The sequence below is a fragment of the Narcine bancroftii genome, chromosome 8 (assembly GCF_036971445.1).
Source record: "Narcine bancroftii isolate sNarBan1 chromosome 8, sNarBan1.hap1, whole genome shotgun sequence".
NCBI classification, from domain to species: Eukaryota; Metazoa; Chordata; class Chondrichthyes; order Torpediniformes; family Narcinidae; genus Narcine; species Narcine bancroftii.
Genome location: NC_091476.1, coordinates 87,471,909 through 87,616,087, shown reverse-complemented (window position 1 = coordinate 87,616,087; position 144,179 = coordinate 87,471,909). Strand labels below are relative to the sequence as shown.

The 144,179-nt window shown below is 42.9% G+C and overlaps 1 protein-coding gene across 3 annotated transcripts; it reads right to left on the bottom strand.

Annotated features, from left to right (window-relative positions):
- Window positions 1-31,255: 31,255 nt before the first annotated feature.
- On the bottom strand, window positions 31,256-112,816 carry LOC138740997 (uncharacterized). 3 transcript variants are annotated; one of them, XM_069894417.1, is made up of 4 exons: window positions 112,313-112,816; window positions 70,227-70,283; window positions 39,772-39,872; window positions 31,256-31,949 (listed from the first exon to the last, which is right to left on the bottom strand). In XM_069894417.1, exons 1-4 carry the CDS (start codon window positions 112,419-112,421, stop codon window positions 31,755-31,757), a joined length of 462 nt encoding a protein of 153 aa, XP_069750518.1. In that variant the 5' UTR covers window positions 112,422-112,816; the 3' UTR covers window positions 31,256-31,754. The 3 variants fall into 3 exon arrangements, with proteins under 3 accessions (XP_069750518.1, XP_069750519.1, XP_069750517.1); XM_069894418.1 differs by lacking the exon at window positions 70,227-70,283; XM_069894416.1 differs by lacking the exons at window positions 31,256-31,949; window positions 39,772-39,872; window positions 70,227-70,283 and adding an exon at window positions 105,611-111,684.
- Between the last annotated feature and the right edge of the window lie 31,363 nt (window positions 112,817-144,179).

Here is a 144,179-nt window from a genome sequence, read left to right as displayed (position 1 = left end):
GACACCGCCTCTTAAAGATGTCCTTAATGTAGTGAAGACTAATGTGCATGATGGCGCTGGCCAAGTTGACATCTCCCTGTAGCCTTTTCCCGTCCTGTGCATTGCCACCTCTGTACCAGATTGCTGCATCTCCTTCACTAAAAGTGTGATCGTACATGATCGGCTGCAAAGAACATGGGAATACAGGGATCGGGAGAGGTCCTCTCTAAATGCAAGCTTCGGGGGCATTTTATTCATGATTCCTTGCCTTGAAACAGGAAGATAGCAAACAGTTACTGCTGTATGACAGCAGTATGACAGAGAACTGCAGAAGCTTCGTCACTGCACTGAATTTACAGTGGTGAATTTTCACATTAATTATAGGAAGCAAGTTAAATCCACATTGAATTTATGAAAATGATGTTTTTGCTTCACTTTGCTCATGTACTGTGGGTGGTATGTCAGTGCACATTTTGATAACTGCACAGCCCTGATCCTTAGAAATTAATTGAATGTGTGACAAACAGCGCCTTTGCTGAGGGAACTGGCTTGCACTGATGAGAAACATGTTCCTGTTGAGCTCACTAATGAACACTTAATTAGATTGGGTTGATGATCAGAGAGCCTTGCTTTTCATTCATCTCATCCTTCACATATTTCTGCTTCTCCTCATTCTTGGCGCATTGAGAGGGAGACACACTGCAAAGAGTATATTGCAATTATCCCAGAGGTTTGACCTCTGCTGCTGGACCCGATGCAGGATGCACTAATAGCCTGAATACGCCTGAGATTGTCTGACCTCAGAAGCTAAGTAGGCTCAGGCCTGGTCAGTACTTGGAGGGGAGACTGCCTAGGAACACCAGGGGAGTAGGCTTCTGTATGGGGTGCTGGACAAAGTGGCAACTCTCTGTCTGTCTTACAGGAGACAAAAGTTAAAAAAAATTAATGTATCTTACATTCTAAACGTAATGGGACCCTATCAAGCATGTTTGATAAATTTAGCAAACATTCATGAGTTCCAATGTGAAGAAAATGACTTCAGATTAAAGCCAATCCTGTACTTCACTTCAATTTTCCTTGGGAACATAGGGCTTGCATGTCACATAGTATTAAACATGGCTTCCAGAAGAATAATTAGACCTGGTACCCTGAACAAATGTCCCATGGCAAAGTTTATTTTTGTTATGAATCCAAAGTCATTTCTAAAAAAAAGATCAATCCAATAATTCCTTCCCATTGCCTTGAGTGCTGAGGAATCAGAAATTTATATGAAGCAACCTGTCTTAATGAGGAAAATTGCCCAATGCCGCTCCAGGACACAGATCAGATGGAATCTCTAACATTGTGCAGCTTTACTTGGATAAAATGTTAACAGGATGTAGATGGAATTTAATCCCAATAAGTGCGAGGTGATGATTTTTGGAAAGTCTGCTAGGAGCTGGATACTTAGAACAAATAGGGGGCACCAAGTAATATTAATGGGAAGAAAGATTGAGGGATCCAAGTCCATTTTACCCTGAAAGTGGCAACACAGGTGCAAACGACATGCTTGGCTGCATAGAATAGAAGAGTGGGTTGTAATGTTGCAACTTTACAAAACGCTGATCCGCTGTTTTGCACGGAGTTCTGGTTGTCACATGATAACAAGGATGTGGTTGTGCTGGAGAGATTCGCCAGCATGGAGAGTGGTTGGATTTTGGAACTCACAGAGGCTGTGGAATCAGATGCAGTTATTATGCTTTAGAGGCATTTGTAGAGGTATAGAGTAAGCAATACATAGAAGGTTAAAGACCTAACGTAGGGAAATAGGCATGAGCTGATGAGCTGACGGCTCCATTTCTGGTCTCTACCACTCTTTGTCTCTTTGAATCTCATGAGTAGCAATCATTTGTTATTTCAGGTGTATCCAAGGAGCCACACAGAAATGTTTGCCCCTTTCATGGGGTGCATATTCTCAATTTATGTGGATACCGCTTGTCTTTATTCTGGTGAATTTTGAAAGTATCCCTCAGAAACTGAACTCCATTTTTAACCCTCCTCTCCTGAGCTGACTATATGCCAGTGGAGAATTCCCTCTATTAATATTTACTGTAAATAATTCATGTGTATCTTAATCTCTAGTCATTATTGGGACTCTAGTTCAGGATTAATTGATCAATCAGAAGGCAGATTTAAGAATATTTTTTCGACCATCCAAGCCCATAAAATCAAATTAATAATTGCCAGAAAATAAGAAACAGACACACACACGGAGGACTGAAGTATTTGGGCTGTGCTGATGACAATATGTGGCCATCGCATGGCTTAACTCAATGCCAGAGGGTCTGGAATCAGAGCTTGAATACTTGTTTTCAACATTTTAAAACATTTTTAAAGTTAGATATACAAAAAGCAGCAGAGGCAGACAGAGAATGAAAATGATCGATGGATTAATATCGTGGTTAGAAACAGGGGAGGCAACAACTACAATTCGGAGAGTCAGAGACTGTGATGGATGGAGAGACAGGATCGCCCACGCCGAATAGCAAGGAACTGATGCGTGCATACAGCAAGGAATAGGCCCTTCCAGTCCATGAGCCTGTGCCACCCAAACACACCAATTAACTTACAAATTTCATATGATTTATTTTTAAGAGAACAGGAGGAAACTGGAGTACCTGGAGGAAACTCGTGCACAAACTCCCTAATGACAGTGCTGGATTCCAAACATGGGACACTGGTGCTGTAAAAGTGCTGTGCTAACCACTACATTAACCGTGCCACCCAAACTTACCTCAGAATATGACCTTGAGATGTATTTGATCTTCAAATGGTTTAATTAACTTTCTGATTGTTCTGTGTACCCCCAGTTAATCTTAGATCACATTTCTTTTGCATCTACTGAAATCAATCTTCTGGATTGCCATTGCCAGAGTAAAGTTACCAGAGATCTTAGCATCACTGCAGGAGTTCCGCACAAAACTATCCTTAACCCATCCATCTTCAGGTACTTCATCCATGACTTCTGCTCTATCAAAAGGCTGAAATAATCTTCATACAGCATGCTAATCAGTGCAAGCAAAGGCCCACCCACTCATTGTTCTATCAAGCCCACCCACTCATTGTTCTATCAAGCCCACCCACTCATTGTTCTATCAAGCCCACCCACTCATTGTTCCATCAAGCCCACCCACTCATTGTTCTATAAAGCCCACCCATTCATTGTTCTATAATTTCACGACAATGCTGAGTCACATACCACCACCCTCATGGAGCCATTAATGGAGATGAGGGAAAGATGAAGGGAGCCATTGATGATGGGGGCTTCACATCTTGACCTACCAATGCACATCAGTCCTCCATGTGTAAGGTGTCAGGGGTGTATTGAAACATCCAGTCAGTCAATGGCTAAGGATGATTCTCTCCCAAGGAATTTCTTTGGGTCTGAAGATGCTCAATGCAGCTGATCTGACATCGATCACCTAATGTAGCATGGGTGTAGATTATTCAATGGAAAGATGGATCTGAATGATCACAGAGTCTATCATTCCATTTTCTGCTGCTGTTTCAAACTAGAGAAATTGTAGAAATGGTCTTAATGTTGACTTCCAAAAAACATTTGGACAAATATATATGCGTGTGTGCGTGTGTGTGTATATACTCCATGTGCATATATATGTAGAGTATCTATCTATCTATATATATATATATGTGTGTGTGTGTGTGTGTGTGTGTGTGTGTGTGTGTGTGTATACTGTATGTGTATATATGTGTGTGTATATATGTACAGTATATATATATATATATATATATATACTGTATGTGTGTGTGTGCAGGTGCATGGGTGTGTGCGAGTGTGGCTGTGAGTGTGTGTGTGGGTATGTGTCTGTGGGTGCAGGGGTGTGTGTGTGTGAGTGTGTGTGTGTGTGTGTGTGTGTGTGTGTGGGTGTGTGTGTGGGTGTGTGTATGTGTGTGTGTGGGTGTGGGTGTGTGGATATGGGTGTGGGTGTGTGGATATGGGTGTGGGTGGGTGTGTGTAAAATATGGAGTAAATTCAGGCAAGTGGGACTAGCCTAGAATGCCTACTTGTTTGGCATGGATGAGTTGGGCTGAAGGCCTTTGTGCATATTCTGTGGCTCAATGACTGAAATGTTCAGCTCCTTCCAGTGGGATATCAATCATCTGGGGGGATTCACTATAGAGAATTGTCAAAGTTAGTTCAATGACCCCCTTATCAAATTCTAATGCGAGAAGTCTTCTTCTGAGAAGATCCCCTCCTTCAAATCCTATCCTCCTTCTTCGTCATGACTAAGTAACTATTCATGTTATCATGGGTCCCTGGATCTCAAACGAGGAGACGGAGTGTAAGGAAATAAGAGAGTCGGGGCATGGTGTCAGGGTTACTATCTCTTCCTCAATTTCAGAAAAAGGAAAGAGTTGGTCATTGAAATCTGGAAATAGAGGGGAGCATGTGTCCTGTGTAGCAACAGTGCTGAGGTGGAGGTGGCGAAGATCTTTTCAAATTCTTAGGAGTAAATATCACCAACAACCAGCCCTTGATCAACCATGTTGATGTCACATTGAGAAAATGGATCAAATATTCTGTATTCTCAGAAGTCTGAGGAGATTCAGGATATCCCTGAGGTCTCTAATCAACTGTTACAAATGCACTATGGAAAGTATCCTGTCCCAATACATGACAGCATGCAACAGGAGCTGCTCGGCTGAAAAGTTGTAAACCCAGTTTGGGCCACCACACCTCCTTCTCTCCCTTCCATCATCCACTGTCTCAGAAAGCTGCTAAAATATTAAGAGATCCATCCACTCCAGCAAGACTCTCTTCTCCCACTTTCTGTCAAGCAGAAGATATGAGCTTGAAAACACAAACATCCAGAATCATAGAGCATTTATTTCCTGTTGTTCTCATACTCTTCAAAGGATCTTCTACTGGTAACATAAGATCCAATTTGGCTGGTTTTAACTGTTCTCTTTACTCTGCACCATGTTTCCGTACCTTTCTCTATACCCTGCTCTATTTCAATTCTAGTTAGCCTGCACTGTGCTTTATTTATTTTTCACATGGCATGACTCTGTATGAATTGACTTGCCTGGAGAGCACACAAATCAAAGCTTTCCATAATATCTTAGTACATGTGGCAATAAAACAATTAATTTCAATTCCCCAGGAACAGCAGATTAACTATTGACTCCATTGTTAATGGCAGGCTCGCTGCCACTCCCAGGAGTGGGTCCCAGTCTCAGCTATATTACTAAATCAAGGCAGAATAAAAAGACACAGGTTTTGGAAAGTGTTGACAAGCTGATATCTTCAGAGGTCAGGGTTTTGCAACAGAAATAAACTGCCTGGTTCCTGTTAATATAAGTGACTGGCTGTAAGTTTCTTAAGTTAGCAGGAGTTTCTGAATTTGTACTGCGAGAGGGAGTCAATCCCCACTGGGCGGCAAGTTAAAGGTGGCAGTAAAAACACACAGTAAATGCTGGAGGAACTCAGCCTGTCTCACAGTGTCCAAAGTTGGCAAAGATATATTACTGACGTTTCGGGCCTGAAACCTTCTTCAAGGTATAACCAAAAAGAAGGGAGTATATCAATAAAAACTGAGAGGGAAAGATAGAAAAATGGGAAGGGAGGAGTCCAGACCTAACAACTGAAGGCTGCTAATTGGACATGATATGAGGAGTGGTGAGAATTGATTTTGGCTTTGTGAATGAAGGCAGGGGAAAAGGGAAGAGAGAAAGAACTAGAGGAAAGGAGATGTGGGGTGTGGGGGGGGGGTTGTGGGTGGTTTAATGCCATCCAATTGGAGGGTGCCCAGATGGAAGATGAAGTGTTGTTGTATCTCAAATCTGCAGCTGGTCTCAGTCTGGCAGTGCATAAGACCATGGACAGATGTATCATCAAATGATTGGGATGGGGAATTGAAATGGGTGGCCACTAGGAGATCCCTATTATTGCAGCCATGGAGCCAAGGAGCTCAACAAACAAACTCCCAATCTGTGCCCAGTCTCTCCATTGTAGAGGAGACCGGATGCAGTAGATGACCCCTGCAGATTCACAAATGAAATGCTGCTTCACTTGGAAGGAGTGTTTAGGCCCTCAAATGGTGGTGAGGGAGGAGGTTTGGGCACAGGTGGAGCATCTCCTGTGGTTACAGGGGTAGGTGCTAAGGAAATGATTGGTGGGGATGGAAGAGTGAACAAGGGAGTCACCGAGTGAGAGTATCTGTGGAAGACAGAGGGGAGGGATGTAATGTGGATTGTGGTGGGGGGGGCAGGGTCATGTGGCCTCTCCGTCTGGTGGGAGTATGATTTGTGGAGGCTAATGTGGTCTCTCCGTCTGCAATCAGGTGGGAATGTGGACTGTGGACATTCATGCGACCTTTCCCCTGTGGCCTAGTCAGATGTTACCTCACCTCCAATGAAGGGTTAGATCTGCCCATTTGTGAGGCTAATACATGATTGCCCCTGATGTGTGATTAGTCGTTAAGGTGCCAATCAATGGTTAGATTTCCCCACAAGTGAGCCTGACATACAATTGGTCCTCGCAGGTCAGGTGGACTGCTCTTGCATTAAAAAAGCCAAGCATGTGCTCTCTCTTTCTCTTTCTCACTCTCACTTTCTCTCTCTCACACATACTCTCTCTTTTTCTCTCTCTCACTCTATCTCTCTCTCTTTGTTTGATGCTGCTAATGCTGCATGGAGACCATCACTGAACTCCAGACTGCAGGCCACAGGCAGCTCTGGAGGAATTACTGCAATAGGCTTGTCCCAGCTCCCAAGCTATGGCCCAAGTTAGAGACCAGGTTCATTTGATATACTTGTTCGTTGTACTTAATTCACTGTTTGTCAGTGCGCTGTACCTGCTAGAGGTAGAGAGGGTTGGTGGGCACCGTGTGTTGTAATTCACACATTCCCATTTGGGAGTTGAGAATGTTTTGCGGTGATTTATTAACACCCAATGTGTAGATTTCTGTGTATTATTGCTGTGTATGTGTTTGTTAGTTGTGACCATTGCTGAACTCCACCTGTCAACCACAGGCTGACTACAATGGGCCCACCCCAGATTCTGATCAGCTATGACACTGGAGATCAGGTTCATGTGTATGTACTTGTTTAGTTACACGGTATACTGTGCCTGTGCATGATGGGTGCTGAAGAAGTTAACCCTTCATTTCTTGCTATACCGCGCTTGTGGGTGAAGTTAAATCCTTGTTTCTTGGTATACCATGCCAGTATGCTGTGTATGTTAGACTGTGAGTGTGTGCCCATTTTGTGAATTCCTTTGTGTGTTATCAAAGACCATTATTTGTTTATAACTTGTGTCCAGCCTTGATTCTCCTTGAACATGACCAACCTATTCTTGAACACCTATTCTTGGCAGTGGGATCCCTTAGCAGGAGGTCAAAATGACAGTGGAGGATATGTTGAACGTGGTCGGTGAGGATAAGGGGAATCCTGTCCTTGTGGCACGTGGGCGCGGTGGGTTCTAGGGCGGATATACTGGTAATGGAGGGTATGCAGGTGAGCACTGAGCTCATTGACTGCCAGGGATCAGCCAGCGTAGGGCTCAAGGGTCAGCAAGCTTCCAGTGAGTTCAAGCCCACTTCTTCTTCCCTTTCAAGCTCAATTTAAATTTAGAGACACAACATTGTAATAGGTCCTTCTGGCCCATGAACCCGCAACCTCTAAATAAACCCATGCGACTGTTTACCTAGCGACTGTAAATTTTGGAACATGGGAGGAAACTGGAGCATCCAGAGGAAACCCATGAAACCACAGGGAAAACTCCTTATGGACAGTGGTGGATTTGAACCCGGGACGCTGGCACTGTAATAGCTGACTGTGCCATTTGTAAGTTGCAAGCAAACAGCACATGCACTTCTGCAAAACTGGTCGAAGGTGTCCCTGAAGAAAGAGAGATTTCTGATCTGGAATGTCTTAACAATCACAAGTACAGACGCTGCAATCTGGCTAATTTGTGCACCATAAGCTTTCCCGGAGGAGAAATATGATAACCACTAATTAATTCACTTCATAATATCCCCTGGCCAGAAATTCTCCTGTTTTGCTGAAGTGTTCTCATTTACACTGGAGAAAGTCAATGATTTGAATTGAATTGTTTCTAGTCACACGTACTGGGATTAGGTGGAAAGTTTTGCATCGTGTGGTATCCAGGCAAGTCACCTCATACTTTAACACAGTGGATTTTCTTTGGCTTGGCTTCGCGGACGAAGATTTATGGAGGGGGTAAAAAGTCCACGTCAGCTGCAGGCTCGTTTGTGGCTGACAAGTCCGATGCGGGACAGGCAGACACGGTTGCAGCGGCTGCAGGGGAAAATTGGTTGGTTGGGGTTGGGTGTTGGGTTTTTCCTCCTTTGCCTTTTGTCAGTGAGGTGGGCTCTGCGGCGTTCTTCAAAGGAGGTTGCTGCCCACCAAACTGTGAGGTGCCAAGATGCACGGTTTGAGGCGATATCAGCCCACTGGCGGTGGTCAATGTGGCAGGCACCAAGAGATTTCTTTAGGCAGTCCTTGTACCTTTTCTTTGGTGCACCTCTGTCACGGTGGCCAGTGGAGAGCTCGCCATATAACACGATCTTGGGAAGGCGATGGTCCTCCATTCTGGAGACGTGACCCACCCAGCGCAGCTGGATCTTCAGCACCGTGGACTCGATGCTGTCGACCTCTGCCATCTCGAGTACTTCGACGTTAGGGATGAAAGCGCTCCAATGGATGTTGAGGATGGAGCGGAGACAATGCTGGTGGAAGCGTTCTAGGATCCGTAGGTGATGCCGGTAGAGGACCCATGATTCGGAGCCGAACAGGAGTGTGGGTATGACAACGGCTCTGTATACGCTTATCTTTGTGAGGTTTTTCAGTTGGCTGTTTTTCCAGACTCTTTTGTGTAGTCTTCCAAAGGCGCTATTTGCCTTGGCAAGTCTGTTGTCTATCTCATTGTCGATCCTTGCATCTGATGAAATGGTGCAGCCGAGATAGGTAAACTGGTTGACCGTTTTGAGTTTTGTGTGCCCAATGGAGATGTGGGGGTGCTGGTAGTCATGGTGGGGAGCTGGCTGATGGAGGACCTCCGTTTTCTTCAGGCTGACTTCCAGGCCAAACATTTTGGCAGTTTCCGCAAAGCAGGACGTCAAGCGCTGAAGAGCTGGCTCTGAATGGGCAACTAAAGCGGCATCGTCTGCAAAGAATAGTTCACGGACAAGTTTTTCTTGTGTCTTGGTGTGAGCTTGCAGGCACCTCAGATTGAAGAGACTGCCATCCGTGCGGTACCGGATGTAAACAGCGTCTTCATTGTTGAGGTCTTTCATGGCTTGGTTCAGCATCATGCTGAAGAAGATTGAAAAGAGGGTTGGTGCGAGAACACAGCCTTGCTTCACGCCATTGTTAATGGAGGAGGGTTCAGAGAGCTCATTGCTGTATCTGACCCGACCTTGTTGGTTTTCATGCAGTTGGATAATCATGTTGAGGAACTTTGGGGGACATCCGATGCGCTCTAGTATTTGCCAAAGCCCTTTCCTGCTCACGGTGTCGAAGGCTTTGGTGAGGTCAACAAAGGTGATGTAGAGTCCTTTGTTTTGTTCTCTGCACTTTTCTTGGAGCTGTCTGAGGGCAAAGACCATGTCAGTAGTTCCTCTGTTTGCGCGAAAGCCGCACTGTGATTCTGGGAGAATATTCTCGGCGACACTAGGTATTATTCTATTTAGTAGAATCCTAGCGAAGATTTTGCCTGCAATGGAGAGCAGCGTGATTCCCCTGTAGTTTGAGCAGTCTGATTTCTCACCTTTGTTTTTGTACAGGGTGATGATGGTGGCATCATGAAGGTCCTGAGGCAGTTTTCCTTGGTCCCAACAAAGCTTGTAAAACTCATGCAGTTTGGCATGCAGAGTTTTGCCGCCAGCCTTCCAGACTTCTGGGGGGATTCCATCCATACCTGCTGCTTTGCCACTTTTCAGTTGTTCGATTGCCTTATATGTCTCATCCTGGGTGAGGACCTCATCCAGCTCTAGCCTTAGGGGCTGTTGAGGGAGCTGGAGCAGGGCGGAATCTTGGACTGAGTGGTTGGCACTGAAAAGAGATTGGAAGTGTTCTGACCATCGGTTGAGGATGGAGATCTTGTCGCTGAGGAGGACTTTGCCGTCTGAGCTGTGCAGTGGGCTTTGGACTTGGGTTGAGGGGACGTACACAGCCTTTAGAGCCTCGTAGAAACCCCTGAAGTCGCCAATGTCCGCGCTGAGCTGGGTTCGTTTGGCGAGGCTAGTCCACCACTCATTTTGGATCTCCTGGAGTTTGCGCTGAAGATGGCTGCATGCGCGACGGAAGGCTTGTTTCTTCTCTGGACAGGACGGCTTTGTAAGGTGAGCCTGGTGTGCAGCTCGCTTCTTTGCCAGCAGTTCCTGGATTTCCTGGCTGTTTTTGTCGAACCAGTCCTTGTTTTTTTCCTGGAGGATAGTGCAATTATAAAAGTACAGGATGGCATGTTTCAGTAAATTAGAGTGCAAGGTAAATTGCAGGGTATCACACAACCTTAGAGCCATTGAATGCTTCAGACCTTCTAGTCTGTGACAAACTATTATTCTACCCAGTCCTATTGACCTGAACCAGATCCCTCCATACTCCTCCCATCTATGCACCTGCCCAAATTTTTCTTGAACGTCAAAATTGAACCTGCGCTTACCAATTCAGTGGGCAGCTCATTCCACACTCTCACTTCTCTATGAATAAAGAAAAGTACAGTTGAAACAGTGCAAGGGCATAATCTTTTACTGCTTTGAGGTCTATGTACGAGCCTGATTACAGCAGGATGAAACTGTCTTTGAGTCACAAGGCACGTGGGGGGAGGGGGTGTGGTGAGGGTGGGAGGAGACGAGATTATGAGCCAAAAATAGGAGTACCAGCATATACCCTGGAAAGCAACAAGCAGAGGTCTGGCAGGGGTCTGGGAAGGAGAAAAACCTTGATCTGATTACTGGCTGCACTGTTTGACTATCCCTGGTGTTCCATTAACTCATGCACTGATGAGGGTGAGGCAGTGGATGTGGTTTACATGGACTTCGACAAGATGCAGATGGGAGTTTAACCCTAAAGGTTTGGGGCCCATGGGATCCGGGCAATTTGATATATTGAATCTCGAAATAGCTTGCAATGGTAGAAGGTTGTTTTTAAGATTGGATGCCTGGGACTAGTGGTGCTCCCTGATTGATGCTGGGATCCCTGTTAGTGTGCATGAATGATCGGGAGGAAGCATGATCAAATGACATGAAGATCGGTGGAGCTGTTGACAATGTGGAGGGTAGTCTTATGTACAGGGTGAGATTAATGTGTAGGGAAAAATGAACCCAGAAATAGCAGCTGGAGTTTAATTTGGATAAATGTGAGATGACTCCTTTTGGGAGTACCATTAAGATTCAGAATGGTAAGAATTTAAGGAGTATTGAGGAGCAGAGGGACATTGATGTATGTCCAAAGCCTGAAGGTGGAAGTTCAGGTAGATAATATGATTAAGAAGGTGTGTGGGATGCTGCCTTCATTCATCTGGAAAACAAATAGAAGAACAGATAATTGTCCAAGTTTAAATTTAAATATTTTAATTATTTTAAATTTAAATTTAGACACACAACACGATAACAGACCATTTCAGCCCACACATCCGTGCTGCCCAATTTATACCCAATTAACCTATACTCCCGGAACACTTTGAATGGTGGGCGGAAACTGGAGCACTTGGGGAAAACCCATGCAGACACAGGGATTGCTACACCAACCGTGCTGCCTCGACTTTGATGGGACACTAGTCCGACCTCAGCTGGAGTGCTATGGGCAATTATGATCACTAGGGGAATGGTGTGCCAGCACTGGAGACAGTGCAAAGGAGATTCACCAGAATGTTGCATGGGATGGAACGCTTCATTTCTGAAGAGAAATTGGAGAGATTAGGTCTGTTCAGAATGTTGAGGAGGTTGAGTGGATTGATATACAGTATATAAAGAATAATGAAAGATCTAGATTGGGTCAAAGGCAGTGAAAAATTCTCCATATCAGAGAGAATTAGAGAAAATAAATTTATGGTAAAGAGTAAAACCTTTAAAAACTATCTTAGCCCTCTGCTCTACTCACTTTACACCTACGACTGGTTAGCTCGGTACGACAATAATACTATCTACAAATTTGCCAATGATACCATGGTAGTGGGCTGTATAAAGGAAAGGGATGAGTCAGTGTACAGGATGGAGATTGAAAAACTGGCTGAATGGTGCCCCAACAACAACTTTGCACTTAATATCACCAAAACTAAGGAGCTGATTGTTGACTTCAGGAAAAGAAATCCAGAGGTTTGCAATCCAGTGATCACTGGGGGATCAGAGGTGGAGAGGGTGAGCAAATTTAGGTTCTTGGGAGTCATGATCTTGGAGGATCTTTCCTAGGCCCAACACACCAATGGCATTGTGAAGAAAGCTCGTCAGCGCTTCTACTTCCTCAGGAGTTTGCAGAGGTTTGGTATTACACCAGAAGCCCTGGCAAATTTCTGGAGGTGTGATGGAAAGTGTGCTGACCAACTGCATCGTGGTTTGATATGGAAATATCAATACCTCTGAGTGTAAAGCCCTCCATAAGGTAGTGGATACAGCCCAGGACATCACAGGCAAAACCCTCCCCACTAATGAGTATATTTAAAGAGATCATTCCTGTCAGAGCAGGAAAAATCATCAAAGACCCTCACAAGCTCTGTTCTTGCTGCTGCCATTAGGAAAGAGGTGTAGGTTCCATAAGACTTGCACCACCAGGTTCAGGAACAGCTGCTCCCCCTCCACCATCAGATTCCTCAACAACAAACTCAATCAGAGACTCATTTAAGTACTCTTATTTGTACATTTTATTGATTTTCTTTTTATTCTCTCAGTCAGTTTGTTTGCATTCATTATCTGTTTACAGCTCTTTCTTTGTTTACATGTTTTACACTGGTACAGTTTATTTTTACCAATTAGTGATGATTCTGTTGTGCCCACAGGAAAAAGGAATCTCGGGGTTGTATGTGATGTCATGCATGTACTCTGACAATAAATCCGAAATCTGAATGTGACTATCTGTGGGGGACATGGTTGGTGTAAAAGTAGTGAGATGAATACACCAAAACCCCTGGCATCCGATGCCTACAGGGATTGGTAGATGCTGGCTAAGTGAGTTTTCCAGTTGCTTGAGACTCATTTTTACAATGCCTAACTAATGGCCCTGCATTAAAAATAAACATCTTAAAAAACAAAATAGCATACTGTTCTTACACTGAACAAACTTCACTTGCATGAATTTATAAACCTTAAAACAGTATAGTTTATTTTTAGTCACATTCTTTGAAAACATTTAACAGTCACTGTAACCTCCCCCTCCACAGTGTCGTCAGAAAGACAAACAATAACATTATGGATAATTAACTCCCCAACTCCCCAAGTTTACAGATAAAACCTTACTCATTTACTTAAAAATATACTAATAAAGATAAAGATGTTTACTAAGCAGGGATAAGGAGAGACTTTAACAGAGTCATCCAAATGGCCAGTGGCATCAACCAGCACTTCATCTTGGGCGACATCATTTTATTCAAACACAACTTTATTCAAACAGCTGCAATGAATAAAGCCCGACAAAAGCACTTTGCTGGCTGAATGATGCTCCCATCTTCACCAAAGATGTATGTCTTACTTCAGAGAATATTAACATTTACATTTTTATATTTTTATTTTTTAAATTCTTATTTATTTTAATATTTTGTATTTATTTATTTTTATTGAGGTTGCCACTTGCTTGAATTCCAGAATACAGGCATTTTACTGTAGTTTGTTTTCGTAGTGTATAACTGCATGTTTTCATTGCATCATTCCTGTCGATTATACATAGGCAGCTCCTCTTAACTCCTGTCAAGTAGCTGGAGCTCATTTATAGTTGATGTAGTGGCTGAACCATCTTTAATGTCTCTTTTCTTGTTCTGTACCACTTCACTCATGAAATACTTCGTTTTCAACACTTTAATATCTTTCCAGCTTTAAATCTGAGCTCCCAAGTGACCCTGTGGCTTCCACTTAAATGTCTGTCTCTCACTGAGTTCCGTTGGTGCTGCATATTGTGAAAGCCTTTCCGTGTCTTTTCTTTCAGTAGTCCTGTTCTACTCAAGGCTAATGATTCCTTCACTGCATGGACTGGCTTTGCAGTGTTTCAAATTTTTCTCAAATTACAAAAAAGCAAATCACAGCGGGATAAAGGCTGTAAAGAACTTGGATGGATTGAAGCAATGTTAGACCTGTGAATCTGCAGGGGTCATCGACTGCATCTGGTGCTCCCATTGTTGTCTCCTCTACATTGGCTGCAGATTGGGAGATTACTAGTCGAGCACCTTCGCTTGTCTTGTTCTCTATCCCTCCGTCTCCTTTCCTCCAACTCTACATACACAGAGCTACCCACCCACCCCAATCAATTCTCAGCTTTTCTCGCCAGGTTCACCCATGGTCTCTTGACTGTTCACCTGTGCTCCTTCCCATGTCCCTTCTTCCCTCCTTCCCCCCCCCCCCACCTTTATATTCAGGTGCCTGTCTGCTCTTTGATCATACCCTGATGAAGAGCTCAGGCCCAAAACATTGGTTGTGCACCTTTGCCTCGTGTAGATGCTGCAGGACCTGCTGAGTCTCTCCCGCAGATTTGTGCATTTTCTACAGTCACAGCATCTGCAGAATTTCTTGCTTCATTCTATTTAAATGTAGCTTTGGTTTGTGCTTTGCACCAGGGCAAAGTCAAAGGGCAAAGTAAACTGGCAGTGAGAGCACATCCCAGCCATGGACACGACACACATGCAGCTTCTCCACAGAGCCAGATGACTGCGATGCAAGTTACCTACATCCTGAGATGAGCAGCAGGTGTTGACCCACCTCTACTCTCAGAGTAAAGTTGCAAGAGGCTACATTATGGGATTCTGACTAATATTCCTCTGTCCGATGCTTGGTGGGCCCTTGGTTTTGTAAGGGCAAAGAGGATCTCTCAGATCCACTCCCAAAACTCTAGCTTTTTTGTTGTTGACATCCATCATTCTCAGCAACGAGCACTTGCAGACTAGTCCCCAGATGGGCTGGGTAACTTCTTCTGACTAAAGGGCTCTTCATCCTGTGAACTCACCCTATCTTCATCCTGTGACCTCATACTGTGACCTCACACCATCAACTCACTGCGACCTAACACAGTCACCGCACACCATCATTTCACACTGTGACATCACACCATCATCTCACACTGTGACCTCATACTGTCTTCATTCTGTGACCTCACACCATGAATGACCTCATACTGTGAACTCACATCGTTACCTCATACGGTCTTCATTCGGTGACCTCAAACCATGATTTCATACTGTGACCTCACACCGTCACCTCACTGTGACCTCACACCATCTCACATTAAAGCTTCATTTGGTGACCTCACATTGGACCTCAAGCACTGACCTCGCACAGTGATTTTACATCATGACCTCAGAGTACAGCCTCTTCCTATGACCTTGATCTATGACCTCACACCTTGTCCGTGCACCTCATATCATGATCACTCTTAGTGCCTTCATGGCATGACCTCACACCACAACTTTACACTATGCATCACAGTCTGACCTCACACCATGATCCCCACCTCGCAACATGGTCTCATTAAGTCAAGTTTCACAAGTACAACACGATGAAACAGCGTTCTCCGGTCCTCAGTGCAAAAACACGCAGACACACACCAGACATAAACACACAAAGACAAACAATCCACATGCAGGACAAGTATTTATACAAATTGTAGCGGCTACAATAAAAGCAAACACACACAAAAGTAGTCAACTCAAGACTGGTTTATTGCAGACATTCACAGACCTTTTATTCCCTGCCTGTTAATGAGCTTATTAGAGAACAACTGCACCAGCAGGTTAAAGCTATGAGCCATTAGCATCCTGCACCTTTAGGCAGGGGCTTCCTCTGATCCACTCGGCTGTACTTTGGTGCCCAGCACTGCTAGCCCACAATGTGTCAGGTAAGTCTGTGAACTGATGGCGGTGCGCTCGCTACATCACCCCCCCCCCCCAGAATCATCATCGTAACTTAAGATGCCAGATACGCTTGACTTAGATGGATGTCCATGTCGCCTGGGTTGAGGGCACTGAACTGGTGAAGTTGGGTCCGTATGGGCGGGTTTAAGTCAGTCCAGGCTGATTAGTTGCGGATGCCCTCCGATATCTATACATTGACATCACACCATCATCTCACACTGTGACCTGATACTGTCTTCATTCTGTATATACCACTCCATCTCTCTTAATCAAACAAAATGGTCCTTCATATGGTTTTAGTAATGGTGCCCCTGGAACCTGTCTTCGTACGAATACAAATTCAGTGTTTAATAGTGATTGGGGCACTTGTTGCCTAGGTTTGCCATGCCAGTTGGTAGAGGATGGTTTGCTGTTAGCAATACCATTGTGGAGTTGTTGCAGGACGTCCATGTCTGAATTGCTTGTGAAGTTAATATCTTCTGGTACCATACATCAATTCTGCAGACGATGCAGACATATCTTCTTTTGGAGTTATTTGTACTCCTAGTAGAACCCAAGGTAGTTCATCGACCCAGTTGGCGCTGGTGAGTCGGGCCTTCAGTGAAGATTTAAGTTGTCGATGGAAACATTCCACCAAGCCGTTGGACTGCAGAAGGTACACAGTAGTGTGGTGCAACTGTGTACCACAAAAATGAGCCAAGGAAGCCCATAATGCCGAATTGAGGTCCACGGTCTGAAGTTATGTGTGCAGGCACTCAAAATCTAGCAAGCCAATTTAAGATGAACGCTTGAGCACATGCCTCAGTATCACTGACTGGTAATGGAATGGCCTCTGGCCAGTGTGTGAAGCGGTCTACTACAGTGAGAATATACCTCATGTCCTCTGATACTGGTAATGGTCAAACCAGATCCATGCACATGCTCAAATTTTCTGTGTATTGTTGGGAAAGACTGCAGGGGTGCCTTGGTGTGGTGTTGAATTTTCACAGATTGGCAGGATATAAATATTCGTGCCCATTGCATGACGTCTTTTTTCAGCCCATGCCACATGTACTTGTTTGACATTATTTTGACTGAGGTCCTGATGAATGGGTGTGATAGATTGTGAATGTCATCAAAATGACACCGTCTCCAAGATAATGGGACCAATGGTCAAGGATAGCCCAATGATACATCACAAAGGAGTTCTGGACTACCTTGTTGTGGTCCACCTATTGAATGTCATCCAGTAATAGCTGTACTATATGCCTGTATATCCGGATCCACGGATTATGCCCCAGCCAGTTCAGCAATGTTGACTCCACCTTGAATATGGCACACACTTGATCTAGAGAGCAGATCCGTGACCAGATTGTTCTTTCTCGAAATATGACATATGTCTGTAGTAAACTCCAAAATGTAGGACAAATGTCATTGTTGTCTTGCCGACCAAGGATCTCTGACTTTGCTTAAGGTAAAAATGAATGGTTTATGGTCCGTAAATATGGTGAGATGTCGATCTTCCAAGATATAATGAAAGTGCTTTAGAGCCAGATAAAGTGCTAATAGTTCTCTATCAAAGGAACTGTACTTCATTTCCGCTGGTCTTAGATGACAACTAAAGAAGGCAAGGGACTGATAATGGCCATTGACGTATTGTTCCAGAAATGCACCCACAGCTGTTCCTGAGGAATCTGTGCTAAGCGTCAAAGCAGCCTCAGGATTTGGATGCGCAAGCATTGCTGCTTTGGCTAATGCCTCTTTGGTGGACATAAATGCGGCCTCTGCTTCTGCAGATCAGGTAATGATTTTGTTTGGAGCAGAGATGATGTCAAACAGGGGTTGTAGGATGTCCACAATCCCAGGAATAAATCTATGATAAAAATTGATCATTCCCAGAAAGGTCTGTAGCTCTTTGACAGTGACAAGACTGGAGAATGTACAGATGTCCTCTACCTTGCCTGATAACGGAGATATGCCATCTGCTGTAATTTTAAGCCCTAAGAATTCTATGGTTGACTTGCCAAATTGACACTTGTCAAGGTTAATTGTCAGACCAAAGTCTTGGAGCCATTGGAAAAGGCAGTGCAAATGCAGGTGGTGATCTTGCTCATTTTGACTTGCTACAAGGATGTCGTCCAAGTAAATATATGCAAAATCTAGATCTCTGCCTAGAGTGTCCATAAGCCGCTGAAAAGTTTGCGCGGCATTCTTTAAGCCAAATGGCATTCTGAGGAATTTAAAAAGACCAAACGACATCATAATTGCTGCCTTGGGAATATAATTCTCATGATTCATTATCTGATGATATCCCTTAACTAAATCAATCTTTGAAAATATGTGGCAATGATGCAGATGGGTGGGAATTGTGTATCTGTCAGGTGTAGTGACATCATTAAGCCTATGGTAGTCGCCATAGGGTCTCCATCCGCCTGTCTTCTTGGGTGCCATATGCAAAGGTAAGGCTCAAGGGCTGTTTGAGCGTCGGATGATACCCAATTCTTCCATTGCTTTAATTTCTGCCTTTGCTTGCTGCAATTTATCAGGTGCCAGATGACGAGCCATGGCATGGACCAGTGGGCCTGATGTGTCTATGTAATGAGAAACACCATAGGCTGCTCTTGAGGCATTGAAGTTAGGCGTGTGCATATGGGGAAATTCATTGAGTAGAGCAGTATAAGCTTCCTTGTGTAATGTATGTACTCCGAGCTGTGAAACACTCCCCTTGATGCATGCCAGTGGATATTTCTGAAAGGTGGTGGTGTGAACTAATTTTCTGTGCTTTACGTCTACCAATAAGTTGTGGGAATGTAAAAAATCCAACCCAAAATGGGTTGAGTGACAGATGAGAGGACACAATTCCAATGGAACGTGGTTCCACCTATTCCGATGGCTACTCGTCTACAACCGAAACTTGGAATGGCAGTTCCATTTGCCGCTCGCAGGGTCAAGAGCTGTTTTTTTATGTATTCTTTCAGGAGCAAACTGAGTTCAGCACCTGTGTCTACAAGGAATTTGCACTTACTCGCATCATCCTGAAGATACAATAGGCCTGTATGTACGCCAGCTGCCGAGGCCATTACTGGCAGCAGACTCTCTCGTTTCCTGACTTCTTTTTGTAGTAGGTACATGGCTGGATGCACTTATGGGCAGTTTATACCCAGTGGCGATGGTAAAAACACCACTCTCGATCTACATCAGCATGTTCCTCTTTCTTGGATTGGACTGCAGATCCAGGAGGCTGGTAGGATGTGGGAGATGCTTCTGCTGTAAAAATAGGATGTATTCGGGAAGACTCTTGTGTAGGATACGCTAGAGCCTGTCAATCTCTCGAGCCACATCATGGGGACGGTGTCAGGTAATTCTGTGAACTGACGGTGAAGGTTCGCAATACCGCGCTGTGCACCCGCTACAAAATAATCAAATAAATAAACATTGTTTCATGAATGTGAGAGTCTCGCATGGCCAGTGTGAGCAGTTCCTTTGGTCGTTCAGCATTTTCACAGCCCTTGGGAAGAATCTGTTCCTCAGCCTGGGCTGTGCTGGCATTGATACTCCTGTATCTCTCCCCTGATAGGAGCAGCTGAAAGATGCCGTGTGCAGGGTGGAAGGGGTCCTCAATGATTATGCAGCTCTAACCAAGACTTCTATCCATGTTCTCACACATGATCCTCATATTTGACCTTAAGCTGTGATCACAGTCCTTTGTCATGACTTCACACCACACACTTACACTCTGACCACACATTGTGACCTCAGACCAAGGCCTGACATCATAACCTCACACCAGAAATGCCCTGACCTCACACTGCAACACCAACACCACATTCAAGTGTTACCTTTCCTTTTGACCCCTGGCCTCACAAAGAAATCTGTGTCAACATTAATGCTTCACATGCTCCTATTCCTCTGTAGCTTACATCAGAAAAAGTGCAGAAAGCGGCTGACACAGCCAAGTCCATCGGATACCCACCACTCCCCCATCCAGTGAAGACATGTGAGGTGGTGTCTCAGGAAGGCAGACAACATTATATATATAGATATATATATCTATCCATATATATAGATAGATAGATATATATAAAATCACCTTGTTTCTTGCTGTTAGTGTCAAGGAGAAGCTACAGAAACCTGCAGCCCAGCATCTCAAGGCTCGAGAACATCTTTTCAAAGGTTGTCAGATGATTGAACCTCCTTGTATTATCCAAGTCAAAGCACTACTATGTGAAGACCAAAGATCCCTCTCTACTACTGTGAGAACACATTTATTTCAACCTGCAGTGAATATTTATATATTTTTCCTTTTCTCTTTCACATTTCTGTTCTGTTTTTCTCTTCCTGGTGTCTTAATAACACTTAATTAACCCATCAATCAGGCTTAATTGTTGTTAAAGAGGAAAGTCGCCAGACACTGGGGTTGTGGCGTAATACACCAAAGTGCTGGAGAAACTCAGCAGGAAATGCAGCATTTAGAGGAAGTAAAGGGTAACCAATGTCTCGGGCCTGACCCCTTTGTCAAGGTATGAGTAAAAAGCAGAGAGGTACTTGATTCAGATTTGGGGGGAAGTGGGGTGGGGGTTGGGGGTAGTTTGCAGGGGGAGGAACACAAGCTAAGATGTGGATGCAGATGAGAGGACAGATGTGAAAGAAAGCTGAGGAGGGTAGCTCTCTAAATGAAGAGAGGGGGAAGTGGATGGGGGTTGGAAGACAGGGGAATAGGGAAAGAGGGTTGCTCAGGGGAGAGGTTTAATAAAAACTGAAGAATTCCATTAGCCTTTTGGTTGGAAATTGCCCAGATGGAATATTTTATTTAGACATATAGCACGGTAACAGGCCCTTTCCACCCACAAGTCTGTGCTGCCCACTATACAACCAATTAACCTATACCTCAGTACATTTTTGAAGGGTGGGAGGAAACCAGAGCCTCTGGGGAAACCCCACACAGACACGGGGAGACTGTAGCAACTCCTTACAGACAACACGGGATTCAAACCCCAGTCCCAGTCGCAGGTGCTGTAAAGGCATTGCACTAACTGCTACGCCAACCATGCCACCCCCATTTTGTGTTATTCCTCCAGTTTGCGGGTCGCCCCTGATTGGCAGTGCACCAAGCCGATGGATAGACAGGTTGGTGTCGGAAAGGTGTTGGCCACCGATAGGTCTCTGTTATGGCAGTGCACAGATGGAACGTGCTCAGCAAAATGATTTCCCAGTCTTTATCCAATCTATCTGATGTAAAAGAGACCACAACAGGAGCATTGGATGCAGTAGATGACCCATGCAGATTCGCAACTGACATGTGGATTCACCTGGAAGGACTATTTGGAGCACAAAATAGTGGTGATGCAGGAGTTACTGGTGCATGTAGCATTTCCTATGGTCACAGGGGTAGGTACCAAGGGGGCAATTAGTGGAGAGGGATTGGGGGGAAGAGGGAGTCCAGGAAGGAGCGGTCCCAGTGGAAAGTGGAAAGAGGAGGGGACGATATGTCTGGTGGTGAGGTCATATTGTAGGTGGGGGAAATTGTGGAGGATATGTTGGATCTGGAGGCTGGTGGCGTAGTAGGTGAGGACAATGGAATCCTGTCTTTGTTGTATCTCAGGGCAGAGGGGGCCAGGTAGAGGCACTGCGGGTTAAGGGCTAAGTTAATGGCAGTAGAGGGGAAGATAGGTTTTTGGGAGGTCATCTTGGATGTATTTTACGTTACTGAGTCAACATACAGTATAAGACTTCTATTGCATCTGTACATTGTGCGTATGTATATTACAATAAGCACTCAGTCATTCATTCAAGATTCGCAGGAGCATTACACAGCTTCACCAAATGAATAGGTGTCACAATAGTGATCGTGGTTGCAATTCAACTAGCAATGCCTTACTGTTTGATTAGACTTGGCTGGCAGCAGGGGGCTGACCCACAGGATGCTGGATCTGTAATGGAGGCTTGCAGCCTCACAGTGCTGTTTACATCAACTTTAAAGTAAAAAAAAACCTTTTCCTTCATCTATGTGTTGTCTAAGAACTCACACACATGAATACAAGATGAAAAAATGGGGCTCTACATATATAGTTCTCAGCTCATGGAACTGATCAAGTTATTGACTTAAATGCTCTTATTGATCAGGACTTTCCCAGTTTCATTCACAGAACTGATACAAATCGAATAATGTTTCTGATATTTGCTCAGAGTGGCCCAGCTAGGTTCAGAAGTGAATGATGCTGTCTGCCACAGTGTCTGGGGACTTTGACCAAGTTTCTGAGTTGGAAGGAGAAGGATTCCTGCTCCTCAGTAGAGGTTCCTTCACTGGTACATGGTGAACCATCAGAATTCTTTTCTCCATCAGGTTCTGGTGACACTGAGTATATTCGGAAGAGACACAATGAAGGAAATCAAGAGATATGAAGTTAAAGGAAACAGTGCTTGAAATATTGGGAAAGTATGCAGGAGGGGCTGAATCGCACCCTGCTTTTATTTCCTGTTTTTCACACATAAGACTGTGACAGATTATGTGATATTTTATATTGCATATAGATATATATATTTTTTAAACTTTATTTATTCATTTAAAATACAGATAGTATTTAACAGATACAACAATGAACTATAAACATAAACGTTATATTTTATATATTAAAAAAAAAGAAAAGAAAGAAAAAAAAGAACCCCCCCTTCAGCCAACTCTCCTAAAGAGGGCCAGAAAGAAAAGAAAAAAAAATTAAGAAAAAATTAAACATACATATTAAGATCTAATCAACGTAAATCAAAATGCAAATATTCTGAATACAACAACCACTTACTAATAAAAAAACTATAGTTATCACGTGAAACATATGTAAATTTTCCATTATTAAACAATGTTTCATCTCATTATGCCATCTATTAATATCAATCATGTTTGTATCATTCCACGTACTAGCAATACATTTTTTCACTACAGATAAGGCTAAATATACAAAAGCAAGTTGAAATTTATCTAATACCAAACCTTTCAGAGGTTGCAAACTACCCAATAAAAATACTGTCGGATCTAAATGTATTTTAATCTTATACAGGTATTCTAAAAACAATTCAATTTTCTTCCAAAAATATTGTGTATATTCTTTCTTTCTTTGGCTTGGCTTCGCGGACGAAGATTTATGGAGGGGGTAAATGTCCACGTCAGCTTCAGGCTCGTTTGTGGCTGACAAGTCCGATGCGGGACAGGCAGACACGGTTGCAGCGGTTGCAGGGGAAAATTGGTTGGTTGGGGTTGGGTGTTGCGTTTTTCCTCCTTTGCCTTTTGTCAGCGAGGTGGGCTCTGCGATCTTCTTCAAAGGAGGTTGCTGCCCGCCGAACTGTGAGGCACCAAGATGCACGGTTTGAGGCGATATCAGCCCACTGGCGGTGGTCAATGTGGCAGGCACCAAGAGATTTCTTTAGGCAGTCCTTGTACCTTTTCTTTGGTGCACCTCTGTCACGGTGGCCAGTGGAGAGCTCGCCATATAACACGATCTTGGGAAGGTGATGGTCCTCCATTCTGGAGACGTGACCCACCCAGCGCAGCTGGATCTTCAGCAGCGTGGACTCGATGCTGTTGACCTCTGCCATCTCGAGTACTTCGACGTTAGGGATGAAAGCGCACCAGTGAATGTTGAGGATGGAGCGGAGACAACACTGGTGGAAGCATTCTAGGATCCGTAGGTGATGCCGGTAGAGGACCCATGATTCGGAGCTGAACAGGAGTGTGGGTATGACAACGGCTCTGTATACGCTTGTCTTTGTGAGGTTTTTCAGTTGGTTGTTTTTCCAGACTCTTTTGTGCAGTCTTCCAAAGGCGCTATTTGCCTTGGCGAGTCTGTCATCGATCCTTGCATCTGATGAAATGGTGCAGCCGAGATAGGTAAACTGGTTGACCGTTTTGAGTTTTGTGTGCCCGATGGAGATGTGGGGGGGGCTGGTAGTCATGGTGGGGAGCTGGCTGATGGAGGACCTCAGTTTTCTTCAGGCTGACTTCCAGGCCAAACATTTTGGCAGTTTCCGCAAAACAGGACGTCAAGCGCTGAAGAGCTGGCTCTGAATGGGCAACTAAAATGGCATCATCTGCAAAGAGTAGTTCACGGACAAGTTTCTCTTGTGTCTTGGTGTGAGCTTGCAGGCGCCTCAGATTGAAGAGACTGCCATCCGTGCGGTACCGGATGTAAACAGCGTCTTCATTGTTGAGGTCTTTAATGGCTTGGTTCAGCATCATGCTGAAGAAGATTGAAAAGAGAGTTGGTGTGAGAACCAGCCTTGCTTCATGCCATTGTTAATGGAGAAGGGTTCAGAGAGCTCATTTCTGTATCTGCCCCGACCTTGTTGGTTTTCGTGCAGTTGGATATATACATATATGTATATATTCATGACCAGACAGCATGAAAAAAAGTTCCAACATAGTTACCACATCTAAAACACAAATCTGATTCATGAAAATCATACTTTTTTAGTTTTTCAGGAGTTAAGTGTAACTGATGTAAGAAATTATAATTAATCATTGCATAGCGTGCATTTATCAGTCTAATTACACTATCATAACAAATATCTAACAATCATCCTCGGAAAAAATAAAACCAATATCCACTTCCCATTTACATTTGGATTTATCCCAAATCTTTTTATCCATACCATTCTGTAATATTTGATACATAACTGAAATATAACCCTTCTCTGGTACCTTCATAAGAAAAGTCTTAAATTTAGTCATTTCAGGTAAAATCATATCTCTACCAAACACATGTTTTACCAAAGATCGAATTTGATTATAAAGAAACAAAGAGTTCTTATCTATTCCATAACTGTCCCTCATCTCATTAACAGATAAAAATTTACCTTCTTTAAAACAATCTCCCAAATTTTCCACACCTTTAAATCTCCAATGTTATAAACTTCGATTATGTATTGAGAAAGAAATAAGTTGATTATTATACAACGGAGTCAAAGCCGATAATTCACCCTGAGAACCTATCATTTTCTTTTTCTTTGTCCATAGCTTCATTAAATGTTCTAATATAGGCACATTATGTTGCTGTAACAAATTTATATTCCATCTAAACAAAAATTGATGTATTTCAAATTCAGAAATATTTGCCATCTCAATTTTGGCCCAAATAGGGGGGTGTTCCAAATCCATCAATGAACTAATAATTTTATGTTGGGCTGCTTCATAATAATTTTGAAAATGTGGTAAACGTTATCCCCCTAACTCATATTTCCAAGTTAATTTATTCAAGGCTACTCTTGAAAATTTACCTCTCCATAAAAACTCCCTAACCATTTTATTCAAATCTCGAAAAAAAATATTATCAAGTAAATATGAAATAGATTGAAACAAATATTGCATATGTTGAAAAATATTCATCTTAATTGTATTTATCCTACCCAATAAATTAATAGGTAAATCTTTCCATTTAATCAAATCAGTTTTAATTTTTTTTATTAACGGAACATAATTTAATTTATATAAAGATTGATAATTAACATTCAAAATTATACCCAAATACTTAATTCGATCCATCCATTTCAAATTCAGAATATTATAAGATGAATAATCTCCTTCACTTACCAGTAATATTTCACTTTTTTCCCAATTAACTTTATATCCAGAAAGACATCCATATTGTATCAGACATGCCTTCAAGTGTAAAAGTGATTGAGCTGGATTTATTAAATAGACCAATACATCATCGGCAAATAAATTAATTTTAGATTCCTCATCTAAAACTTTCATACCTTGTATCTGTGTATTTTGTCTTATCAGCTGTGCCAAAGGTTTGATCACTAACGCAAACAAAGTTGGTGATAAAGGACAACCTTGACGAGTTGATCGAGTCAATTTAAACAGTTCCGAAATCAAACCATTCGTCAATACTCTAGCTATCGGTTTACTATATAAAGCCTTAATCCAACCAATAAAAAAAGGATCAAATTTAAATTTCTCCAGAACTTTAAACAAAACATTCCACTCAACTCTATCAAATGCTTTTTCGGCATCTAAAGATAATCATCATCGGGTGGTCTGAAGATTGTCGAAATCTATTAATCAATATAGATATTTTTAAAGGAGATAAATAGTGACAGATTTTTTTTAGTGTAGGTCATATACAAACACTTCAAAATAGATCTAATTTAAAATGCTGGAGCTCTGCTCAAGCCAGACAGTCCAGGCTCTGAGTGCCTTTGTAAAAACTTTGAAGAAGGCCTATAGAGACTTCACAAGAAAGAGTTAATTGGACATGATGTGGAGTAATAGATTATTGTTTTGGAAAGCAACAGATGAACGGACTTGAAGATTGGGTCCGGTGCCGCAATTTGTCTGAGTGCAAAATCATGCAGTTTTTCCCTGAGTGAGAGAGAGAGAGAGAGAGAGAGAGAGAGAGAGCGAGAGAGAGAGAGAGAGAGAGCGAGAGAGAGAGAGAGAGAGAGAGAGAGAGAGAGAGAGAGAGAGAGAGAGAGAGAGAGAGAGAGAGAGAGAGAGAGAGAGAGAGAATTCAGTTCTACCGTTCAGCAGTAGCAGCTGGAACATGACAAGTTGGCAAACTTGTGGAAAAACCCATTTTGAAGACGGGTTGAGTTCTTAGTTCAGCCTGGTCAAAGCCCTTGTAGTCCATACAAGAAGAGAGGGTTGGCTGTATAATGTTTCACTTGAAATAAGGGAAACAAAAAAGGAACTCTGTGATGATCTGAACCAGGACGCCAAGCTGGTACCGCCCCTGCTGGAACAAGCCTATGGGGAGACAGGACCCTGCTGGCCCGTAAAGCCTCCTCAGGGATCGTCGGCAGTGGTGGGAACGTATCAGGGATCGTCGGCAGTGGTGGGGATGTGTCGGGGATCGGCGGCAGCGGTGGGGACATGTTGAGGATTGGCGGCCATGGTTGTGAGGTCTCGATTCTCAATGGCATTAGGGATGTGTAAAGGATCAGCGGTGGCCAGGATTTTTTTTGGTGAGAATTAAACATTATTGTAATGCTTAAAAAGCCTTTCCTTGTTGTTTAAACACTGGTTAGAAGTGATTTGTTGTTGCTTCTGTGCTGTTTTTAAAAAATGAACAGTTAACTGAAAAAAAAAACATTTATCCAACATTCAGGGATGTACTGTATCTCTAAATTAAATTAAAATTAAAATTAAAATATATAAAAGACCACAGCTCATCCTATGACTGGACAACGGTAGTTGGAAATGAGGCCTATCTGTCTCCCATCTTGGATGATCAAACGTGATGGTCTCGCTCCTAAATGATATCCAGGATCCTTAGCTGCTATTGATAGAGTAGCTGCAAAGCAAAATTCGGCACGCCCCACCATAACAGTAAACATGAAATTTAAACTTGAAACACAAATGTGGGTGCAGAATGTACCTCTACGATGTTGACAACTTTCCAATCCCTGGTAGTTGATAAAGGGTTGAGCTTGTTTGAAGATAAAATCTAGTGTCGGAAACTTATCTGAGACAGATTATGATTCTGTACAAGGCCAGCCATTCCCCAGGATGGCTTTGATAATTGACTGAGCACTTGGCTGATTAATGACAACATGGTTGGAGCTGCAACAGAAAACCAGGGCCCGTCTCTCTCAACTTGTGGTACCCCTGCAAGTGGATGCATTCTACTTTAGGCTTTATCCTCAGCAATACCCTGGTCCAAGGCATCAGCCATTAACATCAGTTCCCAGTACCATGACCCATTAATCTAAATTGTTGTTCCCTTTCAATCCCTGCTCTATGACTTTACATCCTTTCACTTTGGAAACCTCCTCAAGCCCTAGAATCGTCTGCACCCACCTTCTATTCTCTTGCTCATCTCTTTCTTTGATCTCCTCTATCACTTGGTCTCTGTCAGAACAAGTAACCTCTGATTAGGATTTTAATAATTTCCTTGAGTGATTCAGTGTTAACTGTTGGAGTCATGAAGCAAGGATACAGTGGCGTCAACTCCTCTAGTCCACACAGGCCTTGAGGCAACATTTGCACCAATACTATTTTATCATCCTGATGTTGTCAGGAGCTTTGCCTATATCTAACCTCACAAGGAGAAACTCACAGAGACCAAGTAACCAACTCGCCTGCAAGACAATGATGTCACAAAAGGCCAGAGCATGCAAAGAAAACCAGATGATCACGAGGAGAACTTGCAAGCAGAGAATTTTGGAGCTCAGGAACGAACCGGGGTCACTGGAGCTGTGAGGCAGAAGGTCTATTAGTTGCACAACAATAACATCTCATCATTTTACTGAAGAGGACTGTTGTGGAGTCCCAAATGATAAGGGTGCTATATCAATGCAAATTGTAATTATCAAATGCTCCAAGTTTCAGCAATAAGCATTAAATCTGGACTAGATTCGGATGATATGAAGACGCCATCTAGTTCCTGGCTCCTGCTCAGCAGATTATTTTATTGAATCACATTCTTTAATATACATCAGAGTTTCAATTTTGTCATTGCAGTGCACAAATATGCTGGAGAAACTGCAGGTCACATGGCATCCATAGGCAGTCAAGGGTATCAAAGGGTTCTGTCCCAAAATTTAAAAAAAATTTATACACATTACAGGGTAACAAGTAATTTCAGCCTATGAATCTGTGCCACCAATTTATACCCAATTAACCTACAATCCCTGGTACATTTTGAACAGTGGGAGGAAACAGGAGCCCCTGGGGAAACCCTACGCAGACACAGGGAGAACGTACAAATTCCTTACAGACAGCGTGGGATTTGAACCCTGCTCATGGTCGCTGGTGCTGTAAAGGCATTGGGCCAATTATTAGGCCAACCATTGTTTACCCTTTACTTCCTCTGGATGCTGCAAGACCTGCTGAGTTTCTCCAGCATGTTTTTTATTGCACTTAGATTTCAGATTTATTGTCAGATTACGTACATAACATCACATACAACTCTGAGGATTATTTTCCTGCGGGTGATGAAGAATTACCATTTATTGATAGGGCAAAGATATCTGTACATGATGTATATATGTAAGCAAATAAAGGACAGTAAACAGATAACAAATGTAAACAAACTGACTGTGCAAAATGGAGAGAATAAAAATTGCACAAGTAAAAGTCCTTAAATGAGTCCCTGGTTGAGTTTGTTGTTGAGAAATCTGATGGTGGAGGGGGAGCAGCTGCTGCTCTCTGACAACAGCGTTCCCTGTAAGTGTTAACAGTAGTGGGGAGGGTTCTGCCTGTGATGCACTGGGCTGTGTCCACTACCTTTTGGAGATCTATATGCTCAGGGATATTGCTGTACCTATACCAGACTGTGATGCAGCTGGTTAGCACACATTCCACCACACCTTTGCAGAAATTTCCCAGGCTTTCTGGTGTCATTCCAAACCTCTGCAAACTCCAGAGGAAGTAAAGGCTCTGACATGCTTTCTTCCTGATGCCATTAGTGTGTGGAGTCCAGAAAAAGATCTTCTGAGATAGTGACTCCCAAGAACTTAAATTTTCTCACCCTCTCCACCTCTGATCCCCCAATGATCACTGGATTGTAAACATCTGGCTTTCCTTTCCTGAAGTCAACAATCAGCTCCTTAGTTTTGGTGACATGGTTGTTGTTGTTGATGCACCATTCAGCTAAGTTTTCAATCTCCCTCCTGTAAGCAAACTCATATACAACCCACTCTGTGGTATTGTTGGCAAATTTGTGGATGGTGTTATTGTTGTACCAAGCCACACAGTCGTAGGTGTAAAATGAGTAGGGCAGGGGCCTAAGAACACAGCCCTGTGGTGCTCTGGTACTGATGGAGATTGTGGAGGAGAAGTTCTTATCAATCCTCACTGATTGTGGTCTGGAAGTGAGGAAATCCATGATCCAATTACACAGTGGGGCATTGAGTCCCAGACCTTGGAGTTTGCTGATCAGTTTTGAGGGGATGATGGTGTTGAATGCCAAACTGTAGTCAATAAAGGGCATCTTTACAGTCCAGATGTTCTAGGGCTTTGTGTAGAGATACGATAAGTGAACTGGAACGGATCTGTGTCACAGCTCAGACAGGAGCTGATCTGCTTCATCACCGGCCTTTCAAAACACTTCATCACTGTTGATGTAAGCACTACTGGTCGATAGTCAGTAAGGCAGGTTACTACACTCTTTTTGGGCACCGGTATGATTGACACCTGCTTGAAACAGGTGGGTACCAAGCCCTGCTGGAGTGAGATATTGAAGATGTCCGTGCATACATTGGTAAGTTAGTCAGCACAGATTTTTAATACCCCAACATCTGCGGACTTTCTGTTTAACTACAAAAAGGATTTTATTTATTGCCCTATTTTCTTTGCTCAGTCAAGTCTGTGAACATCCACAACAAGAATGTGACATAGTGAGAAGACTGATCATCACTGCCTCTTCTCCCATGTGTACCTGGCAAAAGTCCAGGGTAGGGCAAGCCTGCACCTGCTGGTCACAGTGTTGTTTTGCCGCAGGGAGCAGAGATTTTCTCATGCTTCATTAATGATCACAACTTTGCTGAAATTGGATGGTTTCTTTGCCTCAGAACTGCATTATATAGATTGAAGCTCAGAAAAGGACATCAATATTTCTGGTAAGGAGTTGATATTGTAATTTACTACATGAACCTTCACAAATTAAATCAAGATCAGTTGGCAGGATTTATATTCACCAGCAAGCTTCTGCCATTTTGGATTTCACAGTGGTTAGCTTCTGATGTCTTGAAATTGGAAGATCAAAGCGAGACACTTTGCAAAAATTTTCCTTAGGAGATTAATAGGCTTGGGGTAGAGTTTGTGGAAGAATAGATAATTTTGGGTGCCTGGAAGGATTAATGGGTTCTATCAGACACCTGAATGACCAAAGTAATTGACTAATACTCATTAACTGTTTGAGGCAAGCAGAGTCATGGAAGATGTTGAGCAATAAAAGAGCTCGGGAGACAAAGTTACAAAATTAGTACAAATGCCTGGTTGTTGAATACTTCACAACTATATCCTTTTCTATTGCACATAGTGCGGTCAGATCTTTCTTTGGCAGCAGATTCTTCACATCCAAGATGCAAGGGTCATGCGAAGGTTCAATGAATTAGAGAAAAGAAAGGGGTCCTGAATTTATTTAGAGACATCCATGAGCCGAAGGTGGCCCATAATGATCAGCATTCAATTAAATATATGTCAAAGCATAATTATTGTTATGTCGGAAACAGTGGCAAATGTGTGAAAAGTGAGGAATAAGTATTTGTCATGACAATGGGAATAATTTCCATTTTTTCCTTAATTTTACTAGAAAACATAGAACGTAGAGTATGACAGTACAGCCCCTTCAATCCATTCCATCAATCGCAATCTTTCACTAACTCACACCTTATAACCCTTTATTTTTTTACATCTATTTCCCTATCTAAGAGTCCTTTAAAAAATGTTTTTAATGTCCCTGTTGCAGAAATATCAAGAAAATCAGGATAATCTGTAATGATTATTTGATGTTGATCAAGGAAGATTTGCAATTAACACCACATACAAAACATGACATCTTCCTCAATGCAGGCAATCCTGACTAGAGTGTCACCCAATGCTTAATGCTCAGATCTCCAGAGAGGGCAAGAATGTTATCACTGTGCCAAAAAGGGCAGATTGTAGGTGTAGTGATGGAGAAGCTAGGGATTGGGCATAAGGTATTTTTTGTTTGTCTTGTACTCGCGCTGATCGCTGCGGGTGAAAGTGACACACTAAGTCGAGCAGGGTCTGTTTGAACTGTTTGAATCAGTGCGTGCTTAAGAACCCGCTCCCAGCAAACCCCGCGCTTTGCAGGACGGAAGTGACGTCAGCTTCTGGGCCGAGGTCTGCCCCACACTCAGAGCCCTCCTGGTTACCGTTGGCTGCAGACTGGCCCGCGACTGCTGGAGCTGGTTTGCTTGCTGCGTGGGCGATCCACCACAATCCGAACATTATTTTAACCTGTAGAAACACATTGACAAACTAAATTTTAGCAACTTATGAAGAGATTTTATGAGAGAGCCTACTTGTTGCTTGATATTCCTCCTCTCTGCAACTTAATCAAACCAATTTCCTTACTTTCCACTTCATGAAACATTATTGGCCCCAACTCTCTTTTGTCACATCTTGCCTGATGTACATTTTTCAGCTACTGGAGTTTCTTTCTTTTTCTATTACAGGTAATTTGATAAAGTGGATTGGACACAAATGGAAAGTTTGGCTATAGGATAGAGAATTAAGTCACTGGAAGCTGAGAATCAAATTTTCATCAACTTTCATTTGCACTGGCCGCTCCCCTTCTAAGTGCACTGCAGAAGATCCAATACTGTCCTTTTACCTCTTCGAAGGGCCAATTAGCGTAGCAGTTTGCACAATGCTATTGCAGCACCAGCAATCCAGGTTCAAATCTGGCATTCAGCTATAAGGAGTTTGTACTTCCTCCCTCCCTGTGTCTGCGTGGATTTCCTCTGGGTGCTCCATTTTCCCCCCACGTTTCCACGTTCGGGGTTAGAGGTGAATGGGTCACATGGGTGTATTTGGCCAGTACAGGTTCATGGGCTGGAAAGGCCAGTTGCTGTGCTGTATCTCTAAATTAAATTCAATTAAAATTCCCACCATCGAAGGATGCACATCCTTGCAGGTGAAGCTGTGATGCACTTAGAGTTATGGAGTTAGAGAGTTTCATAGCAAGGAACAGGTCCTTTAGCTCATCTTGTCAATGCCAACTAAGTTGTCAAGCGAGAAGCCCCGTGAAGATTGTAAAGAAGATTATAGACTATCAAACTACAATGCCCCACTCTTTTTTTTACTTGTTTATAGATGCCATACAATCAATTACATATAATTCATTCATGATTAATCATACATGGCTTTTTCAATTTTAAAAAGAAAACAGGAAAAAAAGGAAGCCTCCAAACCCACCTAATCCCCAAAAACCCTAAGAAAAAAAAAGTGACCCCCCCCCCCCATTAGCGCTATAGAATATAGTACTATCCCCCTCTATCATGCGGGATGTGGCTCATTGCCACAAAGGAGCCCATGAACACCGGCTGACAGACTCCAACACTCTTCACCTCCCAAAACAAAGTCACTAATTTACTAGTCCATTGCCTCATTCCAAATAGTTCCTTTTCATTCACTCGGCCTATTAAGCCTATTAAAAGGCAAAGTTTCCACAAAATCAGATGCCTGTTTGTAATCCATAAAAATAATATATTTTTGCCATCTGGTGGTACAATGTTCATCATCGCTGGGTAACAATGGACAATGGACAGTAGGTGCTGGAGTCGGCCAATTGGCCCGTCGAGCCACATTTTTCAGATAATGCTGATCATTCTCTGTCAGTATCCATTCTCTGCCTTATCCCCATAACCCTTAACTCCCCTGCCCACAAGAGCCTTATCTAACTCCCTTTTGAACATATCCAGCAAATCTGCCCCTATCACCCTCAGATCCACACTTCTCTGGGTAAAATAAATTCTCCTCATCTCTGTCTTAAAGGGCTTTCCCTGTATTCTTAAACTATGCCCTCTAGTCCTAGACTCTCCAATATTGGGAACATATAATCCAAATTCACCCTGTCTAGCCCCTTGATAATCTTATATACCTCAATCTTGTTTCCCCTCATCCTTCTTTACTCCATCGCATATAACCCCAGTCTTTCTAACCTTTCAGCAAATGTCCATCCTGCCATCCCAGGAACCAACTTCGTATATCTGCACTGCACTCCCTCTATAGAGAGTATGTCCTTCCTCAAATTTGGGAACCAGAACTGGACACAATATTCCAGGTGAGGTTTCACCAGGGCCCTGTACAACTGCAGGAGGGCATCTCTGTGCCTATACTCCAATCCCCTCTTTATAAAAGCCCACATGGCATTCGCCTTCTTCACAGCTTGCTGAACCTGCATGCTAGCTTTTAGTAACTGGTGTATAAGTACACCCAGATCCCTTTGCACTACCCCACTCCCTAGCTTGATTCCATTTAAATAATTCTCTGTCTCTTACTACTGCTTCCAAAATGGATAATCTCACATTTGCACACATTGAACTTCATCTTCCATTCCTCCCCCACTCCCCCAACCTGTCCCTCTCCATTTTCCTGACATCTTCCTCACACTTTACACTGCCACCCAGTTTAGTGTAATCTGCAAATTTGCTCATGTTGCTAATAATTCCTTCATCCAAATCATTTACATAAATGATAAACAACTGAGGACCCAACACCGAACCCTGTAGGACCCCACTCGTCACATTCTGCCATCCTGAAAATGACCCGTTTATTCCAACCCTTTGTTTCCTATTTTTCAACCAATTTTCTATTCATGTCAGCACCCTACCCCTTAATACCATACTCCTTGATTTTGCCTACTAGTCTCCTGTGCAGGACCTTATGAAAGGCTTTCTGGAAGTCCAAGTACACCACATCCACTGGCTCTCCCAAGTCCACCCTCTTTGTTCAAAAAATTCCAGAAGGTTAGTCAAGCATGATTTTCCCTTAAGGAATCCATGCTGACTGGCACTGATACTATTATTTCTACCTAAGTGTTCAGCTAATTCTCCTTTTATGATAGATTCCAATATCTTCCCCACCACTGACATCAGGCTGACCGGTCTATAATTTCCTGTTTTCTCTCTCCCTCCCTTCTTAAAAAATGGCATTACATCAACCACTTTCCAGTCCACAGGCACCTCCCCCAAATCTATGGAAATTTGGAAAATGTCGACTAGTGCATCCACAATTTCCAGAGCAACCTCTCTAAGCACCCTGGGACTTATCATCCCTCAGTCCTAACAATTTACCCATGACCACCCGCTTCTGGATCTGGATCTCCATCGGCAATGTTGATTTGCACGCTACGCTATCTTGATAGATCCACCAAAGTGAAAGTAGGTCTTGTTGGTCTGATTAAAGATGGATTCAATCTGGCAGGAATAAAACAGTTCCTTCCAAGAGGGTGGCACAGTTAGCATAGCAGTTAGGGCACCGCCATTACAGCACCAGAAATCCAGGTTCGAATTCGACGCTGTCTTTAAGGTGTTTTTTTACAAATTCTCTTCGTGTCTGTGTGGGATTCCTCCAGGAATCACCGATCTGGAAATTCTTAATTTCATGACTTGCTCATGACAATAGATTCTGATTCTGATTCTGATCTGGTTTCCTCCCACCCTTCGAAAACAAATGGGGTTTGTTGGTTAATTTGTATTTTGGGCGGCAAAAGCTCATAGGCTGGAAGGGCCTGTTGCTGTACTGCAGGCTAAAAAGAAACTTTAACCCCATAAAATTAAGTTAATACTGAGCAAAAATAGAAAATATGAATTGAAACAAGTCTGCAGATGCTGAGGTCCAATGCCCTTTACAAATGTGCGGAAGAAATTCAGCAGGTCACGCAGGAAAGGGTGACCAATCTTTCTCGCCTGGTGAATATGAAGCCTAGGATGCAAGAATTCAATGACTCCATGCATGGCTGATATGAGGTGGATATCCTGACCAAGAGCTGCTTCCTTAGAAATCATACTCAGCTCTGTCTTTGATTGTTGTCACTAAGATTGCTGCCGTCCAGCTCACCAAACCGACATACTGAACTCTGGCACAATTCAGCTCCACTCAGCAGGTAAAAGCCCCAGATCACTCAGCTCAAGGTAACTCGCGATAATCAACGGCAAACCTTGCATCCCACTTTTTTTTAACAGGGTAAAGATATGACAACTGTGGGTGTTTATTTTTAATCAGGACCCGCTGAGTTTCTCCAGCACTTTTGTATATCCCATGACAAATGAGGATTTTTTTTTGCAGTTGTGTAGGGAAATGAAGTAAAGCAAGTGCGCTGCACCCAGACGTTATAATGCTATACTGCATATTATTTGTTGAGAATTTTATTTAGCACTTGTATCAAATACCAAACAATTGTTCAATTATATACAGATAACAATATTATTCAATAAAAGATTATTCAAAAAATGTTATATATTTTTCCCAAAATCCCCCCTCCCCCTAAGAAAGAAAAGAGAAAGAAAACACCTAGACTATATATTTATCAGTAATCATGTCCTTTTGATATAACTATTGTATCTCCTATAGAGAGGAGTGGGTGATATGGATGGGCTTTTATTAACAAATTCCATCTATAGTTCCCAAATCTTATAATAATTCCCAATCTGATTCCTTAAATTATGTAATTTTTTTTCTAATGGTATACAATTTTGTATTTCAGTGTTCCATCTGCATAAATTTTTCTGTTTTCCATGTTATACTGCTTTGTTGTACAGAAGTCAGGCTTGAGAAGGGTAAGAGTCAAACCAGTCTTTCCTGTGATATTCCAGGATAAATCTGTTACCCTGCTCTTCCGCACTCCAAGGTGATTCGAATTTGAGGGAGATGCCTTTGCACTCATCTCAAACAGAACCATTTAAAAAAAATCACCATGAAATCATTGCTAGTTATAGTTTCTTGGTCAGGAAACCCGTGGATGTCTTTTAATCATGAAAACACTTTCAAGGTGAGAGTGTTCACGTGATGTCAGCATTGTCAGTAATCAGAACACTTCTCAGCTCTCTCCATCACTCATCACGAAGCTCAGCTCATTGCTTGCTGAATTGGCTTTAAAACGAGTTCACTGTCTGCTGTATTTGTCGCTGAAACTAAGAATTAAATTTTCCTGCATACCATCCCAGAATGAGTACCATCACATTAACATGGCTTGAGACAGCTTTAAGTTCAAAAGGAATCCCATCCCAACAGGAGAATGAAAGTGTGTGACAATATCCTATCTGAAGCAGGAAAGCAGTCCATTAATATGTATTGTTTGGTTCTGAATTTAATTCACTTCTGTCCAGAGTATTTATTCAGTTGTAGGAACCAGGAGCAATCTGTTCTTGTAGCGCAGATCTGAGGGAGTATCCTGTGAGATTAAATGTTAGAAAGAGAATCCAGCATCAAAGGTACTGAATGTTATGACAGTTGTGGAGTGCTCAGAACTGGGAAACGTGGGCCAAACTTTAACTCTTACAGGTGACGAACCAATCCGCTCACTGCTGTGGGAGTCAGTGAGATACCGGAGGAAATTCTGAGGGAAGATTGACGGGGTTGGGGGGGGGGGGAGATGTTAAGGGAGATGGCTCATCAGTGGAAGGCCGCAGTAGCCAGGTTCAGGACACGGTGGGTGTCTCTACTGCACAGGAGGGCAGGAATACGTGTGGCAGAGCTAAAGTGGGGAGCGGAATAGACAGGAGCTTCTGTGGCCACAAATGGGACACCTGGTTGGTGTGTGGCCTCCCAGGTGTGTTGCTGCTCTCAGAGAGGTTGCAGGGCATTGTGAAAGGGGGAGGAAGAAAAGCCAGTTGTTGGGGTGTATGTAGTAAAAAGTGGGATGAGGTAATAAAAGCAATTGTGGAAGATAGAAGATAAATGAAAAAGTATGATATCACAAATAGTGATTTTATGATTTCTATCAGTGCCACACGTGAGTCCAAGTAGGAAGATCAAACATTGTTAGACATGAGGGGTGACAATAGAGGTGCTTAAGATTATGAGAGGCTTAAATAGGCTGAACAGCCAGCACTTTTCTTTCCCCAGGGCAACAATAACTAATACCAGAGGTGAGTGGAGAAAGTTTAGGGGAGAGGTCAGAGGAAAGTTTTATATTCAGAGAGTAGTGGGTATCGAGGTGGTGATACGACCACCGGCAATCTCTGTACCTGCAGGAAGACCACCTAAGGGGCTGACTCCACCTTGCTTCCTGTCAACCAGCCGACCTGAATATAAACCTGAGCGGGCCCCTCCTGAGCCAGTCACATGGGGAGCCACCAAAGCATGAACTGGTGTTCAAACTTTTACTGGAATAAAGCCTGTTGTACAGTCTTTTTTGAGTTTGTGCTTGCTTGATGCTACTTCAGTACACCACAATCTAGAATGTATTGCTGGGGTGCTGGTGGAGGCTGGTACAAGAGGGACATTCAAAGAGTCTTGGATGTGAGGTCACAGATCGGCACAACATTGTGGGCTGAAAGGAATGTACTGCAATGTTCTATGTAATATGTGGCTCGTGCAGTCATGCTGGAGGGAGGATTTCAGTTTCCTGGGGTATTGGAACCAGCTCTAGGGTTAGTGGGACCAATACAGATTGGACAGTCTGCTCCTGAACAGGAATGGGATCAGTGCATGTGCTGCTGGGTAGGGTTTCAACTGATGTGGCAGGGGGATGTATATCCAGGCAGAAAAACAGAGGGGAGCAATGCAGAGAACAAAGCAAAAATTAGAAAACAGAAATATAAAAGGGGAGTGCAGAAGAGGCAAATGCAAAAAACAAAAACGGGCTAGATTCTGAAGGGCACTTAATCTAAATACATGATGAATACAAAACAGAGTCAATTAACTTCAAATCTGTGCCAAGGGCTATGACTTAGTGGGCATTACAGCCCTATAGTTGCAGAGTGGAGATGATTGCAAATTAAATATTCAGGGGCATCAATTACGAATAGTATGGGGAACAGTATCACTGATGAAAGTTGTCTATTGGCCACTAATTAGTAACATTACAGTTTGGGAGAGATATATACATGAGAGGTCATATTTTTAAGCTGAAAGGGGAAAGGTTTAGTGGGAATACTAGGGGAAAGTTCTTCACTCAGAGATTGGTGGGAATCAGCTGCCATCTGATGTGGTGAATGCTGGCCTGATCTTGTGTCTTAAGAATAAATTGGATAGATACATGGATGGGAGAAGTCTGGAAAGATGATGGAATGGGAGCAGGTCAGTGGGACTAGCAAAATGATGGTTGGCAGAGATTAGAAGGGTCAAATGGCCTATTTTCTGTGTTTTAGCATTCTATGGCACAGACAATAAACCAAAAAAACATCTGATATATGTAAGAGTGGAACAGCAGTAGTCATCGGGACTTTGACTTGTGAAAGACTCTGTTTTTGAGTCATCCAGAAACAACAATTAAGGAAAAGCATGTTTTTCTTAATTTATTAATACAGAATACTCTTGAATTTAATCCAACATTTCAAAGAGGTACAGTCAAGTTTATTAAAAGCTGAACCCACAGGCTTTTTTTCCCCCCCCAGACAACTAGATTAGCATTTTAACAAAGACACTTTAAATTGTGCATTGTTAAACAGGTTAACAGAAGGCAGAAAACTCACACCTCACGGTCAGGTGGAAATTACAAGTTTCTTTGCTTTGTGTGCCTAAAGGAAGAGGCTTCCTTTGCTTTGCATGTCTTAGGGATTTGATTAACTCTCCATAGTAATAATTAGCATTTCATAAATTAAATGTGTACAGGACATTATATTTGATATGTATTGAAAGCAAACCCTCTAGACATTACCTCAAATCTTTTTAAGACATGAACTGATAATATGGGTTACTGTTTGATATCAGTGATTTGCATTTCTTAAGAGAGAACTACAATGACAAGTGTTAACAAGGAACTGTAAGAATAAACCTCAATGAATTCAAATAGATATGCTTATCAATTTATAAGAGAAATGCTGCCAAAATATGCCATAAATACTGTGCCATTTCACTATGGTCTTTGAGTGAGGGTCGATATTGACTAAGGTAATATTGCCTACCTGAACTTAATATTGCTCCCTCCAGCTAGCATCAAGTCATAAATCTGTATTGTCTACTCTGTGCTCCTGGTGTGTACTTTTCCTATCTTAACAGTGTGAACTCACTATCAGATTGGTATAGTCAGCAGAATTTCACTGGGACAATCACTAAAGATGAACTAAGAGGCTACAAGCAAACCGAGTCTTTGGACAAAGTTGAAGGGCACCTTCAGGAACCTTGAGCCTGAACTCCATAGCCGATTCACAGGAACATTGTGGTCCTTCATAGGAGGTTGATCTGGCTCCCTGCTGAGATCCACAGAAAGAACTAAAGAGCGAAGACAAAGTAAGAAGAATAAGGATAGAGTTGTACTTATTGTCGTATAGCTTGTAAAACTGAGAAAAATATTTTGCAGCAATCATTTGGAAAATCAGACTATGTCTGTTGGCCTGGGAAATGTTATTGTTCAACGCAGAGGCCGGTTAATGAAAGAGAGTACTAACTGAGATTCGTTTTGGAAACCAGGCTATGTCTGTCAGCCTAGGAAATTTAACAGTTACACCCAGAAGCTGGTACAAAAAACGGTCAAGACAGAGGTGCTTGAAAATTTGTTGGAGTTGGGAAGTTTCGTGTTAATTACGGAGCAGAACAACGCTTATGTCCATCGATCTGTGGTAATCATTGAAAATGCATCGTGACAACACTGCAAATTTAAAGTTGATTCTCTTTTTCAACATTTCAGGCGGCTGCTGTACCTTTGTTTGTTTAAGGCCTTTTGCAGGGAAATACCTTGGAGGAAAAATATTTCTCAATTTGGTTGCTTTGACCTACGCTGCCCCAAATGAGGATATTAAGAAGGGGTTCACATTGAGACATACAGGTATGACATAAAATGTGTTGAGAAAAAAACGTTTCAAAATGGTTGCTGCAGTGCAGCGCTATTTTTTTCTTCACCTCAGAATATTCACTTTTAAACCACCCTAGATTTTGTTCAACACACCCATTTTCCTCGAGCTGAGGACTATTTAAATACAATGATAAGTTAACCTAACATTCTTGCAAACCGTCAAAGGTAATGCAATCAATGAGTCGTTAAATTGAAAATTAACAAAGTCATACGATTTCTGAATGCCTGAATATTTCCACGTCATTGAAATGCAGCAACTCTGCAACAGAGACAAGATACCCGAATAAAAAATTGCAAACAGCAAGTTTTATAGACAAACGGGACAGTGAGAGAAGTAAAAGGGTAAAAGCAAAACATTTTTACTACAGTACAACTCTGATGGACTGAAATGGTCAGGACTGGGCCCATTTCGGCAAAACGTTTTTTTTTCGGCGAACCGGTCATTTTTTCAAAACAGCCAAGTAGCAACGGCAAATAACTTGTAACGGTACTGATACAACAACAAACGACAAGGGAAGGCTTTTTTAAAATAAAGCTCAATTCTCACCGAAAAAATACTGGCCACCGTCGATCCCAGAAACTTCCCCACCGAAGCCCCTTTCATGCTGGCACAGCCTGAGTTGCGCTGCGCTGCTGCTTGGAACCCGACATCCCCAGTTAGTTCGGGTCCGAAAAAATTTGGATAAATGAGGATTTCAGAGAATCCGATGTTGGATAATCGGAGTTGTAGTCTGAATCAGACACAAAATGAGAATAATTTGGGGGATAATGTTTAAATTCAGCAGATAGACGGTTGAGCTATGGGATAATTAGGTGAGCTGAGGTAGGATATGAAAGTGAAGCTGCCCTGGAATTCTCATGTATTGCACAGAGCCTTCCATATTTTCAGAAATGGCAGGGAACCCTGGAGGTGTTGGGGGGGGGGGGTAGGAAATAAACAAGCTGTTTTATGATTAGTCGGCAGTAGAGGGACACAATGGGAATAGAGAGGTTGTGCCCTGCACCCCAATACTCAGTTATGGATCATGACAGCTGGCCAAACGTGTACCTGATATCTTTTTAACCCTGTTACTTGATTATGTGCACACTGGTACTCACATTGGCAAGGTGGGAATGATAAATATCAAACCATAAATATCTCACTGCAGACATGGTGGCATCCAAACTTTAGTGAAGTGGATGGAAAGAAAAACAAGAGGAAATAAACGCTTTAAGCCAATAACACAATGTTGGTAAAGGCACACCATGCCAGCAGGGATGTATCCCTTACCAGGAGGCCATTTTTTGTCTTTACAATTAGCCATCTTTCTTGTTGTAAATATTACTTGGTGGTTGTGGCAACTACCTTGAGAAAGAGCTACTCGATAACTTTAAGCTCAAAAGAACAGCTCTATCTGGGGTAGCAAAACCACATATACACACAGAGGGTTGCCTTCTTCCTCTGTTTTTTCTTCTCTGCAAGGGGCCTCCAAGCTATACACAAGGCACACAGGAAATAAAGAAGACAGACAGGAAGTAAACTCCTTGATACGCACTATCATTGACTCTAAAGACTGAGTGAGAACGAGAGGTTTCAATGCACATTAGATATTGGCTGGCCGAGGAGTCACGTGATGGAGTAGTGGCCGGTAGGGGAACTCTACCCCTCTCCAGAAAAGTTAAAAAAAGATAGAGAAAGAGCAAAGGCACAAACTTAAAAACCAAAACAAAGTGAAAGTAAAAGTGTGAAGAAAATGGCAGCGAAGAAAGAAAAACCAAAAACAACGGGAAGAAAAGAAGAAGGAAAGACGTTGGAAGAAGAAGGTGAAGGCCTTACCTGTCCGAAGAGGCCCGCCGCAGAGAGAGAGGCCCGCTCCCACAGGTCAGTGGAGGTGCCGGGCTCGGGACTACAAAAATGGCTCGCAGAGCCGAGTAAAAGTGCGCAACCGCGCATGAAAAAAACCACACTGATGGGAGGGGGGAACAGCTGCGGAGTCGATCTCCGCAGCTGAGAGAGGAACCTGCAGCACAGCAGCAGGTGCAGAACACAGACAATAACGACAACAAGAAAGAAGAGGGTAAAAAGAAAACAAGGAAACAACAGATGGTCAACCCAGAGGAAGAAGAAGAAGAAGAACAGAAAGTGGAAGAAGAAGAGAAAAGCAAGACAATGGATGTATCTTTTTTTAAAGAATATATAGAATCAGTGAAAGAATGGCAATTACAAGAATTTGATGAGATAAAAAGAAGAATTAAGAATGCAGAAGAAAGAATGAATAAAATGGAAGTGGCCATATCAGAATTGGCAAAAAGAGTGGAAAATATGGAAAAACGAGAAACATTTGTAGATATGGAAGTAAAAGACTTAAAAGAGAAATTAGAAGAATCTAATAAAAAAGCTAAAGAGGCACAGGAGCTGTTAGCTCAGAAGATAGATATAATAGAAAACTATAATAGAAGAAATAATATGAAGATAGTGGGCCTTAAAGAAGATGAAGAAGGCAAGAATATGAGAGAATTAATAAAAGATTGGATCCCCAGGGTCCTGGGAAGACCAGAATTACAGGAAGAAATGGAAATAGAGAGGGCACATAGAACTTTAGCCCTGAAACCACAACCGCAGCAAAAACCAAGATCCATTTTAGTAAAATTCTTAAGATATACAACAAGAGAAAATATATTGGAGAAAGCAATGAAGAAAGTAAGAGAGGACAAAAAGCCACTGGAATATAAAGGTCAAAAAATTTTTTTCTATCCAGACATAAGTTTTGAACTCCTGAAGAAGAGGAAGGAGTTCAATACAGCGAAAACGATCTTATGGAAAAAAGGATATAAATTTATGTTAAGGTACCCAGCGGTACTTAAAATAATTATTCCAGGGCAACAAAACAGACTATTCTCGGATCCAGAGGAAGCAAGGAAATTTGCAGAACAACTACAAGACAAGCAGAGAGATGAAGACATGTAATAAGAGTAAAAATGACCACGATCTATATGTATGTGTGTAAAGGGGTATATGTGTGCATATATATATATATATAGTGTGCATACATGAATGTATCCGTATTTAGAGGAAAATATATAGAGTATAGACAAGAATTAATAAGGGAGGGAAATGGAATAGAGGGAATAAGGAGGGAATTAAAAGAGTGACCTTTGTTACATATGAAAATTGAAATCTTTTCTGGGGGGTGCTGGGTGGGGAGGAGTTACGGTCACTGCAAAATCAGCTGACGTTTGCGAGTGAATTCGCAAATCCAAATGGAGAGGGGAGATGTGGTTGTCCGACAAGGGATAAAGGACAACTCAGGAGGGGGAGGGGAGAATGGGGTTAAAGAAGTTTTAAATAGGAGAATAGGGAAAATGTTTGATGTTTTAGAAATGTTGTCTTATAAAGTGTTCAAAACAAGAAAGCAGAAATGGATAAGAAGGAAAGGTAATGATGGAGAAACGGAAAGGGAAGATAAACAAAGTATAAAATGGCTAAGCTGAACTATATGACTTTAAATATTAACAGAATACATAACCAAATTAAAAGGAAGAAACTGCTAAATTTACTGAAAAAAGAAAAAAATTGATATAGCATTTGTGCAAGAAACACATTTAACTGAATTGGAGCACAAGAAATTAAAGAGAGATTGGGTAGGACACGTAACAGCAGCGTCGTATAATTCAAAAGCAAGAGGAGTAGCTATATTAATTAGTAAAAATGTGCCAATTAAAATAGAAGAGGAAATAATAGATCCAGCAGGGAGATATGTAATGATAAAATGTCAGATATATTCGGAGTTTTGGAATCTACTCAATGTATATTCACCTAACAAAGAAGATCAAAAGTTTATGCAAGATATTTTTTTGAAGATAGCAGATACGCAAGGGAACATATTAATAGGAGGGGATTTCAACCTGAATTTGGATTCAAATATGGACAAAACTTGGAAAAAAAATTAACAGAAAGAACAAAGTAACCAAATTTATAATTAAATCGATGGAAGAAATGCAACTTTTGGATATATGGAGGAAACAACACCCAAAGGAAAAGGAATATTCATATTACTCAGCTAGACATAAAACATACTCAAGAATAGACCTATTTTTGTTATCAGCTCGTATGCAAGATAGAGTAAGAAAAACAGAATATAAAGCTAGAATATTATCGGACCATTCACCCTTAATATTGACAATAAAGTTAGAGGACATCCCTCCAAGAATGTATAGATGGATATTAAACTCCATGTTACTCAAAAGGGAAGATTTTAGAGAATTAATTGAAAGACAAATTAAAATGTATTTTGAAATAAACACGGAATCAGTGAAAGATAAGTTTATACTATGGGATGCAATGAAAGCGTTCATTAGAGGGCAAATAATAAGTTATGTAACCAAGATGAAGAAGGACTATAATCAGGAAACAGAGCAGTTGGAAAGTGAAATAGCAAATATAGAAAAAGAATTAGCAATGAAGGAAGATACAACTAAAAGAAGAGAATTGGCAGATAAAAAAAATAAAATATGAAACACTACAAACATATAAGGTGGAGAAGAATATAATGAAGACAAAACAGAAATATTATGAACTAGGGGAAAAAACGCACAAAATTCTAGCATGGCAGCTTAAGACAGAACAAGCTAAGAAAATGATATTGGCATCAAGGAAAAAAGACAAACAAATCACATATAATCCAAAGGAGATCAAGGAAAACTTTAGAGAATTCTATGAACAATTATACCAAACTGAAAACGAAGGGAAAGAAGGGAAAATAGATGAATTTCTAACTAAAATTGAACTACCAAAACTACAAATAGAGGAACAAAATAAATTAACAGAATCATTTGGAATAGTAGAAATACAAGAGATAATAAAAAAAATTACCAAATAATAAAACACCAGGAGAGGATGGATTCCCAATAGAATTCTATAAAACATTTAAAGATTTATTAATTCCTCCCCTCCTGGAAGTAATCAACCAGATTGATAAAACACAAAGCTTACCAGATTCATGTAAAACAGCAATAATTACAGTAATACTAAAGCAAGGGAAAGATCCACTCGCACCAGCGTCATATAGACCAATATCTTTACTTAACACAGATTATAAGATAATAGCTAAACTATTAGCAAACAGATTAGCAGAGAATGTACCGAAAATGGTAAATCTAGAACAAACTGGATTTATTAAAAAAAGATGCACAACAGACAATATTTGTAAATTTATTAACTTAATTCATGCAGTAGAAGGGAGTAAAGCGCCAACAGTAGCAGTTGCTTTAGACGCAAAGAAGGCCTTTGACAGGCCTTATTATTACATTATTTATAAATAATGGAATTATTTATTCAAAGTATTGCAAAAATTCAGTTTACCATAGAAGTATATTAATTGGATTAAAGCATTATATAAGGGACCATTGGCGAAAGTGACAGTAAATGGATATGTATCAAAGCAATTTAACTTAAGCAGGTCAACACGGCATGGATGCCCACTATCACCTTTATTGTTCGCGTTAGCTATAGAACCACTAGCAGAATTGATAAGAACAGAAAATAATATAAAAGGGATAAAAATAAAAGACAAGGAATATAAAATCAGTTTATTTGCGGATGATGTTATAGTATACTTAACAGAACCAGAACTATCAATAAAAGAATTATATAAGAAATTGAAGGAATATGGAAAAGTGTCGGGTTACAAGATTAACGTAAATAAAAGTGAAGCAATGCCTATGAATAATGCGGATTTCTCAAAATTTAAGAAGGAATCGCCATTCAGATGGCAAATGCAAGCAATAAGATACCTAGGTATACAAATAAATAAAAATATCGGCCAACTATATAAACTCAATTATTATCCACTAATGAAAAAATTACAGGACGATTTAGAGCATTGGAAAGATTTACCACTAGCACTAATAGGAAGGATAAACTGTATTAAAATGAACATTTTTCCAAGGATATTATACCTATTTCAGGCATTGCCAATACACTTGACAGAGAAATTCTTCAAGGAGTTAAAGAAAATAATAAGGAAATTTTTATGGAAAGGGGGGAAACCGAGGATAGCACTAGATAAATTAACAGAATGGTATAAACAAGGAGGCTTACAACTGCCAAACTTTAAAAATTATTATAGAGCCGCACAATTAAGATACCTATCAGATTTTTATCAAACAAGGGAAAAGCGATTGGACTAGATTAAAATTAGATAAAATAGGGGAAAAGATACCTGAACACATATTATATAAATGGGATGAAAAATTGGTACAACATAGAAGTTCTCCAGTATTACATCATCTACTCAATATTTGGAAGAAGGTTCATGTAGAAAGAAATAAAACAAATTATCAATTACCAAAACTAATATTGACGCAAAATAAGTTACTCCTTTTTACAATAGATAACCTTTCCTTTAGAGAATGGGAGAAAAAAGGGATCAAAAGAATAGAAAATTGTTTTTCAGGAAATAGATTATTATCCTTTGAACAAATGAAAGATAAATACAATATAATTCAAGATACAGTGCTGGCATATTACCAATTGAGATCCTACTTGAAGGACAAATTAGGAAGCAGTCTGAGTTTACCAGAGGGAAGTAACTTTGAATATGTGATTACAGATACAATGATAATCAAAAGATTTATAACAAATATGTATATTAAACTGCAAGAAAAGGAGAATGAGGAAACAAATGATAAAACTAAACAAAAATGGGAACAAGATTTAAATATAAAGATAAAAAAGGAAACATGGGAGAAGTTATGTTCTGGAACGATGAGAAATACAATAAATACGAGGTTACGTATGATACAATATAACTGGATACACAGGCTATACATTACACCTCAAAAGTTAAATAAATGGGACCCAATGTCATGATAATGAATATGTATGAGATGTACCGGAAGTCACGTGGTATGAGAGAGATAAGAACACAAGCAGGAGAACAAAGGAAACCGGAGAATAAAAAGACAACAGAGAAGTTTACCTGATAAACTTGTGTTTAATGTTTTATTAACTTCACATTTTGGGCCACAAATGTTACATTGGCGACGAGGATGGGATAAGCTTGAAGAAAATTAAAGACTAAACAAGATTACAGAGGTTTACAGACAACTTCAAGGTGATAAGAATTTTCTCTTTGACTCAGTACTTTTGGGGCTGGAATATTTCCTCATGGCTGGGGCAGACGGTGACTTTCTAACACATAGTGGAATTGCTCATTTTGACCCAACGGGTGATGCAAGCACTGTAAGTGTGAAGTGGAAGGCATGCCAGTCTGCTGACAGTCGTGGCCTATTTCTAGATACCGGTACGGTTGAACAAAAAGCACAGAGAAGGGCGTTACTTCTTTTCACTGCAGGACCCTCAGTTCGGGAAACGTTTAAAACACTTTTGAATACTGGAAGAAAGGATGAGTACCGGAAAGCGGTAGATGCATTAAATGCACATTATGTAGTGACACCAAATGCTACATTTCAACGCCATTTGTTTCGGAGAACGAGACAAGAAAATGGCCAGACAATTGCTCAGTACGTGACGAGACTACGCCAGCTAGCTGTTGGATGCAATTACATGCCAGCTGATTTGGACAACCAATTATTGGATCAAGTCGTACAGCACTGCAGATCAGATAAACTTAGAAGACGTCTGCTGGAAAGAGGGAATGAGTTGGAACTCACTGATGCTTTAACCATTGCTGCTGCATTAGAGGCTGTTGAAGGGCAATTTCATACCATGACCCTGAAAGACAACTCAAGCCAGCAAATTAAGAGGGTCTCACATCGCCATAATCAGCCAAGATATACGCCGACACAGGACGTGGAGTGTTATCGATGTGGAAACCGAGGTCACTTTGGAAAAGACCCATATTGCCCGACCAAAGGCAAAGTTTGCAGAAAGTGTGGAGATAAGGACCACTTTGCAAAGAAGTGCAAAAACAAGTCCAATGCAGACCAGAAGAGGAAGAGTACAACTTCCAAAGGCAAAGCCTGGGGGGAAAGGAAAGTATCCTGGAAAGAAAGATACCATTCGCCAGATAGACGGTGACGATGATGATACCCAGGAGGAACAGAGTTGTTACCAATTTACGTTGAATGAAGTACATCATGAGAAGGTCCCAGTGATCATTGGTGGAGTGACAGTGCAGGTCATTGTAGGCTCTGGCAGTGACAGTAATGTGATTGATTGACATTTATGGGAGAAGTTGAAAAGGAAAAAGATCATCTGTACCTCAAAGAAGTGTTCCAAGAAACTCTATCCATACACAGCAACCAAGCCATTGCAGACCATTGGATGTTTTACTGCAACTGTTGAAGCTGGAGATAAGTACACCGAAGCAGAGTTTATGGTCATAGAAGAGAGGGGAGAACCATTGCTGAGTAGAAGCACAGCGCAAGACCTGGCAATACTTCATATTGGAGCTTGTATCAATTCAATTCAGTCATACGAGGATATGAAGCAAGAATTCCCCGCAGTCTTCCAAGGAGTAGGAAAGCTGAAAGGTCGACAATTGAAGCTAGCGGTAGATGAAACGGTCAATCCCAAGGCACAACCAATGCGCTGAACTCCGTTTGAACTTCGTGGGAAAGTTGAAGCCAAAATTAAAGAATTGATCGAACAAGACATTATTGAATCGGTGGAACATTCGACGCAATGGGTCAGCCCAGTAGTGATTGTGCCCAAACCAAAGGGTGACATAAGACTATGTGTTGACATGAGAATGGCCAATGAAGCTATAATTAGAGAACGACACCCTATACCAACAGTGGAGGAAATACTTCAAGAACTAACTACCAGCAAGGTATTCTCAAAAATTGATCTGAAATGGGGCTATCATCAATTAGAGCTGGATCCGGGTTCCCGAGATGTAAATACATTTGTGACTCACTGTGGATTGTATCGTTACAAGAGACTATCATTTGGAATTAATGCAGCTTCGGAGATCTACCAGTATGAAATCCATCGAGTCATTCAAGGCATTCCTGGAGTTGCCAACATTTCTGACGACATCATAGTCCATGCACCAACGAAAGAAGAGCATGACAAACGGTTGAGGCGTCTACTATCTAGACTAGAGGAGGCAGGCCTTACCGTGAATGGAAACAAGTGCCAGTTCGGTGTGTCAGAAATGGACTTCATGGGACACAGACTTACACGGAAAGGATTAAACCCTGCAGAGGCCAAGGTGAAAGCTATTGCAGATGCACGTGCACCTCAGAACGCAACAGAGGTGAGGAGTTTCCTGGGATTGGTCAATTTTTGTGCAAAGTTCATTCCTAATTTCGCTACAGTGGCAGAACCACTAAGGAAACTAACCAGGAAAGGTGTACCATTTCATTTTTGATCTGAGCAGAAGAAAGCGTTCACAGCGCTGAAGCAAAGCCTGACAGATGCAAAAACTCTTGGATATTATGATCCGGCGGCATCAACCAAAGTCATAGCGGATGCCAGCCCGGTTGGTTTAGGAGCCGTGTTGGTCCAGATGCATGATGGAGGACCAAGAATCATTGCCTATGCCAGCAGATCGTTATCAGATGTGGAAAGAAGATACTTTCAGACAGAGGAAGAAGCACTCGGACTTGTATGGGCCTGTGAGAGGTTCCGTGCATATTTATACGGCATTGAATTTGAACTCATCACAGATCATAAGCCATTAGAGGTGATCTATGCACCTAGATCCAAACCATGTGCCAGAATAGAGAGATGGGTACTCAGACTACAACCCTACAAATATAAAGTAATCCACATTGCAGGGAAAGCAAACATTGCAGATCCGCTGTCCAGATTGGTGAAGGATGGAGGTCCACATTCTAAGTCAGAATTGGGAACAGAAACAGAGATCTTTGGACGCTTCATAGCTATTCAGGCGACACCGAAAGCTGTGACTACGAAGGAAGTTGAGAGAGAATCCGAACATGATCCAGAACTCAGGGAAGTAAGAGAATGCATACAGAATGGACAATGGGACAAGTGTACTCACAAGGCTTACATTCCCATTAGAGATGAACTTTGTTGCATCGGACAGTGTGTATTCAGAGGTTGCAGATTGGTGATTCCGCAAAGATTGAGACCGAAGATCGTATCCTTAGCGCATGAAGGACACCTAGGTATTGTTGGTACCAAGCAAAACCTCAGAACCAAGGTATGGTGGCCAAGTTGTGATAAAGACACAGAAAGATTTGTTAAAACTTGTCACGGATGTCAAATCACAAGTAGGAGTAATCCGCCAGAACCGATCCGGAGTACGCACCTTCCGACAGGACCATGGATCGACGTAGCTGTTTATTTTCTTGGACTTTTACCGACGGGTGAATCAATTATGGTAGTGATAGATTACTACAGCAGATACTACGAGTACGTGGTGTTGAAGTCCACAACCACTGAAAAAACAATACAAGCGTTAGCAGAGATATTCGCAAGATATGGATTACCTGTTACATTATACTCTGACAATGGTCCACAATTCACTTCAGAGACATTTACGGAATACATGAGGACCACAGGTATCCACCATCATAAAGTAACTCCGAAATGGCCGCAAGCCAATGGAGAAAGATCAGCTTTTGAGAGTGCAAAAGCTTTATGTTCCTGTTAGGTTAAAAGGAGGGGCAAAAGGTTTGAGAGAGCCGTGGTTTTCAAGGAATATTGGAAACTTGGTTCGAAGAAAAAGGGAGGCGTACATTAGATATAAGAAGCATGGAGTTAAGGAGATGTTTGAAAGATACATTGAATGTAAGAGGAATCTTAAGAGAGGAATTAGGAAAGCTAAAAGAAGGTACGAGAAAACTATGGCAAGCAGGGTGAAAACTAATCCAAAAGAGTTCTACAAATATGTTAATGGTAAGAGGAAAGCTAGAGACAAAATTGGTCCCTTAGAAAATCAGAGCGGAAAACTGTGTGTGGAGCCTAGAGAAATGGGGGAGATATTGAACAGTTTCTTTTCTTCGGTATTCACTAAGGAGAAGGATATTGGGAGATGTGAGATAAAAAAAGCAAATTGGGTAAATATGGGGAATATAGAGATTACAAAAGGTGTAGTTTTAAGGCTTTTGAAGAATATAAAGGTGGATAAGTCTCCGGGACCAGACGGGATCTTCCCCAGGACATTGAGAGAAGTGAGGGAGGAAATAGCAGAGGCTCTGGCGGTAATTTTCCAAATGTCATTAGATATGGGGATAGTGCCGGAGGATTGGCGCATTGCGCATGTGGTTCCGTTATTTAAAAAGGGTTCAAGGAGGAAGCCTGGCAACTATCGGCCTGTAAGTTTGACGTCTGTGGTAGGTAAATTAATGGAGAAAATTCTTAGAGATAGTACTTATAAACATCTGGATAGACAGGGTCTGATCAGGAGCACTCAACATGGATTTGTGGGAGGAAGGTCATGTTTGACCAATCTGATTGAATTTTTTGAAGAGGTGACTAGGAATGTGGATGAGGGTAGCGCAGTGGATGTTGTCTATATGGACTTCAGTAAGGCCTTCGATAAGGTACCACATGGAAGGTTAGTTAGGAAGGTGCAGTCTTTAGGTATAAATTTTAAGATAGTCAAATGGATTGAACGTTGGCTGAAAGGGAGAGGCCAGAGAGTGGTAGTGGATAATTGTCTGTCAGGTTGGAGGCCGGTGACCAGTGGTGTGCCTCAAGGATCTGTATTGGGCCCATTGTTGTTCGTTATATACATTAATGATCTAGATGATGGGGTGGTGAATTGGATTAGTAAATATGCAGACGATACTAAGATAGGTGGAATAGTGGATAATGAAGAAGGTTTTCAAGGATTGCAGAGGGATTTGGGCTGCTTAGAAAAGTGGGCTGAAAAATGGCAGATGGAATTTAATGCTGATAAGTGTGAGGTGCTTCATTTTGGTAAGAAGAATCAGAATAGGACATACGTGGTAAATGGGAGAACATTGAGGAATACAGAAGAGCAGAAAGATTTAGGAGTAACGGTACATCGTTCCCTGAAGGTAGAAACTCACGTGAATAGGGTGGTGAAGAAGGCTTTTAGTATGCTGGACTTTATCAATCATTGCATGGAATATAGGAGTTGGGAGGTAATGTTGAAATTGTATAAGACGTTGGTGTGGCCTAATTTGGAGTTCTGTGTGCAGTTCTGGTCGCGTAATTATAGGAAGGATATAAACAGAGTGGAGAGAGTGCAGAGAAGGTTTACCAGAATGTTGCCTGGGTTTAAGCATCTGGAGTATGGGGAGAGATTGGACAGATTGGGTCTTTATTCTTTGGAGCGTAGAAGGTTGAGAGGGGATTTGATAGAAGTATTTAAGATTAATTATGAAAGGGATAGACAGAATGGATGTGGATAGACTATTTCCGTTAAGAGGAGGAAAGATTAAAAGAAGAGGACATGAGTTAAGAATTAAAGGGTTAGAGGTTTAGAGGTAACATGAGGGGGAACTTGTTTACTCAGAGAGTGGTAGCCGTGTGGAATGATCTTCCGGGAGAAATAGTGGCGGCGGAGTCAATTGTATTATTTAAGAAAAGGTTGGACAGGTATATGGATGAGAAGAAGATGGAGGGTTATGGGCATTGTGCAGGGAGGTGGGACAAGAAAGGGGTGTTTGGTTCGGTGCGGACTAGAAGGGCCTAATGGCCTGTTTCCGTGCTGTAATTGTTATATGTTATATGAAGTAGAGAGACAAAATCAGTCCATTGAAAAACGATTGAGAATTGCACACGTAGAAGGACAAAATTGGCGAGAAGCATTGCTATCTTATGTGGCTGTCTATCGAGCAACGCCTCATGCAACCACTGGAAAATGTCCTGCAGAAGCATTTTTTGGGAGAAAAATCCGCACAAAAATGCCAGAAATAAAGGAAATCCAAGACGACCAGGAGATGAGGGACCACGATGCTGAAAAGAAAGGTGCAGCAAAGCTGTACACAGATTCGAAACGTGGAGCCAAGTACTCAGACATCATGCCAGGAGATAATGTTCTAGTGAGGCATGAAACTGGTGGTAAGCTAGATACACCTTATTACCATCAACCCTATACTGTTGTATCCAGAAGTGGCAGTATGGTGACAGTCAAGTCTCCGACTGGAGTCCTGTAGAAGAGAAATGTCTCAGGTGTAAAAATGTACCAGTCCAGAGATATATCGAGTGAAGAGGTTGAAAGGCCAATACTGAGAGACCTGATGATGTTCCAGAGGCAGTTACCAGCACTCCTGATGAAGTGACTAGAGCGCCAGAAACACCCGATGCCGTGGTGAGCAGTATTTCCGACGCTGAGAGTGAACAACCGAGAAGCGACGACAATATCGCAGGCAGGCCGAAACGAAACCGGAAAGTGCCCAAACGATACGAAGACTTTGTGCCATAGTTTTAATAAGAACTTTGGGACAGTATTTTAATCTTATATCATAAAGTGCATGTATGAGTGCTGTAGGAAGTAAATTTTATGTAGTTGAGTTATAGTATTACCATTAGTTACGATGTTTGTAGGTTTCCAAGGGATATTGGAAAGTGAAGGTAAAGTTTATTTCTGATTAAAGGAGGGATGTCATGATAATGAATATGTATGAGATGTACCGGAAGTCACGTGGTATGAGAGAGATAAGAACACAAGCAGGAGAACAAAGGAAACCGGAGAATAAAAAGACAACAGAGAAGTTTACCTGATAAACTTGTGTTTAATGTTTTATTAACTTCACATTTCGGGCCACAAATGTGACACCCAACAGTATCTGATAGATGTTTTCGATGTAAAAAAGAAATGGGAACAACAATTCATGCAATCTGGACATGTGAGAAAGTAGAAAAATTTTGGGAAGATCTAAACCAAATATTAAATAAAATTACAGAAAACAATATACCAAAGAATCCAGAGATCTTCCTCCTAAGTAACATAAAAAACAAAGAATTTGGAATTGATTTGGATGATGCACAAAAAAGATTTGTTAAGATAGCTCTAGCTGTAGCAAAAAAATGTATTATGTCAACCTGGAAATTGGAAGATAATTTGAAAATACAACAATGGTATATAGAAATGAATAAATGTATTCCATTAGAAAAAATAACATATAGTTTAAGAAATAATATTGAAATATTTGAACAAATATGGGAGCCTTACATGAAACACAATAGAGAAAACCTACCGGGGACATTCACTACCTAAATTAACGAAAGGAGAAGGAAATGAAAAGAATTGACTCAGTGGAATTTCTTGTTTATTTTTATTGAATGACAACATTGTTTGACTGGTTTAATGTATCCTAGATTTTGTACTTTAAATGGACGGGGGGGGGTGGGGGAGGTAGAAAAATAAAAAAAATTTTAAAAAAAGATATTGGCTGGCCCAACTCCATGTGCTCAAATGAATGGAAAGGGGCAGGTCACAGGGGCAGGGGTTACATGGGGTCGAGTCATCAGTGAGCGGGCCAGCCACTTATATACATAATCACTACACCCCTCCCAGCCCCACTTTCTAAACGGCTCACATTACAACACTTCTTGGAATCAAACATGCCCCAAATACTCCTAAATTTATAATAAAGTCGCAGCAACTCTTTAATTGTTGAAAAAATAAAATTTAAAGATGTGGCAGATTCCACATTCAGTCTACTAAAAATAACTGTCCAATCAAAGATTTAGTCTGTCAGGAGGGTTGCGAGTGTGCTGTGATCTGTGACTCAGCAGGCACCACTGACAACGGTGTATTGAGTGGATCTGGTGTTGGGAGCACAAGAGGGGTCTGTGTGTCCATCCTCTTCAGGGGACCCAGACCACCCCCTCTATCAGCACCTCTCACTCTGACAAAGTCTCCGGGGAACACATTTCCACAGAAATCTATCTCATCATTGGAAACTCCATGGAATTATCCGCCTCTGAGCCTGTTTCATGACACAAGCGCACGTGGTCCTGAGGTCTGCGGAAACACGTCCATCAGTCAGCTTAACAACATAGGAGACAGGCCCACTCTGCTTAAGAATAACCCAGGCAGCCATTACTGATGGTTCCTCACATTGTCATCTGGTTTTAACTCTTTCTCGCACATGTTGATCATGTTCCTGCTTTCTCCCCACGTCTTCATGTCCGAGCACAGCAGGTCCAATCTTGAGTTGGGACTACAGCCCATCAGTATCTCCGCTGGAGTGCGTGCAGTTGTAGTCTGCGGCGTAAGGCAGTATTTTAACAAGAAACGTGAAAATCTGATGCTAATAGAATACTCTGTCATCATCTTCAGAGAGTTCCTTCACTGTTCGAACTGCCTGCTCAGCCAAACCATTTGAGGCTGGGTGGAAAGGGGCCATCTTAACGTGATGAATGCCATTCTGGGGCATGAACTCACTGAACAGCTCACTGGTAAATGTCAGGCCATTATCAGTGACTAGAGTGTCAGGCAATCCCTGGACTGAAAACACTTGCCTGAGTTTGTCTATGGTTGAGTGGACAGTAATGTTGCCCATAATGTGAGCTTCTATCCATTTGGAATGTGCATCCACCGCTACTAGAAACATCTGCCCCATAAAAGTGCCAGCAAAGTTCAAATGTAGCCTAGACCAGAGGCGGTCTGGCCACTCCTATAGGTGCAAAGGAGATGCTGGTGGGATTTTTTGATTAATCTGACGTTTTCCTTGTTCTCCAGATCCTCATCCATTCTTGGCTACCTGAATTAGAATCTTGCAAGGCTTTTCAGTCTAAACATCTCTGGATGAGCCATGCACAGAGCATGGCATCCAATCTATATACAAGGATCACAGGAAGTAAAGAAGACAAACAGGAAGTAAAGCCCTCCTAGCCTCACTTTCAAAATCTCACATTACAACAGTGATAGAGCATGTTTTAGTTAGTGGATTGAGGCTAACCTAATGAACAACAATACTGCTTTGACTGTTAGTTAAGATTTTGTTAGGTGCAAAGTTGAGGTAGCCATTTTATCTCATATGTTCTGGTCATGTTCAAAGTGAGATAATATCTGGAAAGGTGTCTTTGAACCCGCAACATAAATTCCAGGATTAGAATTACAACCAAATCTATTAACAGCTATTTTTGGAATCATACCAGGAGAGACTGGGCATGTGCACAGCGAAAAAATGCCTCTTCAAGATTATTGATTAGAAAAGCCATATCACTTAAATGGAAGGATCCAAACCCAGTGATTCGACTTCAATGGCTCTCTACTGTCACGTCACCTTTAAGTTTGGAGAAAATCAGGAGTTGGACATTTGATACATCTGTTAAATTTGAAGAAGTTTGGCAACTGTTTCTTCCACATTTCCATATAGTATAAGAATCATAATTTTCTACCGGATTCTCTCCTTGTTCCTTACGGAAAATTTGGTTTGAACCAGGAAACCCTTTGTTTTCCTACTTCACTCTCAGAATGGATGGCCCAGTCCCTCTTTCTTTTATTTGGATTAGTTAGAGGGGATTTTGTAATAATTTTTTTTCTCTTTCTTTTTCTTTTGGTTTTACGAGAAGAAATTTATGGTTAATATATATTCATTAAATACTAGTATGTTCTTTTTTCTTATACACTTGTAAATACATGAATGCAATGTAACTGTCCTCTTTTATACATGTTCAATATAAGTCAATAAATAGATCAAAAAGGAAATATTTTGTTTTACTGCTTTGACTATTAGTTTAAAATTTTGTTAAAAGAAATAATTCCCTGCTATGCACTGCCTGAGATAATGAATTCAGATAATGGTCCTCACTTTGTAGCCAAGATAAATGAAGAAATATATAAGAAATTGGGGATCCTGCAGTGGTTCCACTACTCGCATCAAACCCAGGCAGCAAAAATAATGAAATGCGCGAATGGAACATTAAAAGCTAAGCTGGCAAATTTGACATGGCTAAAATTGGCTAAAAGGTGCGATCCCTAGCATTGTTTAAAATGTAGGTGACACTGCAGGGCTATCTGCTGCAGAGATGGTCCACGAACATCTTGGAGGGCAAAGCCCGCACTGCCAGTAGGGATGGATTTAGTATCATTTAGCGATGACATGAGTAAATATTTGAGTAATCTTACTAAACTTTTTCAAGCGGTGCATTCGCAGGTACATCATGCCCATCTAAAGGAGGTTGATCCAACCGATTGAAGCAGTGAATATCCTAGCGTTGAACTGGAAAATTACATCCTCGTAAAGAATTAGGATGGGAAGAAATTGGGAACTCAGTGGAAAGGGCCATTCCAGGTCCTGTTAATAACACTGACTGCAGTAAAGCTTGAAGGACAGCCTCACTAGATATACCGAACAGAGCGAAGATAAAAGGCCCAGCTACAACATGTAAACTTTATTGTTATGTCTTTTTATCACCTTGACATTTGAACTGAATGCCAGAGTTGTAACTGAAAGGAATTTTGGGTGGCAGCATTATAAACCTTTTAAATGTGTCTTATTATATGTTGATAAGATGAATGTTTATAGCTATTTTCATATTCTAACCAACTCAATGGGTGGTATCTGCTCTAGACCAAACCCGTTCCCCAAACAGAAGGTGATAGAATGGACTTTTGTGACTGGACAGATCACAGACAAGTGAAAGTAAGGATATAAACATGTAGAGGACTGCAAGGTATAACATGACATCTTTTATTAAATGATACTTACACTTACATAACCATTCTAATGCTGGGAGAAAGTTGATGTTAAATCTTTTTCTGAATACAATGAAGTCTTATTTTAATTTTGACCTAAGACATATCCATGACTGACTACTAAATGGACAGGGTCCTGTTAATTGGGATATGTGATTCCCTATATAATCATGTACAGAAACTACACCAATACCCTGAATGGCCAGATTTAACCGGGTTCTGGACAAAGAGAGATATCTCTAAAATGGAGCAGGTCTTTATGATTCTGTTCCCCTGGGATGGAATGAGAAAAGCATCTTAAGAGCTGATTCACTGACTCAGTGTTGGAGCTATCAGCTAATGAAACAGCTAAGGGGCTCCAAGTAGCTGGGGAGGAGGTTCTCAACTGTCAACGGAGATGGTTGCCATCTGTACTGTGATGATGCAGAACCGAATGGACCTTGGCTTTATTCTGGCTGGTCATGGGGAGACCTGTAGAATTATAGGTCAAGACTGCTATACATATAGTTCTAACAACATCACTAAATTGGTGAGCCACATCCAAAAAGAAATACAGGACATACGAGAAATTGATACAAAATGCCTAACTCTAACACTTACCCTTTTGCACAATGCCTTGGCACTGGATGAATCCAGTGGCTGGAATATATTTTTTTATTATGCTCCTAGCTACCCTTGTAGATTTTGTGTTTCTATGCTGTCCAGTTATCCTCCACAGTTCTTTTAGTGATTATCATCAAATGATAAAATAAGGGAATGTGAAAGATTCTATTTTTGAGTCATCCAGAAACAGCAAATCCTCTTGAATTTAATCCAATGTTTCAGAGAGGCACAGTCGTGCTTGTTGAAAGCAGAACCCACAGGCTTTTTCCCAGACAACTAGATTAAATTTTTAACTAACCATTCAAAGACACTTTCAATTGCACATAGTTAAACAGACTGACAGAAGGCAAGAAAACTCACACCTCACAGTCAGGTGACAATTAAAAGTTTATTTGCTTTGTGTGCCTAAAAGAAAAAGGCTTCCTTTGCTTTGCATGTCTTAAAGATTTGATTAACTCTCCAGACTAATAATTAGCATTTCATATTCATATTTAATATGCACAGGTATGGATGTTCGATATGTATTGAAAGCAAACCCTCTAGAAATTACCCCAACTGTTTTTAAGACATAAAACTTAAACAGAATTAGCTGATAATGTGGATAACTATTTGATATCAATGATTTACATTTATTAAGAGAGAACCGCAATGACGAGTGTTAACAATGAACTGTAACAATATACTTGTACCTCAAACGAGTTCAAATAGATATGCTTATCAACTTGTAAGAGAAATGTTGCCTAAATATGCCATAAATACTGTGCCATTTCACTGTGATATTTGAGTGAGATTTAATATTGACTAAGGTTACATTGTCTACCTGAACTTAATATTCCTCACTCCCACTAGCATCATATAGTAAATCTCTATTGTGTACTCTGTGGTTCTGCTGTGTATTTTTCTATCTTAATGGCACAGATTGACTATCACAAGGTTGTTACAGAGTCCAGAGGACCCCAAAAGCAAGCAGCAATAGATATGCGCCACAACACAGGATTACTTAAACAAAAGTTGTTTTTAATTATATTTGAACAAGAAAACAGAATTGAAATTTAACTTATTACTTAACTACTTAATCCCACCTCTAATACTAATCACGGGTGTGTGTAATGTATATTTCAGATTAGAAAAGTTCTTTTGTTCACAATCCAATCTCGCTGGTTGCAGGCAATTCTTGTACTGTGCACAGAAGTTAGCATTAACGAGTCTTTGGTGCTTAACAGGCAAATGATTACCACTCAGGAGGGTTCTTGCTGCTTTTCAGATATTCCTTTTCCAGGGCATCCACAGCTGATTCCTTCTCAATCAGTCTTGCTGACGAAACTTGCCCCCTTCAGGGTTCTTCAGATGATCCTCTTTCTTTCAGGTCACCTTTCACACTGTCAATCTCCTCCTTTGACCAGGCAGCCTTCCAAAGTTTGCCAGCTTGTCCTTCTGGAACTGATTTTGGTCTCCTCTCTCTCTGTTTCACACCCTCCCTCTCTGAGAGTAAAACTTTTCTCCCCTGCCTGCAAAGATCATATGCTCTCCCAGGCAAGCTGCTGTCAATACTTTGTTGCCTCCTTCAAAAAGCATTCTGCAACAGTCCTGCAAATATTCTGTGTTTTAAAATGTGTGTGTGCAAGCTAGTCTAACAATTCCTCCCAAACCACCTCTAAATATTCTGTCACAGGGCAAATCATGTGGTCAGGGAAATCATAAGGAGAAATTAATAGAATGCATCCACAGGTTGAAGTCCTAAATTGGGACATGGGTGATTTTGGCGCAATTTAGGCAGGAATCTGCAAAGTTGATTTGGAGAGGATGTTTACAGGTGAGGGGATGGAAAGTGAGATACTTTTAAAGGTGAGAGAGGGAGAATTTAGCATGTTTCTGTTCGGGTGAAAAGCGAAGCTGGTCTATTTAAGTGACCCTGGTTGATGAGGCATATTGTGGCTCTCGTCTGAAAAAAAAAAGAAGCCTCACATCATATTTAATGAGTTTTGATCAAACAAATCCCTTGACGAGCACAGGAAGTATAGAAGAGGGTAGTCAGGGCACAAAAAGAAGACAGGAGATGGAAAAAAGAGAATCCAAATGGATTCTGCAGGTTTGTTTAGAGTCAAAGCTTGTTTCGGGAGAGAATTGGCCCCATTAAAGGTCAGTACAGTTGTCTTTGTGTGGAGCCATGTGATACGAGCTCCTATTTTTCCATTCATTTTCAAATGTGTGGGACTGCAACTTTAAGAGATCCGATTTAACAAAAGCTTGCAGGCTTTGGAAAGAGACTGTGAACTGGCAGTAGGGTTTGAACAGTATGGATACATTTGAAGGGTGAGAAGAGAAGCCCTGGGAATCCCAGGTACAGAGACCAAGTGACCAGCATATTGAAGAAGCAATGCACAGCTTTGTTCGGGGGCAATTTTAAGGAGATAGCACAGGAGCAAACAGCTCTTTGAAGAAATACTGTGCTGGATTGGCCTCATACATGGTCATAGACAATCTGTCTTATTTCCTCCTGTCTGTTATAGAGGAATGAGAAATGCCATTCTGTAACCAAAAGAGTGAAAGTCATTGTTGTTTGACTTATCCACAAGAAGGATTCTACTTGCGGAAGAAATGCTGCGCTGGGATGGTGACCGGAGTGAGAGTCACTTGAGTTAGGCTGACCCATGAAAAGGTTTCTGGAAGCTTTGTGAGCAGGGATCTCCTGGAGTCTAGACATTTCAATTTATACCCCATTCCTGTGCTGACACTTCTCTCCATGGCCTCTTGTTCTGTCAAACCAAGACCACCCATAAATTCGAGGCGAAACAGCTTATTTTCCATCTGGGCACTCTCCAACCCATGTCATTAGCATTGACCTCTCCAATTTCTGCTAGCTCACTTCCCTTCCTCCTTCTCTTCCCCATCCCTCTGTCTTCTTTCCTCCAGTTCTCCACCCCCTTCCCTTTCCATTTACAGAGCCTTCCACCCACCCCCCCCCGCTCTTGTTTGGTGGTGTGCCCTCCCTCCCTTAACACCTACTACCTCCTGCATGTGGGACTGTGCTCCTCCCCCTGCCACTTGCTCCTTGCTCTCCCACCCACCATTTTGTTCAGATGCCTACCTACAATTTCCTCTACCTTGATGAAGGCTTCAAGCCTGAAACATTGGAGATGTATCTTTATCTTTCCTCTAGAGTACACTGTTTGACCTGCTGAGTTTCTGCAGCATTGTGAGTTTACTTGGAGCAGATCCAGTTTGAGGAAGCACATGAATAAATTGGAAGGGGTTTAGGGGAGATGTTGCTGCATCTGGAGGAAGGGTTGAGTTAAAAGGATAGGCAGAGTCATTATTCCCTCAAGCGAAAGAGGTTGTGGGATGATCATCTATTGGTTATAAAATCATGAGGGACATGTTTAATGTGAGGGCTCATGCTTTATTTTTTTGCCCAGGTAATAATTTAAGAACAAAGGGGGAGAGTTTTAAGTTGAAAGGGGAAAGATATAGGAGAAAACTTAGCAGCGATTTTTACCTACAGGGTGGAAAACATAGAAGCAGCAACTATAACAACATTCAAAATATATTGAAGTGAATTTATGAATTGGAGAGGCTCAGAAGGATACGGATCAAAGGCTGGTAAACGGGATTAGACCATAATGCTAAATTGGTCGACATGGGCTAGTTGGACTGAAGGGCCTGTTCTATGCTATTCTGTGACTCAATTTGAGCTTTCTCAAACAGCATGTAGCTGAGCCTTCAAGGCACATGTTTTCTTGGATATGGTCCTGTGTGATGAGACAAGAAAAATTAATGATCTTGTTGTTAGGCATCCTCTTAGAAAGTGTGATCACACCATGAGTACATTTCTCAAACAAATGGAAAGTTCAGCAGACCAATTTAAAACCAGTGCCTTTTACCTAAACAAGGTCTACACTGGGATGAGATAGGAGTTAGCTCGCATAGACTGGGTGCACCAGTTTTATGGTAGGACAGTTGGGGAATAGTGGAAGACATTCAAAGAGATTTTTTAAAGGGCTCAAAAGAGAGCGGTTGGCGTAGCGGTTAGCACAACGCCCTTATAGCCCCAGCGATCGGGACCAGGGTTCAAATCCCTCTCTGTCTGTAAGGATTAAATTATCATCGTGTCTGCATGGGTTTTCCCCAGGGGGGGGGTCCCATTTTCTCCAACCATTTAAAATGTACTGAGGGTGTAGGTTAATTTGAGTGTAAATTGGGTAACACAGATTCATGGGCGAAATGTCCTCTTACTGTGCAATGTGTCTAAATTTAAATTTAAATGTAAAATTTAAGTGTATGGCAGTCAGTTAAAATCAAGGACAGTAAGTGTAAGGAAAGCCAGCCTTGAGGAACTGCGGAAATGAAGGAGGGTATCAACCTTAATGCTCATGCATGCAAAATCACCAAGAGTACTGCAGTAAGAAACTGGAAGATTGGGAAAACTTTATAAAGAAACAAAGAATAACCCAGCAAGCAATAGATGATGAAAGTTACCATGCACAAATGCAAAAACCGGGAGCAAAGGTTTTTATGAAGTGGAAAACGGTGGTAAAAGTAAATCTGTGACCCTTAAAAAAGTGAGGAGTGGAGATGTTGAATCACTGAGGCCCTGAATGACTATTTTGTGTCAATCTTCACAGTGGAGAACATGTCTAACATACCAAAGAGGGTTGTTTAGGATGTGATGGGAGGTCAGGATCTCAATGTAATCACTTTTACTAAAGAGGTAATGCTGGGTCTGCAGGTAGTAATGCATCCCAGGGTCTTGAAGGAAATGGCAGCAAATATATTATACTCAATATTCTAGTTACATTATCTTCTGATTTTCTTTTTCTTTTAACAAATCTAGTCTGGTCTATATTTATTAACCATAAAAATTTTGCCAGCCTATTCACTAATATCTTATCTATTATCTTGTATACTTCTTTTAATAATGAAATAGGTCTATATGATGATGTCTTTAAAGGTTCCCTATTTTCTTTTGGTATCTCAGTTATTATAGCTGTGTTTAAAGATTCTGGTAATGTGTGTGTTTCCACCACCTGTCCTAGTACCTCCATAAAAAGAGGATTTGATAAATCCTTAAACTATTTATCGCATTCAGGCAGGAAACCATCTTCTCCCAGAGACTTATTGCTTTGTAATGAGCTCAGCACTTCCCTCACTTCTATTGGGGTGAAGGGGTCATCGTTCTTTTTGATCTTCCAAATTTAATTTAGGTAAATGTATTTATGACTGAAAATTATCTATTTTATTATCATCATTTAGAGACTGTGATCGATATAGTTTTGTATAAAATTATTTGAAATTTTCATTATTTTCTTGAGGTTTATAAGTAATTAAATTAAGATAATTTTTAGTTGCAATAATTGTTTGCGACATTTGTTCTGTTTTTAACTGCCATGCAAGAACCTTATGTGCCCTTTCACCTAATTCATTGTACCTCTGTTTAATTCTCATTATCGCTTTCTCTGTTCTATTAAATAGATTGAAGTCTGATCTGTCAGATCAATATTTTAGATGTAGCCAAGAGAATTGGACTTTTTGACATTCTACATGGTCACATCCAAAATTGAGACATTTTGTAGCTTTTTTGGGAACAAGTTACAGGAATAAAATTTCCACAAGGTCCATTGTTGTTTTTATTGGGCAATATTTCAGCAATAAGGAAATGTATAGCAATGACGTGGAAATCAGATTTGGATTTAGGTTTGGAAAGATGGCACACAGAAATTCATAGTTGTACACCACTTGAGAAGATTACATATCATCTAAAGAATAAAAAAGATACTTTTTAGAAAATTTGGTGCCCGAATCTACATATTGTAGGTATAAATTTATTTATGGTTTTCCCTAAACCTCGTGAAACCTCACTAACTCCTTGGAATAAATTAAATAAATAAAGCTGAAAAGGCTAGAATTGGGTGAATGGTGGTGATACCTTGGCAGCCAGGTCTGCTTCTTTCTTTTTCTTTTCTTTCCTTACTAATCTCTTTTCTTTCTTTTCTTCTTTCTTTCTTTCTTCTTTTTCTGTTGTTTGTGAGGGGTCATTTTTGAGGGGAGAGGGTGGTTGGATTTTTTGCTATGGGGAATATAAACCATCATGTATAATGGATTTTCAATGGTTAATGACCATTATTCTTTGTATTTTGACATAAATACATTTATTGAAAATTTAAATAAAATATTTTAAAAAATAGAAGAAATGGTGGATGTTGTAGTTGATGTGTCTGTAATAATTTACCAAATTTTTATGGACTCTGGGCAGGTGCCCACAGATTGGAAGGCAGCAAATGTTACACCACTGTTTAAAAAAAATCCAGTTACAGTTGGGAAGATGCCTGAAGATATAGTTAAGGAAGAAATAGTGAGATCTCTGGATGGAAATGATTGCAGTATGGATTGGGGCGGACAAATTTACTGGAGTTCATGCAGGATATAATGCATGCAGTAGATAGAGGGGAACAAGTGGATGCCGTATGCCCAAATTTCCAAAAAGTGTTTGATAGAGGTGCCACATAAAAGACATTCATAAGATAATTGTACAGAGTTGGCACTTACGTATTGGTGTGGTAGAATATTGGTAAACAATAGAAGACAGAGTTAGGGTAGATGGATGTTGGTTGAGATGGAAATCAGTGGTGCAAGGTGTGCCACAGGGGTTGGTGCTGGGCCCGCAACTGTTCACAATGCACATTAATGATAACATGTCTAAGTTTGCTGCTGACGTCAAATTGAGTGGAAAAGCAAATTGTGCCAAAGATATGGGGAGTCTGCAGAGAGATACAGGTAGGTTAAGTAAGTGGGCAAGGGGCTGACAGATGGACTAAGTACAATGGTAAATGCAATCATCCAGGTTGGAAGAAAAATAGGAGATTAGATTATTATTTCCATGGAGAAATATTGCAGCATGCTATTGTACCAAGAGACCAGGGAGAGCTTGTGCATGAATTACAAAAGGTTGATTTTGCAGGTACAACAGATAAATTAAGAAGGCAAATGGAATGCTGGTCTTCATTTCTCAAGGGATTGAATGTAAAAGCAGTGAAGTTTTCCTGTAGTTTCACAGGGTACTGGTGAGGCTGCACCTGCAATGCTGTGTACAGTTCATGTCTCCTTACTTGAGAAAGCAACTAAGCAAAGGTATGGGCCCACTGCAATATGCCTATTGTCGCGATCGCTCCACAGCAGATGCAATGTCTCTGGCTCTCCACTCAGCCCTGGATAACCTCGAAAACAGCAACTCACACATATGGCTGCACTTCATAGACTACAGCTCAACCTTCAACACCATTATTTTGTCAGGGCTGGTCAAGAAGCTCCAAATCCTGGGCCTCTGCACACCCCACTCTGCAACTGGATCCTTGACTTCCTCATCGGAAGACCATAGTCAATACAAATTGGAAACACTGTCTCCTCCTCACTGACAATTATCACGGGCACACCTCAAGGATACGTGCTTAGCCCACTACTCCACTCACTATACACTGATGACTGTGCGGCCCTGCGCAATTCCAATGCTACCTACAAATTTTCCGATGACACCACCGTTGTTGACAGAATCTTAAACAGCAATGAAGAAGTGTACAGGAGGGAGATAGATCAGCTCAGTGAGTTGTGTCACTTCAACAACCTTGCTCTCAATGTTAGCAAAACCAAAGAGATGATTGTGGACTTCAGGAGGAAGTCAGGGGAACACGACTGAGTCCTCATCTCAGTAATGGAGAAGGTCAAGAACTTCAAATCCCTGGGTGTCAACATCTCCAAAGACCTGTCCTGCAGCCTCCATGTTGATGCAATCACAAAGAAGGCTCACCAGCGGCTATACTTTGTGAAGTGTATGAGTAGATTTGGTATCTCACAGAAGGCTCTTGAAAACTTCTACATCATTCTGGGTATTTGTACCACTGTCTGGTATGCTCAGGACAAGAAATAATTTCAGGGGGTTGATAACTCAGCCTGCAACATCACAGGCACCAGACTTCACTCCATCGAGGACATCTACAAGAGGCGGTGTCTTAAAAAAGCATCCTCTATCCTCAAAGACCTCCCACCACCCAGGCCATGCCCTCTTCACTCTGCTACCATCGGGAAAAAGGTGCAGGAGTCTAAAGACGAGCACTCAGCGGCACAGGGACAGCTTCTTCCCCGCTGCCATCAGATTCCTGAATGATCAATGAGTCAAAGACACTGCCTCACTTTGACTTTTTTTTGCACTATTTTTATTTACTGTTTTAAGGTGGTTTATATGAATGTTTTCTCTGTGATGCAGCAGTAAAAAATGAATTTTGTGACTTGTTCATGAAAACAAATTCTGATTCTGATATGACCTTCTGGCTTTGGAGGTGGTGTACAGGAGGTTTAGCAGGTTGATTCCAGATGAGTGGGATTTGCCTATAAGAAGATATTAAGTTGCCTTCACTAAACTCACTGGAATTCAGAAGGTAGAGAGGGGATTTTAACAACATTTACAAAATTATGAAAGGTTTAGAAAAAATGGAGGAAACCTAGTTCCAGGTATATATTCAAGATTTGGGTGAGTAAATTTAGGATGGAGAAGAGGAGGAACTGCTTTTCCTGGAGAGTAGTGAATCTGTGGAATTCTGTGCTCAACGAAGCTGCCTGATAAGGTATATTTAAGATACAGTCGGATATCTTTTTGCATAGTAAGAAAATTAAGGGTCATGCAGACAAGGCAGGCAAGTTGACCTGATTCCTGGTCTATATCAGCCATGATCTTAAATTGTGGAGCATGTTTGACAGGCCAAATGGCTCCTATTTCTTTTGTTCTTGTGGGCTCCAAGTCGGGCTAATGGGAATCTGTGTGTTTGAATTTAGGCAAAGTTGCAGACTCGTATTGTCCTTTGGGTGTGAAAGAGGTTCTTTCCTTGAACCACAAAATTGCAACATCACACTTTTTCATCCTCAGATTTTTCAAATTTCTGATTTATTGTCAGAGTACATGCATGACATCACATACAAGCCTGAGATTCTTTTTCCTCTGTGCCAGGCAGAATTACCACTTTTTATTGGTAGTGCAAAAAATAACTGTTCACAAAGTGCACAAGTGAACAAAAAAAAGAACTGTAAACAGATAATGAATGTAAACAAACTGACTGTGCAATACAGAGAGAACAAAAATATCAATGAAGTGCACTAGTAGGAGTCCCTGATTGAATTTGTCATTGAGGGATCTGATGGTGGAGGGGGAGCAGCTGTTCTTGAAGCTGGTGGTGTGAGTCATGTGGCACTCATACCTCTTTCCTGATGGCAGCAGTAAGAACAGAGTGTGTGCTGGGTGGTGTGATTGCTGCTGCTCTCTGACAGCAGCGTTCTCTGTAGATGTTCTCCATGATGGAGAGGGTTTTGCCAGTGATATCCTGGGTTGTGTCCTCTACCTTTTGCAGGGTTTTATGCTCAGGAGTATTGGTGTCCCCATACCAGACCATGATGCAGCCAGTCAGCACACTTTCCACCATACATCTGTAGAAATTTGCCAGGGTTTGTGGTGTCATACCAAACCTCTGCAAACTTTTGAGGATATAGAGGTGCTGAGTTGCTTTTTTCATTTGAGTGTTGGGTCAGTAAAGGTCATCCACCACTGTGACTACCAAGAATTTAAATTTGCTCACCCTTTCCATCCTTCATCCCCCAATGATCACTGGATTATACACCTCTGGCTTTCTCTTCCTGAAGTCAGCAATCAACCCTGTAGTTTTGGTGACATTGGGTTTTGTTGGTGCACCATTCAGCCACATTTTCAATCTCCCTCTGTATGCCGACTCTCACTTTCCTTTATACAACCCACTACTGTGGTACCATCGGCCAATTTGCAGATGATGTTTATATTATCTCTTTAATGAGTTCGAGGGAATAATTCAGGGCTCTATTTATTGGAGCACTGGGTAAAAATGCACTCAAGGCTAGTCAGTGTGTAGCTGAGACAAGACCTCAATACAAACTCTACTGATGGCTTCAAGGTTAGAAATACTGGAAGGATTTTTTCTCATCAGAATAGAAATTAACTACTTTGGTGGGATCATAGAAGAATAGATAACAGAGATGGATGGGTGGATAAGATGAGGGAGTTGATGGATGGATTGATCAATGGATAGGTGGGTGTCTGGTTCAATGTGCGGTTGGGAGATAGGGAAGGGAAGGGGTGGATGAGTGCTTGACTAGGTGGTGAAAGGAGGCCTTTGTAGATGGGGGAGCAAGGTTGCATGGATGAGCATTTGGACTGGTGGGGAGAGGATTGTGGATGGATGGCAGATTGAGTGGAGGGAGGGAATCTTTGGATGGATGGGCAAATGGTTGATGAGGACGGAGAGAGCCATGACAGTATGGATGGATGCTCGAATGGTTGGTGGCACAGATGAATAAATGGGTCATCAAAGATGGATGGGCAGATAGATGGAGAGAATGAGCTATGGTTAGAAGGAAGGACACATATATGGAAGGATGCATAGAATGGTTAAAGGAAATACAGGTGAATCTCTGAACATTATCTCTGTCATTGTATGAAAACTTGACTCGAGAAGTGATTACTTATACAGAGCCATAACATTCTCATGTCATCGATTTTATTGATCGTCAACTGACCTTTACTTACCTCTGTGAGCCACAATTCAATTCAAAATTCAAACCATTGAAATAAGAAACACAAGTCGAAGGAAATGGGATTAGTGAGAATGGGAACTCTCGGTTAGGGTGTTTGGGTGCGGAAGAGCAGTAGATGTGTGAATGATGTCTCAGAGCATCTTATTATATTTCAATGGGTTCTCAGTCTAAAGTGCACCTCTGCTGAACACATTTCAGTGGGGTTCAATTCCCAGAATACACAGAATTAAGATTTTCCACCGGCCAGAAACTAATTCCTCATTCTGAACCATATCTTTGTTTTTGCAGTTGTATTCATAATCTTTGGAAAACATGAATAAAAATATTGAATGCATTGTGCTGAGACCTGGCCATGTTTATAATACTGAGGATCATATTCTAATCCCTGAGGAATGCCCATACCGAGGGATCCAGCTCTAATGGATTAGAAATACTGTGCATCTCTTGACGTTCATCCTTTCTACATGAGGCTGATTGAAACATCTGTCAGATTTAAGTAAACACAATCTTAATCCAGCATGACAAAAATATTGCAGCATCCTCTGATTAAATCTGCCTGGCCCAACTATCCATGGTGCTTAGCATCCATTCACTTAGTGCAGTTTAAATATTAACAGGGAATGCAGAACATCATTGGCTTAACAGCAGGAAAATCTGCCTCCAATCACACTGTCTCCTGTCTGTCTTTCCACAGCTCACTTATTTATGGTGATTACAAATACTTCAATCAATTGAAATTGCAAGGCTTCTTAGCACCAGCTTAATATCTGGGCATTTGTGATGAATGTTCTATTGAAAAATGGATTGCAAAATTAATTTGTATTAAAATAATGTAGGTTTCAATGGGAGGTATTAACCCAAACTTCTGCAGTCTGACAAAGTTGGGTTTTGAGGAGTTTAGTTCCAGATTAATACTGGATCACCAAAAGCCACTTAATTTGTCATTTTAATATTGCAAACTTCATCTGGGGTGTTAAAAGTGGATGGTCTCTCCTTCAGTTTAAACTGTACTCTGGTTTCAACACTCACCTCTCACCAAATCTCTCCACACTCGTTGGAAGTCAGCAGACTCTAGATGCTGTAAGTCTGAGAGAGAAGCAGAAAAGACTGGGCATATTCAAGCAGCATCCAGGCAGAGAGGAACAGAGGAACAGAGTTAAAGTTAACCCTGGAGCAAAGATTCATGATTCTTTTATTGTCATGTAATAAAAGAACAGAAAATGCAATTCGGTAAGGCAGAATAGATTTGCCATCAGCAGAATTTGCTCGGCACCCCTTACATTCAGAGAAAGAGAAGCAAAAAAGACTTCCCAAGAACCATTGAGGGTTCATGGATTAGCCTCCAATGTTTCCATAGCCTCCCCAGCCACGGACTTCAGGCTATATAATCAGCAACTAATTTCCAGGTCTCTGGCATAATCAGGAAGCCCTCAGTGCCTTCGGCAACCTCTGGCATCTTGGTCCTGATACCTGGTACCCTTTCAGCCAGACTAGAGTCAGTCTCCAGCAGCCCACAGCCTGCATGGGTTCCTCACCTCCTCATAAATAGCCCGCCACTTGTGTGTTCTTCAGCTGTAGAACACCTCGCTCGTCTGCTGCCCTGGTCACCACCCCATGGGTTGCCTCCTCTGCTTCTCCTTCTCAAACGGAGTATAGCCTCCCCATTTTATAGTGCCCCACACCAGTCCTCTGCTTCCCTGGAGCCCGCAAACCCCCGAGGCTGCAGCCAAACAAAGGCGCCACAATCTTGGGCCCAGACCCCGCGGTTGAAGGATTTTAAAATAAACCGTTGTTGGCTCCTTTAACAGGTCATTTAAACCCTGTACAGAGCTGTCAGCAAAGAACACTCTGCTTCAGGAACTCTGTGGATCGAACAGCATCAGTGGAGGAAAATTAATGGTCAACATTTCAGGCCGGAACCCTTCATCGGAGGGGAGGTAGCCTGTGTAATGAGGATGGTGGGCAAAAGGAGCTCGGTGAGCCAATAGAGCACAATTTCTCCACCCCTTTGAGCTCCACTCTCACCCCCCCTCCCTTCAGTAAAACACGCCTTGACGTCCCTATATCCTTACCTTTGAGCACCACCACCCTCCACATTCAACACCTCCCTAAAGTCCCCAGCCCAAAATGTTCCACCCTGTCCTCGGTCCACTGGCTATGTCCCTTCTCCACTATTGTTGTACATGTGCACTCAGTAAGCATTTAAAACATCCATAGTTTGTGGGATTGACTGTCACATTCAAAGTTACTTTTTAAATTGGCTCATTAAAACTACATTTAAATCACCGAAGTTGGATTTAGTAGAAATTCTGTCTCCAACTTAATGGAAATTGTGCTACCATTTTTCATCTGCAGTTCAGTGTGGGCTCCTGTCTGCACTGTTCCATGGCTGATTAGATTACATCTACTTCCTTGACAATTGACTGGACTCACACTACAACAGAATATGGGTAATGTGATTGATGGCTTATCTCATAACCAGCTTTTTTTCTTGCAGAATCATGTGCTGGGATGTTTCCTGTGTTTAGCGTACTGGGAGAAAATCACAGTCAACTCTACTTTATGATCCATAACCAGGCAACAAGCATTTGAAGTTATTTCCACTGGGCCAGAGGAGAAAACTGATGAGATTGAAGGCTCTGTTTTTAGTTTTCTTTGCAGGTTCCCTTGGTCATGCTTTATTGGTGAATCTCAGAAGTGCAGGTCTGGAAGAAATTAATAACCAAAACTGCTGGAGTGATGGTGAAGCCCACAAAATGTGGGAGGAACTCAATGGGTCAGGCAGCATCCAGGGAAGGCAAATGACAGTCAGTGATTTAAGCTGAAATCCTACATCGGGATAGATATTCCTGACGAAGGCCCTGGGCTTGAAACATCACCTATTCTCCAGCATTTTGTGGGTTTCTCCAGTTTTCTCAGCAACTGCAGTCGGTCTTGTTTACCTGCTGGAGAAACCCGACTGGTTGATCAATATCCTCCATCAGTAAATTCACCTGTAATGAATCCCAGTGGCACTCAAGGTACTCAATCCCCAGTACCTTCCAATGTGTTTCAGAAAACCTTCAAGTGCAACACTGACCTGTATAGCTCAGTTTCAGGGGCATGTGGGCATTAGCCTTTTATTAGCTGCCGAGTAACATATATGATGGTGCTGTTTTATAAAACATCAGAGAGGTTGCTTCTGGAATGTTGGGCACAGTTGCCTTGGATGACGTTACAGAGAGATATAGAGGAAATTCTGTTCCTGAAGATGGAATTTCTCAGTTATGAGGAGAGGTTTGATTGGCTGGGAGCAGAGGGGAACCTGAGAGGGAAGCATGAAATGATGAGGGTGGAGATAGAGGGCGGTGAGAAGGTTTTTCCATGGCAGAGCTGATTATGATCAGACCAGATGTGAGATAAGGAGAAAAGGCTTTAGACCATGAAACATAGGAGGAGAATGAGGCCATTTAGCCCATTGATTCTGAGCCGCCATTCCATCCTGGCTGATTTGATGTTCTTTTCAATATGATTCTCCTGCCTTCTCACCATAATCCTCAAGGCTTTTCCTAATCAGGAACCTAATGAACCTCATAACGTGATCATTTAAAGGGGGTACAAGGAAGCTTAATTTTTTTCAACCAGACAGAGATTTTCATGACATTTAAGAAGTATCTGGGCAAACACATGCCCAGAAGGCAAGAAAAGGCTACAGGCCAAATGCAGGTAATGGGATTACTCAGGATGGGTGCAGAGAGGATAGGATGATGGACCCTTTTCTGCGGTGTCTGATTCTAGGACTCCAATTCCTCTTCACTCTAGCCCTACAGAGTTGACTTGGTGCTGAGTCTGTGTCCCCAGTTTAAGACTGAAGGGGATTGGAGGGCTACAGGCCTACTGTGGGGAAGTGGGACTAAAGCAGTAGGGCACATTGTTCAGCATGGAGAACCCTGCTTCCATGCTGTTGGACTCCATAATTCCAGACTGTCCACCATGAGTAACTAGTCTTTCAGCATCCATGTATTCAATTACTTTTTGATCAACTGATGCAGTGGACCAAGGAATGGCAAATGGAGTTTAACTCAGACAAGTGCAACGTGTTCCGTTTTGTAAGAACCTACGGAGTAAAAACTTACAGGGTTTGTTGTTTAATTGGTGCATTTAAGCTGCACAGTCTTTGTTACCATGCTGTAGCTCTAAAATAATTAAATGGTAGGCCCCTAGGTATTTGCAAAACACAAGAACACAGTTGTAAAAAAAAGTAGTTGGGTTTCTCCAACATAACTGCAGATGTCAGCAGCTACTTCCTCAGGAGTGTGCAAAGATGTGTGTGCAAAAGGTGTGGAAGCATCCCAGGATGTCACAGGCAAAACCATCTCCACCATCGAGAACATCTACAGGGAACGCTGCCGTCAAAGAGCAGCAGAAATCATCAAGGATCCACACCGCCCAGCACAAGCTCTGTTCTCACTGCTGCCATCAGGAAAGAGGTGTCAGTGCCACAAGACTCGCACCACAGGTTCAGGAACAGCTGCTCCCCCTCCACCGTCAGATTCCTCCTCAACAAATTCAGTCAGGGACTCATTTAAGGACTCTTACTGATTTTTTTCTCTCTGAATTGCACAGTTTGATTACAGTTCTTTATTTGTTTACATGTGTACATTGAGTACACTTTTTTACACTACCGGTAAGTGGTAATCCCACCTCGCTCACAGTAAAAAAGAATCTCAGGGTTGTATGTGAGGTTCTGACAACAACTCAGAACTTTGGACTTTGAATTGTGTTTGGAAAAGAACATTAGAAATGTTTGAACAAATCACTCTTAACTTGCCCAAATCTCAATTCTTCAGATATTTGCACGTCCAGCATTTTCTTGAATCACAAGTTTCTAATTTTCAAAAAGTCTGAATCAATTTTGTAGATGAATTTTTTCAGCTTTAATGCCTTCTAGTTTAATATTATTTATGAGAAATTGTTATATTAAAATCAGACTTCATTAGATAAAATCAAAAATACTTGGGAACAGGATTTAAATTTGACTCTATTGGATGTGGATTGGAACATAATTATTAAGTTGGTTAATACCTCTTCGTTATGTGCTCAACATTGTCTATTTCAATTCAAAGTGTTGCATAGGCACATGTGTCTAAGGCTAAATTGTCTCGGTTTTATTCTGATATGAGTCCCTGGTGTGACAGGTCTAAGAGCGGAGAAACGCCATTAATTCATAGGTTCTGGACTTGTCCTAATCTAGAAAAATACTGGAGCCAGCTGGAGAATGCATGGTGCGTTCATGTATAGAAGTGCTGATTGGAGCATGCGCAGTAGAGCACGGTGTGAATCGGGGCTTTAGAGTATATATACAACATGGCAGTGTAGAGGAGAACAAGTGAAACGCTCATAATTCTCTTGGATGGTACTTCATATTCACAGAACTTTAACACATTTTTAGACACTTATACAGATGCCATTTTAATGTTAAGGAAGATAGTTACATGTGTTAAATAAAGGATTTAAATGCATCTGGACTTGTATTGGAAATAATTGAAACATGTCGTGAATGAGTGTGTCACCTCACCTCCAAGCGACTATTTATTGGATTGAAGCTGTGTAATATGCAATGTCTTATTTAGTTTCTTAACTGGCCATATCATCTTATTGAAGTTTACCTTTTTTTCTTGTATAAGTTCTTTATTAACATCATTTTTAAATATTTTAAGAAGAAATGCTTTACTTTGGCTTGCTTGAGAATGGCGACAAATGAGGGAAGTCCAAACACTGAAAACATAAGAAACAGGAGCATCTGGCCAGTTAAGTCTGGTCTGCCATTCAATGGGATCATGGGTGATCTGGCTGTGAGGTCAGCTCCACCTATCTGCCTTTTCCCTGTAACCCTTAATTCCCCTACCCTTCAAAAATTGAAATGTGTCTTAAATTATATTTAAGGAGGCAGCCTTGAGCAGAAAATTCTAGATTTGCTACTTTCTGGGTAAAGCAGTTTCTCCTCAACACCGTCCTAAATCTACTCTTGAAGCTATGTCCCCTCGTTCTCGTTTCACTTATCAGTGGAAACAACTTTCCTGCCTCCATCTTAACATTTTATAAATGTCTATAAAATCCCCTCTCATTCTTCTGAATTTCTGTGATCATTGTCTCAGGTGACTCATTCTCTCCTCATAAGCTAAGCCCCTAATCTCTGAAATCAACCTGGTGAAGCCCCTCTGCTTTGACTCCAATGGCAGTTTGTCCATTCTGAAGTAAGGAGACTAGAACTGCTCACTTCGCCAGTACACTGTATAGTTGCAGCTGGATCTCCTTGCTCTTACATTTCAGCTAGTACTGATATTATGTTCGGTTGAGAGGCAAAAACGTCTTGTCTTGGTCTACATGCATGGTTCTGAGAAGATCATGGAGGGATTGTGTACTCTGAAAATACTCAGCTAGTCACATCTGCTAACTATCAATGATTGTTTGTTTTAATAACCTTAAATCCAGGGTATCCTTCAACAGGGATGGTTCCTTGCAAGCTCATATCGACGTGCTCTGAATTCTGAGAAATGACTGATGCACGACATCAAGAATCATTCCAGTGCATCCTGGCTCTTCCGACACCAAGGCCAATACTTTCTCCTCTAGTTGAGAGACCAAAATATCACACAAGCTTCCAAATGTAGTCCACAACCACTCCAGATATAATTTCACTTGCATTCCAAACATGGTCCACTAACACACCAGATATAATTTCACTTGCATTCCAAACATGGTCCACTAACACACCAGATATAATTTCACTTGCATTCCAAACGTGGTCCATTACCACTCCAGATGTAATTTCATTTGCATCCCAAACATGGTCCATTACCACTCCAAGATGTAATTTCACTTGTGTTCCAAATGTGGTCCACTACCACTCCAGATGTGGCTTCACCAAAGCTTTGAACAATCTCAACATGGCTTTTTTTACTTTTATTCTCCAAACCCTCATGATAAAGGCTAATATGATCTTTCTCCCTGTCTATGTCTCTACTTGCTAAATTTATGTGCATCATGAACAAGCCCCCAATCCCTATGCATTCACCAGTTCCTCATCCTTTCAATAAGAAATTTCCATATAAACCTTTTCCTTTATCAACTTTTTTTTTCAGTTCACTTTTTACTTCAGCAAGTGAATTTTGCAATCAACACTAAAGTTTCATTTGCACAAACACAAGTGTCCAATTAAAAGTGGGCAATTTGATTTGCTCCTTGGATGTTCTACATGGTGATATTACTTCCACTCAGTAAATAGAAGTAATTGGATTTTTCACACGTAAAGATTCTGGTCAACAAATATTCTCTTCTGCAATGGAATATTCCAGTGCAGCATTAGATAATAAATGCTCGTTAAACAAGAAAGTCTGCAGATTCTGCACAAGTGCTGGGGAAACTCAGCAGGTAATGCAGAAGTATTCATGTCTTACGTACATACTTCATACTTCTCTGGATGAATTCAGTGACACTTGAGGTTATCAAGAACAAACTAGCCCTTGATTGGAACTCCCTTTCCATGCACATCCCTCTTTGTCTTCCAGGGAGAATATGGTTCCCAGATGCCCAGTGGATTGTACTACTGTCATCATTATGTCAGGTGTTGAATGAAACCACCACGTGAATCCTACTTAGTGGCTGCTATGATGTGGCAGCTGGACTTCAGTGCTTCAAATGAAAGGGAAGGACTTGCTGGAGATGTCTTCTCCATCTAAAATTGGCGGGACCTTGCTATCAGTGATAAGGCCACAGCCAGAAACTACGCAAAACACCCTGGTTCAGGTCTGCTTCATTTTGATTGATGGTGGCAACCAAATAAGTTCAGTCTAAATCTCAAAACATCATCATTCCCCCTGGTTTATTGAGCAAAGTCTATGCAATGGGTAGATGCTCTGCAGAATTTCGTGAAGTTGACTACCATCACTTCAGCACCTGTGCCTTACCTTCAGGCTCTACCCCTGTGTGGCTCCAATCAGGGTCTGGCTCAATTCAGCACAGTGGATACACTTAAGCATGCAGACTTCGGAGAAGGACATTAGACTCATGGCCTTATTCCCCACACAGGAGCTAGGGAGCAGCAACACACACTGGGGCATGGAAGAGAAGGAAATGAGCTCCTCACACACATCAGGCAGACCTCACAGTCCTGGAGGCGTCAGTGAAGAGCCGGAAGGGAGTTCTCGTGCAATCATGTGCTCTAATAATGCACAAGGACTGCCATTCAAAGAGCCTGAATCTGCCAGAGCTGAATCCTCCAAATCACAGAGCAAATCCTTAAGATATTTTAAAATGTTAAGGTATTTCATGGTCTCCAGCAGACTATCAAGGATAAGGCCAGCAGAGATACAGCTTTCATGCACACACATGCACACTTATTCACACTTGTACACATACACTTCCACACGCAAGTGTACAGCCACATTCATACATGTGCACACACAGATATTCACACAGAGTCACACAAATGCACACAGAGACACAGGCACATTCACACATGTATACACAGACATATATTAACATGTGTACACACAGATACTCGGTTAATCATAAAATTAACCTCTGTTAAGGTGTTTCAAACATCTTACCCAGAACTACATGACCCCTCAACCTTTACTCTGGCATTGACCTTCTAGCCCCTGAAACCCCCACAGGGAGGTGATGCTCACAACCGCTCACAATGAGAAGTTTGTTCACTGTTCTTTATCTCCTTCCTTGAGAGAAGATCAGTGAGGAGATGTAGAGCAGCCACCACTACAAGCCATCATGGGGTTCTGCTCCTCTCCCAATGAAGGAGACTACCGGGCTGCCAAAAACCAGCAGGCCACCGAGCTCCACCCATCGTCAATCTGCAGTCTGCCAGGTCAGTTCACCAACAATCCTTGACAATCAGTTCTGCCCTGTGGTTTAATCATTCAGTGACACCCTCATCTCTGGAAATGCAACTGACAAAGGGAACTTGCTTTCCCTTCGTCTGGCACCCGCTAATCGACTGCCTCTGTCCATCATCCTTCACCCTCCCCTGGATCCCCTCTCCCTCCTCAACCCATCCCACCCTGTCCACATTATACCAGCTCTCTCTCCTCTGTACCCTCAGTCCTGATGATGGGTTCTGACCTGAAACATCAACCATTCTTTTCCTCCGACAGATGTTGTTCGGCCCACTGAGCTCCTCCAGCAGCTCTAGCTTCCAGCATTTGCAGTCCCTCTTGTGTTTCAAGCCTGAGCCCTTCCTCAAGGTAGCTTGCTTGAGGAAGGATTCAAGCCTGAAAGGTTGGTAATATGTCTTTACATCCTAAGGATATTGCGTATTCCTCCATCATTTCAATCAGTGTCTGCAGACTTTCATATTTCAGTCCCTCCTCTCCTATGTTCTTGCAGGTACACAGGAAGGTCTTCCTGTTATCCCCTTCCCCAAATAACATGGAGTGGAAGGTACAGAGGGAATGTCTGAGTGGAAAGGAGTGGGGAGCAGGAGATAGAGAGAACACAAATGGGAGAGGAGGAGAACAGGGTACTGCATCTAAGCTATCTAGACGGGTCAGGATTTTATATGTCTCTATGAGATCCCCTCTCATTCATCTAAATTTCAATGTGCATACCTGGTCTAATCCAGTCTTCCAGCCATCCAAGGATCTGTCAGTGAAGTTTCACCCCACAGCATTTCCTCAGACCCTAGTACCATACCTGAGGAGAAGTTTGGAGGGGTGCAAAGACCAAGTGGGCAGCTGCGGCCTGTGGACTTGCACAGTTGAAGGGAACCTGGACAAGGGCTTACAGAGCAGAGGGGAATCATGCCTGTGTGCTGCTCCCCAGGGCAAGGATGGAGATGCTGCAATGACTGGCTGGGTAGATGCACATGGTGAACAGCTGCCATGCCACGTGCAGGAAGTTATAGGTGTGGAGAGCATTCCCACCCCCTCACCCCCTCTCCACAGCCTCACTCCTCCCCTCCTCATGGACACCCTCTCCCCATGGTCTTTCATCACCCACGGCCTTGTCCCATTCCATGGCCTCAATCCCTCCCCACAGTATCATCTCCCCATGGAATCACCCCTCTCATGGCTTCAGCCCCTCCCCAAGGAATCAACCATCCCACAGATTCACCCCCTCCCTGTGGAATCACCCCCTCCCACAGTCTCACCCCTCCCACATAATCATCCCCCCCATGATTTCACCCCCTCCCCATAGCCTCACCCCTCCCCACATCTTCACTCTTCCCCATGGCCTCTACCCTCCTCATGACCACCCCTCCCTAAATCCTTACCCCTCCCCACAGCCTCATCCCTCCCATACCCTCACCCCTCTCCACAACTGCCCTCACTATGGAAGAAATGCAGGAGGATCAGAGCCAGCACCACCAGGCTGAAGAACAGCTTCTTCCTGAATGACCAAAGGGACTGCTCACACTAACCCTCCGAGACTCTCATCGGTACAATACAATATCTATGCATTTATTTATTTGTTTAGATAAAATACCTGTCTTTCATATGTATTATGTGTCTGTATGTGTGTTATATTTGGTTGTGTGTCTGCAAATTTAACACCGAGGATCAGAGAACACTATTTCATACAACTAGATAACAATAAACTTGACTTGGCCTGATTTCACCCCTTCTCTCACAGCCTCGCTCGTCCGCAAGGCCTTGCTCTTCCCTTCAACTTCAACCCTCCCCCCAGAGCTTTGCCCCTCCCTAACTGCCCCAACCTGCCCGAACAACCTTTCCCCTCCTACACGAACTCCCTATGGCCTCACTCCTTAACCATGGCCTGTCATGTGATGACATTCTCATTACATGTTGCCTTTGATCTAGACAGTGGCAGAAGAGGCACAGACACGAAGACTGGCCACTTCTGTCATGTCTCACATTGGCCCAAGTAGAGTCGCAGGTGCTCTATGCCCAGGTGATCACCAGCGCCACATTGTCCATTTAATCATAGGGCCAGAGAGTGCAAAAACAGGGTATTTACATTGCTGATTCACGACTGCACCACCAGGTTTGGTTCAAACAGATCAGCAAGTTTTCAGATGATACAACACCGTTTCCCACAATGACGAGTTGTCACACAGAGAGATGTTTGGGTGGTTCATGAAATGATGTGAGACCAACAAAGTGAGCCTCAATGTGGACAAGACAAAGGAGATGATTGTGGACTTCAGCTGTACAAAGGTTGACCATTCTCCACGACACATCAATGGTTCGGTCATGGAGAGAGTGGACAGCACCAATTTCCTTAGTATGCACATAACAGGCAACTTCTCCTGAACCCGCAACAGCTCCTCATTTATCAGGGAGATGCAGCAGGGCCTACACTTCCTAAGGAGGTTGAGAAGGACCAAGCTACCAATCCCATCTTGACAACATTTTACTGGAGCACAATTGAGAGTGACCTGTCTGGTGGGGGTGGGGGGGGCATCATTGCAATGGTATGTTAGCTGCAAAGCATCAGCAATAGAAATATCATCAAAATGGCTGTGAAGAATACTGGGGTCTCCCTTTCCATTACTGTCAGCATTCATTGGGAATGTAGCTTGGATAGGGCTCACAGAATGAATGAAGACCCTTTCCATTTAACACACAGTACGTTTGACCCATTACCATCAAGAAGGAAGTAAAGGTAAAGATTCCATTATTGTCTGGTAATGCTACCTTTAGTATGTTACATACATGAAATTCTTTTAACTTTAAGGAAGACAGAGAGTTGCGACTTTGTCCAGTGCCCCTGATAGAAATGAGGCCACAGTAAGGAACAAATTTGCAACCCCTGGTTTACAAGACCAGTCCTCTGATCACTGAGCTATTGTCAAAATAGGGACTGCCAGACTGGGTTATAAGCTGTGAGTTTAATGAATTGTATGAGTACGTTTTTCCAAAATATTAATTTTCTATTCTATCTGTCTTGATACTTGAGATTATTTCGTGCCATGCATTGTGCGTGCTCCGTAGTCCAGAGAAATGCTGTCTCATACATGTACAGTCAGATGATAATAAATGAACTTGAACTTGAGTTGAACTGGGTGAAAAAAGAGAATGTTAGATGGATTTTGGTTGTTTGATGACTGTTGCTATAATTTAGGAGAATCGTGCCTTGGAAAAGTGTGTCAAGGAAGATGAAAATACTGTGGAAAAACTGCGAGCATGAAAATTCTCGAAACCTGAACTTGAATCTTCTCTGTACTCACTGCAATGCCTATCAATGCTATTCCCATTTGCCTGCATTATGTTTGTGTGTCTTTAGTTCAGGACAGAACGTATCAGGATCTTCACCAAATTGGAGACGCAACACATGGGCAAGCTGCTCTCTTGTGTGAGCTGCAGACCACTTTCCTTCAGGGGCGGGGACACAGCATGTAAATCAGCCTCCCGGAGGAGAGAAGGCATGCACCCAGTTCCCATTCTCACCCTTCGCCATGGCAGCAGAGGTCAGCAGGGCCTGTTCGCCTGCCTTTCATGGCCCATCAGATACCTCCGCTTGGGTCCTGGAGCGGTGAAACAAAGATGGAGGAGTTGGAGTATCATCTGATCTTTGCATCACTTCCATATGCATTTCCCCTCAGTGACACTAACACTAGGAATCATTTGCTGCACTAATGGGAAATGCACATGGAAATGAATGGGCCAATTTCCTGTCGGAGGTGATTTCATTCAAAAATATTCACTGCAAGAATTACCTCAGGTCAGATCAGTTATTGCTCAATCTGCACATAAGCAATGGGCTCTAATAGTCCTAATTTAAAGACTAATATATTTGATTTTATTTTCCTTTAGCTTTAGACATCTGAAAGCTCATTGCATAAATTTTCCATGTTAAATTAAGGTTTATTAATACTTTATTTGTGATCCACGGAAAACATATTTCAGTTGACCAAGAAATAATACATTTAAAGCACTTATTTTGACAGAAAATTGATTACATTTGCAAGATTAATTGTTAATTGTGACAACTACATTTGAAAGGAACAAACAAACATGTAGAAAACACTCAACGGGTCATGCAAATCTACAACAAGTAAAGATTCAGATTTCAGATTTATTGTCAGAGTAAATGTATGACATCACATACAATACTGAAGTTCTTTTTCTGGTGGGCGAAGCAGCACTAACACTTATTAGCTGTGCGAAAAAGAACCGACTCAACATACACATGTAAACAAATAAAGAAATGTAAACTAACTGACTTTGCAACACAAAGATGGAAACAAATCAATAGTGCAAGAGCCCTTAAATGACTCCATGATTGAGCTTGTCATTGAGGGGTCTGAAAGTGGAGGGGGAGCAGCTGTTTCTGAACCTGGCGGTGTGAGTCTTGTGGCACCGATACTTCTTTCCTGATGGCAACAGCAAGAACAGAGCATGTGTTTGGTGGTGAGATCCTTGATGATTGCAAACACTCTCCGATGGCAGCGTTCCCTGTAGATGTTCTTGATGGTATGATATGCTGGGCTGTGTCCACTAGGTTGTGGAGGGCTTTATGCTCAGAGGTATTGACATCCCCATACCAGACTGTGATGCAGCCGGTCAGAACATCTGTAGAAATTTGCCAAGGTTTCTGTTGTCATACCAAACCTCTGCAAACTCCGGTGGAAGTAGAGATACCGACATGCTTTGTTCACTATGTCGTTGTTGTGTTGGGTCCAGGAAAGATCCTCTGAGATAATGACTCACAAATTTGCTCACCCTCTCCACCTCTAATTCCCCCAGTGATCACTGGATCATACACTTCTGGCTTTCTCTTCCTGAAGTCAACAAAAGCTCCTTAGTTTTGGTGACATTGAGTGTGAGGTTGTTGGTGCACCATTCAGCCAAGGTTTTCAATCTCCCTCCTGTACGCTGACTTAATTCTCCTTAAATGATCACCAGTGTTTCACAAGAGCCCTTCATCAAGGTATGGGCAAAAAAACAGTTTATCTGGGATGTTTATTTGTTGCATTCAATCTGCAGTCTTTCTTGTTTAACTCCATTCGGAAGCGCATTTTAAAAATTTGGAAGTGTAGCTACGTTTTGGGTGTTTTTCGGAACTGACTGGCTCTGAGAAACCTTGGTGAAGGGCAATTCTGAAACATTGGTTTTGATGCGATTGGCTGGTGTCCTTGCATTCACAACAGGCTAAGGAACACTGGGCTGGAAAGGCTCTGGTCCAGCGCCTGGCTTCGCAAATCCTGGCTCGATTCTGATCTTCAGCACAGTCCCCCACAGAGTCTCCCTGCCACTACATGGGTTTCCTTCAGGTGCTCTGCATTCCCCCCACCCAACCCAAAGACATGCTGGTGGGCCATTGGCTGTTATAAATGGTTCCTAGTGTGTGAAGGGTGATGAGAGAATTCGCACGTGGGTGGGGATTTAATTGGCATATTTATTCCTTCCTCCTCTTGGGTGGTTTTAATACACTTTATTTAATATATTTTTAAAATTTATAAGTTCACCTTGGCAACAGGCCCTTCTGGCCTACAGGCCAAATAAACCCAGATAACCAATTAACTGACTGAGCCTATACAGCTTTGGAACGAGGGAGGAAACCAGAGGACCCAAAGGAAACCCATGTGATCATGGGGAGAACGTACAAGCTCCTTGAAGTTAGTGCTGGATTCGAAAGCCATTGCTCTAATACTGCTGTCTTAATCGTAGAACACTGCAGCACAGAAAACAGACCATTAACCTCTATGCCAATACATCATTCTGCTAGTCCCGCTGACCTGCACCCATTCCATAACCCTCTAGACCTCTTCCATTCCTGTATCTATCTAATTTATTCTTAAAACTTAAGAGTGGCCGATCTGATGGTTGTGGGTTATCATTGATATATCCTTCTTCACTTCTCACCCTTCCCTGCTCACTGTTTCATTTGACTGATTAACATTTTCAGTCTACTTGGGAGTGTTCTAAAGTAAAGCCTTTTTGGTTAGAAGTTAAAAACATTTTTGGAGAAAATATTAAGGGTTAAACTCCCACAGGACCCGATGCTATTTTTATTGGGCAATATTAAAATGGTTAGTCCTAAATTATGATTAATTGTGTATCAGATTGAATTTTTATGATTGGCTTTAGCTGTTTCTAGGAAGTGTATAGCCATTACTTAGAAACCAGATATGGATTTAGGGATGGAGAGATGGCATGCTTAATTGCATTCTTGTATTCCACCTGAGAAAAATAGCATAATTTATGGAATAAATATCAATTTTTCTTGAAAATATGGACCAGATATTTTGGTTTGAAGGTGTGAGGAACTCTTGAAGGCTCATCCCATTGGCAACTGTTCATTATTGTCTGTATTGAGAATAATAATATTTTGCCATTCTCTGTTCCTTTTTTTCTTCTTTTCTTTCTATATTTAGTTTAGGGGTAGTGGGTGGTGGTTGGAGGGTAGACTGGATGAGGTTTATATATAAACTTTATTTTTTTATACAACTTTATTGAATATATGTATGTATGGATATGATTTTAAAATTCTTACATAAAATGTTTACCATGCCAGATGACAGCTCATTCCACACTCCCACCACTCTCTGAGTGAAGAATTCCCCCTAATGGTTCCCCTAAACCTTTCCCCTTTCACTCTTAAGCCATGACCTCTCATATTTATCTCCCTTAATCTGTGGAAAGAACCTACTCATATTTACTCTGTCTATACCCCTCATAATTTTGTTAGTCTCCATCAAATTTCCCCTCATTCTTCTACACTTCAAGGAATAAAGTCCTAACCTGTTTAATCTTTCCCTGTAACTCAAATCTTCAAGACCCGGCAACATCCTAGTAAATTTTCTCTGCACTCTTTCAATCTTACTGATACCCTTCCTGTAGTTAGGCAGCCAGAACTGCACACAATACTCCAAATTTAGCCTCACCAATGTTTTAAACAACCTCACAAAATAACATCCCAACTCCTATACAATACATTTTATTATCTCTTTTGGATTAAGATTAGGGTTAAAGTTAACGGTAATCTTACTGCAATTGCTACCTGCCCTGATAAAGTTTCCAGTATTACTATACCAGAGATGGGGTGATATGGCTTTGTGCTTCCTATGTGCACTCCCCAAAGGAAGTTCAGTAAATTTCAGCCTTGGTGAAGGAGTGTTCAGGGACAGACCCATCTGTTGGGGTTGAAGGAACAGAGGGGTGTTAATGGACTTATAAAGCTGTAAAGACCTCCAACATGGAAATGGCCATTCAACTCACTAAGTCTACACTAATCGTAAACTGTCACTTCCACAACAATACCACATTTAAAAAAAAAAGTAGACAGACTGATCAAGGCAATTGTGAAGGTTGGGATGCAATGGGGTGATGAATACATTACCAAAGGTACGATCGATAATCAGGGGTATGGTGCTGAATAGAAAGAGGTCACTGGTGATTATGCTTCTGGGTGGTTGGGGGGAGCTCAGTATAGTAGGTCATTTAGAGAAAAAAATGTCAGGGAAGGTTTGGAGAGCAAGAGAGATCAGTAGATTCATCAATGAGTGTTTTAGGGGAGCTTGGGGTGAAGGGTCATCGCGGGAGAGGCAGCATGGAGAATAAGACAAGAGAATTACTTCATCACTTCCCTGGTATGGGTCTTCAACTCCAGATTGGAAGAAGGCTGAGGTAAGCCACTGTCTGTATATTTATCTCTATATATTTATCCATTGGCCGACTGTACCTGTGACTTCACCCACAGATTCTTGAATAAAGGTGACTGTTCCACAAATCCCCTCTCTAGTTCAGGACAGTCGACCAGCAGAGACGTACCTCCATTCTATTGTGAATAAAAGCTTGCCAGTTTTGCATAACTTCCAGTCTTTTGGAGTTATTGATGGTGTATCAATTTCATTCACAATAAATTTTGACAATGGAGCAGATCCTGAAACCGGAGAAATTGGAAATCAACCCTCAATTGCCTGAGACCACTACCAACTTCAAACTCTGGCTGTGCTGCTTCAAGGCATTCCTGCAGGCATCATCAGTTAGAGAGCGACAAACTACAGGTTCGACACCCCCGAGTCGGGCCCCTGTTGTACTCAATGATCAGGGACACCGCAACATATCTGGAGGACCCCTCCCCTCCTCGGACCACAATGTGTTCTTCCTTAATGTCATTGACAAGTACTTGCTTTTTCTCTTCACCATCCTCTGACACCTTCCCCAGTCATAAAGGCCCTACGCAGTCTCTTCACCCTGTTTGGTTGACCCTGCTATATTCATAGTGACAAGGGGCCCATCTTTATGAAGAACGAACTGCGCCAGTACCTGCTGGCCAGGGCATCACCACGAGCAAGACCACCAGTTACAACCCCTGAGGGAACAGGCAGGTAGAAAGGGAAAAGGCCACACTCTGGAATGCCGTCCTCCTAGCCCTACAGTCTAGAGGCTTTCCTGTTTTCTGATGGCAAGAAGACCTCCCTGTGGCACTCCACTCGATAAGGTCACTCCTATGTACAGCCACTAAGGCCACACCACATGGATAAATGTTTCATTTCCTAGGAAGTCCACTTCAGGGACCATGCTGTTGGCAGGGCTGACATCCCCAGGGCCAGTCCTTCTCCAGAAATATGTGAGGAGTCATGTCTGATCTGGTGTAAGGGTCTATCTCCTCCATGCCAACCCCCAATACACCTATGGGGTGTACAAAGGCACAATCTTTGTTAGGAATAGGCACCCTCAGGGTCTCTGAAAACAATTACTGATCACCCCACACCCCTTTCACCTGTTGCCATCCACGATGCATCATGGCATGTTAACTCAGGCCCAATGGATAGCATGCCATATTCAATGCTGCACAATGGCAATGACTGTTTTCAGTCACCCCAGACTGTTCAGGACCCCATTGCTACACCACAGATATACTTGCAGCGGCAAATCAGACCGCCCAAGAGACTTAACTTTGCGAGGTGTCTCAGGAGAATCGGTATGTCACCGAAGACTCTTGTTAACGTCTACAGGTGTACCTCAGAGAACATTCTGACTGGTTTCATCACTGCCTGATATGGAGGCACCAACTCTCAGGACAAGAATAAACTCCAGAGAGTAGTTAACTCGGCCTGCAACATCACAGGCTCCAGACTTCACTCCATTGAGGATATCTACATGAGGTGGTGTCTTAAAAATACAGCCTCTATCCTCAAAGACTCCCCCCTCCCCACCACCCAGGTCATGCCCTCTTCACTCTGCTACCATCGGGGAAAAAAGGTACAGGAGTCTAAAGACGAGCACTCAGCGGCACAAGCTTCTTCTCTGCTGCCATCAGGTTCCAGAATAATCAATGAACCAAAGACACGGCCTTGCTTTTCGTGGACTATTATTTTTATTTTTTATAGCGATGTCGTAAGATATTTATAATATGAACGTTTACATGATGATGCAGTTGTAAACACCAAATTTCATGGCTTGTTCATGGCAGTAAGTTCTGATTCTGATTCTCTTGTATATGATATTTTTCCAACAGTGAAAGGGTCCCCATTGTCATCCTGGTCTCAACCTCTTCTCACTGCTCCCCTTGGGAAAGAGGTACAGAAGCCTGAAGACTAGAACAGTTTGTTTGCAGCAGCTATCAGGATCTCCTTGTGGCTGTTCTGAGATCACAAAAAAGACTGTCTTCATTATTGCAAGTCATTGTTTTTTGCTGTGGGATACTGTGAAAATTAGTTACCACTCTCTCGTTCACATTTATTATCTCTTTTAAATTCATTTATCTACACTGTTGTCATTTCATTTGTAGAAAGTTGCTGTCCGGCTGCAGTATGACAAAGTTTTGGTGCACGGGCATGACAATCCTGAGTCACCAGTCAGGAGTGTGATGGATTACTCTCCACTTGCCCAAAGGAGTGCAATTTCAATAATGCTCCAGCGTATCAAATTATCCCTTTCATTTGCCACCTGAACATTGATTCCTTCTATGTGGAAGGGAAGGTTGAGAATCACTGCTCTGGACTCAATTGTTACTGAAATATTTTGCTTGAGAATAGTTGTCATTGGCCAGTTTCCTTTGGAGTGATGAAACCGTGCACGTAACGAGTCAATGAGGGACGATTAAAACAGTGGTTTTCAAAATATCTTTCTGAACTAGTGAGTGCAGGTTTAATTTTCACATTTAAGAGAAATTTGGACAGGAGCATAGATGGGAGATGTATGAAGAGGTCTGGTCTGGTGGGACTTGGCACAGTAATAGATCGCCACAGAATGTATGGGCTGAAGGGCCTGTTTCTGTGCTATACTATTCTATAGTTATAATAAATACCAAATATGGATTGTTAATAAATTTGCACACTTGACATAGTGCAAGAAAAAGTGACATTACAGTCGTGCAGAGAGCTCTTTTGTGGTGTCGGAACAGTCCACGATTAATGCAACAAGGGGATGTTCAAGAGCCTGAGAGCTGTTAGAAAGAAACTGTTCTTGTACCTATAGATGGAGATTTTTGGGCTTCTGTACCTTCTTTCCGAAGTTACCAGAGAGAAGAGGTGACCAAGGTGAAAGGGTGGGGGGGGGGGTGTTCTATATGATGTTGGCTGCTGTCTTGAGGTAGTGGTTCTCAACCTTTTACTTTCCACTCACATCCCACTTTAAGTCTTCTCTATGCCATCGGTGCTCTGTGATTCATAAGGGATTATGTGGGTGGAAAGAAAAAGGTTGAAAAACCACTATTTTAATCGTACCTAATTGACTCGTTACATGCACGGTTTCATAACTCTAAGGGAAATGGGCCAATGACAATTTTTCTCAAGCCATATATTTCATAGCAATTGGGTCTAGAGCTGTAATTCTCAACCTTCCTTCCCATTCACATATCACCTTAAGCAATCCCTTACCAATCACAGAGCACCAATGGCTTAAGGATTACTTAAAGTGGAAAGGAAAATGTTGAGAACACTGCAGTAGATGTTTTCAGTGGATGAGAGGCCTGTGATGAACCTGGTTGTGTTTATGACCTTCTTCACCCTTCTGAATTCTTGGGCCCTTTAATTACCAAACCAAGAGCTGATGCATCTTGTCAGCATATTTTCCACAGAGCACGTGTCAACGTTTGATAGAGTACAAAACAACAGGACAAATCTGCTTAGACTTCTCAGAAAATAGAGGCATGATGGTGCCTTCTTCACAATTTCCTTGAACTGCTAGATTCTGGAGAGGTTCCCTGAATTGTGACTCGCAGGAACTTAAAGGAATTATCCCTGTCTTTTCTGTCCAATCAATGAAGACAGGTAGTCTCTCTCCTTCCTAAAATTAACAATAAGCTCCTTAGTCTTGGTGATGTTGAAAGCACGGTTGATTTCTGGCACCAACCAACCAACCAGGTTTTAGACCTCCATCATGAATCCTGCCATATTTCCGGATTTTTGGCCAACAGCGCTGGTGTCATCAACAAATGTATAGATTGCATGGAAGCCAAACTTGGCTTCTTAATCATTAGGGTGCACAGAATGGAGCTGGGTAACAAGCACGCAGCCTTAGAATGCCCGTGTTGACAGTCATCGAGGAGTAGGTGAAGTAGCCGACCCGCAAACGAATGGTGTCTGCCAAAGTGGAAGCGAAGAGGTCTGAACTCCTATTGGCTGCTTCTTGATTTTCCCGACCTCACCACTGGGATTTCAACTAATCTTCAGCAGATATCACCTTGTAGCCTATGGACTGCCTTTACTGCTCCAGAGCCTTCAGGTCATCGCAGAGCACCCAATTGCAGCTTCCTGATTGGGTAGCTGCCAGCTTAGGGGCTTGTTTTGGATTGCGCTGGTGACTACATCAAAACCAACGACTATGTTGTCAGCAGCAATAGATTCTAATTAGAATTAATGCATTGTTAATACAAGCAAACACAGGCAGCGGAAACCAATAAATGCAGTTTAAAAATATGAGTGATTAAAAATTGTAAACATTGATTATATTACATAAGATAAAGAATATCTGAGAGGTATAAATTCCCTTTTTTTAATAAGGTGTGTTGGCTGGCACACACAACAGGCGAACCGGGTGATGGCGTCACGGGCAAATCCACGGCAGATCTGACCGTGAGAGCTCCGGGTACAGGGCAAGCACATAGCCTGGCGGCTGATATCATAAAGGTCCCGGGAGTCGGGAGTTCAAAGGGATTTAAACGCGCGTGGGAGTTCTATTAAAGTCCGTTGGTTCAACTCACTTTCGACTCTGTGTGGCTCTTTTGCTTGCTGCATGCCTGGTGTGACGACATTGGTGACCTTGACGATCCAAATGGCATTTGGACCCCACAGTGACCGACCCAAGCACACAGAATGCAGTTTCACTGCAGGTCTGGTTTGAAGAGACCGAAGCCCAATTCCAGGTCAGGCAAATCGTCCCGGGCACCACAAAGTAATACTATGTGGTTGGTTCACTCGATCAGGAAACAGCAGGCCACATCATCGACTTCTTACACCAGCCATGGGTTGCAGACAGGTATGAAACAATCAAGGTGCTCTGATCCGTACTTTCAGCCTCTCCCACCATGAGCGTGCAGTACGGTTGCTCCATATGGATGGCCTAGGCAACTCCTCACTATCAGCCTTCATGGCACTAGCAGATGGTCATAAGCCATGTTTACTATTTGAAGAAGTCTTTCTCGAGCAGATGCCAGAAGATATCTGCCTCCTCATCGCTGACGATGATTTGAGGGACCCACGCAGAGTAGTGGTCCTTGCAGATATCCTGTGCCACACCAAGCAGCATGGTGGGGGCTCCATTGATCAAGTTGCTACATCATGCCCTAAGGTTCAGGCTTTCCCCTAGCCACCAACAAAGCTGCTGACACCTGCAGCAGGGAGCGACCCCAGTTCAGACAGATGGTGTTATTACACCAAAAGTGGGGCTCAGGTGCCCATCATTGCTGCCCACCCTGTCCTATTCCAGGAAATGCTGGGGCCAGTTGTCGCTAATGGCTATGGCGGCTGGCGACTGTGATAGCCTTCTTTACTTATGGGATCGATATTCTGGGCAAAAGTTCCTTGTACACACAGGGTTAGAAATTAGTGTCTTGCCCCTCTTGAGACATGGCACCCATACTGGGAAGTCAGGATTGGCACTCACCTCTACCAGCAACAGGAGAATTCGCAAATACGGCATGCGAACCATCCCACTACAGTTCGGTTCCAGTTGTTTCACCTGGTTGTTGACGCTGGCAGCAGTGTCACAGCCCTTATTGGGTGCAGATTTCCTCTGGCCACACTGCCTCCTAGTGGACCTTGAGGGACAGCGCCTTGTGAATGTCAAGACCTTCAGACCTTCTCACTCACCAAATCCAAGTTACCAACCCCACACCTGGACTCTGTGACTTTGTCAGGCAATGAATTTGCCAAAGTGCTACTGGAATTCCCAACCATTACAACGCAGTTCTCCACAGATGCTCCTAAGCATGGTGTACAGCACCACATTCCCACTCAGGGACCCCTGCTACATGCCTGGGCATGCAGGTTCCCATCCAACAAACTCCACCTCGCCAAGGAGGAGCTCATGAAAATGGAGGAGATGCAGATCATCCAGCGCTCTGACTGCCCGTGGGCCTCTCTGCTGCACATGGTGCCCAAGTCGGCTGGAGGATAGAGGCCGTGTGGTGACTACAGAAGGCTCAACGATGCCACCATGGATGACTGCTACCTAGTGCCCCACATTCAAGACTTTATGGCCATTTTGGATGGGGCACACATCTTCTCCAAGGTCGACCTGGTCCTTGGGTATCAGCATATTCCTGTCCACCCCAGTGATGTCCCCAAGACGGCCCTCATCACCCCATTCAGCCTATTCGAGTTCCTGCAGATGCCTTGGACTCAAGAACATGGCACAGACCTTCCAGCAGCTCATAGACTTGGTGGGGTGTGGCTTGGATTTCATCTTCATCTGCTTAGATGATCCCCTAAGCACCAGCCGCTCGCACCGAGAGGACTTGACGCACCTGCACCAATTCTGCCGCAGCCTGAGTGGATACAGCCTGGACATCAACCCGCGACGTGCCAGTTCAGGCCGTCAGCCGTTGATTTCCTTGGGCACCACATTGACCAGCATGGAACAGTTCCCTCACTGATGAAAGTCAAGGCCATTCACCAGTTTACCAGTCCCAGTACAGTCAAGGGCCTACAGGAGTTTGTGCGCATGATCAACTTTTTCCACCAATTCCTACTGTCAGTGGCCTCAATCACGTAACCCCTGTTTGGACTGATGCCTGTCAAGGCCAAGGAAATCACCTGGGACACGGAGTCAATGGTGGCTTTTGAGCTGGCCAAGGAAACACTTGTGTTCTTCAGCCAGCACCTGCGACTTCCAGAGCTGAAATACAGGGCCTTCGACAGGGAGCTGCTAACCCTCTCCTCAACATCCGGCACTTTCATTATTTCTTGGAGGGGCGTGAGTTCACAGTCTTCACAGACCACAAATCCCTCACCATCGCATTTGCTAGTGTCAAATCCATGGTCGGCACAGAAACAAAGCCACCTGTCATCTATCTCGGAGTATGCCACCACTGTCAAACACATCTCCAGGAAAAACAACGTTGTGGCCGATGCACTGTCTTGCACCTTCATCTACTCAGCGCATTCCCTGTCTCCAGGGTTGGACTAGCGGTGCTCGCCGAGGCACAGCAGTTGGATGAAGAAATGCTGGCCAACCGCACCATTGTCTCGGGCTTGCAACTTGAGGACATTCCCAACGGCCCAACAGGCAACAAGCTCTTCTGTGAGGCTTTTGGTTCTCAACACACTATGTGGTTTGGCCCACCCGTCCATTCAGGCAACCATCCAACTGGTGGCAGATAGATTTGCTTGGCATGGCCTAATGTAAGCTGGTTGGGCACTGGACCAGGATGTGCACACACTGCCAGACCACTAAGGCCCAAAGGCACATGAAGACCCCACTTAAATCCTTCCAGCCATTTGGGAACTGTACATGGAGCACAACAAAGAGGGCCTACTGTGGACCTGCACCCCTAAAATGATAGAATGAGAAGACAAAATGAACTGACCCAGTGTGTAAAAGTAGATCACACAATTTTCTTGTTTATTTTCATTGTGTGATGACATTGTTTAATGGGTTTATTGTATTGTATATAATCATATAACCATATAACCACTTACAGCACAGAACAGGCCAGTTCGGCCCAACTAGTCCATGCCGTAACAAATCCCCACCCTCCTAGTCCTACTGACCAGCACCTGGTCCATACTGCTCCAGTCCTCTCCTATCCATGTAACTATCCAGTCTTTCCTTAAATGTAACCAATGATCCCGCCTCAACCACGTCTGTCAGAAGCTTGTTCCATATCCCTACCACCCTTTGCTTAAAGAAATTTCCCCTCATGTTCCCCTTAAAATTTTCCCCCTTCAATCTTAAACCATGCCCTCTAGTTTGAATCTCCCCCACTCTTAAATGAAAAAGCCTATCCACGTTTACTCTGTTTGTCCCTTTTAAAATCTTAAACACCTCTATCAAGTCCCCTCTCAATCTTCTACGCTCCAAAGAAAAAAGCCCCAGTCTGCACAACCTTTCCCTGAAACTCAAACCTTGAAATCCTGTCAACATTCTCATGAACCTTCTCTGCACTCTCTCTATTTTGTTTATATCTTTTCTATAATTTGGTGACCAAAACTGTACACAGTACTCCAAATTTGGCCTCACCAATGCCTTGTACAATTTCATCATAACCTCCCTACTCTTGAATCCAATACTCCGATTTATGAAGGCCAACATTCCAAATGCCTTCTTCACCACACCATCTACCTGAGTATCAGCCTTGAGGGTACTATTTACCACAACTCCTAAATCCCTTTGTTGGTCTGTACATCTTAATAGCCTACCATTTAATGCATATGACCTATTTAGATTTGCCTTTCCAAAATGTAACACCTCACACTTATCTGTATTAAATTCCATCAGCTATTTCTCAGCCCATGCCTCCAGCCTTCCTAAATCACCTTTTAATCTAAGGTAATCTTCCTCACTGTCCACAACACCGCTAATCTTTGCATCATCCGCAAACTTGCTTATCCAATTCTCCACCCCTATTTCTAGATCATTAATATATATAACAAACAATAGTGGACAAGGACTGATCCCTGAGGAACTCCACTAGTCACCGGCCTCCAATTGGACAAACAATTTTCTACCACTACTCTCTGACACCTCCCATCCAACCATTGCTGAATCTATTTCACTACCTCCTCATTTATACCTAATGCCTCCACCTTTTTTCCTAACCTCCTGTGGGGAACTTTGTCAAAAGCTTTACTAAAGTCTAAATAGACAATATCCACAGCTTTCCCTTCATCAACCTTTTTTGTAACCCCCCTCGAAAAACTCAATCAGGTTTGTCAAGCATGATCTACCCCTGACAAAACCATGCTGATTACTCCCTATCAATCCCTGTACCTCCAAATATTTGTAAATACCATCCCTCAGAACACTTTCCATCAACTTAGCCACCACAGACATCAGACTCACGGGCCTATAATTCCCAGGTTTACATTTAGACCCTTTCTTAAACAGCGGAACCACATGTGCCACCCTCCAATCCTTTGGCACTACCCCTGTGGCCAGTGACATCCTAAATATCTCTGTTAATTGCCCTACTATCTGTCCACTAGCCTCCCTGAGTGTCCTTGGGAATATTTTATCTGGTCCCGGAGATTTATCCACCTTTATCTTTTTCAACACAGCCATCACTACCTCCTTGGTTATCCTTATATGCTTCATTACCTCCCACTATTTTTCTTTACCTCAACTGGTTCAATATTTTTTTCCCTAGTGAATACCAAGGCAAAGAAATCATTCAGAATTTCCCCCATTTCCTCTGACTTCTCACTCAACCTACCCTCACTATCTACAAGGGGTCCAATTTTATCCCTCACTAATCTTTTACTTTTAATGTACTTATAGAAACTCTTTGGATTTATTTTTAATCTGTCTGCCAAAGCCTCTTTGTGCCTTTTTTTGGCCTTTCTAATTTCTTTCTTAAGATTCCTTCTACACTCCTTGTAGTCCTCCTTCAAATTCTCAGCTCCCTGTTTTTTATACCTTTGTACACCTCCCTTTTTCAACTAACCAAATTTCCAATATTCCTCAAAAATCAAGCCTCCCTATGACTTCCAGCCTTTCCTTTGATCCTCACTGGGACATAACTACTCTGTACCCTCAAAATTTTTTTTTTGAATATCCTCCATTTTTCATTTATACCCTCACCTGAAAATATCCTGCCCCACTCAATACTCCCCAAATCCCTTCTTATTCCTTTGAAATTTGCTCTACTCCAATCCAGAACCTCAACTTTAGGCCCTTCCTTGCTCTTCCCTAAAACTACCTTAAAACTAACAGAATTATGATCACCAGACCCAATTGGATCTCCAACATTAATGTCTGATACCTGACCTAGCTCGTTCCCTAACAGGAGATCCAGTATTACACTGTCCCGAGTCGGTTCTTCCACTAATTGATTCAAAAAACAATCTTGAACACATTTAACGAACTCTAGCCCATCCAGCCCTGTAACTGTATGGGTATTTCAATTAATGTGAGGGAAGTTAAAATCTCCCATGATCACTACCTTATGATTCTCACACATATACGTTATCGCTCTACACATTTGTTCCTCTAGTTTTCTTGACCCATTTGGTGGTCTGTAATACGCCCCTATGAGCACCCTCATGCCTCCTTCATCCCTCATGCCTCATGCCTCCTTCACCCCTCAATTCCACCCAAACAGCCTCACTGGATGATCCCTCCAGACCATCTTGCCACCTCACGGCACCTAACAAGCAGAGCAACTCCTCCCCCTTTTTTACCCCCTGATCTATCACATCTAAAACAAATGTATCCTGGAATGTTAAGTTGCCAGTCCTGCCCTTTTGTAGCCAGGTCTCACTAATGCCACAATATCATGACCCCAAGTATCTGTCCATGCTCTAACGTTGAACATTTAATGGGTTGGGAGGGGGCTGGGAAGGAGGGAGGGAAGGGAGGGGGAAAAAGGGAAGAAAATGGCACTGTGTATATTCAAGAGCAAAATGTTTGTGTGTATTTTGGTTAATATGGTTCATAGTGCGAAAAATAAATAAAAAAAAAACAACCCTTCCAGCCGACACACAGGAGGTTTGAGCATGCCCATGTGGACATTATCGGTCCATTATTGATATCTCGGGGTGGAAGGTACCTGTTCACCATTGTCAATAGGTTCCCTAGGTGTCCAGAAGCCATGCCGCTTGGCAACACTTCCACAGAGTCCTGTGCCAGCACCCTCATTGCAAGCTGTGTTCCATGTTTCAGCCTGCCTGCCAACATCACTTTAGACGAATGGTGGGGGGGGGGGGGGGGGCGGGTCGCAGTTCACGTTCAGCCTATGGTCAGCACTGGTACAGCTACATATGACCCAGCTGCACCACACCATGGCCTACCATCCACAGTCCAACGGTCTGGTAGAGCTTTTCCACCGGCACCTGAAATTGGCCCTGGTGGCTTCCTCCGAAGTCTGGATTATGTGGATGAGCTCCCATGGGTGGTTCTTGGCATCTGCATGGCTCCCAAAGAAGACAGCCACATCTTCGACAGATTTGGTGTACGGTGCCCCACTGACCGTTCCAGAAAAGATTGTGGCAGTGACCCATGGCACTGAGGAGACACCCACAGCAGTGGCCTCTAGACTCCGAGAGAATACTAGCTCCTGACCCAACCTCATTCCATGGCCTGACACCTTCCTTTGTCCTCAAGGACTTCTGAGACTGCGACTGTTTTCATCTGCAGGGGCATGCACCGAACTCCACTCCAGTGGCCATACGAGAGCCAGTACCAGGTGGTGCATCAAAACAGAACCACATGCATCCTCGACTTGAATGGCCATGAGGAGACCTTCACTATTGACAGCCTCAAGCCAGCATACCTTGACCTGGAGCACTCTGTGACTGTTCCATCCCCATGCCGACGAGGTCAGCTACCCAAGCAGACTAAAGAGATGGTGGCCGAGGACTCCACATCTCCTAATGCCAGTTCTGAGGGAGTAATGATTGTCATATAGTGGCTCACCCATGCAACAAGCAAACTGGATCATAGAGTCGTGGACAAGTCCATGGCAGATCTGACTGTGAGCTCCAGGTACGGGGCAAGCCCACATCCTGCCAGCTGCTGTCATAAAGGTCCTGGGAGGCACAAGTGTCATTGGGTTCCGAGGGATTTAAATGCGTGCAAGAATTCTATTAAAGTCAGTTGGTTCAACTTACTTTCGACTCTATGTGGTTCTTTCGCTCACTGCGGGCCTGGTGTGACTACAACAGGAAATTTATTTATAACAAATTATGTTAAAATAGAGTATTTTTCTGTCTTTGGTTTCATTGTTTATTTCCCTTTATTTTACTCTTTCCCTTACTGGGGGATATTCTTCTTTTTCTTTTCAATATTATCTTTGATATATTATGAAGAAAGTCTCAATTGCTGATTCAATCCAATCTTAGATTTAATGTTTTGGCTAAGATTAAGTTAACTAACAATTTGGGGCTATGTTTTCGATTTAAAATTTATGTACGTTATGTTTTTTGGTATGGCCAAGGCCATCCATGAGATTATTATGTATGAAGGTATTTTTTATATTAACCTCAATGAAAATATTTTAAATGAAAATATATCAATGTAACACTAGTGGAATTGAATTAAGTGTGGAAGATTTTGTAAAAGACATGAAAGTAGCTGCTGACCAAGTTTCAATTTGCACAAGAACACCAAGACAGTTAAGAAAGTTGATGAAATGGAATTAATGTTGATATCTTGACCTCAAATCTACCAGACAGCCAATTTATTAATCATCATTAAATACACAAAGCTGGAGAAACTCAGCAGGTCAAACACCATACTTTATATAGCAGAGTTAAAGATATATAACCAACGTTTTGGGCAAGGTATGAGCAGAATGTAGTCAGGCACCAGAACAAAATGCTGAGAGGTGGGAATGGAAGGTGTTGAGGGACACGAGGAGGAGTACAGTCCCATAGGTAATGGGTGGATAGGGAGGAAGGTCACACCAGTAAATGGGTGGAAGGGGGGGTGGCTCTGAATGGAGAGGGAAGGGGTGGAGAGCTGGAGGAAAGAAGACAGAGGGATGGAGAAGAGAGGGAGAACGGGGAGCAGGGCAACAGAAACAAGAGAAGTCAATGTTAATGCCCATCCAGTTGGAATTAGGCGTTGCTCCTCCAATTTACAGGTGATCTTGATTTGACAGTACATGAGGCCATGGACAGACATGTCAGCGGGGAAGAGGGGTGCACTATTGTAATGGTTGGCCCCTGGGAGATCCCTGTCTTTGATGTGGACAGAGCGGAGGTGCTCAGTGAAGGGATCTCCCAGTCTGTATCAGCATTTTGTTATTGCAATACTGCAGAAAACAGTCATTTATTCATCAAAGAGAAACAGAGGCAATCCCCAGGGATAGAGTTAAACAAAAACTGTAGATGCTGGAACCTTAAGCAAACAAAGAAGTGCTGGAGGAGCTCAGCAGGTTGAACAACATCATGGGTAGAAAGGGTCAGTCAATATTTTGGATCTAAAGAAAAGTCCAGACTAAAAGTATTGACTGAGCCTTTCTACCCATGATGTTGTTCGATCTGCTAAGTTCCTGGAGCAATTTTGTATTGAATCCCTGGAATCCCTGGGCGGGGTAGTTGAGCAGATTTCTGTCACTTCTCATTTTATAATCCTCTATAAGCTTGCCCCACAACCTTCCACCTTCTCGAGAGAAAAGCCCCAGCCATTCTCTCCTTGTAATTTAGTCATAGTTATGGCAACATCCTTGTGAGTCTTTTACACACCTTTTCTAGCTTCCACAGCTGTATTCACTGTAGAGAAAAACACTCGAGCAAGTAAATAGTGAAGAGAGTCCACCTTTCAGAGAAGGGTAGGAGGTCTTAAATTGGATTCAGGTAGATAAATCCCTGAGGTCTGATCCGATAGTGCCCTCTGACCTTTTGCGAAGACAGGGAAGGAAATGGAGGACTGCTTGTCAGGATATTTGTATCGTCATTGGCCACAGGAGGTGTGGGAAGACTGGATGGTGGCTAGTGTTATGATTCTCTTTTCAAAAAAGGTTACAAGGTCAAGAGCGAGAACTACAGACTGAAGCTTAATGTCAAGAAAGGTTTCCAGGGGATTCTGAGATGCAGGATTTACATGCATTTGGAAAGGCAAGGGCTAATAGGGAGGGTGCAGAACATCATGCAAACTTCCCGCCACTCCACGGATTCCATCTACATCTCCCACGGCCCTTGAAGGGCAGCCCACATACTGTACACGATACTCCATGTGCCACATTCTCTTTTCTGCTCTCCTATCAAGGCTAAGGCTCAAGAGTGTGAGAGCAAACACTAACGGGTTGGTAACAGGAACTCGAGCACCGGCTCACCTCAGAACTGTGTGCTCAGCCCACTCCTGTTTACAATACTGACCCACAACCCCATCACCAGATCCAGCTCCAACAGTGTCCTCAAGTTAGTCGTCGGCCACATCAGCAGCAGAGATGAGTCGCAATGCAGAGAAGAGGTAGAAAATCTCGTGAAATGAAGTGAGAGTTACAACCTAAGCCTTAATGTGGAAAGATGAAGGAGATGATCATTGACCTTCAGGAGGACCAGGAATCATCACCCTCCACTACAAATCAGCAACTCTGTCATAGAGAGAGTGGAAACCACTAAGCTGATTGGAATTCACTTAACTAGTGACCTACCATGGATACTCAACATCTCCTCACTCGTGAGGAAGGTGCAACAGTGACTGCACTTCCTTAAAAGACTGAAGCGGGCAAGGCTACCGGCCACCATTATGTCCATTTAAATTGAATTTTGTTTTAAATGTAATATTTAGACATGCAGGCCAATTCAGCCAACGCGTCTGTACCACCCAATTTACATCCAATTAACTTACACCCCTGGAACGTGTCGAATGGTCAGAGCATCTGTGGAAAATGTACGCAGACATGGGGAGGACATACAAACTCCTTACAGATAGCGTGGGATTCGAACCCCAGTCCCGATCACTGGTGTTGTAAAGGCATAGCATTAATTGTTACACCAATCGTACAGCCCTCTTGGAGCTCTTCTAGAAGGAGCTATACGGAGAGTGTCCTTGCTGGCTGGATCACAGAATGGCACAGTTGCTGCAGAGAAATGGATCAGAGGTCAATGCATAGGACCATAAGAGTGGCAGAGAATCACCGGAGTGTCCCTCCTCTCCATTGTTGTGTGAAGTTGGCGTGCAAAATTATTGAGGGCCCCTTCCACCCCACACACAGAAGGTCAATGATCATCTCCTTCATCTTTCCACATTAAGGCTTAGGTTGTAACTCTCACATCATTTCATGAGATTTTCTACCTCTTCTCTGCATTGCGACTCATCTCTGCGGCTGATGTGGCCGACGACTGTTGTGTCATCTGCTAACTTGAGGACACTTTTGGAGCTGTGGTGATGGAGTTGTGGGTCAGTATTGTAAACAGGAGTGGGCTGAGCACATAGTTCTGAGGTGAGCCAGTGCTCGAGTTCCTGTTACCAACCCGTTGGTGTTTGCTCTCACACTCTTGAGCCTTACCCTCGATAGGAGGGCAGAAAACAGAATGTGGCACACGAGTGTTGTGTACAGTATGTGGGCTGTCTTTCATGGACCGTGGGAGATGTAGACGGAATCCGTGGAGTGGCAGGAAATTTGCGTGATGTTCTGCAGCTTTTTACGAATTTGAGCAGAGCTTTGTGAAAGTCCTTGCTCAAGTCCATGTCAACAACATCTTCTGCTCAACACAATGGGCCATGTTGTTCACAGAAACTGGTCAGCATTCAGAGGGATCATGGCTGCACTGGGCCTCAATCACTTTCCTTGGTCATCCACAAAACCTGTGATGCGTTTAGTGCCCAAAGGTCGATGAGTCTCAATCTTGAAAACACGCAGCAAAAGAGGCAATCATAGTCTTAGAGGGTAATTCTGAAGACTCTCTGTAAAGATTTTTTTAACATTTCTTATGCAGCCTTGAGAGTGTTGTCTCTGGCTCTCCAAACACACAATATATACCTACCCATCTTCAGATCTTAAAAGTTCAGTTGTGCCTTCAGTCAAAATGTCCTGGGAGGGTATGTCTTGTGCTGATTTGACCAAATCCATTCCAGCAAGTTGCCACACTCCCAATAACTCCCAAATCTTCAGTAACAAGAGGTGTCACTAACTGTTTTGCGAGCTCATGGATAATATTCTGCTGAGTCTGGTCTGCACCACGTCCTTCAGTAAAAACATTATGCTGGAGAAATTCAGCAGGCTAAGCAGAGCCCTTTGTATAGCAAAGATAAAAATAACATTTTGGGATTATAAAAGATGCTGTTTGACCTGCTGTGTTTATTGTGTTGTGTTTTTACTTCAACCATGGTGTCTGTGGACATTCATGTTTACCATGCTCTTCAGCCCTGATCCAGACATAGGCCAGAGATGAATTCCAACAGATTGGCCTTGAAAAGCGAACAATGTTTAATTGAGTTTATATCCCTCCCAGTGCCAATTACAAACAGCCACATGTGGAGCTGCAGGCTGTGGTCAGAAAGCAAGGGACAGCCCACCCCGATGCACTACAAATCAGTCAGTGGCTTCAACTAGGCATGTCTTAAGAAAATCTTCATCAGCATATAACCTCCTGTACCAGAGGTCCCAGCACACTTAATCGCTGCTACGCTAACATAAAGAAGGCCTGTTGTTCTTTCCTGAGACTGCATTTTGACAGTTCGGAGCACCGTGCATTGCTCTTTCTGCCACCATACAGATCCTAAAAACAGAGGTTCCAGAGATCAGGACAGCCAGAAGGTGGTTGCATGAGGCTGAAAAACAGCTGCAGAATTGCCTCAAGTCAGTGGATTGGGTGTGGTGTTCTAGAACTCAGCTGAGGATCTGAATAATTACACCAGGGCCAATACAGTTGTAGACAAGTGTGTCTCAGCAAAATCATTCAGGGTTTTTCCTCAACCAGAAGCCCTGGATGAACAGTGAAATCCAGAACCCACTGAGACTAGGTAATTTAAGTCTAGAGATGCAAAACACTACACAAGGTGTAGGTGCGACCTATGGAAAGCCATCTCCACAAGTGGAGACTCTGGATGAGAATGGAAACTTCGACGGCCTAAATGAAATGATCTGCAGATCTGTTGCTGTAGGAGACTGTAAAGTTTCACTCCAAGGTGAGCTCAATGTTCCCCTACTGTCAGTATCTGAAGATAATGTGCAGGCTGCGATCAGGAGAGTGAATCCAAGGAACGCATCCAAGGAGTAGCCAGCCAAGTACTGATAACCTGTGCTGACCAGCTTGCCAATGTATTCACACCTATCTTTAACATCTCATTCTGGCAAGGCATGGTACCTAAATGTTTCAAACAGATCTTAATCGTACTGGGGCCAAAGAAGTGTGTGGGAACTGGCCTAAATGACTACTGACCAGTGGCACTCACATCCACAGTGATGCAGTGCTTTGAGAGGCTGGTGATGAAATATATCAGTTCCTATCTGAACGGTGACATGGATCCGTTCCAGTTTTCAGCAACATGTCCCATCTCACTGGGTCAACACAAAACCCTGGTACAAATGGACAGCAAAAATGCATAAATCTGGATGCTCATTACTGATGACAGTTCAGCATTCAAATCCATAATTTTTCTTGAAATTGATAAGCAAACTCAACTGTGTAATTGGATCCTGGATTTCCTCACCTCCAGACCACAATCAGTGAAGATTGTCCAGAACATCTCCTCCACAATCTCCATCAGTACCAGAGCACCACAGGGCTGTGTTCTTAACCTCCTGCTCTACTCACTTTACACCTATTACTGCGTGGCTCGGTTCGACAATAACATCATCTACAAATTTCTTGATGATACCACAGTAGTGGGGTGTGTAGAAACAGTTTATAGGAAGGTGATTTGAAAACTTGGCTGAAAGGTGCACTAAACGACAACTTCTCATTCAATGTCACCAAGACCAAGGAGCTGACTGTAGACTTTAGGAAGGGATAACCAGAGGTGTACGATGCAGTGAACAGAGGTGGAGAGAATGAGCGAATGCAAATGCCTGGGAGTCATGATCTTGGAGGACCTTTCCTGAACCAAACATATTAATGCCATTGGGAATAAACCAAGTCTCTAATTTTTAATTTTTCACCAAATATCACTGTTGACATTTAAGCTGAAGGTAGTGGCGTGGTCAGGAATCCAGGCAAATGAGTTCTCATCACCTCCTTCTCAAGAGATTATTAAATGCTGGTGGTTCCATCAATGCACACATCCCACAAGTAAATAAAATAAAAGTTCTAACTTCACTCAAGTCCTTTTCTGAATGATTGTACCTGAATTTAACTGTACATCCACTGAACACAGCTACTGTGTAACTTTGCCAGTGTGCATCTCTTGTCAGCGCATAACTGAACCAGAGTCATGCTACATACAGCCGTGTAAACTTTACCTCAATTACCTTATTAATGTTTCATCCAACCAACTTTGACAGAAAATTGTGCTTGCTGATTATCTGTCCCAAATTTATGAAGTGATTTGAACGAGGCATCAGGAGGGAATATCTCAATTATTTCCATCAATTATTTGGGGCTTGATAGATATTGCAGTTCATTTTCTGAATAAATTTTGCCTTCTTGCTGACAGTGAGTGGGTGTTTCTCGAGCATATAATTATTTTTACAGACTGTCGCGCAAAGCAAATTTTTAACTTGATTTTAATTTCCTTTTCTTGCTTTGAGAATGCGTTTTTCTCACTCTACAACCTGTCACTACACAAACCCATCCTCCTCCCCCCCCACAAGGAAAATAGATTAGAATGTGGAACTATGAACATTTTCATCAGTGGAATAAAAAAACATTTGGCCAATCGTTCCCATAGAAACTATTCGAATCAATCCCATTTCCTTGATGCACGGTCTGGCAGGTTGGGTCATTTCAAGAGCTCATCCAATGACTTTGCAGATGAGACTTAAAGGTTACAAAATGTTCTCTTTATTTATATTTCATGATCTGGGAGCCATCAGCAAGGTTAATACCTAATCCTAAACCGTCCTCGGGATGATGGTGGTGAGATGCTTTTTTAAACCACTGCGGTTCTTCTGAGGAGGGTAAGTTAATAAAATATATGTTTAGAAAGGGAGGATAAGATTTGATAGTTTAGGTCACTTTTCACAAGCAAACATGACATTACTTAAACAGAACTAGAGACAGAGAGAGAGGGAGATTAAAAAGCTGCACCAGTCACCAGCTGGCAAAGTGAAAAGCCTGCTAAAGCTCCTACTTCAAGCTGGGTTTTGAGTTCCGAGTTCACCCTATTCTAAATCTCTGTAGTGGGTGGTTGCTGTGTTTCTCCTGAAATAGGGGAAAAGAAGAACTCTGTGTTAACCTGGAAGAAGGCATGTTTCTTTGGAAAGATACTTCGGTTGGCTGATTGAAGGAATCAGTTTGTGTGTCCAACACACAGCGAACATCTCCCTGCACCCACCAAAGTCATTGCTGACTGGTACCAACTTAAGTTAAAGCACCAGAGCCTGTTGAATGTAATGACTGTAATCTGAGCACAGTACTGAAAACTGTCTGATATCAGTGAATTTGGAGTCTTCTTTCCTTCTTTCATCTTTGGCTTGGCTTCGCGGACAAAGATTTATGGAGGGGTAATGTCCACGTCAGCTGCAGGCTCGTTTGTGGCTGACAAGTCTGATGCGGGACAGGCAGACACGGTTGCAGCGGTTGCAAGGGAAAATTGGTTGGTTGGGGTTGGGTGTTGGGTTTTTCCTCCTTTGTCTTTTGTCAGTGAGGTCACCTCACTGAACTTGGAGTACTGAACAGTAAATAACTGGTCGGTGAAAAAGAACCATCTTGAACACACACACACACACACACACACACACACACACGCACACACACGTGCACACACACACACACACACACACACACACACACACACACAAAAGCATGCACACACACCCACACACACACAAACACACAAACATGCACACACACACCCACATACACACACACCTACACTACTTACACACACACCCACACACATGCGCCCATACACACATGTGCCCACAAACCCACACACCCATACACACACAAACATGCACAAACACACACTCACACCCACACACACACACACCCACACACACACACTCACACACATGCACATATACACACACACAAACATGCACACACACACAAATATGCACACACACACACACACAAACATGCACATATGCACATACCCACCCACACACAGACACACATTCACACACACCCACACATACTCACAAACACACACAAACATGCACATGCACATTGTAACCCACACATACTCTCTCACACACACACCTACACACACACACACACACACACACACACACACACACACACACACACGCCCACCCACCCACCCACACACACACACACACACACACACACACACACACACACACACACACACACACACACATTTAGAATTAAGAGGGGGCTTAACTAACTTAATAGGGTTAAGTTAAATATTGATCTTATTTTTCTGTGTTAAATAAATGAAACCAGTTTTCTTTAGTATCCATTGTCTTGGTGGATTTCTGTTGCAAGTTTTAGGGCTTGTAACAGTACTTCTACAGTACAGCAGTGGGTGAAGTGCTTGGACTTGATGATGAAGGAATACCAGTACATTTCCAAGTACCTATAATGAAGCTATTCCCATGCACATGATGGTGTTGTCATTCTTGGTGAAAGAGATCGCAGGTCGGGGAGGTCCTGCCAAATAACTGCTCTCTCTGTAGGCAGCACGAACTGCAGCCACTGTGGTGGAGGGTGACAAACAGCACTCTTCAGAATGGTGCTGACCTTTTTTGCTCGATTGTGTTGGGGCAGCCCTCGTCCTGCAAGTTGAGGATGTTGGGTGTTCGAAGGTGAATCGCAAGCCGTAAGCTTCCAACCTGCTTTTGTATCCACTGGCTGGCCTATTAATGTTTCTGGACAATGGCAAGCGCTCCCCCAGGACGTTGATGGGGTCAATTCAACATAGGAAATGTTTCCGAACGACACAGGCATGTGGTTAGACTGCTTCGTGATGCACTTATTGGCAATTCTCAGTGGCCCCAGAGAACCTGGTGGTGAGCTGCATACCTCAACGTCTGCAGCCTCCTTGGTGAAAGTGTTAAGGATTGAGTTCCAGCATTTAGTCTCAGTGGTGATGATGAAGGAATATATTACCATATCAGGATGATGTGTGACTTGGATGGGAACTTTGTATCCTATGTGCCTAAAACCCTTCTCCACCCTTATGGACAAATAGTGATTTTGGCCTGGATGTGTTGGTGAGGCCTTGATAACTCATGGCCCTGAATGAACGTTTAGACTGATGGACTATGTAGCAATAATCATCCAATACATATGGTTTGCCTTGAATCATGTTAGGGTTCTTGGAAGATTTTTTATTTGCAAATCATTTTATTTTTCTTAATCCATTCCATCTACTCTGCCCAAACCATTACTTTATTTCCTGATTTGTAGATCTTTCCTTAATTACTATCTCAAATGATCATTGAAAGATGTTATTGATGAAGTGGTAGAAGATATTTGGAGCCAGGACACTGTTTTGAGGCATTCCTGCAGGGATGTCATGAGGCAGAAATTGTTGCCCTCAACAACCACAGCCACTTTATGCATCTCATGCTTCCAGTCACTGGAGTTTTGTTTTGTTGCCATTGATGTCTACTAATCTCAGTTTTAACAAGGCTTCTCAACATCATCTTCAGTCAAATGGTGTCTTGTGGTTAATGATGGTCACTCTCAATTCACCTCTGAAATTTAGTGACTTTGTCCAAGTTTGGAGGACAGGAATGGAATGCCCTGGCCAAACCCAATCTGGGCATTCGATGAGCAGGTGACTGTTGAACAAATGCTGCTCTATGGCAATGTCAGTCTTCAATCACACTTGAGTCAGAGCACGTGGACAACAGTGATTGCCTCGGTTTGGTTTAATTTGTGAACAGGAGCCATCTAGACAATTTTCCATTTGTCAGATGGATTTAACATTGTTACTGCACTGGAGGAGCTTGGAAGGGAGCCTGTTCCAAAGAACCAGGTCTTCAGTAATCCAACTGATGTGTTGTACCATGGCCTTTGTGTATCCAGTGCCCTCAGTCTATTTGTTTATATTCATTATCTGTTTACAGTTCTTCTATTTATTTACCTGTTTACGCCCTGCACTACAAATTAGTAGTAATTCTGCCTCACCTGCAGGAAAAAGGGAATCTCAGGGTTGTATGAGATGTCATCTGACAATAAATCTGAAATCTGAACCCTGAAATTCCCTTTTTCTGTGTGCGCATCAGAATTACCACTAATTGTAGTGCAAATATTAAACTGCACACTGCTTGGGCATGTAAACAAATGAAGAGCTGTAAACAAGCTGATACAGAGAGAGCAAAAGGAAAATCAATAAATTGCACAAATAGAGTTCCTTAATTGAGTCCCTGATTGAGTTTGCTGTTGAGAAGTCTGACGGTGGATGGGGGGGGGGGAATGGGTGAGCAACTGTTCCTGAACCTGGTGGTGTGAGTCTTGTGGCACCGATACCGCTTTCCTGATGGCAGCAGCGAGATAAGAGTGTGTGCTTGTTGTGAGGGTCTTTGATGATTGCTGCTGCTCTCCGACGGCAGTGACCGCTGTACTCAATAATGGGAAGGGTTTTGCCTGTGATGTCCTAGGCTGTGTCCATTACCTTTTGGAGGGCTTTACGCTCAGGGTCCCCATACCAGATCATTGATGCAGCCAATCAGCATACTTTCCACCACACCTCTGTCAGAATTTGCCAGGTTTCTGATATCATACCAAACCTTAGCAAACTCCTGAGGAAGTGGAGGCACTGATGTGCTTTCTTCACGATGCCATTGGTGTGTTGGGTCCAGGAAAGATCCCCCGAGATAGTGACTCCAAAGAATCTAAATGTGCTCATCTCTGATTCCCCACTGATCACTGGATTGTACACCTCTGGCTGTACACCTCCTTAGTTTTGGAGACATTGAGTGCAAGGTTGTTGTTGGTGCACCATTCAGCCAAGTTTTCTATCTCCATCCTGTATGCTGATTCATCCCCTTCCTTTATACAACCCACTACCGTGGTATCATCAACAAATCGGTCGATGGTGTTGTTGTTGTACTGAGCCACACTGTCATAGGTGTAAAGTGAGTAGATTGATGTCTGTTTGAAACAGGTGGGTACCAAGCCCTGCTGGAGTGAGATGTTGAAGATATCCATGAATATCTTGGTAAGTTGGTCATCACAGGTTTTAATACTTGGCCAGGAACTCCATCTGGGCAGGATGCTCTCCTTGGATCCACTCTCCAGAAGGCAGCAAGCACATCATCCTCAGATACAGACAGGATGGGATCATTAGGGGACATGGGGGTGTGGAGGGGTGGTACTTCAATGTTGCTGTTGTCAAATCGGATGTAGAAGTCATTGAGTTCCTCTGGGAGAGAAGCTTTGCAATCTGCTACTTTATCAGATTTGGTTTTGTAACAGGTTATGGCAATTAGCTCTGCCACAGATGCTGGGTGTCCTTTGTTTTTCCATTTTTATCCAGAATCTCCACATTTCCTGGGAGATAGCTTCCCACAAGTCATACCTTCCCCTTCTGTACTGATCTGGATCTCTGGATTTTAATGCCTGTAATCTGGCTCTCTTTGGATCACATGGAATAAATTTAAATTGGCTTAAGACCATCCGCTGTAATCCTGGATCGCTCCGAAGGAAGTGGAGATGGTTTGTCACTTGGCACTTGTAGTACAAGTTTAATATTATTTCAATGTACATGTAATTAAGGATGAGAGGAGTGATTTGGAACAGAACCTGGTGGATGTGTCGGCCAGGGGGATTGCTTTTGGCCATTGGGTGAAGTGGTCAAGCACTGTGAACAGGTCATGGAAACCCTGAGAGACTGGCAAGGGTCCCACTATGTCCACGTGAATGTAGTCAAACCTGTGTTCTGTTGGCTCAAAAGACTGGGGGGACCTTGGTATGTCACTGCACTTTGGCTGTTTGGCACTGAGTACATGCCTTGGCCCACCCCCGGACTTTATTCTTCAATCCATGCCACACGTACTTGCTGGCCACCAGCCAGACCATAGTCCTGATGGATGGGTGTGCCAGCCCATGGATAGAGTCAAAACCTCATTCCCTCCATGCCATTGGGACAATAGATCGAACCTGCCTGGTGGCCACATTGCACAGGAGGGTAGTAGTACCTGTGCCGACTGGAACGTCCTGAAGCCAAAGGCCTGTGACAGCGGTCCTGTACTGCAGGATCTTGTCGTCCTGCTGCTGGGTCTCTGCCAGTACTGTGAAGTCCAGACCATTGACCAGGGAGTGGATGCTGTGTCTTGACAAGGAGTTCGCAACCACATTGTCTTTGCCCGAGATGTGCTTGACATTGGTGGTGCACTCCAAGATGTAAGACAAGTGTCTCTGTTGGTGGGCTGACCAGAGATCAGAGATTTTAGCCAGGGCAAAAGTGAATGGTTTGTGGTCCGTTAAAGCCGTGAAAGCCCTTCCCTCAAGAAAGTACCGTAAGTGGTGGATGGCTAAGTACAGTGTCTGAAGACTTCTATCGAAAGCACTGTACTTTAGTTCGGGGGCTGCAGATATTTGCTGAAGAAAGCTAGTGGGTACCAACTTTCTATCTGCTGCTCCAGGACTCCACCAATCGCTGTCTCTGAGGCATCGACTGTGAGGGCTGTGGGTGCATCTGGTCTGGGGTGGTCCAGGAGTGCAGCTTTGGCCAGGGCTTCTTTGGTTTCCACAAAAACACGTGCGGATTTGTCGTCCCATGTCAGGTCCTTCTCCTTGCCAGACATCAGGCTGAACAGAGGGCGCATCACTCGAGCAGTTGTTGGGATAAACCTGCGATAAAAAGTTTATCAACCCCACGAACTCCTGCAGACCTTTGGTTGTACTGGGCTTTGGGGAGCTGCGGATAGCCTCTACCTTGTCAGGCAGTGGTGTGGCCCCATCCTTTGTAATCCTGTGGCGCAGGAAGTCGATACTAAGGCTTGTTCAGAAAGTCATGAGGCATTGGATCAAAAGAAACTTGGTTGTGTGGATAAAAAAAATGGCCTTCATGTAGAAGTCAGAGGGTAATAGTGAAAGGGAAGTATTCAGCCAGGAGCTCAGTAATGATTGAAGTGCCACAAGGTTCTGTTCTGGGACTCTTGATCTTTTATAAATTATAAATTACCTGGATGAAGAGGCGGAAGGATGGGTCAGTAAGTTTGTGGATGATATGAAGGTTGGAGGAGTTTTGAATGGAGCTGAAGGTTGTTGAAGGTTACAAATGGATGTAGACAGGGTGTAGAGTTGGGCAGAAAAGTGGCAGATGGAGTTCAATCTTGATAAGAGCAAGATCATGCATTGTGGAAGGACAAACCTCAAGTTTGCCACACAGGTTGATAGGATAGCTAAGATGGCCTATGTGATGTTCTGCTTCATTAATAGGAGGATTGAGTTCAAGGGTCAAGAGGTTATGTTGCAACTGTAAAATTCTCCAGGAAGACCACAATTGGAGTGTTGTTCAGTTCTGGTCACCTCATTTTAGGAAGAATATGGAAGCTATGGAGAGGGTGCAGAGAAGATTATTGATTATTCAGGAATCTGATGGCAGTGGGGAAGAAGCTGTCCTTGTGCCACTGAGTACTTATCTTTAGGCTCCTTTACCTCCTTCCTGATGGGTGGTTGGGGTCTTTGAGGATAGAGGCTGCTTTCTTAAGACACCGTCTCTTGTAGCTGTCCTTGATGGAGTGAAGTCTGGTGCCTGTGACGCTGCAGGCCAAGTTAACAACCCTCTGGAGTTATTTCTTTTCCCGAGCATACAAGACAAAATATAGCCGCTGGCTGGCCTTCTTCATGATTGCTTCGACATGGAGGCTGCAGGATAGATCCTTGGAGATGTTGACACCCATAAATTTTAAGGTCTTGACCCTTTCCACTACTGAGCCCTCGGTGAGGACTGGATTGTATTCCCGACTCCCTCCTAAGTCCACAATCATCTCCTTGGTTTTGCTAACATTGAGCACAAGGTTGTTGATGCGACTCGACTCAAAGAGCTGATCTCTCTCCCTCCTGTACACTTCCTCATTGCCATTTGTGATTCTGCCGACAACTGTGGTGTCATCAGCAAATTTGTAGATAGCATTGGAATTGTGCCTGGCCACACAGTCATGGTGTATAATGAGTAGAACAGTGGGCTAAACATATATCCTTGAAATGCATCTTTGTTGAGAATCAGTGAGGAGGAGATGTTGCTTTCGATCCATACTGACCGTGGTCTTATGATGAAAAAGTCAAGGATCAAGTTGGAGAATTGGGTAGAGAGGCCTGGTGTTTGTAGCTTCTTGTTCAGCACTGACAGAATGATGGTGTCGAAGACTGAACTGTAGTTGATGAAGAGCAGCCGTATGTACAAGTTGCTGTTTTCGAGGTGATCCAAAGATGAGTGGAGAGCTGTGTGGATGGGCACAAGGATGGAAGAAAAATAGAGGGTTACAGGTAATGAGGGTTTAGTATATTTTTAAGGAAGATATGGGTCGACACAATATCAAGAGGGAAAGGGACAGTACTGTGCTGTGGTGTTCTATGCTCTATGATGCAGCCAGGCTAAGACAATCTCAATTGTGCTCCGTAAATGATAGGGGCCAGTAGATTTGCCCTTCTCAACCTCCTTAGGAAGTGTAGCTGAATAAAATATGAATGTCTCACCCCTTCTTTACACAGCGAGCTACAGGCCCCACCACTCCTATTTATATTCTCAACATCTTTCTACTCAGTGAACTGATGACCTAAAATACCCACACACTTGTAATTGACCTGCTGAAGCAAATCGCTTCTTTCTGTTCACCCCATGTGGCCTTGTCATAGTTTTATACATCACAATTAAATCTCCTCTCCAGCTCCTCTGTTCTAAAGAAAATAACAATTTTCTTGCCAATGTTTCATCAAAATAATAATTCTTCAGTCTGACAGCATTCTTATAAATCTGATTTGCAACCTCTCCAATACTATCAGATCTCTTACGATGTCTTGACTAGATGATACTCATTCCTCTGGCTGCAATTTAATGAGTGTTTTATACCTTTCCAGTGTGATTTCCCTGCTCCTTTGTTCTCTGCCTGGGCCAATAACGGAGAGTAATGCAGTGTCCTGTTGTGACTCCTCTGTTGAAACAGGTGAGCCTTCTTCATAGGCAGTCCCTTGGGATTGTGGAAGACTTGATTTTTATCCAATTCTCCGGATTCTGAGGTGGTTACTCAGGGTCTGTCACAAGCAGTCACAGAGAATGCCCCAGGTGGTCACAGCGAGTGCCCCAGGTGGTCACAGAGCCTGTCACAGGTGGCCACAGCAATTGCCCCAGGTGCACACAGAGAGTGCCCCAGTTGGTCACAGAGCCTGTCACAGGTGGCCACAGTTATTTCCCCAGGTGGCCACAGTGAGTGTCCCAGGTGGTCACAGGGTACCCCGAGTGGTCACAGAGAGTGCCCCAGTTGGTCACAGAACATGTCACAGGTGGCCACAGCAACTGCCCCAGGTGCTCACAGAGAGTGCCCCTGGTGATCACAGTGAGTGACCAAGGTGATCACAGAGAATGATCCTGATGTCACAGAGAGTGACCTTGATGCCACAGACTATGCCATAGATGGTCACAGAGCCTGTCACAGGTGGATCACAGAGAGTGCCACAACGTCACAGAAAATGCCTGAGACTCAGCAGGTCAAACAGTGTCCTTTATGTAGCAAAGATACAGAACCGATGTTTCGGGCTTGAGCCCTTCATCAAAGTATGAGAAAATGCTGGTGAGCGTCAGAATAAAAGAGTGGAGGGAAAAGGTGGGGGGGTGGGGTGGCAGGGCAGGTCAGGAGATGATCGGTGGAGAAGGGAGGGAGGAGACAGCAGCCCTGAGGGGAGGGAGGGTGCAAAGGCAGGGCTGTGTAGGTGTAGGTGTAGCACTGCCTCAGGGCTGCTGTCCCCTCCCTCCCATCTCCACTGGTCATCTCCTGCCCTGCCACCCCCCCCCCCCCACCTTTCCTGTCTACTCTTTTATTCTGATGCTCACCAGCATTTTCTCATACTTTGATGAAGGGCTCAAGCCTGAAACATCGGTTCTGTATCTCTGCTACATAAAGGACACTGTTTGACCTGTTGAGTCTCTCCAGCATTTTGTTATTTTACTTCAACCGCAGTGTCCACAGAAATGTGTGTTTTACCCCAGTTGGACAGAGAGAGTGCCACAAGATGTCACAGAAAATGCCCCAGATGGTCACATAGGGTGCCCCAGGTGATCACAGGGAATCTCTCAGGTTGTCACAGAGAGTTTCCCAGGTGCTCATAGAGCATGGCACAAGTTGAGCAGGAATTGCTGGGTGGGTGGGTTGTTTCAAAGGTGTCACCTTCCTTTTCCAATTACATTGGGCTCTGAATTTATCTGACAAATGGACTTGATGTAGAGTATTATGTTATCAGTGCCATCGTCCTGAGCAACTGTGGGCAAGGATTCTCAGGGCTCAGCAAGGATGTAACACTTCATGTGGAAACTTTGAATACATCATCAAATCTTTTTTTCTATCCATCCCAAACCTCTCTCTGGGACTGAGCTCAGGTTAGCGTATTCTGTTGGCAAACACACAGCCTACTCATTGGAGCTGGATAAGTCTAATTGGGACCCCAGTGCGAAAATTGTTGGTGTGTGAGAGGACATGATGTTGATCCATTTTCCCTGATGGTTGATTTGGTGTTCCTTGGAAAGACATCTTGTGCTTTACAATGTCTGTAGTAGGCACTGAAGTTGGATTGTGAGGGTCAGTGTTGTTCAGTAACATTTGAACTTAGTGCTTGGTTGGAAGTCTAGATCTTTGGAGACATCTAGTCAGATTGTTAGTCAATGGTGAATTTTATCAGCCATTTCTTTCCACGTTGCCTGCACAGTGGACTTCTCCTCTCCAGACTAGCAGTCCCAGATACTCTCTTTGTGAATTCTGTCACAGCGAGAGATCATCAAATAGACAGAAAGAAAGATTCAGACCATGGGAAGCTGTCCATGATTTCCAGGGTCTGATGTGAAACTTTATTTCTGGACAGCAGCATTGTTCAACAGGAGAAGGGTGTACCAGGATGTTTGATTTGTGGATGTCAAGTCTGAGGTCCACCATCTCGTGTGTCAGTGTACATGCTGGCGGTGACCTAGAATCAACCTCTTATTGTAAATATGAAGATGTGTCTAGTCTACTGTTGCCCAGCTATGGAGGTTGGAGTGAAAGGACACAATTGAACAGTTTTCCATTTGTCTTGTAAATCAGGCCCACATCAAATGGATGTTAATTGACGTTGAATGTGATGTTGCATTGAGATAGATTGAGCAAGTATTGAAGTGACTCTGTAGCATTGTTTGACAAAAGTCTGCTCTATAATTGTGTCTTCAGAAGACCAGTTGATTAGGTTTATGGTTTGGATGTTAACAAAATGGACTTGGGAACGGACAGGCTAGTTACCAAACAAGCAATCTCAACTTACAGGCAAGACGAGAAAATGAAATGATTCTCCTCGGGAAAAAGGTCCAATCTGCAGACAACGTGAGACAAACCTCACTCTCTTCATTTCCTACTTCCGCCTGACTGCTGTCTAACTTCACGCCCCATCCATTAACTCCCCCTCCCACAATCTGAGCCCTTGCTTGTATCTCTGAAGTATAAATGTGCTGGAAGAACTCAGCAGGTCACACAGCAAAAGGCAGTCAGGCATGTAGCCTGACAACCTTGTCAGGTATGAGCCTTTGTCATTGATAACGAAGGGCTCAGCTGCAACACGTTGACTTCCTTTGGCTTCCTATGAAGATTGAGTTTTTCAATCCTGCTTCCTGATGAGTTTCTCCAGCATCTTTATGCATTACACTCAACCTCAGCATCTACAGACATTCTTGTTTTACTCCCACATGGGAGACTGGTCCAAAAGGTGAGGACCCACAGGATTTGGAAAAGTTGATGAATTGGATCCTTGTACCCAATGGATACAGGGGTGTTTGTCTGTTGGAAATCGGTAGTGAGTGGTATGTCGCAGTGGTCAGTGCTGGCCCGCAACTGTCTTCTGGATACGATGTGGGAGAAGTGACAGACTGTAGTGTACCTAAATGTGCTGATGACATTATTTTGAGTGGAAATCAAATTGTGCAGAGGATGTGGAGAGTCTGCAGAGAGATATAGATAGGTTAAGTGAGTGGGCAAGGGACTGGCAGATGGTGTACAACGTGAGGTCATCCACTTTGGAAAGAAAATGGAAAATCTGATTATAATTTTTTGAATATTTTATTTAAGATCAACACATATATCTTTGGCTTGGCTTCGCGGACGAAGATTTATGGAGGGGGTAAAAAGTCCACGTCAGCTGCAGGCTCGTTTGTGGCTGACCAGTCCGATGCGGGACAGGCAGACACGATTGCAGCGGTTGCAAGGGAAAATTGGTTGGTTGGGGTTGGGTGTTGGGGTTTTCCTCCTTTGCCTTTTGTCAGTGAGGTAGGCTCTGCGGTCTTCTTCAAAGGAGGCTGCTGCCCGCCAAACTGTGAGGCGCCAAGATGCACGGTTTGAGGCGTTATCAGCCCACTGGCGGTGGTCAATGTGGCAGGCACCAAGAGATTTCTTTAGGCAGTCCTTGTACCTTTTCTTTGGTGCACCTCTGTCACGGTGGCCAGTGGAGAGCTCGCCATATAATACGATCTTGGGAAGGCGATGGTCCTCCATTCTGGAGACGTGACCCATCCAGCGCAGCTGGATCTTCAGCAGCGTGGACTCGATGCTGTCGACCTCTGCCATCTCGAGTACCTCGACGTTAGGGGTGTGAGCGCTCCAATGGATGTTGAGGATGGAGCGGAGACAACGCTGGTGGAAGCGTTCTAGGAGCCGTAGGTGGTGCCGGTAGAGGACCCATGATTCGGAGCCGAACAGGAGTGTGGGTATGACAACGGCTCTGTATACGCTTATCTTTGTGAGGTTTTTCAGTTGGTTGTTTTTCCAGACTCTTTTGTGTAGTCTTCCAAAGGCGCTATTTGCCTTGGCGAGTCTGTTGTCTATCTCATTGTCGATCCTTGCATCTGATGAAATGGTGCAGCCGAGATAGGTAAACTGGTTGACCGTTTTGAGTTTTGTGTGCCCGATGGAGATGTGGGGGGGCTGGTAGTCATGGTGGGGAGCTGGCTGATGGAGGACCTCAGTTTTCTTCAGGCTGACTTCCAGGCCAAACATTTTGGCAGTTTCCGCAAAGCAGGACGTCAAGCGCTGAAGAGCTGGCTCTGAATGGGCAACTAAAGCGGCATCATCTGCAAAGAGTAGTTCACGGACAAGTTTCTCTTGTGTCTTGGTGTGAGCTTGCAGGCGCCTCAGATTGAAGAGACTGCCATCCATGCGGTACCGGATGTAAACAGCGTCTTCATTGTTGGGGTCTTTCATGGCTTGGTTCAGCATCATGCTGAAGAAGATTGAAAAGAGGGTTGGTGCGAGAACACAGCCTTGCTTCACGCCATTGTTAATGGAGAAGGGTTCAGAGAGCTCATTGCTGTATCTGACCCGACCTTGTTGGTTTTCGTGCAGTTGGATAATCATGTTGAGGAACTTTGGGGGACATCCGATGCGCTCTAGTATTTGCCAAAGCCCTTTCCTGCTCACGGTGTCGAAGGCTTTGGTGAGGTCAACAAAGGTGATGTAGAGTCCTTTGTTTTGTTCTCTGCACTTTTCTTGTAGCTGTCTGAGGGCAAAGACCATGTCAGTGGTTCTTCTGTTTGCGCGAAAGCCGCACTGTGATTCTGGGAGAATATTCTCAGCGACACTAGGTATTATTCTATTTAGTAGAATCCTAGCGAAGATTTTGCCTGCAATGGAGAGCAACGTGATTCCCCTGTAGTTTGAGCAGTCTGATTTCTCGCCTTTGTTTTTGTACAGGGTGATGATGGTGGCATCACGAAGATCCTGAGGCAGTTTACCTTGGTCCCAACAAAGCTTGAAAAACTCATGCAGTTTGGCATGCAGAGTTTTGCCGCCAGCCTTCCAGACTTCTGGGGGGATTCCATCCATACCTGCTGCTTTGCCACTTTTCAGTTGTTCGATTGCCTTATATGTCTCATCCAGGGTGGGAACCTCATCCAGCTCTAGCCTTAGGGGCTGTTGAGGGAGCTGGAGCAGGGCGGAATCTTGGACTGAGCGGTTGGTACTGAAAAGAGATTGGAAGTGTTCTGACCATCGGTTGAGGATGGAGATCTTGTCGCTGAGGAGGACTTTGCCGTCTGAGCTGCGCAGCGGGCTTTGGACTTGGGGTGAGGGGCCGTACACAGCCTTTAGAGCCTCGTAGAAACCCCTGAAGTCGCCAATGTCCGCGCTGAGCTGTGTTCGTTTGGCGAGGCTAGTCCACCACTCATTTTGGATCTCCCGGAGTTTGCGCTGAAGATGGCTGCATGCGCGATGGAAGGCTTGTTTCTTCTCTGGACAGGACGGCTTTGTAAGGTGAGCCTGGTGGGCAGCTCGCTTCTTTGCCAGCAGCTCCTGGATTTCCTGGCTGTTTTCGTCAAACCAGTCCTTGTTTTTCCTGGAGGAGAAGCCCAGTACCTCTTCAGTGGATTGCAGTATGGTAGTCTTCAACTGATCCCAGAGGGTTTCAGGGGACGGGTCCGTGAGGCGGGTTGCAACGTCGAGCTTTGCTTTGAGGTTTGCCTGGAAGTTTCCTCTCGCTTCGTCTGACTGCAGTTTTCCAACATTGAACCTCTTTCTGGGGGCTTTATTGTTCCTGGGCTTTGGCTTGAAGTGAAGGTTGAGCTTGCAGCGAACCAGCCGGTGGTCAGTGTGGCATTCCGCGCTAGGCATGACCCTGGTGTGGAGCACATCTTGTTTGTCACTTTCTCGCACCAGGATGTAGTCCAGGAGGTGCCAGTGTTTGGATCGGGGATGCATCCAGGTGGTCTTAAGGCTGTCCCTCTGCTGAAAAAGGGTGTTTGTAATGACAAGCCGCTGTTCTGTGCAGAGCTCCAACAGGAGGCGCCCATTGTCATTGCACTTGCCGACGCCATGCTTGCCCAGGATTCCTGGCCAGGTTTCTGAGTCTTTGCCGACACGAGCGTTGAAGTCGCCCAGGATGACAACCTTGTCGGCTGTAGGGGTACGTTGGATGAGGTTGCGCAGGTCGGTGTAGAACTTGTTCTTTTCTGCTGGTTCCGCCTGGAGGGTTGGAGCATAGACACTGATGAGGGTGATGTGACGCTTGTTTTGAAGTGGGAGTCGCATGGACATGATTCGGTCCGAGAGGCCTGTCGGAAGGTTTTCGAGTTTGGAGGCAATGAAGCTCTTGACCATGAAGCCTACACCAGATAGGCGTCGTTCATCCGAAGGCTTGCCAGACCAGTAGAGTGTGTAGCCCGCGCCGCGTTCTTGGAGGCTGCCTACATCTGCCAGGCGGACTTCACTGAGAGCGGCTATGTCGATGTCAAGTCTGAGGAGTTCATGTGCAATGAGGGCAGACCGACGTTCAGGTCGATGGCTGTCAGTCTTGTCTAGCATGGTTCTGATGTTCCAGCATGCTAGCTTGAGTTTGTGAGCATCTTTTGAGGGGGAGGACGTGGAGGGGGAGGACGTGGAGGGGGAGGATGTGGAGGGGGAGGACGTTGAGGGGGAGGACGTGGACCTGTCCTCGGGCCTGCGCAAAGGAGCTTTTAGGTGGAGTGCAGTGCGCGCAGTACTGGCCCCACCCTTTACACCCATGGTTCGTGTGCCGTGGCCAAGCAAGCTGGGACGTGGCAGCGAGGTCCTTGGGTCGTAGGTTTTATATCGGAGTGGCCTTTTCCTATGCAGGTTTATTACCCGGGCTGGAGGGGCCTGCCTCCCCTCCTAGGTCGGTCCATACTGCCCGGACCGGGGCCGAGGCCGCCGCAGTTCACCCTGTGCCTGGACTGGGGCCACCGCCTCCCACTCCCTGCCCGGACCGGGGCCTCCGTCTGCCTCACTCGACCGAGGCCGGGGCCGCCGTCTCCCCCCTTGCTCCTGCCCGTATCGGGGCCGCCGCCGTCTACCCTTCGCCCGGACCGGGGCCGGGGCCGCCGCTGCTCTCCCTGTGCCCGGACTGGGGCCGCCGCCTCCCCCTTGCTCCTGCCCGTATCGGGGCCGCCGCCGTCTACCCTTCGCCCGGACCGGGGCCGGGGCCGCTGCTGCTCTCCCTGTGCCTGGACTGGGGCCGCCGCCTCCCACTCCCTGTCCGGACCGGGGCCTCCGCCTGCCTCACTCGACCGAGGCCGGGGCCGCCGTCTCCCCCTTGCTCCTGCCCGTATCGTGGCCGCCGCCGTCTACCCTTCGCCCATAACAAACAGCAAAAAACATTTTTAAACCATTATTATAAAACTTAATTAAATACAAGTTGATTTAAATGAAAAGAGAAAAAAGCTACAAAAACCCCATCTAAACCTTGACTAAACCCTCCCTCCCAACAACCCCTACTACCCCCACTAAAAAAAAATCTAAATGACTAAATTGCATAATGAATATGAGAATATATTAAATTGGATGCTTCAGGAAACACTCAAGTATCCCAAAGACATTTCACAAGAGAACATTATTTATTTTTAAAGGAAGATTTCTCCGGTTCGGGGGATTCAAAGGAATCAATTATTATTTCAAACCCAATGTTCGAGCATATGGGCTCCAAATCTATAAAAATACAGAATATTTACCTCTCAAATTACATGTACTTTTTTCTAATGGAATCCAACTTTGAACCTCTGTTTGCCATCTTCCTAGTGTTAATGAACCATCTGATTTCCAAGTAACAGCTATAAATTTCTTTGCTTTCACCAAAACTAACTTACAAATTTCATCTAAAACTCTGATAAATGCAGCTTAGGAGATAAATTTTTTAAATTTCCCATCAAAAATAACTCAGATTTAATGGAAAAACAATACCTGTAACCTGATGTAAAAACTTACTAATTGAAATCCAAAAAGGTTTAACTTTTGAACAAGACCATGTAGAATGAATAAAGGTTCTTAAACATTGATCTGATATATTTGATTTCCATCTATTCAAATATGTATTAGGTGGTTTACAACTTCCTAAATTAAAGAATTATTATAAAGCAGCACAATTAAGGTTTCTTGTTTCCTTATTTGGGAATATTCAGCCATCACGGGTGGAAATTGAATTAAACAAGACTGAAGAAAATATACCTGAGGAATTTTTTTATAAATGGGAACCAAGGTTAATGGTTGCTGACAGAGGCTGTCCATTATTGAAACATTTGACTAATATTTAGAATAAGATTAAGTTAGAAAATGATGGGAAGTCTTTAGTCATTAAAAATGTCATTAATTAATCCTCATAATTGATGTCATTTGATCAGTTAAAAATAAAATATGATCTCCCACATAATATTCTTTTTTGTTATTGTCAATTCAAAGCCTATTTAAGAGAGAAATTAGGACCAGATATTGTATTAAAATATCCTACAGATTTAGAACAGCTGATTGTTGAATGAATGGTTAAAAAGTTTATTTCAATATTCAATAGCATATATAATGTTACAAGAAAAAGCACCTAAATTAGGTTTATTTAAGTCAAGAGAAAGATGGGAACAAGATAACAAGATTTAAATATTTTATATATGTCAATAAATTTGGAAACATTTATGTTAAGAGGTTATGTCTAATACAATTAGCCTAAGATATAAATTACTACACTATCATTTTTTACATCAGTTATATATTACACCTCATAAGATCAGAATAATTTTAAGAAAATTGAAACAGCCTTTTCTGAGTGTCAAAATCAGGTAGAAAGTAATTGAGGAAAAATGGAAAAAGTGGAAGGTTCTTTTGTAGATTGGGGGATTCAAAAAGGAGATTTAATGAAGAAGATTGATTCATTGGAAAATCAAAGCTGAAGGAATAATGTTAAAATAGTTGGTCTTCCAGAGGACATTGAAGGTGATGACCCTATAAAAATTTTAAGCCCTGGATCCCAGATGTGCTGCATAAAGAGCTTTTTCCTGAAGGCTTAGAACTGGATAGGGCTCACAGAGCTCTGAGAAGAAAACCACTTCCAGGTCAAACTTCAAGAGCAGTCTTAGTTCATTGTTTAAAATACCAAGATAGAGAAATGATTTTACATATGGCAGTACAGAACACACAGCAGAATCAGTCTCCATTAATGGTTCAAAATAACAAAGTGTTTTTCTATGCCAATTTGAGCCAAGAAGTTATTAGAAGACAACGAGAATTTAATACGGCCAAAGATGTTTTATGGCAAAAAGGCTAAAAGTTTGCTTTTCATTATCCTGCAATTTTGAAGGTTTTTTATAGAAATTTTCAATCTCAATTTTTTGAATGATCATGATGCTTTGTTTTTGCTAATTCTTTGCCGGAATTGTGAAGAAATGGGTGTTTTCCTCCATTGTCACCTCAGAGGAGGGTAAATGGAAATGAAAATGGACATGGGAATGGAAAGAATGGAAAGTATGGAAAGAATGGAAAGAAAGAAGAGTTGACACAAAGTTTTCTTGATGTTGATCTAGAGCAGTCTTTGGGTTTGGAATCGTTGGGCTGAATATCTGGACTATATTTTATTGTGTTTAATTAAATAATAAATATGTATCTGGCTGGGGGGTAGGTGGATAACACTGAAAACTTTGATAGTCATCTGACGCTAATGAGTTTACCACACTCAAATTTTTAGGGTGTTATTACCTTTGGATGTTTTTATTTTTTGTTTTATTTTAGGGTTTTCTTTTGGAAAAATTATAGAAGGAAGCATTATTTTATAGTGTGTAAATATATTAGTAGTTAAAAAGATGTCTAAATTGAATGTTGCAACTTTTAATGTTCAGGGATTAAATAATCCAATTATGAGAAAGGGAATATTAGTCTATATTAAAAAAAAAGAAAATTGATATTGCTTTTTTTGTACAAGAAACACATTTGACTAAAAAAGTACATTTGAAATTGAAAAGAGATTGGGTTGGTCATGTTTTTTCTTCTTTTAATTCTAAGGCAAGAGGAGTAGCGATTTTGATTCATAAAAATTTAACATTTGAATTGGAATCTTCAGAGTATTAAGAGTGAACTGTAAAAATTTTGCTGAATCTTGGACTTTGCTGAATCTTTATGCCCCTAATATAGATGATGAGTGGTTTATTTCAGAAGCTTTTCTATTGTTAACTCAAGTTAATGAAAATGTCTTAATTGGTGGTGATTTTAATTGTGCTTTAGATCCTTTATTGGATAGAAATCCAAAAAGTATAAAGAAATCAAAGATGGCAATAAAAATTAATGCGTTAATGAAAGATTTAAATTTGGTGGATATTTGTAGAAAAGTTCATCCTACAGAGAAAGATATTTCTTTTTATTCTTCACGACATGATTAGTTTTTTAGAATTGATCAGCATATTTACAAGGTAGAGTATTATGAGCTGAATATAAAAGTAGAGTTGTATCAGATCATTCATTATTACTTTTTTCTTGAGAAAGTTTGGAGGTAGTAGTTTGTCATTTAGATGGAGGTTTAATGCAATGTTATTGAAAAAAACAGTTTGTTACTTTTGTTAAAGAACATAACTCTTTATTTTTGACCGAGAATGTTAATTCTGTGGATAGTCATTTTGTAATATGGGATGTTTTGAAAGCTTATTTGAGGGGGCAGATTATTAGTTATTCTACGAAAGTTAAGAAATAATATATGGCAGAAAGTTTAGAATTAGAAAATAAGATTGCTGAGTTGGAGAAAGATTTTCACAAAGATGTATCAGAAGATAAAAAAAAGTTGCATTAGCGAGGTTGAAATTACATTGTAATACTTCAAAAACTTATCAGTTTGAGCGCTTAATTAATCGATCTAAGCAACATTATTATGAGTTGGGGGAAAGAGCTCATAAGGTACTTGCTTGGCAGTTGAAAGCTGAACAGACATCTCAGATTATTAATGCTGTTAAGAAGAATTCAAAAGTTACTTATAAATCTCAGGAAATTAAAGACCAGTTTTATTCATTTTATTTAAAATTATATACTTCTGAGGGGAAACAGGATAATGGTTCTATTGACTTTTACTTAACTAATTTAAAACTACTGGTATTAGATGGAAATGAGGTTCAGGAATTGGAATCTTCATTTATGGATTTTGAAATTAAGGACGCTATTCAGGAAATGCCTAAAGGAAAGTCCCCAGGGGATGATGGATTCCCTGTGGAATTTTATAAATTTTTTCATGATGATTTATCTAATGTATTTGGAGAATTGCTAAATCAAGTTTCTGAAGATCAGAGGTTACCAGAATCATGTTTAAGTGCTTTAATAACTGTCATTCAAAAAAAAAAGATAGAGATCCATTAAAGGAATCTTCATATAGACCTATTTCTTTATTAAATGTAGATTATAAAATTATAGCAAAAGTATTAGCTAATAGACTTGCTAAGTATTTATCTAAATTGGTACATATTGATCAAACAGGTCTTATTAAGAATAGAAATGCATCAGACAATATATTTTAAATAATTACTTTGGTCAATGCATATCAAAAGCAACCTAACCATCCTATGATGGATGCATTAGATGCAGAAAAAAAGCTTTTGATAGGGTTGAGTGGGATTTTTTATTTAAAGTGTGAGAGAAATTTAAATTCGGCTCTTCTTTCATTGGTTGGGTTGCAGCTTTATATACAAATCCAATTGCTAGGGTGGTGACAAATGGACAGATTTCTTTACCATTTAAATTGACTCATTAAACTCAACAGGGCTGCCTATTGTCACCAGCCTTATTTGTGTTTGTTATTGAACCATTAGCTCAGGCTATTAGACAAAATGAAGAAATTAGAGGGATGAGAGTTAAGAATGAAGAATATAAAATTAACTTATTTGTGGATGATGCGTTGGTATATTTGACGGAACCGGAACGGTTGTTGAAACAATTGCAAGAGTGTTTGCTGAAATTGGGAGAATTATCGGGATATAAAGTTAATTGGGATAAAAGTGAAATTTTACCAATTGGAGTGGGAGATTATTCTGAATTTTAAACTATTACAAAATTAAGGTGGCCAAGAAAAATTAAATATTTAGGTGTGTTTATGGATATGAATGATCAATCATTATATCAATTAAATTATGTACCTATATTAAGATGGATTAAAGCAGATTTGATTAAGTGGAAAGATCTTCCATTAACTTTGATTGGTCAGGTTAATTGTATTAAAATTAATATTTTTCCTCAAATTCAATATTTATTCCAGTTACTACCTTGTTTACTTTCTAAGGGTTTTTTTCAAGATTTGAATAAAGCAGTGTGAGAGTTTTTATGGAAAGGTAAATTAGCTCGAGTGGCATTGCATAGACTTACATGGAAGTATACATTTGGCAGACTACAATTACCACATTTTCAAAACTATTATTAAGCGGCCCAGTTGAAGTTTATTAGTAGATTGATGGATTTAGATCAGCCTCCCAACTGGGCTAAAGTGGAGATGGCATGTATTTCCAGGGTTGAAATACATGAATTAATATTTTGTTGGAATTTGATTTTGTTACAGCAATATGATATGCTGATATTGAAACATTTGTTAAAGATTTGGTTAAAAAGAACAGGGTGTTAGGGTCAAAAGATCAATTATCAATATTAATCCATTGTATAACAATCAGCTTATTCCTTTTTCAATGTTTAATAATTATTGAAATATTTGGGATTTGAAAGGTAGAAAGACAATCCAAGATTGTTTTGTAGAGGGGAAATTTCTTTCTTTTAATCAATTGAGAGAAACATTTGATATACCTGTAAATTCTTTGTTTGCATATTATCAACTTAGAGCTTTCATTAAAGATATTATGGTAGAGAGATGATTTTACCTACTTTGTCGAGATTTGAATCTTTGATTTTCTCTATACCAAAAAAGGGTTATATTTCAGTTATGTATAATTTGTTACAAGATAGTATAGATAAGACCAATTGGGAGAAATCTAAACTTAAATGGGAGAGTGATTTAGTATTTATTTTTCCCAAAGATGATTGGGAGAATATGTGACAGGACAATGTAATTAAATTGCCTAATGTAAGATATGGAATGGTTAATTATAATTTTTTACATCAATTATATTTGACCATGGAAAAACTAAAAAAAATATGGGTTTAGTAATTCAGATTCTTGTTTTAGATGTGGCTCATGTATTGGAACTTTTTTCCATGCTGTTTGGACTTGTGTTAAAGTTCAATAATTTTGTCAAGGAATTAAAGTAGCTTTGGAGAAATTATATAATTTTATACTACCGTTAGATCCAACAATTTTTTTGTTGGGAAATTTGTATTCATTAAGGGGAATGGGATTGGATAAAATTCAAATTGCTTTTGTATAGTTGGTATTATCAGTAGCACATAAATGTGTTGCTATTACTTGGAAAGATTATACTGAGATTAATATATCATGTTGGCATAAAGGATTGAAAGTATGTATTGTTATGGAAAAAAATTACCTATAATTTACATGATAATTCTTCTTCTTTTGTTAGTAAGTGGTTTCTGTATTTGAAATATATGCATTTAGATATACTTTGAAATGTTATTAACATTTATAATATTTTCTTTTCATATATATAATCTATATATTTTTTTGTTCCTCTTAAGGGAGTTGGCTGAAGGGGTGGAAGGGTGGGGTGGTGTTAATGTAAAATCTTTTTCAAAATTATTTCTATACTGTATGTTATTTTTTTTCTATCTTTTAAATAAAGTTTGAGAAAAAAAAATACCTGAAAGAAAGAGGTTATCATCTGGAGAACCCTGAAGGGGAAAGTTTTGTCAGCAAGACACTGAGGTGGCTGATTGAAGTACATCAATTGTGGATGTCTTGGAACAACAAATCTCTCTCTGAAAACTGACAAGAACATTCCTGAGTGGTAATCATTTACCTTTGAAGTACCAAAGCCTGGTTAAACTTTATAAGTGTTCAATTCTGTGCACAGTATAAAAATTGCCTGCAACCAGTGAACTTAGAGAAATGAGAAGTGAGTTTGAACTGTGAACCAAATAACTTTTCTGAACTTACACAGATATTACATACATGTGCGCATAGAATTCGAAGGGGATTAAGTTAGGTTAAATAAGTCAATAGAGAAAAGTTAAAGTTTGATTCTATTTTCATGTTTAAAGATAATTAAAAGAAACTTTTGTTTAAGTAACCATTTGTCTGGGTGAATATCTATTGCTGCTGGGTTTTGGTGTCCTCTGGGCTCGTAACATTTTATGGGGTTTGTCTGTTCGGATTGAAAATTGGAGTTTTTGTGATTTATTAGTTAATTTATTTTTCAAGCTAATTTAAAGCTTGTGTGTGGAAAAGCAGCATCAATGGATGTTGATACATTTTTGTCAGAACCATCACCTGCAGAGCTGCAGAGCAAGAGAAAAGAGAAACTAATGGTTATTTCTAACACATTAAAACTGACTGAAGTCAAACATTGGATGAGGAAAATACAAATACAGAGAATAACAGTGAAATATTATACAAGTGAGGGAAAATTTGTTGAGAAGGACTTCAAAAATTTTCCAGAGGATGGATCTGTTGAGTTGCAATTGGAATTGGAAAAATTGAGTGTGGAAGAAGGAAGATAAAAACAGAGGGTGGAAGAAGAAAGAGAAAAATGGGTGGTGGAAGAAGAAAGAGAAATGGAGGGTGTTAAAAGCTGAAAAACAGAGGATAATGAGGCAGAAGAAGTTGAAAAAAGAGGAAATATGACTTGGAAAAGATTGAAAGGGACAGCCAGTTTCAATTAGAGAAATTAAAAATTGAGATGGAAGAAGGTAAGAGAGCTGAGTCTGTAACTCCTGGGGAGAGGTTTTTGGCTAGTAGAGAGGTAACTCTAATTCCTCTTTTTGATGAGGGAGATATAGATACATATTTTCAGCTTTTTGAAAAAGTTGCTGAGAGCTCAAGATGGCCAAAGAAAAATGGACTCTTAAGCTCCAAAGTGTATTGAAAGGAAAAGCACAAATTGCATACTGTAGCTTGACTACAGAGCAAGTGGCAAATTATGATACTGTTAACCAATTAGTATTGAAAGCTTATGAGCTGGTTCCAGAAGCATATAGTCAAAAATTTAGGAGTATGATATATGGTGAATATCTATTGCTGTTGGGTTTTGAGGTCCTCTGGGCTTATAATGTGTTCAGCATACATTCTATGCAGAAGCAACCCAGTTGTATTGCATTATCATGGAATCATAGAATTATACAGACCTGCTACTATTATCAGGAAGGAGGTACAAGAGCATTACAATCAGCACTGCCTGACTGGGAAATGGCTTTTTCCCGCAGGATGTGACTTGATGAATGGTATCTTGTGATCAAGTAAAGTGTGTGTGTGTGTGTGTGTGTGTGTGTGTGTGTGTGTGTGTGTGTGTGTGTGTGTGTGTGTGTGCGTGTGTGGGTGTGTGCATGTGTGTGTGTGTGTGTGTGTGTGTGTGTGTGTGTGTGTGTGTGTGTGTGTGTGTGCGTGTGTGGGTGTGTGCATGTGTGTGTGTGTGTGTGTGTGTGTGTGTGTGTGTGTGTGTGTGTGCGTGTGTGGGTGTGTGCATGTGTGTGTGTGTGTGTGTGTGTGTGTGTGTGTGTGTGTGTGTGTGCGTGTGTGGGTGTGTGCATGTGTGTGTGTGTGTGTGTGTGTGTGTGTGTGTGTGTGTGTGCGTGTGTGGGTGTGTGCATGTGTGTGTGTGTGTGTGTGTGTGTGTGTGTGTGTGTGTGTGTGTGTGCGCGTGTGTGGGTGTGTGCATGTGTGTGTGTGTGTGTGTGTGTGTGTGTGTGTGTGTGTGTGTGTGTGTGCGTGTGTGGGTGTGTGCATGTGTGTGTGTGTGTGTGTGTGTGTGTGTGTGTGTGTGCGTGTGTGGGTGTGTGCATGTGTGTGTGTGTGTGTGTGTGTGTGTGTGTGTGTGTGTGTGTGTGTGTGTGTGTGTGTGTACATTTTGCATATATATTTATTCTCTGCTGTAATTTTATGTATATATGTGATAACTCTGTGTTCTGCACTGTGTGCGAATGCATGTGCTCTGTGGGCTGGTAAAGCACCATTTTGTCACATTGTGTATATATAGAGTCAGATGATAATAAACTTCAACTTGAACTTAATGTGGATCATGAGTTTGCCTCACCATGCCTACTTCTGCTTAATCCTATTTGTCTGCATTAGCCCCTTATCCCTCTGCACTTTCCCTCTCCAAGTACCTGTCTAAATGTCCTTTGGGCATTGTAATGGTACCTACTTCTGCTACATCCTCTGTCTGTTCATTCCATAAAACTCCCAGCCTCTGTGTGATCATTTTTTCCCCTCTGACCTGAACCTGTGCCCACTTGGTACTTCCTAGTCCTCTCATCTCTCCCACTAATCGCCCCCTCGGTGCCACCTCGTGTGATCACAAGAAGTGCAGTACTTGCACCCACACCTCCTCCTTCGCCATCATTCGGGGCCCTATACAGTCCTTGCAAGTGAAATGACACTTTACTTGTGAATCCGCTCGGGTCACCTACTGCATCTGCTGCTCCTGCTGTGGCCTCAGAAAGACTGGATGCAGACGTGAAGATCGCTTTTTTGGGCATCTTCACTCTGACTGCCGCAATAGCAGGAATCTTTCAGTGCACCCATTTCTCTTCCCTGCCCCATTCCCATGCCAACTTCTGTCTATGGTTTCATGCCCCGGCCAACAAATTGGAAGAACAACACCTCATATTCTGTCTAGGCACCCTCCAACCAGTTGGCATTAAAATGAACTTCTCTGATGTCCTTTAGCTACTGCACCCCCACCTTTTCTCTCATTGCCTATCCTCATGTCTCCATATTTAATTTGTTCCACTGTCTTTCTCTTTCATTTCATACAGCTTTGCATTTACAGTTAGCCCCTCCCCTAATAATTTTGCTCTTGCCCTCCAATTCACACATAGAACATAAGGTGTTGTTCCTTCAATTTACGAGTAGCCTTGGTTGGGCAATGTATACGGTCATGGACATTCATATCGGTGTGGAAATGAGGTATAGAAAGGTGACTCTGCAGAAGGCAGGAAGGGAAAGGTGTGTCTGGTGGTGGGATCACTTTAAGTTTGGCAAAAATTGCGGAGGATAATATGAAGGCTGGGTGGGTGGGAGGTGAGGACAAATCAAATCATTTGAAACACAGAAGTCCACAGATGCTGTGATTGTAGTGAAAACATAGAACTGCTGGAGAAATGCAGGTCTCACAGCATCCATAGGGGACTTGAAGAAGGATTTGGTGAATGTTAGACCGAAGTTCTAAAGGTCCCTGGTTTAATCTCAGGTTTCATCACATTTTCTTTGTCACACTGCAAAGTAATATAAAACAACTTTTCTTTTACAACTTTCCCCAAATTTGGCCCTAGGGCACATATTTAAACCCAATGCATTTATTTTTATGTAGAACTTCAATAGAAATGCTGGAGGAACTCAGCAGGTCTTGCAGCATCCATAGATGGCTTGAAAAATGGCTCAGGCCTGAAACATTGGTTATATATTACCTTCTGGTTGGGTGGTACCAGACCAACAATCTTGCTTTCAATGTCACCAAGACCAAGAAGCTATTGTGGACTTTAGGAAGGAGAGGCTAAGGGACCCCACACATGTCTGCATCGATGGGACGGAGATGGAGAAGGTTCTAAGTTCTTGGGAGTCCACATATCAGAGAACCTCTCCTGGAGCCAGCACATCGAGGCCACCATTATGACCTCTACTTTCTAAGAAGTTTGAGGTCATTTGGAATGTCTTTGAATAGTCCATCGAACTTCAACAGGTGTCGTGTGGAAAGTAAATGGACTGATACAAAGCTGCTTCCCTTATATCAAGGCAATCCCAAGAAATCCTGAGTTAAAACCCATTGAGCTTCAACCTAAATGTTTTTAGACTCCAATTGAATCTGCCCAATATATATGTACTTCTAATTCCAATAACTATTGGGAGTCCTATAGTGTCACCCATCAAATTGATCATGCCTTGCTTATTCCTAGGTACTACTCATATAGTGTGGCAAGGTTAGTAAGTATTACAGCACCTGCAATGGAGTGTATGTCCTCTCCACTATCTGCATGGGTTTCCAGTTCTCTCCCATGTTCCAAAGACAAAAAGGATCAGTAGGTGAATGGGTCATATGGTTGTATTTGGGTGGCACTGGCTCATGGGCCGCTTGGGCCAGTTACCATGTGGTGTATCAAAATAAAAATAAAAAATAGCCTCATTAGCCATTTCCTCCTGAACATCGTTCCCCATTACTGGTGGAATGTTCACCGAGACCAGTAGCGTAATCACTCCTCCACTTTATATCCGCTCTGTCATGTATGAAATCTCTAGAGCCCGGAATACTGACAACCAATCTTGCTCTTCTCTCATCCACTTTTCCTTGATTGCAACAGCATCATAATCCCACGACCTGATCTGTGCTCCCAGTTCCTCTGTTGTATCTGTGAGCTTCCATGCCATACTCTCCTCCTGCCTCTATCTGCTCTGTTCTATTTCCTACTTCAGAGTTACCCTCCCCACCAACTTTATTGTCACCTTCTATTCCACACCCACATGAATTTAAGCCCTCCTGGGTTGCATAAGCAAACCTCCCTGCAAGGATATTGGTTGTCCTCCATTTTTGTGCCCCAGAAGTGATCCCAATGAACCAAATAGCTAAGCCGCCACTCCCCTGCATTTTCTCTTTACCCATGCTTTTATTCTACCTATTTATTTCTGTACTCATTAGCATATGGAGCAGGAGCAATCCTGAGATTCCAACCCTGGACATACAGGATTTTATCGTTCTATCTAACTTCCTCAGATCCCTTTGTAGGACCTCATTTTCCTTCTTACCTATGTCATTACTACAAATATGAGCTACAACCTCTGGCTGTTCACCCTCTCCTTTTAGAATGCCACTTTCCAATACTCTTTGGCCATCCTGGAGCGTTGCTCAAGGCAACAGAAGTAACTCTGTCTGCACCTCCCACCCCCTCCCTCCCTCCCCCTGATAATTGAATCCTCCATCATCACTGCTGGTCTAGAATTTGTCCTTCCATGTTGGACAGAAGAACCAGTCATGGTGCCACATATTTAGCTACTTCTGCTTTCCTCCAAGGGGCATTCCTTCCAACAATATCCAAAGCAGTATGCCTACTAGATAGGGGAATAGCCTGCCTCTCCTAGACATCAGCCACCTCCTCTCTGGATGAACCTGTGGTGTGACCACCTAAATGAAACTCCATATTTTAGCCTCCTGCATGCTCTTTGTCGGGGGTCACCGACATCTATCTGATCTCCCGTGTCTCTCCAGTTCCATTTAAAGTATCCAGGCATGTAAATGAAGGCAGCTGTTCAGAGTATGTGCCTCTCACATTCATATGTTACATGACCTGCATAGATGTGCAGTACTTGCTGCTTTCATTACTGATTTACAGCTTTGCTGGCTTAGCTTTCAAATCGAAGGTCGTCTCTCACATGGAAACCATAATAGTTCCCGTGAGCAAACAAAAGACCATCCATCTCTTTCCTACAGGAACCCCAGCCTGATTCTACTGACCACATTGCTTTGTGCCTTGCCCTGCTCGGAAACAGAGCAATGGCTTCTGCCTCAACTGACCCATACCTTTTGAGGGCAAAAATCTCTTGGAAAATATCCAGAGGCCATCTATGTTTTCAATGGATGAAAGAAAAAGGCTAATCTCGAGGAAAAGAAGCCACCAAATGTAAAAACACAGGCTAAAATGTGAAGAAATCACTGGGGTTCATATCCAAGGCCCAGGGATGAGAAATGGAGATCCTCAATTGACAATGAGCCTTGTTTGGGGCACACGGAGTTGGAACAACTAATTTTGAAATGAAACTGACGTTTTGGGCTCTACCTTTTCCTCCTTGATTCCATTCAACAGGTGAGTGTCCAGTCTTCGGTGCTTAATGATTGGAGTTTGGAGCATTTCATCAGAACACTTGTTTCCTGGAGTTCCCTTTAATGACCACCCTGCAGCTCCTAGTTGAACTTCAACACCAAAGACTAGTTAACCCAATAGCTCCAAGCCAGCTTTCAGCAGTCCAACCCCAACTGGCCCATTCTTTCCCTCTCCATTAACTTGTAGCCCTGCCAGATATCCTCTCTCAGTGCTCAGCTTTAATTCATTTTTTCACTTAACTGGATAATTTTACAGAGTGAAACACAAAAATCTACAGGCCCTATAATCGAAGTAAAGACTCACCAAGATGCTGGAGGAACTAAGCCAGTCTTTTGGCATCCATAGGAGACAAAGATATCTTGCCGACGTTTCGGGCCTCAGCCCTTCAAGGAAGAAGCAGAATGAGCCAACGAACAGGAAATCTCAGAATACATACGAGGGGAGAGGTGAGAATTGATTATGTGTGTGAGAAAGGAGATGGAGACAGAGCTGGGGGAAGGCGACGGGGGAAACAGCGATGGGGGGTGGTTAATGACAGTCAGAGAAGTTATCCGGTTGGAGGGTGCCCAGTCATAAGATGAGGTGTTGTTCCTCCAATTTGCAAGTGGTCTCAGTCTGGCAGTGCAAGAGGCCACGGACAGACATGTCAGCAAGGGAATGGGACGGGGAATTGAAATGGGTGGCCTCTGGGAGATCGACACTATCACTGTGGACAGAGCCAAGGTGCTCAACAAAGCGATCTCCCAGTCTGCGCACAGCCTCTCCGCTGTAGGAAGCACTGGATGCAGTGGATAACTCCTGCAGATTCACAAGTTTGTCGGAGCCTGGGTGCTCAACAAAATGATCACCCTGTCTGCGTCTATTTTGACAGAGTTCATTTTACAGCCAATTAACCCACAGGCATGCTTTCTGGATTTGTGCTGAAACCAGAGCACCTGGGGAAAGCAGCATGGTCACTGGGAGAATGTGCTAGCTCGACACAGAGAACAACGAACAAAGCTGGGTGCAAACCCACCTCCATGAAGTTCCAAGGCAGCTGCATGAAATGCTCCATCCACTGTGGCACCCACACTGCAAAATTAACGGTGCTAAAAATGCAACTTGTTCATTTATTACATGAACACTCATTTCGGAGCACTGTGTCTTTTATTTCTCATACAATGCACCTAACCTTGTTTCTTTCATTGATATTTACTTGTCTGCCATTGAATTTTACTTTGTTGTGGTCATTGCTTCTCAATGATTCTGCTCTCACATCCTTCATCTTCCCACATTTAATCTCCCAGATCAGCCCAAGCCAAATGTGTTTCCTGCCATGGCATCCTTCACCTGGTTAGTAATGATTCTAATTCTTCATTCTTGTTCCTAATGCTTTGTGAATTCACTCATGTCTCATCAGTCTGAGCCGCAACCAGTACAAAACCTGATCTTTATGCTCCTCCTGAGGTGTCTCATCTGGGCTACAAACAAAGGACATGGAACGGTGGTGATGTCACAACATTTTCAGAATACTTTCACCCATATTTCTTGGTGTTTTTTTAATCCAGAAGCAAACAAAAGGATCCTGATCAGATACCAATGGTAACCAGATATATTCACATGCACACACACACACACACACACACACACACACACACACACACACACACACACACGCACACACACACACACACACACACGCACACACACACACACACGCACACACACAATCACCCACAGACACATATACATGCCACGCACACAGACACACACACACCACACTTACACACACACTCAAACAATCATACATACACACACTCAGTCAGAGAGAGACACACACACACACACACACACACACACACACACACACAAACTCAAACAAACATACATACACGCACTCATTCAGCTTCTCTTTTGTTCATTCACAAATCTAATGTCTGAAGTGTTTGAGTTTCTCGGCAAATCAGAACCAAGGAGACGCTTGTTGATTTCAGGAGGATGTCAGGGGAAAAAGGCCAAGTCCTCATTGAGGGCTCAGTAGTGGAGACAATCAAGAAGTTCAAGTTCCTGGGAGTCAACTTCTCCGAAGACCTGTCCTGGAGCCTCCATATTGAGGCAATCATGAAGAAAGCTTGCCAGTGGCTATGTTTTGTGAGGTGCCTGAGAAGATTTGGTACGTCACCGTAAACTTCTACAGGTGCATCGTGGAGAGAATTCTGGCTGGTTGCATCACAGTCTGGGAAACGGTACAGGAGCCTGAAAACAAGCACTCAGCGGCACAAGGACAGCTTCTTCCCCGCTGCCATCAGATTCCTAAATTACAATGAACTAAAGACACTGCCTGACTTTGACTTTTCATGGACAATTTTTATTTATATTTGTAAGTTGGCTTAATTTTTTTTTTAATTTAGTGATTCAGCCTGTTATCAGGCCATTTCAGTCCATGAGCCCATGTTGCCCCTTTACACCGAATTAACCAACAACCCCAGAACGTTTTAAACAGTGGGAGGAATCTGGAGCCCCTGGGGAAATCCATACAGACCCAGGAAGAACGTAGAAACTCCTTACAGAGAGCATGGAATTCCATCCCCGGTCCCCATTACTGGCACTGTAACAGCACTGCCCTTACTGCTATGATAATCGTGCCACCCGTATTATATATAAATGTTGGACTGAGACGCTGCTGAAAAACAACAAATTTCGTGACTTGTTCATGACAATGAACGTGGGGCGGTACAGTTGGCATAGCGGTCAGTGCAACACTGCAACAGCACCAGCGATCTGACCGAGGTTCGAATCCCACGCTCTCTGTAAGGAGTTTGTACATTCTTCCCACGTTTGCATGGGTTTTCTCCGGGGGCTTCAGTTTCCTCCCACCATTCGAATCATAATGGGGGGTGGAGGCTAATTGAATGTCATTGGGTGGTACAGGCTCGTGGGTCGAAATGGTCTGTAGGTCTAAATTTAAATAAATAAATAAATAGATTCTGATTCTGGACGAACCATTTGTCCAAGACCCAGTCATTATCCATCAGGCTCAGTACTAGTGCAAGATGTCCATTCTTTGTGAAGGATGGCCTCCCACCTAAGGTGGCATGGCTGCTGTCTTCACTGCCTTGTCTGCCATTCTCAGAGTGGGCTGACTCTGATGTTCATTGGCTTCACTTCTGAACAGTAGGCCAGAGTTGAAACTTCTGATTTGACAAATTGGATGCATGATAGGTGTGGGTGGTGGTGGTGGGGGGGGGGGGGGGGTGGGGAGTGGGAGTGATGCTACTCACATTGAAGGATAATGAGTTTAAGAGGAAGCTTTGAATGCAAACCTCCCAAAAGCAGGAAACAAAGATTCTATTCAATCTGCCTTTAAATTACTTCCCTTTCCCCAGGTCGACACTTGCGTTGAATAATCATTCAATGATCAAAGAGTGTGATCAATCACAGGATGACTGTAACCGAGACTTTTGCCTGACCCACGCATTAGGGTTAAGGTTATGGTTTTGTTGACTGGAACTTCCACACATGTCTGCGGTCAGCCTGGCCAATTTCCCCATGATCCTCATCTTCCTGCTCTCAGAAGCTCTTGGTCAGAGCAGACACCAGGAACAAACCAATGGCCACCAGCTAGGGATCAAATTGAACCTAAAATATTTGAGTGATAGATTCCTAAAGCCCGGAAACAGATGCTTCCTCCATACTGACCATCAAACACATAATTAGAATCACCCTATTGTGTTCTCCCCATGTTCCCATCAGCACCCTCCCCTCCCGCTAGATGTTAACATTCACCTTAGATTTAATCAAGAAAGTCTGCAGACGTTGGGTTGAGATCCTCGAGGGGACCAAACTTGGAAGCCTGGAAATGGAGCCACTACCATTCACCAACACATTAAATGGCCAATTAATCCACCAAGCCACATGCCTATGGGAAACTGGAGGTCACCCACAAGATCACATTTGGATTGTACAAATTCCACTCAGTCAACACCTGTGGTCAGGATGCAACTTGGGTTACTGAAACTCTGAGGCAGCGACTTCACCCGCCTGCACCTTAGTGTACCAGCTTCCTGTCTTCAAGTTGAACCCTCAACATGCAAGATGATTAGGGGAATGGGATTTGATCAAAATTGGATTCTCCAATTTTTCACACTTGGTCTGAGCATTGACGTGCTTGGAACTGCTCTGCTTTAACACTCAATAACAAAGAGAAGCCATCTGTATCAGATGGAATGATTGGATCATGTTTGATCCAATTCTTCAGCAATAGTGAAACATCTCTTGTTGTTCCTCTTCATCTTTCAAAACTGATAATTATATTAAATGGAGTCAAACCAAGCACCTCAAAGAGTGCTCAGTTAGATGCCTTTTCACATTCAGCATACCAAACCTAACATACTGGACCTTTTAATGAGCTCATCCTAATCTCCAAATGGTATCTCCTGCTGAGGAGAGCAGTCAGGATGGTGTTGCTCAGCTCAGGACCATGCACTTGGAGCCCACAGAACTGGCCGAAGGAGTGTCCAACATCACCAACTCCCCACTGCCCACTCCCTCCATGACCTCCTGCAGAAGAATCCATGGCTTCATGAACCACCTGAGAAACAATGAACATGGTGCAAGGAGTTCATCCTTGATCCCAACAGATTGCCTGCGAGAATCATAGAAAACTACACCACAGAAGTAGGCCTTTCAGCCCATCTAGTCTTTGCTGAACTTTTATCTGACTAATCCCGCTGACCTGCACCCAATACCTATCCATCCATAACCTCCCATCAATGTACCTATCCAATTTTTTTTAAATGTCAAAATTGAGCCCGCATTCATCACTTCGGCTGGCAGCTCGTTCTACACTCTCACCACCCTCTGCATGAAGAAGTTCTCCCTAATATTCCCTTCATACAGTTCCCCTTTCATGTTTAACCCATGTCCTCTAGTTCTTGTCTCATCCAACCTCAGTGAAAAATGCCTGCTTTTATTCACACTGATGGCACTAGCATAAATGACCCAGCTGTCTTATATCCCCTTTCATTTCAGCCACATTACTTCCTTTCATTTCTAACCTGGCACAAGAGCTAACTTTAATGCTTTGCTGCAAATTATTAACTTGAAGAATGTTATCTTACAAGTCTTCCCTTCTTTTCATACATGGAATCATCGTTGATCATAATGCCTTGATCTCTCCGAAGATGTTATGTCATTTATTTTTTCAAGCAATGCAATCATCCATAAGGATTGTAGCAGGAGTGGAGCATCTGGCACACCGAGTCTGCTCTGCCATTCAATAAGATCATGGCTGCGGACGTAACTCCACTTCTTTGCCTTTCCCCCATAACCCTTAATTCCTCTGTTATTCAAAAATCTATCTTACAGCGCCTTTAATATATTTAATGAGGCGGCCTCTACTGCTTCATTTGGCAGAGAATTTCACAGATTTACTACCCACCTATCTGTCTTAAATAGCTACTGGCGCACCAAGGAGAAGATAACGAGGCAGATTTCGGAAGGGTACAAATATATACAGGGTCGTTGTCACGGGAGACTTCAACTTCCTGAACATTGGCTGGCACCTCCCCTGCACTCCTATCAATATGGTTTTGTTGACTGGAACTTCCACACATTCATGCGCAGGAGAAAGACAAATAAAATCTATAGTTCAAGATAGGGGAAGCACGGTTCGCCTAGAGGTCAGCGCGGTGCTATTACAGCGCCAGAAATCTGGGTTAAAATCCACAGCTGTCTGGAAGGAGCCCCATGTCGGCCTGGGGTACCTCCAGGTGCTTCTGTTTCCTCCCACATTCCTTTTTAAAACATTTTATTTATTTGATAGAGAGAAATATTCCATGTATATATTGCTTAGATATTAATTATATAGCTTCTTTGTGATGCAATATAGAATGAGTCACATATCAATGTTATATTGTCATGTAGCAGGGTTGCTACAGTTACAGCTTGAGGTTGAAAGAAGAAGACTCGCACACCAAGGGAGTGTAATCAACAATGGCTTTTTTGGGCTGCAGCTCTGCCTTTTTACTACTGGGGAGTGGCTTGAGCGAGGCTGCGGATTGGCCGTCCCGGATGCACGGACCTAGATTGGACCCCCTGCGATCCACTGGCTGCGATTGGTCAATTCGACCACTATTCCTGCGAGTCCTCCTGCGTGCTGTCTGCCCGATCATCGTGTGCGACAGCTGTTTGCTGCATCAGCCCATGGAGCGGGCCACGGGCCACTGCAGTCTTATATAATTCCCCAAAAAAAGTGAAAAATCCTTACAAGAATTTAACCTCATTCTAATATTGACGTATACATTGTGACTTTTCTAAATAGACTGATCTCTTCTAGTTATATTAGAAAAGAAAAAAGAAAAATAAAAGACCCCTCCCCATACTAATCTAACCCCTTCCACTAAACCTGGAAAGAATCGAGTATCAGCTCCCGGACATTGGATAGAAAACTAAGTAATCGATGATCATCGTCCATGAATGGGCCCCTAAATCTTGTCACATTCAACCTTGACCTGTTTAACATGATATTTAATTATATTGAATGGTTAAGCAAGACATAAAAACCTCCCACATTCCAAAGACACATGCGGTTCTTCGGTTAGTTGGTCGCAAGGATATAGTTGGGTGGTGCGGGCTTGTGGGCCGGAAGGGCCTGCTACTGTGCTAAATCTCCAAATTATAATTAAAACTGGACCCATACATTCATGGGGGCTAAGAATTCTCTCCCATTGTCGAACAGGATTCCTGCGGCATGCGTGTTGTGCGCTCTGCCTCTGCAACTCACTCCACTGTCTTTGAGGATGGAATCTGGGAGACTGAGAGTATCAATGGGGGAGACCTATGGGGATGGAGCCATGTTGGGCTGTTTAAAATAGTTGTGTGGTGGATGAAGGCAATCTGGTAACTCACAAAGCAGCCATTCTAGTCTGTGTCTGCATGGGAAGACCGTGTTCTTCTAGGAGTTCCCAGTGACAGGTATCTGTAGCGTATAAAACACCAGATAGAATGATGTTATTCCATTGAATCACTAAAATGAATTTATGCATGGTCAAATTGTCAGGATGATGCCAAACTCTGCATACAAAGTCATCACTATATTTTGATCCAGGGAAAATAGATGTTCGGTTGCTTAACGCTGAATACACAGTGTTGTGCATTTAGCTCTCTGAACAGCTGTGCGATTGAAACAAGAACGGATTCTGCTTAACGATCTGGCTACAGTGTTCTGATGGAGAAGGACACCATTCTCAACCAAGCTTTATTGTTGTCAAGGGGCTGTGTTCAGCTAAAGTAAACAGAGAATGCTAGAAATTCTTAGCAGGTGAGACAGTATTTGTGAAGAATGAAGCAGTTTTTAGGTCTGAAACCCTTTGTCAGAACTGGGAGAGAGAGAGAGAGAGAGAGAGAGAGAAAGTCAAGTCAGTTTTCAGTTGCATAGAAGGCGGGTGAGGGCACTGAGAACAGAGAACATCTCTGGTAGACTGAAACAAAAAGGGGTTAATCTGCCTGAGCTATGTGTTGCTAACATTGGGCTGAGGGTCATGTCCAGAAGTACAAATGGAAAGACGGAAGACTGAAATAATTCACAGATGGATATGCAGCAGAGACGGCCAATCCTGGTGCAGTCGAAAGGAAGCAGGTAGATATCCGAGATTTGAGTAGTGTGGTCGAGACGGCCGCAATGTGTTCAGACAAAGGATGGGGCGCATTTCCCCAGGCTTTCAGTTGTGATTTGCTGTAGGAGTGCAGAAGGTCACAGAGCATAAAATCAGGTAGGCTCCCTACTACCCTGCACGCAGCATCTTCCAGCTATTCCTGTCAGGGAAGAGATCCAGGAGGATCAGAGGCAGCTCCACCAGGCCGAGGAGCAGCTTCGTCCCACGGGAAGTGAGAATGCTGAACAACTGTTGAATGGTTAAACATCTTGTCATGACCACTATGTATTAAAATATTATTTGAATATATGTACTATAGACACACCAGGCCCGCAGTGGACGAAAGAACCACGCAGAGTCGAAAGTGAGTTGAACCAACTGACTTTAATAGAACTCTCTCACGCGCTTAAATCCCTCGGAACCCAATGACGCTTGCACCTCCTGGGACCTTTATGACATCAGCCGTCAGGCTGTGGGCTTGCCCGAACCCAGAGCTCTCACGCTCAGATCTTGCCTGTGATTCCGTGAACCAGTTCGCCTGTTGTGTGGGTGAGCCACCACTTGACCCCTCCCAGAACCGGCATTAGGAGGTGTGGAGTCTATGGCCAATCTCCTTTTCAGTGGCTGACCTCGTCAGCGTGGGGGTGGCATAGTCACGAGGTGTTCCAGGTCTAGGTGCGCTGGATTGAGGATGTCAATGGTGAAGGTCTCCTCATGGCCACTCACATTGAGGATGCATGTGGTTCTGTTCTGATGCACCACCTTGTATGGGCCCTAGTACTGCCACTGGAGTTCATGCCCCTGCAAAGTTCCTTGGGGACAAAGGAACATGTCGGGCTGTGGCTCAAAGTTGGGACAGGAACTAGTGTTCCTACCTTCTCTCGGAGTCTAGAGTCCATTGCCGAAGGTGTCTCCTCTGTACAATAGACTGCTGGCATAAACTCACCTGGAACCATCAGTTGGGCACTGAATACCAACTCTGTTCATCCACCCACTCTGGGCATCGGCAGCCATTAGTGTTGATATCAGGTGCCGGTCGAAAGGCTTTACCAGGCCATTCGACTGAATGGTAGGCTGTGGTGTGGTACAGCTGAGTCCCAAGTAGCTGTGCCAGTGTTGACCATAGGCTGAACTTGAACTGCGACCCCCACCCCCTCCTGTTCTCCCCCCCCCTCCCCCCATCTAAGGTGATGTTGGGAGGCAGGCCGAAACATGCAACCCAGCTTGCAATGAGGGCTCTGCCTCAGGAGTCCGTCGACGTGTTGACGAGCAGTATGGCTTCTGGCCACCTGGTGAATCTGTCGACCATGGTGAACAGATACCTTGCTCCCCAGGAGACCAGCAATGTCCACATGGACATGCTCAAACCTATTGTGCGTCGGCTGGAAAGATTGAAGGAGGGCATTTGTGCCTTTGAACTTTGTAGGTCTGGCAGTGTATGCATGTCCTGGCCCAGAGCCCGACCTCCTTACGTAGGCTGTGCCAAGTAAATCTATCTGCCAGTAGTTGGATGGTTGCCCAAATGGATCAGTGAGCCAAACCATGTAGAGCATTGAAAACGACTGGAACGATGGGCCGGAGTTGGCTGGTGGACACGCCACAGAGGAGCTTGCTGCCTGTTGGGCTGATGGTGATGTCCTCAAGTTGCAGGTCTGAGACTGCTGTGCGGTAGGCCAGTATTTCTTCATCTAGCTGCTGTGCCTCGGTGAGTGGTGCGTAGCGCAACCCAGTGGACAGGGAATGCACTGAGTGGATGGAGGTGTGAGTCAGTGCTTCAGCCACGACGTTGTTTTTCCAAGAGATGTGTTTGATGGTGGTGATATACTCCGAGATGAATGATAGGTGGCGTTGTTGCCGTGCCAACCATAGATCCGACACTTAGGCGAATGTGAGGGGTTTGTGGTCCATGACGACTGTGAACTATTGTCCCTCCAAGAATTATTGAAAGTGCCAGATGGCGAGGTAGAGGACTTTCAGCTCCCTGTCGAAGGCCCTGTATTTCACCTCCAGGGGTTCGCAGATGCCAACTGAAGAACGCGAGTGGTTTCCACTGACCCTCAATTAGTTGTTTCAGCATGCTGCTGACTCCTGAGTTGGAAGCATCAACCATGAGGGCTGTGGGCACATCCACCCATGGGTATACCAGGAGGGTGATGTTTGCAAGGGTGTCCTTGGCCTATTCAGAAGCTGCTGCTGACCCCTTGTCCCAGGTGATTTCATTGGCCTTGCTGGACATCAGGCTGAACAGAGATTGTGTGATTTGGTCCACTGTTGGTAGGAATCAGTTGTAAAGGTTGATCATTGCCACGAACTCCTGTCGGCTTTTGGCTGTACTGGGCCTTGCAAACTGGTGTATGGCCTTGACTTTTGCCACTAAGGGAACCACCCCATGCCGATCAATGTGGTGCCCAAGGAAAGCAATGGCAGACAGCCCGAACTGGCACTTCATGGGGTTGATGGCCAGGCTGTATCCACTCAGGCTATGGCAGAGTTGGTGCAGGTGCGTCAAGTCCTCTTGGTGCGAGCAGTTGGTGACTAGGGGATCATCTAAGCAGATAAAGCTGAAATCCAAGCCACACTCCACCGAGTCTATGTGCTGCTGGAAGGTCTGTCACATTCTTGAGTCCAAAAAGCATCTGCTGGAACTCAAATAGGCCAAACAAGGTGATGAGGGCTGTCTTGGGGACATCGCTACAGTGGACGGCAATCTGGTGATATCCGTGGACCAGGTTGACCTTGGAGAAGATGCATGCCCCATCCAAATTGGCCGCAAGGTCCTGAATGTGGGGTACTACGTAGCAGTCGCCCATGGTGGCATCGTTGAGCCTTCTGTAGTTGCTGCACGGCCTCCATCCTCCATCTGACTTGGGTACCATGTGCAGTGGACAGGCCCATGGGCTGTCTGAGCAGAAGATGATCTGCATCTCCTCCATTTTACTGAACTCCTCCTCATTGAGGTGGAGTTTGTCAGGCAGGAGCCAGCATGCCGGGTGTGTAGCGGTGGTCCTTGAGTGGAAATATGGTGCTGTACAACATAAGGGCATCTGTGGAGAACTGCAGCATAATAGTTGGGAACTCCTGTGGTACTCTGGCAAATTCATTGCCAGACAAAGTCACAGACTCCAGGTGTGGGGCTGGTAACTTGGCTTTGGCGAGCGAGAAGGTCTGGAAGGTCTTGGCATTCACTAGGCGCTATCTCTCGAGGTCCACTAGAAGGCAATGTGGCTGGAGGAAATCTGCACCCAATAAAGGCTGCGACACTGCTGCCAGCGTCAATGACCATGTGAAACGGCTCGAACTGAACTATAGTGGGATGGTTCGCGTGCCATATGTGCGAATACTGCTGTTGTTGGTAGCGGTGAGCGCCGATCCTGACTTCCTGGTGTGGGTCTTATGATTCAATGGGGAAGAAACATTAACCTGTGTCTACGAGGAACTTTCGCCCGGAATGTCAGTACCTTAAGTAAAGGAGGCTATCACAGTGGTCAGTCGCCGTAGCATATACTGATGACTGACCCCAACATTTCCCGTTAAAGGACAGGGTGGGCAGCAACAGTGGGCTCCTGAACCCCAGTTTTGGTGGTAAAAACACCAACGGTCTGAACTGGGTTCGCTCCCTGCTGCAGGCATCACCGGCTTCGCTGGTGGCATGGGGAAGGTCTGAGGCTTGTGACGCAGCAACTTGGTCGATGGAGGCCCCACCATGTTGCTTGGTGTGACACAGGATATCTACACGGACACTACTCTGCATGGGTCCCTGTTATTGTCAGCGATGAGGAGGCAAATATCTTCTGGCATCTGCTCGAGAAAGAGTTGTTCGAATAATAAACATGGCTTATGGCCATCTGCTAGTGCCAGCATCTCATTCATGAAGGCTGATGGTGTGCGGTTGCCTAGGCCGTCCATGTGGAGCAACAGCACACTGTGCGCTGATGGTGGGAGAGGCTGAAAGTTCGGATCAGAGCACCTTGATTGTTTCATACCTGTCCGCAACCAGTGGCTGGTGTAGGAAGTTGATGATGCAGCCTGCTGTTTCCTGGTCGAGTGAACCGACCACATAGTAGTACTTTGTGGTGCCCGAGATGATTTGCCCGACCTGGAATTGGGCTTCAGCCTCTTCAAACCAGACCTGCGGCTGTGAGGTCCAGAAAATCTGCAGTTTCAGTGAAACTGCATTCTGCATGCTTGAGTCAGTCACCTTGGGGTCCAAATGCTGTTTGGACCATCAGGGTCACCAATGTAGTCACACCAGGCACACAATGAGCAAAAGAACCACACAGAGTTGAAAGTGAGTTGAACCAAAGGACTTTAATAGAACTTTCACGTGCATTTAAATCCCTCAGAACTCCCAACTCCTGGGACCTTTATGACATCAGCCACCAGGCTGTCGGCATGCCCCACATCCAGAGCT

Excerpts from the sequence above, each read along its gene's own strand:
- LOC138740997 (XM_069894416.1), bottom strand. The coding sequence starts at position 110,016 with ATGGGACGACAAATCCGCACGTGTTTTTGTGGAAACCAAAGAAGCCCT.